The following is a 118,189-nucleotide window of genomic DNA, read 5'->3' on the forward strand; positions in this document are numbered from 1 at the left end:
TCAACTTTATTTTTTTATATGTCCCTTAAAAAAGTACACACTGTTTGTTTACCATTTTTTATTGCGAATACAACGATATACGACAGACAAAAAAAAAATTGGAAAACAAAATAATAAAGCTCATGATGATTTCTCCGAAACCAAACGTTGTACTGAAAATCTCTCAGGTTTGTCTTGCAGAGCTCAAAAAGTGGCAGTGAGAAAGTTTTTTTAATTTTTTTTATCTGCTCAAATATCATCAGAAAAAATTCAAAACGAAATCGGCAAATTTCGGTTTTTCTTTCGGTCACGGTCAGGCCAAAAGTAAATAAAAAACTAAAAATAAAGTAAGAGTACAAGGTTTGTGATTCCTGGGGCACTTAACTAAATGGAAATTTTTAGCACAGCTGATTACTTAGAAGTTATAACTTAACCTAATCTCATTTACAGACAGGAAGATACCTAAATTAACGAACTGAATTGCCTCGCGTTAATATTAACGACAAAGGCAAAAGATAAATTAAACTTACAGTTGATTATTTGGACTTTCGCAGCTGCTTCGATAGTCCACACATTTCGATGCGGAACATCTGATCTTAAATACCAAGTGTTAGATGAGTTTCAGCTAAGCAGAGCGTTTCAATCATATGTTGGTGAACTCGTTTTAGCATCTAATAAAAGAACTTCATCGATAGGAGTGGTTAATGCTCGTTACACGATAGATACATGCCAAATTCAATCCCAATTCCAATTAATTACGTATCCCATTAATAAGTGGGTTTCGGATTGCGATATAGGTAAAAGAATGATAGGTAATTACATTAAAACATATGGCACAACCTAAAAAGAAATAAGGAATCTAATGAAAATAAATTTACCTCGAAAGGATATAACCATTTCCTATTCACGTAAATACGCTTAGATAAATAAGTAAACAATGTTAGCTTTTTCTGCAGGAGCACCCCTAAAAAGCATTATGCGGGTCACTCTGTAATTGGGCGAATGCCTGTTGTGGGCCCATAACAAGAGAGAGAAAATAAATACATAAATAAATAAATATAAGAGAACATTCAACAAAGCAACGGGACGTTACATTCTTCACAAATATTGTTGTGTAAAAAACGTCTTCTCGACGTTATTAAGATCTAAACACCAGAAATAATGACGTGATACCCTATATATGAGATTATTTCAATTTATTAAAGTAAATGTAGGGGATTATTTATGAATAAACACAAAATTGGTTCGTTTTACTTGAATTTGTTTCTGTAGTGTTATTTTTTCCTTTGAGATTTGTTTGTAATTGCGTATTGTTTATTCAAATGTCTTCCTATTCTAATTCATCTAATTGTAACACGTAAAATTGCGAGCTAAACAAGTAGAAACATTTGGTCATTTGCGATAAACAATTTTGATATCAGGCGAAAGTTACTTAATTTCAAAGAAAAAATGTACATGTGGCGCAGATAAAATGATGCACGTAGTGCGCGTGTCGAAACTTCGAACGGGTTTCGTCGCAGGCGGCGTTTTCGAACCTAATTGTAGTTGGCGCATTATTTCTAAATACTAAAAGAAGTTTTTTGAATGTGGAGGTGGTGTTTCGTTAAATACGGAAAACAACGAAAAAAGGAGGCTGCTAGCTGGTTTATTAATCGTTGCGGTTGTTAAACAGTGAACGTGTCTTTATCAAAGTTAAATGTTCATACACCGATAACTTTTTTCATCGTATTTAAGCTGTCAGTTCGTTTATCATTCTGAATCCGTCTGCGTTGGCGTTGAGTTAAATGCGCCTGTTATCCCAAACCTGTTCCCGACTGGACTTTAAGGCTTTTACTAGAAACAAAAAACTGGAAAAGATTTTCTTATTTTTAATTATCGACCGTCTGCGTACGTGGTACGATGTAAAACAAGCTTTGTAAACTTCTCTTCATTTCAGGTATTTTGTTTTTATTTGCAATAAATGTATTTCGTAATGAATTTTTTCATAGTCATCAAGTAATTGTGTGTCAATTCGAATGCATTGTACAACACGCATAGAGTCTTCATGACAGACTTTTCTCTTCGTATCGAAGATTTATTTCAGGTGTTGATAAAAATTTTGCTTAATAGATTATTTGACGTTTCGGAAGTTGATCTAGACCACTGAGTCTTGCAAATTATTAATTTCAGTCAATATTTAGATTATTCTTTGTTGCAGATGCTGAAAGTGTACGAGGAGAAATTCTAACAATTCTAAATTTGAATTTGAATTTATTTGGAGTCATTTAAACAAGGGTTGATCGCATATCAAGCCGCACAGCAATATGTTTTATCTAAATCAACAGGTGCCCTTAACCTTTAACTGGGCGCGATGGTGGTCAGACCGAATCGAATGCCAGAGTTCAATGCGTTTGAAAACAATCACACACAAACGGAGCTATGAAAATTATTTTATTCGCGTTTTACTCAAGAGCATCAGTTTATAGCAGCTAATTTGGGTAAATTTGTAAAGCCTAGCGCTATATTAATCACTAATGCCAACACTGCCTTAGAGAATCTCACTTCAACCAAATTTCGTAGCTTACCCCAAATTATGGGCGAGTGAAAAATTATTCCACAAAAAAGCGCATCCGTATAACAGGTGCGGGTTAATAGCCTTTAATAAAATACGTATCAACCACGAGCTTATTTCATAAATCACCTTTGTAGGCATTCAGGGGAGCGTTGTGGTTTATTTCACTCAACGATATTTCAAAATATATAAATGGCACTTCAAACATCCACAAGGCAATGGATGCGACAGAGCATTAATCTTTTTTAATACTTTACGATGGCGGAGGAAGCCAATTCTATATTCGCAATGCATACACGCATCAGCCCGATATTGTAAGTAAATAAAGAATATATTTCGTTAAATTCCTGACTCCTTTTCAGGTTTTCCGAGGAAATCTTTCTTAAATGTTAATACGAGTCATATCGAATGAATGGGCAGAGTAACCTGCGTAATACGGAAGGGGAGAAACAGCTGCGTATTCTCCTATTGGATATTACATTATGGGAAAGGAGACCTCACAATATTTCCATTTGTAAATATAGAACGTTTTAACAATATTTTAATATTTGATACTCTTTAGGATTTCCAAAAAGAGACGTATAAACGTACTTTTAAAATAATACTTACTGTACCTTTAAAGGTTTTTATGTAAAGTGAATTGCTCTGTTTGAGCAAACAAATCCTTAGGCTTAGATGCTTTAATGTCAGTATTCTTAATTTCTTTTTAGCACATTTCCACAAAAATAAACAAAAAATATGCTATTGTGGCCACTTTGTCCGCCCGTCCGTCCATCCGTCGTCGGTCCGCCCGTCTGTCCCTCCGACCATCCGTTGGGACGCTACTAGTTCTTATCTTAAGAGCTATTGTTCCAATTTTTTTTGCTATTTTGGTTCGTTATGGTGTCGAGGCTTGCACCAAGGAAGGAATTTTTGTGAGTTTATTGCTAAAAAGGTTATTGTAAAAAAAAACAAAAAACCATTTTTTACATTTTCCATAATTTTACACTTTTGCCGTTTATTAACGATCCTAGAGATCGTTTATAATTTTGTATTGCTGTCTGTCGTCTGTCTGTTGGTCTGTCATCTCTTCCTTTGTCTGTCTGTCCATCTATCTGTCCGTGTGAACGATAACTTTGTTTAGAAATGCCCGATCGCTTTGACATCTCCGTTAGTTACGAACTAAATTGCATGATATTCAATATGGTTTTAGCCATTTAATACGCAATGCCAAAAGTTGAGTCGAATCGATGCAAAATGCACAGTGCCCTTTTCGCATATCGACCATTTATAAACCGAAAAGCAAACTTTTTTATTTATAAAAGTATTTAAATGAAATTTGATACATATGCGCTTGAAATAAAGGAAAATCTAACGTTAGCTTCAAAATTTAGGTTTGCGCATGCGCAGTGCCAACTTTCTTATTTATGAAAGCATTGAAAAGAAATTCTTCTTATAAACTGAAATTGAAATAGCACGTCAAATATTGATTGCATCTATGCGACGCTATCTTTCATATTTGTGGCCGGATTTTTACGATTTTAACAGAAATTGCATCTTACAAATGGGAAATGAATGCAAGTGGAAATGCGTTTTTGTAAATCGTTTACGATTACTTTTTTAACTTGTTGATTTGTTTTCGTAGATTACACTTATTTCTTTGTTGACCCTCCCTCCTTGTTAAAAAAAAGTCTCACCATCACAACCGGGTAGGAATAGCTAGGTACTCCAAAGCTAAATCTTACAGACCAATAAGCCTATCATCGTTTGTGATGAAAATACTAGTACGACAGTATTAGCACTCAACTCCAAATTTACTTGAAACCACCAACTGTAAACAACATAGGGGTGACGTGGGGCCTATACAGAACAATGACACAATAATAATGATGGCACTCATCGCCGGTAACCGAAACTACAGCCTACCGCCCATAAATATCCTTCTGATATGTCAGAATGATTGCGAACAGACTGACATACCATGAGCCAGTGACAACACTCAGACGAAAACTATTGACACCTAAAGATCACATCCTCAGTCAAGATGCCCACCGCTAACTTCTTACGCAGTTCACAAACGAAACCTTAATTGGGATCCGAAAGAGATCCCGACACCAAAAAGCAGGGGCAGCATCTTCTATATAGACGGTTTTAGGTTTGAGGGAGGTACAGGGTCTGCATGGTACAGGGCGAACCCCAAAGTGAGCAAATCGGCAAACACCGGAAAGCACTGCGCGATCTATCAGGTTGAACTGTATACGATAACTAGATACGCAACAGAAAGCCGGAAACGATGTTACTGTAACAAGAACATGTACCGGGTGACCCAATAAGATTGTTCCTCGGCCATACCTCGGGAACCGTTCGTCGCGTCGAATGACTTAGGGGTAAAAAAATTATTGGGTAAATCGATTATGAAGAATCGCTGGAAAATATTTTCAAGTTCTAAAAATGACCAACGTAACTGCCATCTTAAATTTTAAAATTGCATTTTCTTTAAATTTGGCTAAACTAAAAAAAATTTTTTCACATTTTTAGAGAACCAGTTTGTCTATCATTTTCGTAAAAACAAAAACTCAGTTATTTCAAAAACAAAGATGGTGTGGGGTGTTCAATTGTTTTTGCAATAACCTGCTTTAACTTCTTAACCGTTTGACCGATTTTAACAAATTTGGTATGGTTGAAAAGAGCATTCCTTGGGCAATGAGAATTATATATAGTTAATTTAGTTGAGTCTTTCTCCGCTGTTGGTCATTTTTAGAACTTGAAAATATTTTCCAGCGATTCTTCATGACCGATTGACCCAATAATTTTTTTTACTCCTAAGTCATATGAAGAACGGTTCTCGAGATATGGCCGAGGAACAGTATTATTGGGTCACCCGGTACATTCCAACTGACAGTTAGGCAGTAATATAATCTTACAAGACTTGAGCCAGAGCAAGATCGGTAAATTATGCTGTTCAGGGCACCGAGGCACAAGGACACAAGGGCAAATAAATTGCAAATTTGCAAAAATCCGAGGACAAAGTTGGCTTATGAACCTCGCACCGAACATATACAGGGTGTGTCACCTAAGATCCCTCGTATCATAACTCCTTACCCATAAAAGATACCGAAAAAAGTTTTAGAGCAAAATTGTACACAGTTACCACCGGAATGTTTCTAAAATATTTTTGATCACCAGGGGCGTGCTGTATTCCAGTGACGTATCAAACTTGCCAAACACCCCATATTTTATTACTGATTTGGAGAGTACTTGAAAAGTACTTGTTTTTTTATGTAACATGATATACTCCTAACTTTAACGATTTCGCTGTTATAACCTTTTTTAGGCAAAATTTCAGAGTTTTTCGAATTTTTTTTTCAGAGAAACTAAATCGCGCATGTGGCTAATTTTTGGAATGAGGCACAAGTTAAGACCTCTTCCATAATCACATAATTTTTTTAGGTACTTTGTCGAAAAAATAAAATTTTTGATTGACTTAAATGTGCCATGATGAAGAAAAGATGTTCAATTTTCACAATTAACAGTACAGTGTCGGCAGTGTATGATTGTTTTTTAATCAGCGTTGCAAAAATGTTCCAAACTCAAGCAGAACTGGTTGATATGGTGTTTATTCTTGGAGCGTATACTCGTGACGCCAGCAAAAAATTCCGGTAACGGTCTCTATAAGATTAAACACTAGGTATATCAACCATTCCTGCTTGAGTTTGGAACATTTTTGCAACGCTGATTAAAAAACAATCATACACTGCCGACATCGTACTGTTATCTGTGAAAATTGAACATCTTATGTTTTATCATGGCACACTTGGGGTGCCATTTAAAATTTTAAAAAAATATGTAATTTAGAGAAGATCAATCAAAAATTTTATTTTTTCGATAAAGTACCTAAAAAAATTATGCGATTATGGAAGAGGTCTTAACCTGTGATTCAGTCCAAAAATTAGCCGCATACGCGATTTAGTTTCTCTCAAAAAAATTTTGAAAAACTCAAATTTTGCCGAAAAAAGGTTATAACAGCGAAATCGTTAAAGTTAGGAGTATAACATGTTAAGTACATAAAAAATAAGTACTTTTCAAATACTCTTCAAATCAATAATAAAATTTCGAGTGTTTCATTTAAAAAAAATGCAAGCTTGATACGCCACTGGAATACAACACGCCCCTGGTGATCAATAATATTGTAGAAACATGCCGGCGGGAATTGTGTATAATTTTTATTTAAGATTTTTTCGATATTTTTTATAGTAAAGGAGTTATGATCGTAGGTGCTACACCATGGTGTTACATGACCGTATGTAAAAAAACATTAGGCGATAGAGGGGATCAAGACAAGCAATTTTTCCAAACAAACCGAGGGTCCAACGTGTTTCGTTTGGAAGCCACCCCCAAAGAAGTGGTGAAAATTGGATTTCTTCTTTAATTTTTTCTCAGCAACCATAAGTTAGAAAGATGGGTGTCACGTATTTGAGTGGGTTTTTGGGTATGCCCTGTTCGATTTTGAAAAAAAAATTCAAAATTCCTACCACGCAAGGGCGCACCCGTACTTGGGGGTGCGAAAAAAATTCTGATTTCGACGAAATTTGATATTTGAGGGTTTTTTAACATGAAAATCATGCATAGGGAATTAGTTTTTAAAAATTCAAAAAAAAGGTTCACTGCAATTCTTAGCCGGATAACGAAAATGGAGAGGTTTTTTTAAATAACTCTTCAAACAAAAGTTATACTCATTTGAAGATTGGGCATTCGGGTTACAAAGTGTCCTCCGCCTACCCAGTGAGTTAATTTCGACTAGTTAATTGAAAGTATTGCAAATAACAAAAAAATAACTCCAAAAAAATGCAAACGCTCAGAATACTGGCGAACAACCGAAATAAACGAGTTGCGGAAGAAGTATTGTTGCAGCCCTACCTGTACTCACGAGGGCGCATAGAGCATCGAGTAGACCAGCAGAGCAAGATAGTCAGCGATCGTAAAAACGGAGACATGAAATGTAGGAAGAAATACTAGAAAGCAAGAATAGATGCTGGGTGAAACTGTGTGAGAAGATGGATAGCGATATTTGGGGACAAGGATAGAAAATAATCTTCTTCGCGGAAACGATAACGAAGCTGTTCCCGAATCATGAGCATGGGGAACGAAGAACATGGAGTAACATTCGAGGAGATGGCAAGGGAAAAGGTGATGGTGACGGTGAACAAAGCACCATGACACAACCTGAGATAACGACTATAAATGACTGTCGGAGCAGGTGAGAATATGACCAGTTGAATGGAAGACTCTATACCAAACAACAAAACCGCATTTAAGTGAGAATAATTTGGATTTGGCAACGACCTAACAATCGTGGTGACCGATAATCAGCTAGAACCCACACAGCATTCGATATCTTATGTGTATACATTTTAAATCCATAATGTACAGGGAATATCCTGTCCATCTTATGTATATACTATGTATATTCATTATAGACATATACAGTGTGTCCCAGATCGGGTGGGATTGCATGGGTAACTTTGTTATTATTAAGGATAGAGAATTGGTTAAATGGGCACTGTTTTGCAGTTCTAGATGCTTATTTAAAATTTCCTTTTGGAAATTCAAAATATCGCATAGGTTCGACGTAAATTCAAAAAAACTAAAATTGGTCATTTCCTTGAATGTCTTATATCATCGAAAGTATAAGAGATATAAAAAAAAGTTTTATATAAAAGTTACTGTCTTTGATACGTTTAATTTAGAATTGATGTCAAAAAAATTCAAGATGGCTACTTTTGAGGAACATTTACCAACTTCTTAAAGTTAAATAGGCGCCATATGGGATTTTTAGATTACTTGATAGATTTTTAAATTCTCTTTTCAACGAGCTATTATAACATAAGATTGAAAATAAGATACCAGTTATATTAACGGCGGAGATGTAAAGACTGGATGGGAATTAATATAAGGACAAGACTGGCAGGTATGTTTGCAACCTATTTGTTATGAACTCGCGCTATTGTAGTGTTGAACAAGAACACGATCAAGATGACTCAAGACTACCGTGTTAAATAAAACAATAATAATTTCTTAAGCATATTTTCCTCATAGGAGACTTAATAAACAAAAAGCTTCACTCAGTGAAAAGAATTTATTTATGTAGGTATAGATGCTAGTAAACTTCCCGAATGTTAGAGGAATCTCTATAGAACATCCATTATGAATGTATACAATATACATAGAATATCCTATTGAACATCTTTGCATATTACAGGAATATTCATGGTATATCCACTTGTCAGTATACCAATATACACAGCATGTCTGATGCACATACATGCATTATACATAAGACATCCATGTATTATGTGAAGTCTGCCAAATTTATATCCCATGCACATACTTTTCCACATTCTATGGACATACAAAATGGATGGAATGTGCATGTTATATGCAATGTATATAAGTCTGCTATGTGAGAAGGAGTAGTCCAAAAGCTACAGATAACATTAAGAATGATAGGGGAATGTATGGGAGAAATTATGCTGAAGCTGGTCCCAAAAAAAAAGAACAAACTGACACTACTCATAAGAAAAATGAGGTTAGATAAAGTAAAAAATCGACCTGCTAGGACAGAAAATAGTCGCGCAGAAATCTATCAAGACTCAATCGAATCACTTACAGTGCATTCAAATGCATTATTAATTGACAATCACAACGAAAAACTGGTCGCAACACATTTTTTATGAGAATTGTTTTATCAGGAAACAAAAGTAAGTAAATAGGAAAACCATTCCACGGAATTGCAAAACATACGGGATGTACAACACATAAAGAATAGTATTTGTATCTCGATTTGTATACAGCATACTTCAGAACACTATAAGGGGAGTGATTTTTGGTAAATATAATGCAAACGTAAAGAAAAAAATGTACTTCACAGTTAATCCATTACTTAAATTGAACAACTAACTAAAAGTTCAAGAAGGCTGACTGCCAATCACTTTAATTAGAAGTGCTCTTGATTTTATTGCGCTGGAAGTACAAAAATTAAAATTTGTCGATCGTATTGTAACTTGGGTAGTTGAGTACCGTAAATAAGACATTTACAGGCTTGTATTTATAGAAAGTAATTGGCTAGAGTCACGTCAACCGTAATTTAACGGGTAGGTTTCAAATTTAGGTTAATTAACGGAATAAGTTCCTCTAAATTTCTTTTTGAGTAAATGTTCATGTTTATAGATTATCACTTCGCTTGCCAGCAGACTAACTGTAGATTCAAGCGCATAGTATTCCCATAGAAAATTGTACAATCTAAATATTCTCTCAGTTTGTTCTATGCAGTTGTACAATCGATTGTATTTGCCAAAGTTATCATTTCTAAACCTCTCACACAGAGGTTGAGAATTTTAATATGTTACACTACATAGCAAACCGAAGGCTACTTCGGCACCATGTCGCATTAACTGATATAAATTTAAAGTACGTACCAACACATTTATTAAAACTATCTATTAGGCTACGTGAGATTTCACTGCTAATAAACTTACTTAATCAATCTGCTCACTTGCTTAATTTCAATTAAAGCTCCGTTGGAATGAAATTTTATATCATAACATAAAAAAGCGGTGTGCGCCATTTCCCAGAAATAGAATGCCTCTTTGCAACCCAATGACAAAAATATATCTAACTTTCCATCTAAGACATTAATACGTGCAATTTTTGCGAATAAAAAGGTACTATATTGCTTAGCCCAAAAATAGTGTTGTGTAAACAACAGCATGTAGACGTTATTTTGGTCTAAACATCAAAAATAATGACGGGGCACCCTGTACCGAAAGTGTAGATCTGGGAGATTATCTACGAAAAAGCACAGAATTCGCAAATTGTTTATGTAAATTTGTGTATTTAAATGTAAAACCTGAAATCGCGTGTTAATGTAGGGACATCTGGTCGTTTGCGATAAGAAGTTTTGTTATCGGACGAATTTTAATAAACGCACGTGTGCGTATCGCGGATATGTAGATGTTACGCTAAGCGCGTTAGTTCGGCGTAAGTGGGGACGCGTTCCTTTGAAGATGGCGTTATCAAGTCCGATCGTAATTGGCGACTGATTTGAAAAATCTTGAGGAAATAAAACCGGAAATTACGCTCCTCTCCCTGAATACGCTATATATACATACAGTTGTTAGTACTAAACATAACCTCTACGTCACTAGTTTCTAAACCAATTTTCCACTATTTCAAATTCTTACCATCTCTTTCTCGCTCATGTATTGACAAAGCCCTAAGAACTCGTTTGAAATTGGTTCCCAAACAAGTGACGTAACCAATACAGTAAGGGTAATAATGTCCACTCTGAATTGGCTATCCTTTCCTTATCTTCAAGTAGGCATCAACAGATTTGTTTAAAATATCAGGGTCAATACGGAAAACAACCCACATATTGAAAAGCATCCCGCGAGATCAGCACAGAGGGAGAAATAAGGCAAATTTAATTTGTAACAAACGACAACCGATCTGTCATGGACGCGTTTATAACTCAAATTTCATTCCATAAATTTGTCAAGTAGGAATAAATGAATGAACAATTTATAGTCGTTCAACGTAACACCATCTGAGCGAAAACGATAGAACAACCTGACAAATAAACTGGTCGACGCTTCCCTTCCCCAGATCCCATTAATCAATTAATGGTAATTATATTTTTGTGTCCCGCGTTTAACTTTAAGCGGCAACCGATTTTACCGGCCAATACATTTATCGTATTTCAAAATCATAATTTACCTTATTTTTTCATTTTCTAAATCACACAGTTCAAAACGAAGCGCATGTTACATTCAAAATTAGTTGAACATAAGTTTTTTTTATTAAGGCACCTCTGTTTAAAATTATGGTTTGTTTTACACTATTTCATTTTTATGTTGTGATTAAATGCTTGGATTATTTAATCAAAACTAAATTTTCATATACCATGTATGTATGTAATGATCCCTAGCAAGATAAGATTTAATTTTAATTAAATCTGGAACACAACTGGCTCACATCTTATAATCGCAAGTATTGCTAACATTAATCAAATTGAAAGAGATTTTCAACATGGCATTGTTTCGAATATCCCACAATCGCTAATTAAAAATATATGCATAGGGTTGTTGCTCGAGGGGGGACTAATTAACAGAACGAAATCTATTATAAATCAGTTGGGGGCGCAGTTCGAAAATTTCAGACTCGCCTTAAGAGAAATAATTTAATCTGCTCCCGTTCGTCCTCTGTAAGTAACCACGCAATTTGCCATTTTTTTTATCTCCGTCCGTAGTATAGGGGTTCTTAGAATGTCATTCAAATTGTTCTTCAGTTATCTCGTTCTGTGGCTCATCCTTCCTCGGTTTTGGTTTGTGATTAATGTTTGAGAAATTCAAATAAACAGTTGGAGTGAGTTCGTTACAAATAATTTTAATGACACACAATTAAATGACAAATCCTCAATAAACCTTAGCATTAAAGCTGGAATAAAAAATTGTGGATCTGATACGCTGAGTTTATAGTTTCTTTATTTTAGGTATGTATAATAGGCTCATTTTAACGGTATCAGGAAAACTGTGATTATTCGGTATTTATAATCAAACTGTCAAGAAATTACATTGTTTTTGTACAATAATAACTGTAACGATTTCTATTCTCCATCACGAAGCAGCCAATATTTACTTCTTGAAAGATCCTCGTAACTTTTAAATAGATGACTCCATCTATTGTTCAAATTTTAACAACGCGCAACGTGCACTTCGTTTAAACAAACAGTGGAGGCGTTAGTTAGAACGCATGGAATTTTAATTGCCATCATCCACATTTTACTAATCTCTGGAAATTGGATTCATTGCTTGGGGATTCTGGAATAAATAGTGAACGGATTCACCTAACAACTCCAATAGGGAGGATATAATTGCGAATGTTCTGTCTTAATCGTAAGTACCTATATCGCAATCCGCAACCCATTTATTAATAAGGTACGTAAGTTTAAATTGAATTGAAATTAGTTTGATTATTGGTATTATAGTTTATGGATGTACTGTGTATATCTTTTTTGTGTATCCAAAGCAAATTGAGATGTACCGTTGTTCTGGATGAAATTTCAACACTCATTTTCGAATCGAAGATCGATATCCATCGGTGCCTTTGTCCCTTAGTTTATCTTGCCGTTTATCTTTCCCATTGTCGTGACGAAAAGCTCTACCTGAATACAAAAGCTGCGGAATGATTAACTGTTTCTTGTCATTTATCTTTTGGCTTTGTCGTTACTGTTAACGCGATACATTTAAGTTAAAAAGACAGCTGTCCTAGAAATTCGCATTGCATCAAATTGCAAACTTATTTAATGTTTTAGGCAAGTAAATATCACCCGCCAATACCTCTACAAAGCTTGAATTCATATTTCTTTTTTAGTTTTTTTTTTTTTTTTTGGTGAGGCTTGTCCATACATGGCGCCCAACATTATATAAGCTTTGTCAAACCTCGGTGGCTGTCTCACTGGAAGACCCACTCCTCTTGGCCAACCTTGACCAATTCCCATTTCCTTGTAAAGGTTCGCTGCAAAGTGCTCTGTTACTAAACGATCGATCTTATAGTATTTTACATTATTAGCCAGGTAAGTGAGTTTTTACTGGCGATAGGAGAAGTTGACTGGCGAGCCTGTCATCTCCTAGAGCCAGTAAAAACTATTACCTGGCGTATAATGTACAATATTTTATTTGTTACTCATTTATAAACAATAGTAAACGTAAATAATTAGTTCTTAAATTGATCTCGAAGAAATGTCTAAAATATCATGTTATCCATGTAACAGAGACTTCGCATTAATTCTGGCCAATGAAATTACTAGAATACTAACTTGTAAAATTTTTACAGGTCTGCTGTCAGTAGCGTTTAAACATGACGTTTACCCGTTTGCGTTTTGTCTTGTTAATCAACGTTTACAACTGCGTAACAAATAAAAAAATAAAACAGGTAGTGAAACTCCATAATAAAATTCCTTTTGAAATTATATTGTATTATATTATATTTGACCCCTCGTCTCTAATAAAATTTACAAGGGGAACCAATTTTCGTTGGAACACCGTGTATTTCAACCCTTTCACCCCTTACGCACGGCTGTTATTTAGGTTTTCACGATATCTTTCCACATTAACTTTTCAATATTTTCCCGTTTTCTTACTACATTACAATGTCAAAAAATATTTTCCATCCTCGTTAAATATTATCAGATTTTCACGAAATAGGTGCTCTATATAATTTCATCTGCCTTTGTTCCTTCTTCAACTTTATCTTTTTTGCTTTTCGTTCCAGTTTGCTTGTTTTTTAGCGCATCTTCCAACTCATGTTGGAAGGCGCTATTATGGCCACTTTTTCCTTCTGCCCGTTCGTCCATCAGAGGCCTTAACAGTCAGTCCTACAGTTTTCAAGATATTGAGTTCGTTCTTTTTGCTAATACCTCTGGCATCTCAACCAAGAAAATTCTTGATGATTAATGTGCGCATGCGCAGTCTGAGCAATGTCAACTTTCTTATCTACCGAGATATACAGATGCCTCTAGTAAAGACAAGCATATCGCACATTGTAAAAATCAGACGTGCGCATGCGCAAACTGCGCATTGTCAACTGCCTTATTTATGGAAATATTTCTTTTAAATTTTAACCACAGATACTTCTAGTACAGACAAGCATATTGCAGATTCTAAAAATCAAATGTGCGCATGCTCAACTTGCGCAATGTCTACTTTCTTACTTATGGAGATATTTCTTTGAAATTTTAACCACAGATGCTTCTAGTAAAGACATGAATATTGCATATTATAAAAATTAGATGTGAGCATGCGCAAACTACGCAATGTCAACTTGTTTCTTTATGGAGGTACTTCATATTAAATTTTAACCACAGATGCTTCTAATAAAGACAAGCATATCGTATATTGTAAAATCAGACGTGAGCCAAATGTCAACTTTTTTATTTATGAAAATATTTCTTTGAAATTGTAACCACAGATGTTCTAGTAAAGACAAGCATATCGCATACTGTAAAAATAAAACGTGCGCACTGCTCAATGTCAACTTTCTTATTTATAGATACATATTGATTTGAAATTTTAACCACAGATTCTTGTAAGGAAAGCAAATATCTGTTACATAGTCATTAGTCAATTACATGGCCTTTCGGGAAGTACTGATTAATTCATGGAAAATGCGCTCAAGTTCTACGCCTCAAGGCGAAAACCTTTTTACATTTTTTACTAATCTTTACTTTTTCAGCGCATTTTTGCAAATTTATTTGTGAAAAGGGAGCTTAAAATTTCACTTTTGCCGGCTGGCTGGCTGCAAATGCGGGCCCGTAGAAGAATGCTTGTAGAAAGACGAGGAGTGTACATGTACCTACAGGGACGTGTAACTAATAACTTTAGGGACGCGGCTACATGATATGTGGTCGGCACCATCTGGGCGCCATCCCCGAGCGTGTATTACTAAATTGGAGATTTTTAGTTTTTTCCTATATTCTCCTACAGTTTTGGTCCGATTGTTTTCAAGTTGGTGTCGTCGGAAGGATCTTGTAAACGCGCACTACTCCTGCGTGACTGAATTTTTTTCCTTTTTTTTTCCTAGGGGTGAAATTAATCACCTTTCGCAAGGCGCGCGTCTTCGAAAGATAGTCGACTTTGGGTGCAAAAAATTTTCTGAAGAGTCCTAATCACGGTTTCTCTTTCCCATGTCGTCAATAGTAGCTCGAGCTATAAGAACCCAAAAATTGAGTACTATTTTGTGGCGGGTTTTTAGCAAAATCCACCAATATGCGAATTGGGAGTGAACGGGATGTCGGAAGTTAGTGGAAACTACAAATTAACTTGAATTAGTTTAACCGCGTAGGTACAAACAACAAAAATCACGTACGTAACGAGAAGTTTCTAGTTCACCTGTATCAATAATTGCAGTTGCATCAATTGGAAAATGAAATCCGCAGCTGTTGTGGAATTTGTAATTAAAAAACTCGAATCCGACAATTTAATAGATCATCCCACCCCTGTTGTATTTATTAAGAGAGTGGAATGTGTGCCTTCGCTTGTAATTACTTTGTTAAATCGAAAAGCGCCCATGTTTGATCGTCCTTTTGTTTTGGCTTATGGAGAAACGAGTTTACGTTCATAATCATAACGCAGGACTGGGCTGCATTCAACCGATTAACATAATTAACATTTTTAACTTCTTGCAATGCCGTACAGCTTTTTCCCTAATTGGATTCCAGATTTCATTAAACATTCACCCATTCGATTAAATCTACGAATTGGCTCTCTGTTTTAATGAAGTGTGGTACCTAACAGGTTTAATATCGCATATTGATTCTTGATTACGGGAAAACACAACAATTTAATTTGTATCCCATTTTTTACAGCCAATGTAATTATAGTACTTAATTGGAATTTGTGCTGATTAGCTTTTCATCAAAATCTCCCTGATGAAGAATCCCAAGTTATTTGCCTAATTACAAGTTAAAGCAGGCGGTCGACTCGAATACATTAAGAACCCCTCTTATTAGCAACTTTTGTATATTATGTCAAATTTTCATGCCAATAGTTCATTAAAACTGTGATTCACTTAGAGCCGACCTTACGTTAATGAATAAATTTGTCGTTCTACATTGCTTAAATCTCCCTTTGTAATCAAAGTGGTTGCGTAAATATGGTAATGTAATTACCTTTATGTATACGTAACTTACGAGCCCTCTATGTTAACAGAACCATTTGATTCTAATCTAAAAATCACGACAAAATTTGATGCTAAAAACACAAAGCCTCTACCGCTTAGTTGTAATATTCGTGCTTTTGGACATCGTTAATTGAAAGTGACGTTGGCGCTAATTGTTCTCTGCATCTTTGCGTAACCTCATCAACGGTGTGCACCATCTTAATTGAATTGCTCCTTTAAATTTTAAATGGGTGACATTCGACTTCGTAGTTTGTCTCAGGGGAAACAACTACAAAGTTAGTCCTTAACATTGCATGAGCAGTCAGAAGATGAGAAAGATCGAGGATAATTAGAAATGTGTCTCGGTGAATCAGTTCGGATACAGTGTAATAATTTCTGCCACTGATTACACTAAGTTTTTGGAAGTGCATACGCATAAATGAAAATACCAAGATAAGAATTAATTAATTTGCACAATTAACATTGGCAACGTGCTAATGTACTATTCTATAATATACAGTGATATTCATGTAGAAGTAGACATAGGGATGTCCTATAGGAATCTTCTGTCTACTTTAAAATGATAAAAAGTCTTCTAAAGGACGCCTAAGTTTATGCAACCAAAATAACTACCTACAACAAATGAATATCTGCCTGTCGTATTAATTACTTTGAATATTATCGCTTTTACTTCCGTATTCTAATTTTCGTTCGTCTGCGAGAAAAAGTTGATATTTCCAATTGGTATAGTGCCGATTACAACTAAAGGAGCTTAACAGATTTATTCTCTGTGAAGCCAAAGCAACAATATTCAAATTAATAATTAATACGGCAGCCAGATATTTATTTGTTTCAAGAAGTTACTTTGGTTGGATAAAATTAGGCGTCTTTCAGAAGACTTTTTATTATTTGAAAGTAGACATAGGAAATCCCTGTGTCTACTTCTACAAGAATATCACTGTATATTTACCGATTTCCCGATTTGGGGCACACTTTTAAAATACCTTATTCTTTTGGTTTGAAGTAACAGGAGGCGAGAGGGACTTGGGTTTCGGGATATGTAAACTTTTTGTTTTTCGAGAAGTAGGCGACTAGTAATGGTGAAGATCCTGGCACCGTAGACGATTGCTTTTTATATGACTTTGATACGAGTTTCGGGTTCCCACTGTAGGTGACGCAGAGCACACCGCTTCAGGGTAATCAGTGCAAGATTGGGGTGGTTTCTGTCCCCGTGTCAAGGCCAGCACATCTTGGCTAATGGTATCTAAGTATCGTTTTTTGTTGCAGTGTCAGAGGTGGGATTTTTCCACGACACTCTATGCCAATTCTCCTCCTTTAAATTATATAGTTCATCATTAAGTAATTAGGACACATTATTATAGATGCGTTGTTATGAAATTTTGGTGGTTGGAACGAGTTTAAGGGTGGTTTTCTCGCAATTAATGGTTTGGAATTGAATTTCGTGAGGGTTTTAGATGAAATATATATAGTGGTTCTATGAGAGGGCTGGTTTCTACAACACTTGCGTCCTGAACGATTAATGGTGAAAGAAATTTATCAGCGCCTTTCTGGGCGATAACGAGCGATAACACAATTATAGTCCGGTCAAGTTAGCCCTTGCATAAATTCCCAAGAAGCTAAAAATTCACATGAACGTTGTGGATACCATTATAGTGAAATTGTGAAAAGTCCTCATCGATCCCATGTGTGCAAAAAATTTTATTGAAGGCCAAAGTTCGCAAAAATGCGTTTTCTGGATTTTTTAGCGAAACGGTTAGTTTTATGATAAAAATAGCTCAGACAAAATCATAATCATGCAATTATATACAAAAAATGTCCTTACACTTCTTCTCCTAAGATCTTCTGAGGTACTTCTGAGAAAAGACGATTCCAAAGTTTACTAATGTTCTAGTCTCTATACTAGGCACACGATTCCACGCCACCTGTGAGGTAGTGTACTTGACATTTTTTTTTAACGTGGTTTCCCCAGTAGGCCTACTCCATGGTCTATTTTAGTTAATCCTAGTAGAATAATAGGTCTTCTCATTCGATTTATTCTTCTTTTTTGTCTTCTCTTTCTCCATAAACTTCTTGTTTTTCTTCGTCTTCTTCCTGAGTCAAGGTAAATTGTTCAAACAGAATCATCAGGTGTTTCGTCGTCGATGTAAGGATCTTCTTCTGATGAAGCTTAAAAATTTGAGCACGATTGGCCTTGACAACTGGTGCATGCTGGTGAACAAAATAAACCTACTTTTCTGCAGCCGCATTTCGAAGTACACTTCTTTTTGCAGTTGCAAAAAATAGTATTAAGGAGCTTCTCTGGTGCAGGTGGAAGTAGTGTGTGGATTGGTTCCAAGACATTATCAATTAACTTCCAACCCCGTTCTTCTGAGTCCAGTTGATTACTGAGCCATACTTGAACCTGATAATATACTCGATGTTGTTGAGCAGAAGCCGAGGTTGGAGGAAGACAAGCTAATTGCACACGTCTTTTATTACGAGGATCCAAAAAAAACCCTTTTTGCAAACTTTGACCTTGAATAAAACGTTTTGCACACACGGGATCGATTGGGACAATTTCATTATAATGGTATCCCTAACGGCCCTGTAAATTTTCAGCTCCTTGGGAATTTATGGAATGGTGAATGCTCGGGTGAATGTCTACTTTAACCGGACTATTAGGTGGCCAAACAGCTGAATCAGAATTGCTTATAATGATACCATGACGCAGCTTGAGAAACGCGGCATCGGCAATCTTGAAACCTGTTAATTTCTAATTAATGGCTCTTATACGCGCGGGATTGGTTGAAGTAGGCGCAATTTATTGTAAAGATGGCTGCTGTAACCTATCAGCGTCATTTTTGAGGCGTGTTAGAAAATAAAAAAAGAGTAGGGGTGGGTTCAGGAGTAAGCGCGCACGCCGGATTTTGATGCGGATGAAGTAATACCTCTAAAAAAAAACTCAACGCTAAGTTAAGAAAGGGCGTTAAAGTGGAAACTAATCACGACAGTGTAGTGTCAGGAAGATCAGGCTACGCGTATTGCACAAAACAAACACCTCCTCGCTACGAGACACGATAGAGCAACTCTTGTGCAGATAAAGCGCATTTTTTTAACCGAATTAGCTTTTGTTTTGACATCCCCAATGGTTATATTTCTTGCAGACGTCTCAATCGCCTTTTGTGATTACCCTCTTCCGACAATCCGTTCTTGAGGTATAAGGGAATATACCCGATCACGATAAGAGGTCGAGGAGGAGGGCTATGGTTGGTAGAAATGAATTCCTTTCGTTGAGACCTTTCATTAGAGTACCATGAAAGATAAAACAAGGCCCCCCCCCCTCCCTCTCCACCCCGTACTTTGATAAGAGGCCAGAATTAAGGGAAGTAGTTGGTAGAAAACAGTTCCTTTCGTTGAGACCTTTAATTTGAATACAATGAGAGATAAAAATCATTTTTAACCCCCCCCCCCCCTTCCCAGGCCTCGTCGCGCACTTATCTCGAAAAAGAGTCGCACGGGAAAGTTATAGTGTGTACAAACCAATTTATTTCGATGAGACCTTTCATTAGAATACGATGAAGGGTAGAACATGTGTTTACCCCCCTACTCCCTCCCATTTTCTAAAGTTTAACTTGGCACCACTAAAGGCATGCAAAATCTGAGACCAATTGGTTGTCGTATCTCAAGAAATAATTCGATGGGGGGGGGGGGGGGGGGCTTTTAGACTGCGAAATTTGATGGCCGTCTGGCACACCTTCAAGGTATACGCTACCTACTGCAAAAAATTCCATGACTCTAGGACGATTCCCCTAGGAGTAGTTCGAAACGGGGCAGAGGGGGGGGGGGGTTAACACATGTTGTACCCATCATATTATTCTAATTAAAGGTCTCAACGAAAGGAACCGTTTTCTACCAACTACTGCCCTTCTTTCTGTCCTCTTATCAAAGTACGGGTGGAGGGGGAGGGGAGGGTGGAACTAGTTTTATCCTTCATGGTACTCTAATGAAAGGTCTCAACGAAAGGAATTCATTTCTGCCAACCATAGCCCTCCTCCTCGACCTCTTATCGTGATCGGGTATATTCCCTTATACCGAAAGAACGGATTGTCGGAAGAAGTACTCACAAAGGGCGATTGAGACGTCTGCAAGAAATATATCCATTGGGGATGTCAAAACAAAAGCTATTTCGATTTAAAAAAATGCGCTTTAACTGCACAAGAGTTGTGCACAATTTATACTTGTTTCGCTCGCGAGCGCTTTTTTCGCTCGCTCGCACTGTTAACCGCTCTCAAGCACTGAAGAATTAAGCACCGTTCGCGAGCGGTTTTTTTTCCGCTCCCGGGCGCTTTTTCCGCTCTTGAGCGTTTTTTCCGCTCACGAGTACTTTTCCCGAGCGCTTGCGATAAACCGCTCGAGCACTTTTAGGAGTGCTCGATGATCGCGAACATTTTTGAGACAATTAGAGCACTCACCGCTCTAGCGGTTTTTTTAGAACGCTCGACCCAGCTCTGGTGTGAAAACAAACCATGAAATCAATGTTGTTGTGTAAACTACGTCAAGCGGATGTTTTGTTTCGCTTCGGCATCTGCACTAATGATGGATCATCCTGTATTTTAATTTCATTTATTATTAACGTTAAAGTTGGTTGGAATTTGGGATTAAGTACAATCTCGATCATATTGGTTGAATTCGAGGTCAATTTTTTCTCAGAATTATTAGCTTAAAAATTTCTTTGTTAATTTTGTTTATTTTATTGTAAAGTAATTTTGTGTTGGTAAAATAAGGAACATCTAGAACATTTGCGTAGCTATTGTAAATGGTCTGCGATAAAAACTGTTATCGCTGCGTACGCTAATTAAATTTCAAGATAAGCGTGGTATCGCCGTGTTTAACACAAGTGCAGTTCGATCTTTCGAGGGCGCGTTTTATTTTGAGAAATGAAAGAGGAAGGAAGTTAGTTGAGTGCTACTTAGCTATTAAGAGATTGAGGTCGTCATGTTAACAGTGAACGTCAGTCGGTTTAAGCGGAAACGTATTTTCCCGTTTACGAAAAAAATTAATCGGTGTGCTGTGGTTATCGAGTGTTTGTCGCTTAACAGAAGTCCTTCAAGTTATCAGTTAAAGAGAGTTTGTCCACCATCAGAAGGGCCAATAATATATTTGTAATTTAATTCGAAGATTGAGTGCAATCGACGAAGTGAAGTTTCGAAGTATCAGAATCTTGTGTCTGTTTGAAAATCGGAGTTACGACCGGAGATTTTACATTATTTGCACGTGGAAGGTAATTAGGATTTGCTCTAATTAATTGTCTATCAATCGCTTGTTTGCGTGGTAGGTGTTATTTTGGCCCTGAGTGCCTGTGTGTCTTATTTGATTAATTTATGTCAAAGAAACTTGTGTGAAATTAGCAAGGTGACTTTGCCACAAGAAATGGTTGCAGTACGCCAAACTACACGCACATGTAAATTGTCATAGGCAAAAGTACTTTCTGTAATGACTTGTATAGGGACAATTTAACACTCGAGTAAATAATGCCTGCGAGTGCCAAACGGAGGACTACCCTCACTACGATGCCTTATACGGAGTCAGCAAATTATATGTGCGGAAAAGACATAAGTAAGCACAAACTTTTCCGACTAACTTTCCGCTAAGTGGTGACGAAAGTTATAAGCCGCTACCGCTCCATTTAAGTTCTGGATTCAGTAAAGGAATCCTTTAGTTAACTGCACCTTTCCTACAAATAAAGAATTCGGCTAATTTCTAACCACAATACAAGTCGCCGTTCTGATGGTAGGTACAGATAACAGATCGAGAGCGATAGTCCTTAGAGCTAACGAGTATTCTACCACTTTGCCCTTGAACTTTGCGTAAAGTAGTAATAAATTATTAACCGTGCGCCTACGTGCCGAAAACGGTACGTTAGGGGTGACTACATATATGCTTACAAGTCCCACAGAAGGGCTGCGAAGTTTTTACTTACACACTTATTGTATCGTATCATTGAAATTTGGAACAATGATAATCCATAGGGTGTCCCACATGGAACTATTACAGCTAATGGATTCATGCTTTGCTAAATTGTTGGCATCATATGCAAGTAACACAGGGAAGAAGTGCCGACCGAGGGCGGGTGCTGATATCAAATACCTTCATCAGGGATTACTATAAAAATGCTTAAATTCCTTCATTTGCCAACACATTATACGTACGCAGGAGGCACCGATTTTGTTTGAAATTGGAACCCTCTAACGCTGACGATAGCATGGAATGTAGGGTTTAGGATAGCCTCCAATCGTGCTGACAAAAGCCTAAACGCGTACCACGTCCGTTGCTTTTTCATACAGCCTGAGGAAGTCATTAGTACATAAGGGCATTCCATGGATTACATCCCAGACACAGAGTATCCCACTAACCAAAGCTGGAAACATTGTAGGGAGTACACGTTCGATTAAAGCCACGTTCCTCTCAAAGCTGCGGTTTTGTAGTGGTAACAAGCCGTAAACTTCCCGAAATGCTATATATTTCGTGCAGTTCCGAATTTGAAGATTATTGACATTTCGTAACGTAACGAACGGAATTGATATTAATTGCTTTCTCAAACGTACTAAGCGATAACAGAGATGTAATGGAACCGTAACATAACCGGCGATGTAATGAAGCAAAGACACAAACGAACGGCAAGTTTCGCTTTAAATTATCGAGCTCTATGTGGGAAGCAACTTTTGAAGTGCAATCTAAATGGAATGTTCAAATGGTAAACCGGCGCTATTATTCTCGAGAAAATGGATGTGCGCGAATTAATCGAATTGCATTATGTTGTCTTAGAGCATCTTCTCAAATGAAAAGTAGCACGAGAAAAGTAAAAAACAATTTGGCGCGAGATATAGACGTGATACGTGACGTAGAAGACATTCGAGTTTGACATGTCAGCGGTTAACGCCATTTGACAACTGCTAAAAAAACTTTTAGGAGAATTTTATTTGAAACAGACGTCAGTTTAAGTCGCCCTGTTCTGAAAGGTCTCAACACGGAGGGTTAAAAAATTGGAAAAAAATTTTGAGAAAATCAATTTAAGCTTCTTTCAAACATCAATATTTCATTATAAGGGTTTACGTTCTTTTTCTTTATATTACTTACGTTACCTTTCATCCCTAGCTCAGACGGACTATTTCTCGCTGAGATTCACTCGGTCTTTCGATACAGTTTTAATAACCCCACTTCTGTGAATTGTCGTCACGTAAGTAATTGGACATATAATTATAACCATCAACCTCCTGCATTACTTACACATACTACGTACAGAAACTAAATCTGCATGACAACCTACTCCCAGAAGTTGTGCACTAAAAGAGGTGCAGTTGCAAGTGCAAAGTGTAGGAGTATTTTAAAGTGCTTACCTACTATTAAAGGGTAAGGGGGTAAGAGACTCGCTGAATCGTCTAGTGGGGTGCAATTCGGGGGTTAATGTTTTGTTGGAGATCAGTCACTCAGTCTTACAATAAAAGATTGCGTTCTAATTATAGATCTTTACAAAAGTAAAGTAACGGGAGCCCTTTAATGGGATGCATTCAGTCGAATTTGTTCACACATGGGTATAGGCGTGATTTTAATTCGATTTTGGTAGTTGGAACGGTTTTAAGGGTTCTTTCCAAGCTAAGGTCTTGAGTGGAATTTCTTTAGGGTTGCAAGATTTTTAGTCGCGAATAGTATAAGATGTACAGGGTGAGTCATCGATTGCGCGGAGTAACTTAATGCCTTGAAGATAAGATTTTTCGATAAAGTGCTTTTGTATTATGATATGGTTGAATATTCTCCATATTTTAAAAATATTTGGAAGTATACAGGGACACCCACAAAGTAGGGCGCCAAAATGGTGTATTTTTTTAAATAGAACTCCCTATATTTGAATGCATTTTTGAATTCTACGTGTAATCGTACATCTTTTTATTATATGGTTAATATCCCAAAAGCTAGTAGTTTTAAAGATAATTCGATTTTTAAGAAAAATTGGACATTTGCAAGTGTCAGTATATTGTCAAAATTATTGCTTAAATTTTGATTCCAGGTTTTATATCTTTTATCCTGGGTTAAGTAAAAGTCAAATAAATACATCTACTAAAACATTAAAAAAATAGCTTACAGGGTGTTTTTTTCTAGATCCAAAGTTACAAAATTTCATATTAAAAAATCTCACTTTTTTTTAATGGAACACCCTGTATATTTTTCTGTCACCTTTTACCTCCTCCAAGAACCTTCACTTTTGATAATAATGTCCTATACCTATCTCCGATAGTTTTCGAAATATTTTGGTTTTCCTGGTTTTTATATTTTAATCTTAAATACGTTATATGTAATTTACATAATAGTGAGGTGGCCATGCAAAAAAAGGCAATTTTTATCTGCCTCGTTCAAAGCTAAAATCATATTAATTCATTTTTCTAATAATCCATTTAAGTCAAAAAACTGGAGAATAAATTTGATAGTAAAAACATAAACAAATATCTTGGTTTGTCTATTTTTTATATTTTAATCTGAAATAAGTTCTAATTTACATAATAACGAGGTGAATATGAAAAAAAATGAAACTAATATCATTGACTGGATGACATTAGGAGTTAAATTAAATTTGCTTTGTAGTCAAATGTTTTTACTTATTCTCCAGTTTTTGGACTTAAAATAAATTGTTTGAAAAATAAATTAATCGATATGATTTCCCTTTTAGTTTTGGATTACCTTTTTTTTTGCATGGTCACCTCACTATTATGTAAATTACATATAACTTATTTAAGATTAGAATATAAAACCCAGGAAAACCAAGATATTTCGAAAACTATCAGAGATAGGACAGAAAAATATACAGGGTGTTCATTTAAAAAAAGTGAGATTTTTTAATATGAAGTTTTGCAACTTTGGACCTACCAAAAAAACACCCTGTAAGCTATATTTTTAATGTTTCATAGTAGATGTATTTATTTGTCCTTTACTAGCTTTTCGGATATTAACACGTAGAATTCAAAAATGCATTCAAATACAGGGCGTTCTATTTAAAAAAAAGTACCATTTTGGCGCCCTACTCTGTAGACACACCCTGTATAATTCCAAATACTTTTAAAATGTGGAGAATATTCAACCATATCATAATACAAAAGCACTTTATCGAAAAATCTTATCTTCAAGGCATTAAATTACTCCGCGCAATCGTTGACTCACCCTGTACAGGCTGGTCTCATTATAGTCTCATGTGTATTGTTTTTTTGGGCCTATCGTTTCTGGATACGACACTGCGATTAACTACGTGAAAAAAGTTAATAACGCCAGTCTGTCGCATCATAAAAGCAAACTAATGGACTGTATGTGATCAAAGGGCTGATTCGGATCCGCTATTATTCAGGACGTGAACCGCCTAATCAAAGGTTTTCGGTAACTCAAGTTTTTGGTGCCTGTTCGGAGTCGGGATTGGTTAAAAGAAATTAATGCTATTGGTAGAATGAATAAAGGCCGTTCAACCGATTATCATCCATTTTGAAGGCGTATTTTAACAAACGAAAAAGCGGGGATGAAGTCGAGAGAGGTAGCCGGAGGGGTTCGTAAAAGATTGCAAGCGCAATACGAAAAAAATTAATTATGCGTTAGATCGGGCATGTATCGAGCGCGTGGTGGGAAAAAGTCAGCAAGTTAAGTCGATCGGCCGTAAAAATCACTGGGATAAAGGACGTGTAATAGCCCGTAACGACTTTCATCTAAAGAAAAACCTGTCAACTTCATATTTAAGGCAAAATTAACCTTTAATACTGCCTGTAAGAAGCACTGCAGAATGTATTGTTAGGTATGGTTTGCAGATTACTTATAATACAATTTTATGCAATCCTGACATACTCTACACTATATTCAATACTATAATGGTTTTTTGTTCCCATTTAAGTGTTACACGGCCAATGATTGCATTCAAAGGGTTATACAGAACTTTATAGCGCTGCAAAGTGGGCTAATGGACTCATAAATAACATAATTCCTTTAAGTGAGTCAGTTTCAACACTTTTTGGAATGCGAAAACTTGTCAGATTTGTCCGATATCCTGATACGGAAAATCAAAAGGTTAGAAATCATATCCACTTTACAGGTCAATATCGTGGACCATCGCATTTGCAATATAATCTAAACTACACCGATTCTCATTATGATATTCGGAATAATGTTTATTGATTGTAATGGAACTCTACTTAAATAGAATTTTCCTACCACCCGTAGCCACACACAATCTACATCTTTTTGAAATCGAATTTGCAGACTTCAATACCATGATCAAGCTATCGAATTTTTTATGATCAGTTAATCGTCTTAAATCGTTTTTTTTTGTTATTTGCCACATTTTCAAATAAATACAAATTAGATCACTCAGTAGTAGGCGGGGACACTTTGTGACCCGAAGGCCCAATCTTCAAATGAGTATAACTGACCAAGAATTGCAGTGGAATTTTTTTTGTCGAATTTCCATATTTTCCCCCAGATACCAAATTTCGTCGAAATCAGAATCTTTTTCGCACCCCCATTTAGGGGCGCGCCCTTTCGTGATACGAATTTTGAAAAAAAATTTGCAAAATCGGAAAAGTCATACTCAAAAACCTATTATTCGCCACCAGTCTGTCCAACTCTTATGGTTGCTGAGACCAAAATTAAAGAGCCCACTTTTTGGGGGTTGGCTCCCAAACTAAACACGTTCGACTCTCGATTTATTTGGACAAAAATGCTTGTTTTGATCCCCAAACCCAATTTTTTTTACCCCGTTAGTTGATTGTGATTTAGATTGTCCCATAGAACTGCACGATGGCCATAACGATTTACCATTCGCACCGGAATACATGATCCCACCACTTTCGCCGTCAAAAATTATGAAACTACTGCTTACGTTGTATCCGAAACGAAATTATGTAATTCGTGATAGAAATTTAAAGATATATTTATAATTTAAGCGCCGCGCCGATCGTTTGGTTTCTGAAGGGATAGTCTTGATAGTGCCGATTTGGAAATGTCGCCGCTATGATTTTAATTCCATGCTTTTCTAGTGTGAAGTTACGTGTAATACAAAGTGTTTATTTTTTTAATAGTAGCTTTTTTATTACAATTAATTACAGACCGTTGACAGTCACTACGGAACCATTGCATTGAATAGACAAATTGAGATTATATCCAGGCAAACGTCTTTCCTAAACAAACCGAGTTCTAAACACCAACGTTGCCTTTCACAACTCAATTTGTATTTGAGAGGACAACAAACTAAATCAAACATACGATCTGTTATGATAGAGCCTCTCGTAACATTACACTCACGACGAATTTGAATTGCTAATTATTACAATCTTATTACGGAAGTAGAAGAGAATATTTTAGATCAGTAGATTTCCATAGGATTATCATTATAAGAATCCATGAAATACTAATCCGCAATGAGCTACCCGTTTCCGTGTCATGAAGAATTAAATTTGTACCTATTTTACGCTTCAACCCTCTGTAAGACACAATTACATATACATGTGATGGATAAAATACTCAATGATAATAAAAAAATAGAGTGTACTTACACTGTAAAGTGGTAGAAGAAACACAACCATCCTCCTGGATGTTCTAAAAAAACGTAAGTCCGTTCCTGACAAGTCTTTCCCTTTTTGTGGTGGAACACATACTTTGTTTTAAACGCCTGATCGATCGGTAAATAAATGGGATAATACGGATCGGGAACTCCGCGAGGACCAGCGTCGGTGGCGTCTTCCACGTCCTCCTCATCGACAACGTCCTCCGCGGCGATTACGTCCTTAGCCTTATTATTCCTCAGGAATCTCTGCCTTCGTTTCAAAGGTGTAGGGACGCGCTTGTGGTGCGCCTCGCCAAACCTCGGCATGCGATGACCTCTCAATCTCTGCAGAAAGGGCAACTTCTCCATAGGCTCGCATTCTGTTAACTCATCGTCGCTTCCGCCCGATTTAAACCTTACCAAGAAAATTACAATTCAACACCGGCGACATGATTGAGATGTATTACCTGGTGTCCTCTTCGGGAGTGTTAACGCACAGCTCGTCTTCGGAACCGGGCGACGGCCCGATGTCAACCTCCTTACTCTCCGCACTAACATGATTGATCGGACTTTTAAGCACGCTGAGGACTAAGTCTTCGGAAAATCGCTGAGGAGAGCTGCTCACGTCGAAGTTTCTGCTCGTAGACGTGCGTCGTTCCAAGAGATTACCGCACGCGCTCGGTACCAGGCTCAGTTTCCTGGAGGTGCGGTATAAATTCTCCTGCTCAGAACGGTTCATGTCGCCTATCATCGCAAATGACAGCATTTGCTTCGAGGCCGCGAGGCCCGCCTCGCTCTGATCATTCTCTATATCCCATTCTGCCTAGGTGAAAATTACAAAACAATACAGTCAGGTTGTATTTTTACACGGAAAGCTGTGGGGTGGTTTTGATTCCATTCATCGCATCGCTGACACAATATTAAAAAAGATTAAAAACCCACCACTATCCATGTTTGTTCTACGACAAAGCATTGGGGACCAAACGCTAGTCAAAAACTGATTAATTTACGCACTGTTTGATTTCTCAACTCTAATTTACTGTTAAAGACATTGATTTAGTGAATAGGTCGTAATTTTTTGTACCTGTGTAAAAAAAAGGTAGGTGTGGGCACAAAATTTGTTTTCCAAACTATTTCCTTTGGAAGCTACACCCCAAAAAGTCCAAAAAAGTACGTTTCTTCTGCCTATTAACAGGAAGATGTAATTAACTGCTTTATCCCGATTTGTGGGTAGGCACTTTCTGAAAAGAGGAAATTTGGTACCTCGAGAACTTTGTTTTTTTTTAATTTATTCTTAGCATGGTAATGAAAAATCCTTAGTTTTCAAAACACGCAGAAACCACCTGAATATGACAAAATGTTCGCAGAGATAATTTTTTGACACCCCCGTTTAGATGTGTCCTATCCTGGAATAAGTATATTGAAAAAATGTTTACAAAATTAAAAGGGGAATACACAAAAATATGGGTAAAGCAATTAGTTCTATCCTCCCGAAAAAATAATTCAAGAGGCAATGAACATTTTGGAACTTTTTGGGGGGTTCCGGTTTATTTTATTATCTTATTTTTTTTATAAAAATTCAAAAATCCCCATCGGAATTTTTGTAATGTTTTCGTTAATTAGGAAACCCCATATTCGGATTCTCCACCCTACAAAACATACGTAATACAAAAAATCAGAACTACTCCTCAACTTTCCCTTTGGACACAAATTGACTGTATTAACAATGTTTGCCTGCTCTATAACACATTAAGACTTTTTCTTACACTTTCTACCGTTTCCATCACCTGATTTATAATTGTCGCTCTTACATTTTCGTTGATTTTGAAACTTTTTTCGTGACGTCAGTTGTCTAAATATACAGTGTGTCCCAAATCGCGTGGGATTGCATGGGTAAATTTCTTATTATTAAAGATAGAGAATGTTAAATGGACAATGATTTTCAGTTTTAGATGCTTGTGGAAATTCAAAATGTGGAATAGATTTGAGGTAAATTTAAAAAAAACTAAAATTGGTCATTTCCTTGAATGTCTTTTACCATCGAAAGTATAAAAAAGCTTTGTATAAAAGTTACTGTCTTTGATACGCTTAATTTAGAATTGATGTATATCTGAGTGCACTGTTTGTCTGAAATCTAAGTTGCACAGAAATTTGAACAAACTGATTCAGGAGGTAACAAAGTAAGTTCTAGCCACAGCATCTGTACCTACGTCATGCAGATTATCTACGGGAGTAAACCAGAGGCGCTTGAATATTCTCGCAGCTTGCTTATTTCCTAACTTGTGCGAGTTTAGTTGACAACAGCTTCTCGCTTAATTATGCACGAAAATGCTTTGATACGGAATAATAGCAGCTTTTCTACGCGTAGATAAAGGTATTCGATTCGCTTTGAGCTAAATTGCGAAAGTTTATTAGAAATATATTCATTATTATAGTAATTACAATGGAACGAAACACTAACATTATCTTTAGCCTTATTTTAGCCTCAAGAACGTTGTTAAGTAGCTGTATACGTGATTTTCCAAAACTATTTCATAGTGGAATGCCTATATTTACATTAGTAACAACCGCGCTGCTTACAAACTATGCTTCTGATTTTCAAAGGGTACCGTGTATCCTATTTTGGTTGAGACTGAGGTGTATCTCAGCTGTCTTTAATCGTAGAGACTTGAGGTTTTCGCAACCCTGTGGCACCTTTTTTGTGAAAATTTAATACCCCAATCAGCATCAATCTAGCTACGTTTGTTCCTGGGGTACGGGCTGAAAACGAAAAGTTTGACTTTCTGACATGTTATCATCTCTTACTACCCATGACGGATAGAAAAAAGGTAAAAACTGCTTTTAGATATTGTTACGTAAAAGCCAGTGGCATAGTAAAAAATCTTTGAATTCGACCGAAAGTTGGTATTTTTGAAACTCAACACCCTGTATATCTTAACGTCAATTTTGTGCATTCATTTTCCTGATTCCATTGATGTATCACAACCTATATGTTTTTGATTTTTAATTAAATTAGTATATTATATCATTATTTGAAATGACGTGTTTCTATCATCAGCCATTTTTATTGCTTGGTATCGGCTGTCTTAGTTACAATTCATACAATAAGCAAAATAACATCTCCATGAATCCACGGCCTAGGTACTATTTAAAAACCGTAAAAAAAAATAAGGTTTCTACTTATGGTTCATGGCTAAAATTAAAAAAAAAATATGTTGTGATACATCAATGTAGTCAGGAAAAAATGCAACCAAAATTGACGTTAAGATAGGGTGTTGCATTTAACAAATTCCAACATTGGGTAAAATCTCAGAAGGGGTGGCCCAAAATTTTTTTTAGACTACACCACTGATTCTACATAAAAATATCTAAAATGAGCAATTTTTAAGACAAACTTTTTCATCCTGTATCTCAGAAATAAACGTAACTAGATTGTGTTGTGTTAGTAGTGATGTCGTTCCTCGCATGGAAGTATTTTTAATTAAATAAATAATAAAATTTGTTTGCCATTACATACTTAATCTTCTTTTGCACTGTATTGTAGGACTACGTTGCACATGTGTTGGAATTAACCCTTTCTTAAATTAATTTTTTAAACAATGAAACTGTCTCTTTTTGCACTTTGGGGCTAAAATATTTGCTCTTCAACGCATTCTTCTGGAGCAAAAATATTTTAGCCCCAAATTGCAAAAAGAGACAGTTTCATTGATTAAAAAATGAATGGGAGAAAATCCATTCTCCAATGTAGTAAAATGGCGCATAATTTCCTTATTGAATAAAAATGAAAAATGACTTATTAGGAAAATCATGTCATTTCATGTCATGAACTGATGCAGGGCAACTGAAATTTTAGGTTGACTTGTAAAAACGTTGCAATATAGTACCTTTTGTAAGAGGTGGCGGTTAAAACATTTGGTTGTGAATTTGTATTTCGTTAAACGGGGAAATTTACTCATATGCCGCTTCATAGGGAAACGTGAACGAATGTATGTCTTGCGATAACATGCGATAACAGGAAACATATTGCGGAAAATGGGTCTAAAAGTTTCGTTGCGTTGTGTTTAAAGTCGAGTACGTAACCAAAATGCGGGTTCTCATTGGTTGTTAGGGCACGCCAATCGAGGTCATTTGCGTTCAGAAATAAGTTCCTTTTCGGCTTTTTTTGTAGGCGGCATTCAAATAGCTGGGGGAGAGCGGTAGAAGGTGATTTTCGCGAGCGCTCACGTACTAGGTACGCGTAATTTAATTCTTATAGAAGTGACGAGTACGAGTAAGTGGGTACGCTATAATTATTGGGCCTAAAGTTGGTAGGATGTGTAGGCCAAACAAAGTGAACTTCGTTGAGTAACTATAAAAAGCTACTGAAGTTCTCGTTCTTGACCTACGCACCCTACCAACTTTCAACTCTATAGCAACTAAGGCCGAAAAAACTACTTATGGTTGTTGGTTTATTTCGCGTCAGTACAAAAGGTTTTCGTTGAACTTCAGGGGTGATCACGTATAAATATTGGTGTATTAAAGAATTATTTCGCGGACGACGTTTTTAGTCGGGTTGCAAGAAACATTCTCGCTGCAATTCTGTATATGTGCCGAAATAGACGGATTACAGTCGATTACGGAACGAGGAGAAACTTCCTGATTCGTAGCAATGCCTTTTATTTACAAGTGATAAAATTTACACGAAAGAACATTTTCGAGTCGCGGAAACGGTTTTCAAATAAAAATCACGAGATTAAATAAACTAAACTTGAAACTCATCGTGATAAACAAGGAATTTCTTTAACAGTAGCGGCTAGTTCCGCAAAGTTGAGTAATGTTATTTGATAACATATTGTGCGTTAAATAAAATGTTGTATACATCCGCATACGCGAGGAGTTTAAAGACAATTAATCGATGAATTTACCCGCAACGAAAACTAGTAAATCCTTTGGATCAAATTAATATCAACACAGTAAAAGATTGATCTATTATTCCTGTGTATAATCACGAACTCGAGTATTACTTTTGCGAAATTGAAGCCGGTTTGCTTAGACTCGCAATATCTATGGACATTTTTGATTTGCATTCATCACGAAGCCAACTGTACCACCGAAGATTTCTAAAGGAAGCGCCATTTTCCAAGAAGAAATAAAATTAATAAAATTCTTACCACCCACCACGTCGATAATTTTTTCAATTTTTATGGATTATGTTTAGGTAATTAGTAATTTTATTCGAAATAATTTTGATTTGATGAAACAGATTTGTATTCTATTTATTGATAAGAATCGAATGCAAACAAAGGATTTGGGTTATATTTATTTTAATTTTTATATAATACAACGCAGAACTAGCGTTAGCGAAGCTGAGTAGTAATATTGTACTGTTTACTGTTCAACCTTTTTGAATTCTCAAATTGTAGAAAATGAGTACCACTTTACTAACTGCTGGTTTATTATGTTTAAGTTAATGCTATTGCATTGAATTTGGTGAAGAGCAACCGAGACTACTTTACCAACCGAAGTATAAACATTTCCAAACCGCCGAACAAGTACCCTTTCAATCGTAGCCGAACATATGCTTCTCTAAATCGATAAAGCAAAAAATAAATAGGCCTATACGTATGGGGTTGCAAGAGATGACCTTGAAAAATAGGTAGATGTGATGCTCAAAGGTCACTATCATTGCCCTTGTTGACCTTTAAAATCAAATAGGACACCACAATTATAATGAGGGCATTGCCTTTTGATTACTTTAAAAATGAAATGTGATAAGACGATTTTCTATTGTCAAGGTCATTTGACGGCAACTTTAAAATAAAATAGAGGCCATACTGATTAACAACCCTAGCACATTGAAAACCAAATCAAGGTCATTAATGACCGATTTGTCATAATGGCGGTAGTCTTAGCTTGAGTGTGCCGTGTCATTGATCGTGAGTTCAAGGTAACTTGTTAAGTAGAGGGGAGTAGCGATTCTAAAGCCCCCCGCATTCATGTATATCGAATAATATTAATTTCGTCACGGATAGCGTATGATGAGCACTCGTGACTAAAGCAAGTGATAGCCATATAGGGATAACAAGGATATCCTAATTGTACTCCACGTAAAATTTCATAAGGTAAAATTCGGGTGCTGTCAAGTTTATCTCGCTCTCCTCCCGACGATGACTTTCAAAACTAAATAACAGTCTCAAAGGTTAACGATGTGGTAATCACCAAAATTAAATGCAAAGGCTAGTTTCCGTTCAAAGTTCAAAGGTTGTTAGTCGCTGTTCAAAGTTCTAGGGCTAATATACAGTCTGTTTCAAATTAAGTCAACACTTTTGCTAATACGATACAATTATAATAAAATTACTTATAGGACAATACTATCACCATTAGTCCAAGATTTTTCATTGAAGTCTAAGTACTTGCGTATACTTTGCTCTTCTTGCGTCTAAGGATCTTCCCAACCGTACGTCAGATATTTAACCTTCTATGAGTGGGGGGGGGGGGGGTAGAAATTATTAAGTAACTGGGTTGGTAATGCGAATTCATGATCTTAAACAACTCACAAGACCAGCTAAGAGGATAGGTACCTACCCCTTTCAAACACGCTCTTAAATTTACTGATCCGTACTACACCTTCTACTTGCCAGAGGCACCTCTAAAAAGCATTATGCGGGTCACTCTGAGATAATAAATAAATAAATTTCTTTATTATTTATCGTTGAGTCGACGAATATAGGAACAGGTATGGTAGCTACCTGTTTAAGTTTTGGTTTTGGGGGATCGATTCGCGTTCGCGTTTACGTTTGTGTTTAAGTTTGTGTTCACGTTTGAGTCATTTTGAACTAACCATCAATGACACCCCACACTCACCCTAACACCCCACCGCCCTTTTGACAAATCAGTCGTTATGGTCTTTATTTAGATTTCAATGTCGTAGGGTTGTTAAGTATTATGGTCTTTATTTTGTTCCGTCAAATGGCTTTGGCCCTCATTATTGTGGTGCTCTATTTTATTTTAAAGGCCAACAAGAGTCAGTGCCTCATTTTTTTGGTGCTATTTCATTTTTAAAGTCAACAAAGGCCAATGACCCTAAGGTTATATATTAATAATGTGTCCTTGAACTAACCTCTAGTATAGATCGTTATTATTTAGATTAAAAAAAGCTGAATTGATCTTTGAACTTCATCTTGATCTACTTCCCAATGTCACCTTTACAAGCGAAAAAGCGGGACGGGCGACCTTTGATCGATAGCTTGAACTACTTTTCAAAACCGCCTAAGCACCTTTTAAACTTCACCTTGATTTAATTGGCAAGGTCACCATCAGGAGCTAGCGATATTTGAGCTTAACTTCACCAACTCCCCAAAGTCGGAAGCTTCTTTTCAATACCTTAAAAGCCATATGAAGTGTGTTAATTTACTCCTAGCGATTTATTTAGTACCTGAATACTCCGTTCTGCTATAGCGTTTTCTCTTTTTTTTTTTTAAAGAACCAGTCAAGAACGCCCTCTTTAGAACGACCTGAGCAGACAGTAAAATAAGAGTTATAAATTAGCTACATTCGGAAAACTTGAGGAAAAACGTTCACTTGTAATAGTGACTCAACCAAAAGCTTCGATTTTGGAAAGCACCCCAGCTCCATTGGTCAGCAGGTAAATGTTTCTGAAACGCATAAAGTCGCCTCACTTCAATTTGGACCCCAGAATCGCAGATTCAAATTTTGTTAAAAGGAGACCGTATCGTGCGGATATGACTCAGTTGAGTCCACGAGCAAGGGCATTTTCCCGCTCTATCTTTGAATTGTTGGCTGCGTTCGTAATCCCCAGATGTGAGATATACCTACTAGTACACGCGCGTAAATTATGAGAAGCCTTAAACCCGAACACAAATGACATGTTTTTTTTTAAATAAATTATCATAATATATAACGTGAAAGAAATATAAAAGATGCCCATCGCTGAACATCAATTAGCAAAGTTTAATAATTCATGAACTCAGAGCTCATTTAGGGCAGTCAAATGGCGTTTCCGATCGTAACCCAATCAACGCGTCGTATATTTCTGAAAGTTGAACTACTACACGATTTCATTCAAGGAAAATATTCCAATTTGTGTCAAAGTAACAAGCTCTTAAAATTGAAAGTTACCCCTGACCTATACAGCCCAGTCGATAGAACTACAATACAACTTGAAATTCGTTGTGCATTATTTATTGTTCCGGTTTTATTACGTTCAATTATCATATCTAAAATCAATAGCATCTAATGAGTGTAGAACGTACCGCACATACACACAATTACGATCCGATGACCATTAGGTCAGCAATTTGTGGGATTTTCACAAAAAATAATAATCCAGGAAAATTTACTCGAACGGTCGTGCATTTATAATCAATATTTGGTTAAAGGGGATCTTTTCGAATGACCCTTCGCTTTGAGTGGGAGACGTAAAAATATATACACACCTACTAAGTGCCATATTAATAATTCAACAAACATGCGGTACGCGTTCAAAGTCAAAAAATGTTTTTTTCGGAAATGAAAACCGCTTGCAAATTGTAAAAGCGCCGAAGGCCCTGCGGAAATTCAGATTGTGGTTACTGTCGAATCGATGCATGACGGGAGATTTTTATTTAATTTGAGCAGTGATGCAATTACTTTTGTGAGAAATATTCCGCCTTAATATTAGGAAACAAAAGATTGTGCTCGTCCAAAATACCTAATTTTGGTAGTTTTTCTTAATTAAAGAATGTGTCTAAAATTGACGCTTACCCTCTACCTTACATCACTAAAGTTTCCATCGTTTATTGGACCATGTCCTCATTTTTGTTATTGGAAATATTTTTGGCAAAGTCACAGACTGGATTTAGAAGGTTACGATCTTTGCACATAGTCATTCGTTATTATGTGCAAACACACCCTTCCCAATCAAAGAACAATTACCCAAGCTTCAATATTTGCGCAAGTGAAATCAAATTTGGCTCAGAAGTTCATGGCATATGAATTCGAATTTCCTTTGTCGTGCGTAGAGAAATTACACGAAAATATGTCCTCGTCTCGTAATTGATTCCTGTACGTATTAGTATTGTAATTTCATCAAGTTCACGTGAATATTTAATTCCGTAAAAGGATATTTTGACCTACTTATTTATTTATTTAGTGCTTAACTTTACATTTAGTAGAGCATAAACGAAGGAAACGAAGTTTTGTAAAAACAAACAACCATTTACGTAATTCGATGATTACAGCGTCAGTTCATAAATAGGTAATGAGTTCAATTTTGAAGACTCGAATAGATTGCAGAGATTTAGTTAGATTGCTGTATTCAGTCACGCAGTGATTTTACTTAATTCCCTTGCTTCAAAAATAAGCTTTTAAGTGAGAACAATAGGAAACTATAGTATAGGCTGCTTCACACCAAATTACGCTATTTATATACAAAATTTAAATAAAATTAAAACATACAAGCTACAGAACCAAAGAAACTATTGTAGTGGTTGGTGACGTTAATGTCGCCATTCTTTGGCTCCAGAATTAGAAAGCAAACATAAGGAAATTATTGGAATTAGGTGCGTGTTTAACAAAGAGGGAAGCTGCCCTATTACGGTAATTTTTTAGCGCATCTCGCGTGCTGCAAGTTGCGAATTCCAATTCGGGTCGACTATCGAGTTAATAGGCGTGAATATTGAGCACTTGTATTTGATCCACCAATTCGGGTCGACTATCGAGTTAATAGGCGTGAATATTGAGCACTTGTATTTGATCCACATGCCATGAAGAGTCGCCCTAATTTAGTATACAAAAATGTTTGCTTGTCATATCTCTTGCGGAAATCCCAATGGCGAGCCCGAATTTGAACCACCCTGTACACCGCCAATATCTAGGTACACGATGCTTTTGAAATGCCCTTCGATCGATCTGCAGTCACCAGCACACGGGTGTCTTTTGGTGAGCATAATAGCAGCCTGTAATTCCAACACAGAAGTATATTTTTCCTCTGCCAACTCAAGATTGCAGTGTCGGATCGGAGGACATTTCATGTTTTCTTTTTGTAAAAAAAAATGCATAACCAACTAGAGTTTCCAAATTCTTCACATGTCATAAACCCATAAGAATCATATGCAAGGTTGTAGAATGCGGTTACAATACTCCCACGATCTTCTAGAAAATAGTGAATGATATCACAGATTTAATATATTAAAACAAGTTGTAAATCAGCATATGCATGATTAAAGCGCATTTTTGGTAACGCAGATCAGTATTTTATTAGCGAAGTTTAAATTATCGATCTCACGAGTAACTTTGGCTGCTTTAAATAATCAATATTATTTAATTTCAATTGAGGGTACGTCTTTATTTTGTAAAACAAATCACAAAGTAAATAATTATGTTTTATACTGGTAGCGCTATCTAACGGTAAAATTATAGCACCTCCGAAAACCATATCAAAATTATTTTCATTAATCATCAATCTCACAAGTAATCTAACTGAAAATAGACTAGAACGTGCACATCTACAGTAGAGCAGAAAGCTTTTAGTGAAAATTTGAAGTCTCTAGCTATTGTAGTTGCTGAGATCTCACCCGGACAGCCGACCAGCCAGCCATAACGAATATAATAGCGTATTTTTTCAAAAATCAGCTAAAAACAGGACGTTGAAATCAAGGATTTCCGCAATTTGTTCAAGAAAAAAAGGGCACAGAGAGATTGAGAAGAAGGAAGAAGAGGAGGAAGATTATTGGTAGAAGACGAGAGTAACGAATAAAAAAGATTGTCGAGAACAGATAATGACATGACAGGAGAGGAAATTGGGGAAGCTTGGAGGGAAAGGGTAAACACTATGAAATGAAGGGGGGGGAGGGGCGAAGAAAGGAATGAAAAGGGTAAGAGACGGAATAAAGAAAACTGTAGGAGTAGTTAAGGAATTGGACGGACGGACGGGCGGACGGAGAAAGTGGTCATAATATAGCGCTTTCCAATATGAGTATGCGCAAAAAATATGGTAGATTAGATGAGATTATATGGAAAGAGATCTAAACGTTAGAGTAGGGACAAAGGTATCGATGAGAAAAGGCAAAGAAGGCAAAATGGCGAAACGGAAACGAAGATAGAAGACAATAAACGGAAACAAGGAGGATAATTTACAGCCCCCTTTTAGACAGCGAAATTTGATAGCCGTCTGGCACACCTTCAAGGTATAGGCTACCTACTGCAAAAAATTCCAGGACTCTAGGACCTTTCCTCTAGAAGTAGTTCAAAACGGTGTAAGTGGGTCCGGACGGACGGACCGACGGACGGACAAAACGCAAACAAGAGCACATTTTTTTTAATTCTTAAAAAAATGCGCTAAAAAGAATTATCATATGGGAATGGGGAGATGTAGAGAGAACAAGCAGGGACAAGAAAAGAGGCGTGAAACTGGATGAAAAAGATAATAGAAAACGGGAAAACCGAGGGGAAAACTAAGAAAAAAATCATGAACGGTTTTCGCCTTAAGGCGAGTAACGCATATTTCCACGAATTTATCAGTACTTCCCAAAACGTCATTTATTTGTACAAAGGAAAATAAGTTAAGGCATAAATATTTTTACAAATAAGAAACTGATAAATAAGAAAGTTGACTGTGCAGTTGGTACGAGATAGAGCTATAAGTTATCGAATGCAAAAGGAACGAACTACATGTCTTGAAAACTGTAGGAGTAGTTAAGGCCTGGGGCGGATGGACAGACGGAGAAAATGCGCTAAACAGTAGACCAAGAGAGAATCGAGGACGAGGACAAGGAGAACGAGCCGGGACGGGCACAATGAGGAAAATGGGGGAAGGAGGGGCATTTCCACAAAAATAAAAAAAATCGGCAATTTGTCCGTCTGTCTGTTCGTCTCTGCGGCTGTGTCGCTACTACATCTTTATCTTAAGAGTCATTGTTCTAGTTTTTTCACTATTTGGTTCGATTTACTGTCAAGGCTTGCACGAAGGAAGGCATTTTTTCCGCATTTATTGCTAAAACAGTAGTTTTCATGTACCACAATTTTACACTTTTGCCATTTAAATTACTTTGTAAATTCTATACGCTAACATGCTCCTTATAAAGTCAAATTAAAATGACTTGTCAAAGGATAGGTTGTGCATGCGCAGTGCTAACTTTCTTATTTGTGGACGTATTTTTTTGATACAAAGACTGTTAATGTGGATAATATGCGCTTTTCGATTACTTTTTAAACTACCCCACCAACTGACTGAAAAGCGAGATTTTTGAAAGACTGAGGTGGCAAGCGTTTGCAAAAATTTTGAGCTGTTATTTTGAATAAAGATCTCTTACTTAGTAGGTATTATATTCGAAACACTTAAATACTATACGGGAGCCCGCTTTGCACTTGAAGTTTTCCGAATTTTATATATGGCTAAAATTGCATATGTAGCGCTTCAGAAGGATGGTTTTGGGTTTTTACCGAGATAGAGCGTGTCGAGAGAATTTCGAAATTTCGTTGGTTCCGTTTTTGCTCAGTATAAGTAGCGAAGCAAAAGGAAAAATAAAGAAACGAGTAGCAACTGTGAAAGCTTACATCTCGTCTGTGCCATTTGTCAGGGTGGTTGGATTAAGAAAGTAAATAATTAGCGAATGAGTGGCTACAGTTCGGGTGTAAAGTTTGGGTAAACAATATCGCTCGGTTGCGTTTTAGAATCGACGGCGGTTTATGTAAATGCGCGAGGCGAGGCCGCAAACATGTCTTCCTCGTTTGATTTTATGTGCGAGGCGAAGACGAGTACACAAGCGTGAGTGGTAATCTACATTCAGGTTACATGCGCCCCACCGGATAGGCGTACAGTAGGGACCGAGGTAGGGACGTCGTACCGTGCGAAGGTTGGAACGTATCCAGTCACGGATTTGTGCTTTACCGTCGCACTTCTACTGCGCTTCGGACCCGTCGGGTGGCCTCCCCCCCCCCCCCCACACACATTGCTTATAGGTGGCAATTTTGTCGTTTGTGCGGAAACGTCAACGGCTAGTTTTTTACATTATATTCCAATATTGTTCGGTCGCGTTCTAAAATCGACGGCGATTTGTGTAAATGCGCGGGGTAAAGCGGGAAGTGTGGCATTTGGTGTCATCTACACTCACCCCTCCAATAGCCTACGCACATGCGCAAAACGCAATTTTTCAAATACCTTTATAAACAAATTGGTAATTTGGTTACTATTCAAGGTAATCGAACGGTTAGCACGGGGATCGAAAAAGGAAGGATGGGGCTATCGTGCGACACTGCCTAAAAAAATTCAAGTCTACAAAAGGGGACGCCAAAGTAAAAATTAAAAAACTAATAGAAATGGGCGCAAAATGGGCACTTGCCGGTAAAATTCTTAGAATATTTTGTTACTAAACGATTACTTTAAAGGCCGGTCTTCTATATACTATGCGATCAAAAATGAGTTGCTGTCGAGTCACCTTTAAAATTTTTGTTTACATGGGAAATCGTACTTATATTGAACTTCCAAAGGCGACTCGACAGCAACTCATTTTTGATCGCCCGTTATATGTTTACCGTACCTACAGTACTGTCGCAAGGGCGTTAAATCAAGCCAAATTTACTATTTCTGTTTCGAAAAGGGGAGGGGATGGGAAAAATTGAAAATCTCATTTCGAGCCCCAGGCTGGGCACAGGTCCCGTTGAAATTTGTTACTGATCGGCCGGTAAATAATGGAGATATCGATAGATGCGCGGCCCTTTAAAAAGCATCTGTCCGCGTGGACGATTAGGATGGGTAAGGTTTAGGTTCAAAGTCAAGTTCGAGGTCAAGTTTAAGGTCAGATGTAAATCTCGCCTAACCTAACGTAACTGCCCATTTTGACCTAACCTAACCGATAAGAAGGTCGGAATTCGGAATGGAGATAGCAGTCCAGAAATGGTAGAAACGGATGTCCCAAGTCTCTAAACCTCTGAATACCACATTCGGACCAGACCAAAAATGTCTATGGTAGCTTCCACTAATAAAAAACAAATAAAACGCATGCGCACAAAACGCAACTTTCTTATTAAATGGAGCAATTGAATCCAAATTTCCTCGTATGTCATCTATAGCAGGGAACGAAGCAAGAACACACAGTATCCAAAATCGAATAGGTATATAAAAAATGAAGACACAAACGTAAAAAATACCCCATTCTCGGCGGAATTGGTGTGAAATCATCTCACGCTAGCGAAGTCTTAAAATGCGAAGCAATTTTACCAACTTATACGCCGAGTTCGACTAAAAAAGAGACTATCGATATATTGGTGCTTTTTTGAGCCGCAGCAATATTCTTTTCCTTTGTTGTTCGCGTTTTCTAAAATTCCAACGTAACTTAAAAGCACCCACAACTACATTATCACAACAGTCAAGCGAAAAAAAAAAACAAAAAATTGACAAACGGAAAACAATTAACAAACGGCGTTTGCTTACAACATGGCGGATCTACTTCTGTACATATTAAGAAAAGTCATACCGTACGACTAATTTGAAATATCATTAGTGCCATAACACGTGACTACGAAGTATCATGTTAGGAAAAAGACAGTTCACATGAGATTTACGCATATTACCACTATTACATATGTGTCAAAGAAACAAACCACCAGAAACTTTCACACAACTCATTCGCCTGTTAGGTGTGTGCCAGTTCCCTTTACAACGTGTTTCTGACAGATCTAATGTACAGAACCGGAAAAATCTCGTTTCTAACAAGAAAAGAAATATTATAAAATCAAGTGTATCTAACAAAGCTTTGCTGAACATTTTAACAATCTGAAGCGCCCACTTACGCATTGAAGGAGTATCTAAAGACCCATTTTACTCGAAGGCATATTTCTGATTATAACGAACTGTCAAGCCGTGAATAATACGCGATTCACGATCCCAATTAAAACATCCTTTGATGGCAGTTTTATTGCGCGAATATTATCGTTTAAGTGCCGAAGAGATTTGGGGCTCCAATTAATTACGTTCGTACACTACACGAGCACGTTTTCATTAGCAGTTTACGTAAGAAAGGTTGAAACTCAAATCGACTCGCATTTCGTCGACATTATCCTATCTCTAACAAAGAAAGATCAGATTTCCCCTAAAGGTTGACAGAGAAATGGGGCGGAAGATGCAATAAGAAAAAGGAAACGGAATTGTTTACTCTAGGGTTACATCGGGCTAATCCAACTCGAGCAACAATTGTGAATGAAGTTCTCTGGCACTTGAAAAAGTAATGGATTCGAACGAAATCCCACACATTTTAGAACATTTTACCCAGTACGAGGTGATAAAGTAAAAAGAACAATCGTGAACTTCACTCGGGCCTGTCTTATATGGCACAAAGGGAAACAAAAGTGCGTTATCCCCTGCATAAAAAAGGATAAGGGTCCTTATTGTTACATAATGTAATTATAAAAATCGATGTTTACAGCTCTTGATACAGTCAGGTTGTGTATCGTATCGGGTAACTACATTTAACCAAACCTCTGCGGGGTCCTTTCGGATTGCTGTTTTCCAATATCGCATTCAGCGCTCGTGTGCCATAATAAAGCCGATACGAATTATGTAGGTTTATCGTTTCTGAAATTTCGGATACAGGTAAGCCCGTCCATTGTTTACGTGTTGCAGTTTTGCAATTCTTTTATGGATTTAAACGCAAAATGTCTGAGGAAATTACAGTCTGCAATGGAAATCGAATCTTGTAGTTGGCGAAAATACTCTCCTTCCTCTTCCTCTCATCGGACATAAAACCTAATAACTCTCCCGTCCTCCCTCATTTGCTTGTTCACCGTACACAAACTTTATCACTATCAGAAGTCAATTTTACTACCAACTTCCGATAAAACTAATACCGATCAAAAAACTACAACCAGCCAGTATCATCTATTAAATAACTACTAGAAACAACAGTAAAATATTAATTTCTCCCGTACCCCAACGTTCAGCTACCAGTTCACAACCTCTATCCAGCAACCCATCAGTGTCCTTGTTGATATTTGAAGGTAGTTTTTCTAAAATTGACAAATAAACAAAGTTTATGTTATAGCAGATGTTAAATGACATTTTAATAGATTTTAATGAGTCTCTTTAACGGTAAGGGCAGCTAAAGGAAACAAATCGTTATGTATTAATTCATATGACATCTTATTCCCATTATTAAAAATGGGACGCGGAGCACGAAATAAAATGAAGTTCAGAACAGAATACAATATTGTTTCCATGGAAACGACAGGAAAACTTAAGCTGGCTGTTTTGGAGGGGTAAATTAAATACCTATAGAATTTTCCGAAGTTTTAGAATGATTTCTATCGCATCTGATATAAAATAAAGTTTTGTATTATACACGACCATAAAGGGAAATTAACCATCTCGTGTGCCACGAATTTGAACCATCCTGTATATATTAAAAATTATGGTTATTATGACTTTTCACAGTTTTTACACGTCAAGTCAACTACTTACATAGACAAAAAGGCGCGAAATTCCATTCCGGTGATCTGTCTGAACGTTTCAGTCCGCCTGAATCAATGCCGTCGTTATTCGGGCACGGGAAATGCCAAGTGTGTTGAAATTTCCCGCTAGGCAAGTTACAAGTGTTTGGTAAACTGATTTTCTGAAGATGGTATTTATACACGGGATAAACTCTATTCGTAAAACGGCTGAAGGCATAGTTAGGCGTAGTTTTGAGTGAAATTAATATGGTGGGGACGGGTGTGCTCGGAGCCAGAAGGGGGCATTACGGTAATATACCAACCTTGGGCATTACGCGGATAGCAAAGAGATAAAGTAGCACAAGACGGACGAAAGGTTTCAAGTGAATCACCCACAGTTAGGACTGGGTAGTTATTAATACTTAGTGATGAAAAATCAGATTCATATAATTATATGAGCAACGGCACTGATTGGTGTTTAAAAGTCAATTCGGAACAATTAGATTAAAATTTTGAAGTTGTAGGCCAGTCATTGGGGATCAAAAATAGGGCTTACCTGGAAATAAGTCCGAAAGTTTTGAAACTGCAGGTTTGCAGGTTTGGATGTCTAGAACTAAAATTCACAAAATGCACAATCCGAGACATCTCACCGGCGCCGCCATCTTGCCAAGATGGCACCCAAAAACGGTTTTTTACAAATATCTTCAAAACTATGCGTTTTTCGAAAAAGTATGTTGAGAGAAAAATTGAAGAGGCTGAAATGTTCTTAGCATATTTTTGCTAAAGTGAGCCGTTTAGGTTCAAGAGCTGATTGAATGACAAATATTCTGTTAATTTCTACGAGTATAAACTACCCCTATCTCCATATACCTATGCGTAGGTATAAATTTATCTTTTATAGTAAAACGGGCTATTCAATTAGTTTCTCATTATATTTATAATGTACTGTCTAACCGGCACATTCCTAGCATAAGTGCACATTCCGATGTGCACACCTGCAATAAAGCGCCACCAGAGGGCGCTGGCTATTTACCCGTCATCTCTCTACAAGGCGCCTCGAAGCAGATCGTCTGTCGTGTCGCTTAACAGTTGTACTGCTTCGTGTAGCGTGTTTGGTAAAAGATTCGAAAAAGTGTTACGTTTCGCAACGTATTTAGCGTTTACGTGTTGATTTTACTTGACAATGGTGCAAATGCAAGTGTAATAAATTGATTGTGTTATTTCTTTTATTATGGGTTGGATTGAAAAGTGTTTTGTTTGTGACGAAAATCTTTCGGAGGGTAAAACTGTGAAGGTGAAAGAACGGGGTTTGAATACTTTTAGATCCACGATCTTTTCAACGGATCACCACGAGTTACTTCAAACTGAAAAATTTGGCGAAGCACTTGCAAAACCAGATAATAGACCTAGCGCGAAAGTCTGGCTGCAATATTTTTAAATGGTGACGCTAGTGAAGCAGTTTATACAAGCAGAAAGGATGGGTAACTGGCAACTCCACCTAGAAACTGTTCAGAAGATGCTACCATCGACATCGATTCTGAAACTGAGGTGACCATTTTCCCTGTTCAAGATATGGAAACCAACGAACAAGGTTCGTCTGGCCTTTGCTAAACATAATTTTAGTACCTAAGTGGATTGGGCCTACAGGGGAAACCACGTTAAAAAAACGCCGTGTACTTTACCTCTTGGGTGGTGTGAAAACAAGTATAGCATTTTAAATCGAAATTAATTGATCATAAATTTTTAACATGGATTAATTAATGAATTAATCGATTAATTGAATAAAAGATATGCCATTACTTCGTGATAAATATTTACTGGGAACATATTTTATAGGAAACTTCCTCCTCTTTAATTTTGCGCTCTACATACTTTTTCGAAAAACGCAGTTTTGGAGCTATTTGTAAAAAACCGTTTTTGGGCGCCATCTTGGCAAGATGGCGGCATGTCTCGGATTGTGCAATGTGTGAATTTTAGTTCTAGATCCCAAAACCTATAAACCTACAAAGTTTCAAAACTTCCGGACTTATTTCCAGGTAAAACTCCCCAATGACTGGCCTATTGGGGAAAGGAGATAGCAGAAGTTTTGAAGTAGTAGCGAATTTATATTTCTTGACTCATTTTGGACTACTAACTGCATAACGTAATTGCGCCATCTGGAAACTACAGCAGAGGAAGTTAAATTAATTAACATTCTCACATTATTTTTTGAGCGCTCACCAGCATACGACAAAACGTGATTTTCGTTGTAACGGGAGCCCGCTATCGATTTAAATTTTTCGATTTCTTAGAATTGGGTATTACATAATATATAAAGTCTCATAGTTTTTGAATTCTACGTGTTTTCCCTGCCTTCTCTTTCCCTATCTTGCCTCTGTGGGCCCCTTTCTTCATAATATCTTCACTTTTCTTTATAAGACTAGGTGGACTCTGTTCTTGATCTCTTCTGTATTGTACAGTGTCTTCCCTCATAATCTTTTCTATTGTTTCTCCTATCTTGGTTTTTACGGGTTTCTGTTAGTTTGCTGATAATCGTTTCGGTTTTGGTTATTTCTCTGATCTTGATCTCTTCTTTCATAATTTCGTCTATTGTCTCTTCTATCTTGGTTTCTTGGATTCCTTCATCTTGCCAATAATTGTTTCCATTTTGGGAATTGCGTCCATCTTATGGTCTCTTCTATCTTGGTTTCTGTTGTCTTGCTGAGAATTTGTTTCTTCTAGAATTTGTATTGGCCTCTTGTATACTTAGGAGCATGTTCACCAAATTTTGATCAGTTTTTTCTCCGCACCCAATCCTTAATATTCTCCACGTCTTGAGGGAAGTGACTTGTTCTCTGATTTCGTCTTTAATAGTTTCTACGTCTTTCGAATAATTTTCTACTTTGTTGGCCAGGTTTCGTTATTGTATGTTACATTTTCTTGAGTTCGTTATCTACTTGTGTAAATCCCACATGTTGCGATTTAAATCTTTGATCTTCTTTTCGTGACTAGTAAATATTTTCCATATTCTTGCTTTAGTTTCTTACTTCTACTAAATATTCTATTAGCGACTCAACTCTTGTTGGTATCGGTACTGTTGCATACACTTGATAACCATTTGCAATGTCAGCATCAATGGTTTAAACTTGTTTGTAGGTGGGGGGCAGCCGAACACAATTAGTGGCAAGCGAGGTGGCAAGGCAAGTATGCGGATCCAAGCAGTATCTCTCTCCTACTCACTCCCGCCGTTACTCTCGGTCTTACTACTAACTGGCCCCTGCAGCAGAGGTTTTATAATGGCGTTAATGTCTTGCGTTTTTTGGCTACTATTAGGTTCGCTTTAGGAGCTATCATAAATGACCCATCTTCCTTCACCTAAGTGTTGTTTGTATGCCCCCATGATTCTTGGACTAAAGCAAGATCCATATCTTTCACGTAGAATCCAAAAATCCAATAAAAAATAGGAGTTGCTATTTAAAATAACGAAGTTACTATCTACTTCCGGTGCTTCCGGAAGTGCGGCAATTTTGGATATATTTTACATCGATTCGGACTTTAGAGCAACCTCTAATTACAAATTTTCAAAAACCTACCTATTTTACTTTCCCAGAAACGTTTAACTAAAGCTCCTAAAAAACACCCTGTATACATTTTGCAGTTAATGCAACAGCGCTTTCGACGAGCACCATTTCAATAAATTTTAAATCTAAAATATAAACGTTTTTCACAGTTGGGTCGGAAATTTTTGGTGTGAATTCGGAATAAGAAGAGGGTGCGAATACCTAGTGAGACAAGTGCCCGGTGGCGTTTTATAACGATACCTTCTTTAGGCGATCGATGCATACAATTACAAAGTTTTGAACATAAAAGAAAAGAGAATCTAACAATCGTACACCTGCGTTTAATATTAGAATTCGGAATCGATAGTTTCCGTTCAAACGTATGGCACCATCCACATTTTGTTTTTAAGCTGCATTTAGCATCATTATTTTTAATTGAAGGTGCATGATTATCGGTAGTCTTCAATCAATTTGAGTTACATAGTCAACATGTTAACTTGTAATCTTAGATCATCTTTAGGCCCAAAGAGTTGTGCATTATTATTCTGCTCATATGAATTGCATGTCGTTTGTCTAGAGATTTATTGCATATGGGTGTGCCTGTGCATTCTTTTTATCTCTTTAGCTTAGGGTAAGTACCTACTGCTTAGTCTCTACGGTTAGAATTGTTCCGAAAATTGTTACCTTGGACATTAATCAAAATCAACACTAACCGCAGAATGACATAATGACACTCAAAAATGTGACAGAGAATTATTGCCATATCACGGCATATTACAGACGATCTACCCATTACTTATGCAATACTGGTGTACGCCGAACGTAATTTATTGTTAGCTTCACAATAATTTCTAGTTGATATCTGTGATACAAGATTAATTGTGAAAGTCATCATGCCAGAGACGTAACGGTTTCGTGCCCTCAACTTTTAATACATAGAACAAAGTTTGTGGGTAGTATTAACCCATTGCATCTAGAAGTTGCCTATGCAATAATTAATTGATTTCTAAAAGTAGCCTTTCGAAACTTTTCCGCCGACTGTTTCAACAGAACTGTTTCCATCAAGTTTCTCCAATTATCCATCGTACAATGTTCGAGACGTTTTAGAAAGCACTTTTAGTTATTATTTGCTGAACATTTCAAGCCACAGTCGCATTGTGCAGATGTTGGATTTATGACAAGAACACTTAGGTACTATGTAATTACCAAGTCATTACGTGTTATGCAAAGATTCTTTATTCGAAACGAGAAAATTGAGACGTTTAAAACCAAAACTTCGTTTTGTATCATTTTCTTGTGAAACCACAAAAACGCAAAGCATAGCTAATACCGCAGCTTATTTATCGGATTGCATTAATATCTCTTAACACCTTTTAAAAGTCGGCGAAAATTACTTGCGTCGTATATTTTGCGTTTTGGTTAAACTTCTGCGAACAGAGGTCGCATAACTAACGCACGTTTCCATTACGACCCATTAGGGCACCAGAACAACATTTTATCATGCAGGATTAATTTTTGCACGTAGTATACTAGATTTCAGTGAGGTACAGGAATTTACTCCCCTTCTAATTATGCGGGTGAAACAAAGTTTGCCGACAACAAAGTTTGCGCACATTTCTCTTGTATTCTTTTCAACTGTTTTCGTTGGTATCCAGAGGATTCATCACGGTTTCCCGGAGTTGTGATAATTTGTGTACGTAGACTAAGATTCATTTACCGGGGCTAAATTGTAAAAGAGGTTCCGCGATCTCTTTACCTTTCCTGTTCTGATACATTTTTCAAATTTGAATCTACTATTTGACAGCCCACAGTGCATTTTCAAGAAGTAGTTACAGTAAATCTGATTTATCTTTAATTTACATCGCTTCTAATTCTAAATGTAACCTGTTTTTAAGTGAAGAGATGAAGTTCTTTTAACCCAATATTTGTGGAGTGAGAGGTGTGTGTTTGAATTACCACTTTAATTCATTCGGATTTAGGGGCGTCACATGAAACAGCTTTGACTCCCTTCAACAAATGCACGGCGTTGCTCAGTACGTGTCGTCATTGTTTGTGAGGGAAAACCATCGCAGCCTCTTTCTCTGGGGGTTTGGTAGGGTATGTCCCCCACGAAAAGATGCTTCGTTGGCTCTCCCTCGAAAACTATTGATGGTTCTAAACCTTTTACAAGGAGAATATACATTCAGGGGGCCTGAAGGAGGTATCGAATTCCCGCAGTACTTGTCCTCATCATTCACAAGGGGAATCAGAAACTTTGGGGGGGGGGGGGGGGATATCACCCAGGTACAAAAAAAGCTTTGATGCCCTTTGCCCTTTAGTACTTGTCGTAGACATTTACAACCAAACCTAATATCTTTAGGGTCCCTTTTGCCTACAATTTTAAGTTTTTATTTTTCACTATGTTCTGATCGAGGTTCTGATAAAATAAATTTTAATTTGATTGTAAATGCATTTTAAAAAACTTTTGAGTATGTTGTTTTCGATTCAACTGTCCAGTTGTTTCAAAAACAAAGAGGGGGTACTGTAATGGTCTACCGCTTTGATTCCTTTTTTACCTTCTACAATGGAGTAATATTTGAATTTAACAGTGTGTAGTATTAAATTAAGTACGTAATGTTATTTAGCATAGAGCAGTAAACTGAGATATTTTGCGACGAATTGCGACTTATAAAATGGGCAACGAAAGCATTATTCATTCGCTGATGGACTCCAAACCCATATTAGTCGCGTGCAATTGCTATTTGTAATTTGGCAATACTTGGCCATTAGTTCTTAATAGTAAGGGCTAGGTGAATAAAAAGTCGAGTGTGCGTATCATAATACAAAAGCACTCTATCGAAAAATCTTATCTTCAAGGCATTAAGTTACTCCGCGCAATCGTTGAATCACCCTGTACAGCTGTCTAATATACGTTTGATATAAAAAATTCTGCCATTTCTGTTTAACCCCGCCCCCCCCCCCACCGCCCTCCTACTGGAAGAGATGAATATTTCAACCTCCTAGTGGCGATATGAGTTAGGTACTTACAGAGTGCAGCTCCAATTAATTATATTTTTTAATCCACTAGTTCCAGTTTAACCCTTTCCACCCCCTACTGAAATGAATACTGATTAAATCATCATTCCGTTGATGGTTGCTCGATCACACTTAGGTAATGGCATTTCCGAATAAAAACTTCAAATCAACATTATTTACTGTTCATATTTATGTTCATATAAAATCTCGTATAAAATAATGATTTGTGAATTATGTTCGAAAACGATATAATCTTAAACAATTGAACAATATCATATATCACCACTATCGGGGGTTAAAATAATCATCCCTTTTTGTAGGCGATGGAACGGGTTACACTGAACTAAGACGATTTTTTATTTGAATAAAAATTAGAAAGCGCCATAATCACATAGTGATTCAAGTACCTACCACCACTAAGAGGTTGAATTGCTATTCACCCCCTTCGGTAAGGGTGCAGGGTGCGGAAATTCACAATTTTATATTCGATATATTTTCTCACACGACTCTTAATTATAGAGATAAAGCATAAAATTTCAGTAAAATGCATAGAAATTTCAGAATGCTTCAAAATCGAGTTCAAAATATAGGTAAGCAACTTTGAAGCTCTATATCTTTGTAAATAATAACTTCACAACAAAGAAATATACATATATCAAATTTGTCAAAAATTGTATAGTCTTATAACTCGGTATATAATTTTTAATAACAATATTTTTTTCTAAACTGAACCCTCAAGATATTATTGAGAAACTAAGAAACCAACCACATATCGGGAAATTTAGGGGTGGTACGGGGGAAGCACAAGGGATAGTAGGTCGAAAACCACTGATAACCACCAGATGATCCTCCATCACATTCAAAAAACATTGGAACTACTTTTCGTTTTGCAGAAAATGGCCCATTTTCAGTCTCTATTTCCCGGACTAGTTGTTTATTAGGTTAAAATATCTTTGACCGGTAGGTTTCTTTTTACTTCAATTGTGGTGGGGTGTCGCTCTTTTAAGAGTGGTTATCCGAATTTTATTTGGATTGATTCAACATGTAATAATAATAAATGTACTTACATTTTTATTCACTTTTTGGAATCATTGCTATTCCACAAATAAGGGAAAGTAAAAAGTGAAAGAGAGGCCAGAATGCGAACTACCCAAACTCTCCAAAACATATTGGAGTATAACATTCCAAATCAGTATTCTGCAAAATTTGGATTACTAGTTATTGAAAATTAATGAGACAGCAGTAAAAGCGGAATGAACTGAATTATTTCCTGATTTTATACCACTTTTTACCTGAACTAGCTAGAAGCAAAAGTACCGAAAAGATAAGTTTTAAAGGTACAGTAACATAGCAACATTAGCAACCCTTTTGCGGAGTAGAATTACCGAACCACCCTTTTATTTGTAACAATTCGTTACACTTCTAGATTTTCATCAAATAAGTGCAATTGACTAAGGGCAATATGTTAGAGGTATTCCAAGAAAATGACAATAGAGAACATTATAGTGTTTAGTATCCAGTTTTGAAGGGGGAATCAAAAATCACGTATTAGTCCAGGCTAAATAGCACTCAAATAATTTATTTTCAAATAGAATTAGTTACCGGGCGAAACCGGGTTTTTCAGGCAGGTGAAATGAATAGAAAATGGGGATATAATAATTAAAACAGCTGAATTTTTCCGCCGGTGAAATCCCGGAGGTTGAAAGGGGTGGAAAGTGGTGTTTTGCAAATTGTGGCAAAACTATTAATTTTAGACGAAAATGTTAAATGTAATAGTTATAGAAAAAAAATGAGCAATTTTTGTATCAATACTATTTTCACCGAGATTTTCACATAACCTCCAATTTTCCTAGAAACACCGGAAAACAGTTTTTTTTCGTTTTTTAGTCTTATTCTTGCGAAAAAATGTCGTAGGGGTTTGAAATTTGGAGGGAACATAGCTTGTTTTGTGATAAAAAAGAAGATATTTTTTGGGCCCTTAAAGTTGAACCCGTTTCCAAGATCTCGCCTCTTTTTCAAGGGGATGAAAAATCTATTTTTTTTCATCCTACAAAGGTGGGCGGGGTAGCAGAATTTGAGTAACGACTTACATTTTAAAAATCAAAAATAAAAAATATTCCAATACAAAAATTTTAAGAAAAGCGGCAAAAACGGGGGGACAGTTTTAAGATATACCGTTTTTGACAGTAGCTAAATAGGCTTTTTTGCAAATAAATTAATGTATTGGATCCCCGCTAATAAAAAGTTTTGGAAATTTGTCTTCTCTCTCCCCATTAAAGTTGTTAAAATATTTTCTGTTGTTTCGCAGTGCCCATCTGCCTTAGTTAAAACATCTTTATTATTTCTTTTTTCTGCGCATTTTTACCGCAGTAAAAGCAATTCGAAGTAAAATCTTCTTTTTTATCATAAAACAAGTATATGTTATCTCCAAACTTCACACCCCTACGACTTTTTTTCGCAAAAATAAGGTTAAAAAACGAAAAAAAACAGTTTTTCTGGTTTTTCTAGAAAAATTGGAGGTTATGTAAAAAATGTAGATAAAAAAGTTGCTCATTTTTCTAATCTCTATAACTTTTTCATTGAACATTTTCGTCTAAAATTAATAGTTTTGCCACAATTTGCAAAACACCACTTTCCACCCCTTTCAACCCCCGTGATTTCACCCGCGGAAAAATTCAGCTGTTTTAATTATTTTTTCCCGATTTCTATTCATTTCGCCTGCCTGAAAAACCCAGTTTCGCCCGGTAACTAATTTTGTTTGTAAAAAAAATATTATATAGCCTGGACTATATCCCTGTGGTTCTAATATAAAAAACAGTATTGAGTTCCTTCAAATGGATTAAAATTCATTAAAAAATATCTAGTACAAAAACAGACTTCAACAAATGAATCACGTAGGTAATTACCGCTATTAATTGAACGTCACGTCAAAGTAAATCTTTGTTTATTCTTTTAAAAATTGGCATTTTCTACAAGAATGTGGTTGGAACAATTGTTTAAGTAAGTAATTAATTTAATTAATTTACAACCGGAAATATCGTTATGTTCAACTCACAGAACCCTGAATAGAAACAAAACCGGAATATCCTCTAAAAGTCATAATTTTTATACGCACAATCACCTTATTAGCAACGTGACCCAGTAATGGTCTGTAAGGGTAAACCGCCATAACAATAAATAAACGAGATATAAAATAAATAAATACGTGTTGGTAATAAGAAATAACAATACAGGCATTCCTTACAAAAGTTGTTTGATGTTCTAACTCAGCGGTTAGGCAGAGATATTATGCCCTAAAGGATGATTAGAGATACGAAAAAGTAAAGCAAACAGAAGGAAAAACAAACTGAAAATACATTTTCATAAAAATATCCGTAAATGAAATAATGAAAATGTTTTATTCAAATCGGTGAAATGAAATGCTGAAAAAGTGCTGAGATAATTTTAAAAGAAAGTTTTCCTTAAACCTTCTTAAATTTTATTTGTATTGCATTTACTGAACAGTGCACTCAGGAGCAATTCGGATGACGTCAAGGACTTCTATCACTTTTCTTCAAATTGAAAATTTCTAACGGGTTTACGTGTAACACTGCAATCTTTTGATAGAATTCTTGCATTTAAATAGTAGAAAAGCTCTAGTTTCTTTCTGTCTGGAAACTTCAAACGTTTAGGTCCCTTTAGTTTCAAGTTGCGAATTGAATAGGGGCTCTATATTTTTATATGGCATTGTTTTTCTTCGCGTCTCAATTCTATGAAGAATATTATTAAGATGGCAGTAATATCACAGACAACATATACTATGTCTGTGGTAATATGAAGCGACAAATTGATTCATAAAAGGCGAAGGTTAACCATGGAATCGATTGAGTGTAATTGTAATATAGAGCGGGCATCATTGAATTTGTCAGTTACCTTTTTACCACTTTATAAAAGTGCGCTTATGGTTTTAAGCGATTAATAAACCAACGATGACTATCCTGTTTATTTTACACTAATTGGATAGACTTTGATTTCCGCTTCCTGCAATGGCTTGACACGACCCGCACAGTAAAGTTTTTGTCCCATTCTTGCTTTACCACAATGAAGGAGGCACATAAGCGAAGTCGACGACTACCGCATTAGGCGCAAAGTTGCCGCAAAGCATGTACACAATTAAAAACACGCCGCAAGAAGAAAACAAAAATTTTTTTACACGTGACACTCGCACTCATATTCGCCGAATTTTATCGCATTACGAACTCGTACCAATTACCGACAATTAATTAACGCAAAGCACACCAAGCTGAAATGGATATCAAATTAAGGGGCACGCGTAGTATTTCTATTGCAACCGGGAACCAACTGTTGGACAAGACGCGCAGATTCGGGGTACGTCAACGACGCCGCCGCCATCGATTTAACCCCACCATCCCTAAGTATGCAATAACAATCGTGATATTTCATAAACCGTAAAAACACAAACCTATTACCGTCGACATGCCTACCTGGCGCAAATTAAAAACGTCCAAACCTGGCAATAATCAAGCGAGGGATGGCTCCGATACAATTCCTAATTATTGAGGTGGCCCCCGTCTGTCAATTATAAAATTGGATGCCCCTTTTTTTTGTAAATCATCCCCGACGCTATTTATCTCCATTACGACGTGAAAATAAAAACCAGGTTTCCGTGGCCGAGTTTTACACCTTGCATGTTTTGTGCAGACGGATGACACTGACGGCTACTATGATTTATGTATGCCATTTTGGTAAGTGTCTAATTAACTAAATTGCTGCACGAAGCTGCACTGTAGCAGTGTAAAGAAGTGGTGACCTCACTCAAAAACTACCCGCTGCAAGAAGCCTTGAAAGTAGACGCCACTCAAACCTTTTTCAGTCAATAAATCTACGTCGAATGCACGCCAGTGTTTCTTTAATATTATTTAGTAATATGCACGGAAACTGCATCATTTAACTCCATTTTCCGAGATTTTCCATATTACGACTCTCTGGATGTGATCCGTAGAAAAGCAGCTTTTGTTCGTTTAATTATCCGTTTAGACTCAGATGTAACATCTTTCTTGATGTAGGTAGTATCGATCTGCCTTGCTCAATCTTGAATTGGGACATATGGGTAAAGATTTAGTTCCCTTTTGGATTTAATTTGACTATCATATACAGTGAATTTTTTTTAAATGCGAACATAGGAGTTTGCATGCAATGTAATTTCCCTATGTTCGATTTAAAAAAAAACACATCAATCTATTGAGTAGTTCAAATGAGTAGTAGATACAATGATTGACACATTTTTAAAAATACCGCCGTCCAATTTAATTACGAAATCGGTTAAGTTATTGCTTAGAATGTCAAAGAGGACACTTTGAACATTTATTGTAGTTGTTTTCGCTATTTATTTTCTTATTTTCTTCGTTTATGTATTGAATAGATCAAATTAGTAGAATACCAGGTGCACATGACCTACAAATAATTGAAGGTTGGTTCACAATGAGTTGTGGTGTCAATGCGTGGCCTCATGGCCTGTGAGGTCAAGTTATCGTAAGTTTAAGAAAAATGTTTCCTAATGTTGCTATGACCTCATATGGCTTCTTAAAAAAAATCTTACCGAGTGCTCTTCATCATAAAGAGTATGGAGTCGCTGTTCATAGTCACACAAGTTGCGCGATTTGGGAATGTGAACCGCGCACACCTCATAGATTGATGTCTTTTTTTAAATCGAACATAGGGAAATTACATTGCATGCAAACTCCTATGTTCGCATTAAAAAAAACTCACTGTAGAACTGTCAGTAAACCATTCTATTTCGGATTAGGAAACAATAAGAACAATTAATGTTACTTTCCAGTGGGAACTAAATTTATTATACGGAATGATATTCAGATGAGCTAAATTATCCAGACAATACAAATAATGTTCATACTTATCGATTTCCACGTAAAGCGCTCAACAAGTGTTGAAGGGTGCTTAAGAATTCAACGGATGTTCTACTCAAATTGATTACTTTCCAGTAGGTGAAACTGACGACGGGTGACAAAACGACAAGATTACAAAAAATCTGTTTTGATGGCCATACAATAAAATAAGTGGAAAGTGCTCACAAATGCTGAAAAATGCAATTATAGCTATTTATCCTTTAAAATGGAGCACATATAGCATTAGATAAAATTTTGGGGAAGCTCCTATTATTCCAACATTTGGAAATTTGTTAGTTATTCTTTAGTTATTTATGCATTACACAAATACACACGAGTGCACATAAAAGAAGTATAAATTGTGCAGAACTCTTGTGCAGATAAAGCGCATTTTTTAACAGAAATAGCTTTTGTTTTGACATCACCAATGGATATATTTCTTGCAGACGTCTCAATCGCCCTTTGTGAGTACCTTCTTTCGACAATCGGTTCTTGAGGTATAAGGGAATATACCCGATCACGATAAGAGGTCGAGGAGGAGGGCTATGGTTGGTAGAAATTAATTCCTTTCGTTGAGACCTTTCATCAAGCCCCCCCCCCCCCCGTACTTTGATAAGAGGACAGAAAGAAGGGCCAGTAGTTGATAGAAAACGGTTCATTTCGTTGAGACCTTTAATTAAATATATTAGAATACAATGAGAGAAAATTAATTTTTAACTCCCCCCTCAGGCCCCGTCGCTCACTGATCTCGAAAAAGAGTCGCGCGGGAAAGTTATAGTTTGTACAAACCAATTTATTTCGATGAGACCTTTCATTAGAATACCATGAAGGGTAGAACATGTGTTAACCCCCCCCCCCCATTTTCTAAAGTTTAACTTGGCACCACTAAAGGCATGCGTATGCAAAATCTGAGACCAATTGGTTGTCGTATGTAAAAGCTATGCACGTTTTACTTTCAAAAACAGCATCTTAGGAAATAATTCGTGGGGGACCCCCCTTTTAGACAGCGAAATTTGATGGCCATCTGGCACACCTTCAAGGTATAGGTTACCTACTGCAAATTTCAGGATTCTAGGACCATTCCCCTAGAAGTAGTTCAAAACGGTAGAAGTGGGTCCGGACGGACGCACAGACGGACAAAACGCAAACAATAGCACTTTTTTTTTAATTCTTAAAAAATGCGCTAAAAATATAACAAAAGCAACTTTATCCATTTAACTGACCGATGCACCCAATTTCACACGCCGCCGACGGGTGGTACCACATCGTAGAAAAGTTTCATTCGATAGATATTTGACAAAAGGATGCCCAATCCTACTTTTTTTTGGTTCTTGGTTGTAACGATTTATTTTCTTCATTAGAAGCATTATTATTGTTCCTGGAATATTTACTTGTTGAATGATCATCGTAATAGTTGTAACTTTGGGATTTCTTTCGTTCGTCAGCGGAGAGCGTACTTGATTTTTAATCAAACAGCGAAACGCATGGAATTTTAATTGCCGCCATCCATTATGTATTAATATTTCACTCCAATAGGAAGATATAGTTACGTAATTCTTCATTGTAAGTCCGCAATTTGCATTTAATCTGCTAGACTTCAGGTTCCGGCTGATATTTAATACGATCTTTAATCGAAGGTTATTCATCTATAAATAATTCCGGATACGTTTTCCATACGCAAGTGGGTAACCTTGAAGTAAAACTGTGCAAGAACGAACAACACCGTTTGTTGGCTTTTCATTTCCTGATAAGGGAGCCGCCATTTGCTGAAACTGGGTCATGAACCAGATTCGATCCACAACCAAGAAACAACTTCCGTAACTTTGTATTTATTATCTTGCGACCCCTGTAAAGTTATGATCGAGTTTTCTCACGTATGTTATTGTAGACAGTCACTTTTCCTTCGGAAGCGTTGGCTAAGTAATCGTATCTTATAAAAGCTTACTAGGAGTAAGGCGAGGCCCTTCAGCCATTGTTCAGTTCTTTGCATTCCGAGCTCTGCAGTTTGGAAGTTTTCTGTTGTTTGCAGATTTTATCGAAATCCGGAAACTGGGCTCACTTCTTTGGATGACATCTCCTTTTAAATGAAGGTAAGTGTTGCCTTACTTGTATTTGACCATATATGTAACAATACGCATTTGTGTTTTTAACGTCAATTTATTTGTGGCGACTTATTGTTAAGATTCAGTAATCAATTCAATCGATCATTCTTGATTGGGGAGGAGATTGTAAAGTCAAGTTACTAAGATTTTTTTGTGTGACGTAACTTATAATTTTGATATTTGAATATTTTTGTGTACGCTATACAATCGTGGAGTTTGATTTGATGTTAGTTAAGACAGACAGCTTGTAGAAGGTGCGGGTAGATGAGTTGGTAAAATTATTAATCAGCGGATCCATTTTGTTGATGGCTAAATAAAGTAGAAAATGCACCATATTGGATTTTGGTCCAAGATCGTGGCCATTGGCCCGGTTACGTCACACGATAGTGGCCTAGGATTCTGACCCAAGGTCATAGCGTTGGTGATTGCCTTAGTTTTTGGTCCAAGGTCGTGTCCTTGGATTCTGGCCTAACATCGTGGCCTTGGCGAGGAGATTCCCGGTTTTTGGTCCTGGCGTCGTCTGGGATTTCAGAGCGCTGTAACTAAGACGTGACCTTGTTTTATGTTGCAAGGTCGTTCAAAACGAGAAGAATTATTGCAATGAGAAAAAATTAGGTATCGTTTACGTTAGGCATCATATTCTAAAAATTGGTATAACAAACGTTGAAACTAGATAAGTGAGTGTTTATTAGTATTAATTGTGATTTAACTTAAAATTAATAATTTTTTACTATGTACCGGGTGACCCAATAAGACTGTTCCTCGACCATATCTCGGGAACCGTTCGTCGTATGACTTAGGGGTAAAAAAAATTATTGGGTAAATCGGTTACGAAGAATCGCTGGAAAATATTTTCCAGTTCTAAAAATGACCGCCAGAGGACGTAACTGCCATTCTTAAATTTTAAAATTGCATTTTCTTTAAATTTCGCATAATAAACTAAACGTTCTTTTTTCACATTTTTCAAGAGAACCAGTTTATCTATCATTTTCGCAAAAACAAAAACTCAGTTATTTCAAAAACAAAGATGGCGTGGGCCGTTCAATTGTTTTTGCAATAACCTGCTTTAACTTCTTAACCGTTTGACCGATTATAACAAATTTAACATTGTTGAAAAGAGCATTCCTTGGGCATCAAGAAACGAGAAATATAGTTCATTTAATTGAATCCTTCTCCGCCAGGGGGCTAGTTTTGGCACTATTAGGTATGCAAAATCCTGAAAAAATCAAAACGGAATAATATAACTTTTTCTTTATGAAAAAGTAGCCAAATAACACCCAAAGAGGACAGTGAAAACCGTTTTTCAAAATCTCGTTCCTAACCTCAAATATTGGGAAAATGAGATTAATTAATTAATTCATAGAAATGCTTAAATTGTATCTTATTTGACGTATTTCCGGTATTTGTCGATGACGCGAAAGATTGTTTGGAAAAGGACCCTACACTTTTAGGTAGGCCTTGGGAAATTAAACAAATGAAACAGGATGCATTATAAAATAATAACAGCCGTATTTTGTAAACTATTCTGCTGTGTTTTCGTTCAAAAACACCATATTTTATTTTTAACGTTATTTTTATCATGAGATTGTGTTAAGTTAAAAGACACACGAGGGGGGGAGTAGTTAGTTACGATAGCTTGTGGAAGGTGCAGGTAGACGAGTTTACGCCCTTTGCAACGTTACGTGTTGATGGTAAAATTATTAAGCAGCGGGTCCAGTGCTAAATAAAGTAGAAAATGTACCATATTACATTTTGGCCCAAGATCGTGGCCCTTGGAATTTGGTAGTGGCCTAGGATGCTGGCCCAAGGTCATAGCTTTAGTGATTGTCTTGGTTTTTGGTCCAAGGTCGTAAATTCTGGCCCAACATCGTGACCTTGGCGGGCGGATTCCCGTTTTTGGTCCTGGCCTTGGTGAATGGGATTTCCCAGTTACGAAAATAAGACGTGGCCTTGTTATATGGTGCAAGGTCGTCGTCTGGGATTTCAGAGTGCTGACTAAGACGTGGCCTTGTTTTAATGTCGTTCAAAACGAGAAGAATGTTATTGCAATGAGAAAAAATTAGGTATTTTCTACGTTACGCTTCATTTTCCGGAATTACTTCTTAGTACGGCACTCTTAAAATTAGATATGTGTGTGCTAGAAGATTTCCATAAAGGTGCAATTGCAATTGTAAATAGAATTTCTATGATTGACGGTTCACCAGTTGTGGGCGATTTTAACAACATAGTTTTAGGTGGAGATAGCTCTCCTCCGTTCTGAGAGTTGGGTCACGCATTTTACCGTATTTGCAATTTAATTAACACAAATCAGTTAAACGAGCACAAATTTCATTAAAATATTCAATTTTATGGTCAGGATATGATAACATTCAATGTGGAATAAAGTGAAATACAATAAAAGCAAAGAAAAGAAAATAATTAATTCTTTAAGCTAAATTTAATATACCTACTCTACGTTAGTTGCTCACATATTTGGGCAAACCTAATTCTAATTCCTTACAAATAATTGACGTTAGTCGAAGGCATAATTTCGCAAGGGCTAAATTTTAATTAATAATCAGGCACAACGCACGATTGCGTCCACCTTAACCTTAATTATGTCTGTCCTGTGAGCTTCCAAAATCTTGTTTAAAGTTTTCACTCACTATTTCGGACAAGTTAAAAGTAGCTCTTCTTCACCAATTGCAGCTTGTACCTGACTAATTTTATAATATTCAGCCACTCTATGGAACATTAATAACTTCTGCTATTTTCACGTATCTCCTAAGTTACGTGGCAGGTGCCAGGTATTAAAAAGACTGACGCCATGTTACGTATTGCATTGATCCTTATTGAATGAACAACAAAACAACCCGCCTTAGTAATTAATTTAAAATCTCATTAAACTAACATTACATTATTAAACATTTAAGTACTCCTACATTGAAGTGTACTTGACATGGCGCGGCCGGGTCTATATAGGAAGTGTCTCATGATACGCTGCGGACTCAAGTGCACTGTCACTTCGGCTCTTGTAGTATAAATTACGCATCAGAACGGAAAATTAGTCGGCGAATTTGGTGCAGCACATCAGAATAGTGTTATGGATTATCTTGCCATGAAACATGAATGTGAAATTCTAGTTGTTGACAGACTGTCATGGCTCTTGTAGCATAAATTACGCATCAGAACGGAAAATTAGTCGGCGAATTTGGTGCAGCACATCAGAATAGTGTTATGGATTATCTTGCCATGAAACATGAATGTGAAATTCTAGTTGTTGACAGAATGCAATAGAGGGTTTAAAATAGTGTACTACTCTCAATATCATTAATATTTAATGCGGTGCATTTTCAATTTACGTTTTGTGAAAAGCAACAACATCGCTACTTCACAATAAAAGCAGACGATAAATCGTTGTGACGTCCTAACCAATTTACGGGCCACTTTAGGGTTTTTATCTCCAGTTTTGTGGTAATTAGTCATGCTAACGAATCGCAAAAGGAAATTACGTCCTTGTTTTCATGACAAATACAAGCTTCAGTCCTCTGGCGTATCTTTACATTTTAGGATGGGCGCGCTTGTGTGAGATTGCATTGTCTAATCAAGAAATGTTTCACGGAAAACGTAAACAATAATAATATCGTGTCTTGTTCCAGTAGACAATTTTATCTCGCTCGAGGGAAATTGCGAATATGTTGTTCACTAAATGAGTTTCGGATAGTTGGTGTACGAAATGCAGATCGTTCCTAATTCCGATTGTTATAAGATCTGTTTCCTTACGTCAAAAGTTCCGAGAACATCATTCAATACAGCAAAAATAATGGAGGAGTTTGAAGATTATGAAATAGCGTGTCAATTACTCAGTTCATATATCAAAATGACGTGTTCCATGTAAGTTAGAATAAAAGGGCAACTGATTCACGAGAGAATAATGGAAATGGATCGGTTTGATATTTGAAAAAAAGTTTAACCCGGAATCACAGCCGGGTTTTCAAGTTTCCCATAAGAGCTTGTAATAAAAGGAGTTGTACAAATGTACATCCTTTCTAAATTCACTTCCTTGCAAAAATAAGGAGAAAATGATTTATATCTCCACTTTCAACCGCTTGTAACATGTGATGCTAACATTTAATTGAAATAAATGAACAAAGCACATGAAACTGTGGAAACAAAACGTTGTCAAAATCTGCGGGCTATGTAAATAAGGTCTACTCATCCGTGCAAATGATCACAGCACATTATCCCTTTGATTGACGATGATGGATAAATGTGAACTAAATGCGTTGAAAACATAAATGTTAGGATGCCTAATTTTATTTAATGCGGAGTGAAATTGATGGGTTCGTCGCCATTGCAGGCAAAAGGTGTGTCCTTATTATACAAGAAAATGGAAACGAGTAGGTACTAGTTCTCTGTTTATAATGTGGGTTTCAAGAAAAAAGCTCCGTTGTTGGAATGCGAAAAAATTAGGCATTTTCAGAATGGATGTCGAAAGGCTAGTGGGAGACCTGCCGAATGGAGTCAACAGCAAAACCCAGGGAAAATTGAAGAAGGTTAATGAAAAGAGGCAAACATCGACCTGCTATATTAAAACCCAATAAGCCGCTGTCTGCACTTAATACTAATAGTCCGAATTGTGTAGACTGTAGACGGTTTAGTGGATGAAAAACCAGTGTTCATACTTGTACCGGGTGACCGAATAAGACTGTTCCTCGACCATATCTCGGGAACCGTTTGTCGTATGACTTACTGGTAAAAAAATTATTGTGTAAATCGGTTATGAAGTACCGCTGGAAAATATTTTCAAGTTCTAAAAATGACAACCAGCGGGCGTTACTGCCATCTTAAATTTTAAAATTGAATTTTCTTTAAATTTCCCTTAATAAACTAAACATTCTTTTTTCACATTTTTAAAGAGAACCAGTTTATCTATCATTTTCGTGAAAACAAAAACTCAGTTATTTCAAAAACAGAGATGGCGTGGGGCGTTCAATTCTTTTTGCAGTAACCTACTGAAGCTTCTTAACCGTTTGACCGATTGTAACAAATTTAATATCGTTGAGCAATAATAATCAACCAAATATAGATAATTTAGTTGAATCCTTCTCCGCCAGGGGGCTAGTTTTGACAGTATGATCCAAAATCCTAAAAAAAATTTAAAAAAATCAAATGGAATGAGCTTTTCTTTATGAAAAAGTAACCAAATTACATCCAAAGCAGGGTAATTGAGTACGATCTTCTATTCTGGAGAGTGACGGTGGACAACAACAGAGGCCAGGAGTACAGTTCCAGAAGTCTTGAAACAGCTGCAAAAAGGAATTAGTGGTGGACACTTTAGAACAAACAAGACGCTTTAAAAATTACGCCAAAATAGTTATTAGACGAAATGTAAAAAGGACATTGAGGAATGATGCAGCACATGCACAACTTGCGCAGCCAATAAGGGTCCACATAGCCGACCAACAGCCCCTATGGGACAGTATAACGTGGGAAGGCCATTCGAGAGAATTGCGACTGATATATCTGGACCTTTTTAGTGGACATGGACTTCAGCCAATGGGTCTCGTACGCTATACCGAATCAGGAGGCGGTAAATCTGTCTATTCGGGAAGCCAATAGAGTTACATGCCGATCAAGGGAGAAATTTTGAATCGGCTGTGCTTCTAGATCTTCATAAGTTTTTAAAAACTACGGCTGACAAGTCTCAGTCCGACGTAATGGTAGAAAGGATGAAGACCTTTAGGTTGACATAAATGGAATAATAGACACCTCAGATAAGACAGCCATTTTTGAGGTGGAGGTGTTGATACCAAAATTACTCTGGAGTTTTTCCGTCGGATAACTATGTCTTCTACTAATTGACCAGGGAGTTTCGGCCCTCAGGATGAATTTTTTTCGAATGGCTGATACTTGGGTTTAAGAGTTGCAAGCAAGCACAATTCAATTTATTATCGAAACAGGATGAAACCAACAGTTTTTTATTGGGTTTACATTGTTTTTTGTTTATTTAACTTTAAAAGAAGTAACTTCCCTTACACAAACTCCCGTGCTTTACTTTCGTGACGGTTTTAACAAGCACAAATTCTGGGAAAGTTCATAGGTTCTCACTGCACAGTGCAATACCCTTTGTAAATATACCGGCGCGCTTAATAATATTGTCCTTGACCGCATCTCGGCTGATTTATTATGTAATGCAAATACGATCACTTAATGATAACGTTTAATTGTAAGTTTCACAAACAAATACTTTTAACTATCTCACTTAGAAATGTCAGTCTGTTTTCTTTTAACAATCACTCATCCGGTCCAAAGCAGAAGTCTAAATACGCGCATTTTCTCAGAGATCAGTGGTACGGTCGACTTTACTGTTACATACCGATCACGCTGGTAGTCAAAACCCGAAATTTTTTTTACTGAATAATTCAAAAATCTTCCCAGAATTACTGCCACTGAATCTTACTTAATTAATGACCACCCACAAAATGGCGAATTGTTAACGAAGTCGGACATTTTTAGTTGTTAATCCGTTGATGAAATCTCGCCCTGCGAATCAAATAACAGCTAAAGTACCTAATCATTACCAAATGCGACCGTAAGCTCGCGTTCATTACATCCTTGTGTATTGTACACACCGCCCTTTTACCAACCGCCGACGGACACTCGGGAAAGCCGACCGAACTTGATCGTTTAGAAGAAGTAAAAGTCTTTTTTTAACGATTTTTACCTCTCATTTTCATGGACACGACATTTTTTTTAAACTCAATTCAAAACTACTTGGTCGGTAGTAACTAAATGAAATCACGCCAGTTTCCAGTTGTATCCAAATAGCCCTAAATGATATAACTGAATATGATCCTCATTCCAGATATCTCGTCGCCTAGGTTTCCGAAATCAATTACGAGAAAAATACTCCATTCAATTGAAAATACGTAGAAAGGACGGTCTTCAATTCCAGTACCAAACATTAACAGACTTTTTAAATTCCACCAAATATAATTTAAATTATAACGTAGAATGGGAATTTCATGTTTTGGTCCTTCGTCCATGTTTGAGGGTGGGACGGGAAAATAATATTTCCACGAAAGAAGTCTCAAAAAAGTTAAAAAGCAACCCTTTCGAATGCACCGTGCGTGTATAATAATTGTGAACGTTTTACTTTTACTAGATGTTCCAGTTGGGGTTTTTGTAAGCGCAATCGGGTCCACACATGCAAGGAGACAGTGCCGTATACGCTCTGGTCTGTGGACCGAGATATTATATATATTTTGGAGTGTATTTATTTACAAGTTTTCTTTAAAAAACTGACTGACAAGTGATCATCTTTACGATGAGTGGTTATACTTCATGAATATCAAAGACAAGGTTGATTATTCGCTTTAGAACAATGAGGTCTTTGGAAAAATCCTTCCCATTCGGGCTGCTTATCAGCAACTCATTGTAATATAGCCGCTACCAGACCGTCACTTGCAGAAAATGAATTGAATTTTACGTTCCGAGTGATTGAACAATTCATATAGAGATTCGACCAGCATGGAGTTTTCCTTGCTGCCCATTTTATTCTTTTCCACGACGATTCAGAAACAATATTGAAACATCCCAAGAACTACACGAGTTGGAGAAATCCTGAGATGTTATCCGAATCCTTATGAGCTACTTTTAATTAGGAAAATATTACGCTTCGCTGTGAAAGCGGCCACGTCGACGTCGTATAGTCCCCCCATAGTATTAGTATTAGCTAGCTGTGAGGCAAATTAAAAGTTATATCAACAGTAAATAAGCACAGTCAAAATCAACTGAATCGACTGAAACCAATCTGAGGTCATAGAAACCTATGCTTTATAATACTTTGGGATCGTTTGATGCTACTCCAACCAAGAGATCTAGGTCCATGATCTCATTATTGCATCTAAAGATCAACGAATTGTAGCTGATTTGGTTTCTGAGCAATAGATTTCCGATGAAAAGTCTTGTAAACATTCGATATTGTTTAGATATTGAATATCCCTGTGTAAACTCGGCCGAATGTTTCGTCAAAATGGAAGTAAGGGGAAAATCCTCCTCATACATCAAGAACTGGTAGGTGGTCAAAACCGGGTAATAATTGAGTAATATCGCGGTGTAAACACCCCAGTTAGTAAAAAGTGTTGAAGTTGGCACACGTTTTTTCTAACTAGCAAACTAGTAAAATCGCATGCAAAAGCTACTTACACAACCATGTGGTACACGAAACATTTCCAACTGTCCGGACGTTCCAAGAAGTTATACACTTGACCTTGGAATGTTGCGCGTCCGGCAATTTTTCGATGTTCTCTTGTTGCGTATCGAGCTGCATCTCCCCATTTTGGAGGACTTTCGATTAATAGGGAGGTCGCATTGACTGCCTGGTTTTCTGGAACTAATCCAGAATAATGTATCGCACATTCTCTTTGATTTTAGATGATTATTCTAAAAAAAACTACTCAACCGCCTGTAACGGGAGTCCGTTACGCTGTCTAAATTTTTTCGAATTTTCTGTATGGGCAAACTTGCATAGGACCCCTTTATACGAGTAGCAGGCGCGAAATAAAATAATAACTAATAAAGTAAATGCGGGTTTGCTATTGACTAAAACGGGACGCTGGTCACGGTGTTTCTTCAGTTTTGTATAAGCCTCATTAGCTCAAGCGAGGAGAGAGGTAGGAACTGTCAATGCGGTTACATCTCGTCTATGTGATTTTAATGAGCCGCTACAGGAGAAGTGTGAAGTTCGTGTAAACGTGCTGTTTTTAAGTTATAAATAATACGCAACGAGGTTAAGAAAATGGCTTGCTAAGTTTGCAAAAAAAAAGTAATTGTGTTTAGTTGCGGAGGTAACACATATTTGGTGTTGAGAGGAGATCTACCCAAAGACTTGTGTCCGTGAATTGCATTTATTGGGGTAAGCACTAACTATTCGGAGTATTTAAAAATATCTATACCGAGTTTGTATTAGGAAAAAATTAAATTATGTTGTGACCATAAAAACGATATACATAATAAGAAGGTTAAGGTGTGTTTTGTGTGGACGAATCAATATTCGCAAAGCACGGAATTAAAAGCATACAGATAACCGTTTAAATAAAATTTAGTGTAATTTAATTTAATTTATTCTATATAAACACTTATCAACATCGCGAGTACGAACTTGCCTACCTAGATCTTTGACCTCATGAAAGATTTTGACTGCTTCATGCAAGAACATGGGCCTATTTAATCTGGGAATGAGCTTCATTTTTCAATTGTAAACATTGGGAGTTTATCCATGTCTCTTAAAAGAGCTGCAATTACCAAAGAGCAGTCACCTTGACATAGGGTAATTTTCCACCACCAGGACAAGAGCATAATGGTACAGCTTTCTTGGATACCGGTACAAGAGTTAGCGAACTGCAACGGTTACTGGAATAGGACAGCCACCAGTTCACCAATACAGAAACGGACTTCAACCTGGCTGATGGGAAGAGAACATGCTAGACAGTAAAGGTCGTTAAATCCATAGTGTTCGAGGGAAAGTAACAGTGGTATTTTTTCTCAATGCACCATCTACGAAGGCACTCCTAGGAGTAGATGTCATTGAAGAGGCCGGAATCGTCATCGACGTACCCAAAAAGGTGTTGATACACGCATGATCGGCCGGCACAACCGATTTCTTTCACAGAAAAAGTAGAGGTATCTGCAAGAACCCCGTTTACCGCAATACATTGGCTGGAGACATCTACACCAACAGACGAGGCGGTGCATTGCATACTTGAGGAGTACTGCGTTCCCATGCTACTCACCTCACTTCAAAAAGACGAAAGTATGGCACACACTCCACTTCCAAAGACTCCAAATAATGTGACAGCCGTGGGATGGCACTTACACGCCATTCGCTTAGATAACCAGGCTCCAACCCCCACCCGAGTATCTAAGCGATGCTAACAAGTCGTGTTCCACCGCCTCTGGGAAAATATGGACGATATCAACCAACCAGTAATAGATTTAGAGGTTTTACTTGTGGACATCACAACTCCGACCGATGCCTTTCGGGTTGCGGAACGCGCCTGAGACCTTGCAGAGACTTATGGGCAGGTTTAAGAGACTCCTGGTTCCGCACAATATTCACTTGCTCGCTTCTGTGAACAATCTTAACGCTTAATTAAGACAGAAAGAAAAGCTGTTCCAAAATGAAGAAGTGTCTGCGGTTGCCCAGAACCAATCACACGCCGAATACCGGATTGACAGTCTTCAAATTTCCGTACAACCATACTGGTTGGTTGGTAGAAAAAGAGCTTCAAATGATGAGGGAACTCAACGTTGTCGAGGAATGCCAAAGCGCTTGGTCCGCTCCTACTGTTTGGATGCACAAACCAGATGGGAATTCGCGTCTGTATAGACTACCGGCAGCTAAATCTGGTCAGAGACCATTAACCTTTACGTCGAATCGTCGACTTGTTGCACCCCGACAAGCACACGTTATATTTCCACAATCGACCCACAGTGTGGATACGGGCAGATCAAAATCCACATAGAAGCTCGAGACAAGACAGCATTCGTTAACCCCTCTTAAATGTACCGACTCCGACGGATGCCTTTCGGGTTGCGGAACGCGCCTGCGACCTTGCAGAAACTTATGGACAGGTTTAAGAGACTCCTGGTTCCGCACAATATTCACTTGCTCGCTTCTGTGAACACTCTAATGCGCCAACGCTTGAACAACACATAAGGGCCGTAGAGATCGTCCTCAAGGCTCTCCGGGAATGTGGACTTCGTGCCAATCGAACCAAATGCCACTTCTGCTGCAGGGAAGTTAAGTACCTGGGTCGTGTTATCTCGGAGACAGGAGTACATCCGAACCCAGAAAAGGTAGCCGCCATACAAGATACGCCGGAACCGAAGAACGTCAAACGAGTCCTCGCCAAAAACCGGTTCATGGCATGAGAGGTTTAAAAAAGGCTTTGCAGCTGTCACTAGGCCCCTCAGCAAGCTAACTAAGAAAAACGCTGCCTGGGAGTCGACATCCGTACAATAGGGCTCCAAGACTTTAAAAAACTTGCTCACCACCGCCACGATTTTATGTCAGGCGGACGACAGCAAACCCTTGACAATAAATAAAAGCGACGGTAGAGCCTACGCTAGAGGGGCAGTTCTGGTCCAGGGAGAGGGTAACCAGGAACACGGCGTCGAATACGCCTATCGGCTTCTCACGTCGAGATCCGAGTGTTAACAAAGACCAGAGAACACCTATAAAAGTCGCTGCACGGCACAAAATTATCAGTCTTTGACTTAGCATTCGAGGCAGGTGACTGGAACTAACTGACAGTTACAGTTCGATGGTGCCGTTCCCACGCGTATGTTTCATAATACCCAAATAAATCGTGCACATACTCATTATTGTTAATAATTTGACCTATTGTTGTGATGAAAGAGTTATATAAATAAATAAAATAATAATAAAACCAATCAAGAACGTAGGTATAGTAATTATTATAATAACATTGTCTTCATTCAACCAAATAACGTAAATATAATAAATAACAATAAAAAACTAAAGTGACTGCTATCGTGCTAAACATGGTTGAATCCTAAGGCGAAGTTCAGATGAATTGCTGACAGCAATTCCCTGTTCTTCCACTTAACCCTACTTGGAATTAGTAAGAAAAAAAATGTAGTTAATATTAGAATATACAGGGTGTTTTTTTGGGAGCTTTAGTTAAAAGTTTCTGGGAAAGTAAAATAGGTAGGTTTTTGAAAATTTGTACTTAGGAGTTACTCTGAAGGCCGAATCGATGTAAAATATTTTCAAAATGGCCGCACTTCCGGAAACACCGGAAGTAGATAGTAACTTCGTTATTTTAAATGGCAACCCCTATTTTTTATTGCTTTTTTGGATTCTACGTGAAATTTCACTTCTTTTGATACCCATATGTCGATATCTACCATTTATGGTTTTTAAGTTATTTTGACTTTAAGAAAAAAAATGGCGGATGCAGATGGTACCTTGATAATTGATTACTTGCAAACGGTTGTAGTCATGGCAACCTATTTTTATCAGTGCATAGAGAATGAATAGGGCTTTCTTTTAGTGCACTTAAAAAAAAGTTAAGTTGCGTACGACCGCCCCTATGGATATCCAAATTTATGAAACTTCAAAGACTAAAAACTCAGTTTTTTTTTAATGGAATGACCATGTTCTTACTATTCCATGAGATAGAGAATCGAAATGGGCATATTTTGACAATACATGTTCCTATAGCTATCTTTAACAGTTTCTGACTTATTCCCATTTTATTGAATTGACACTATTTTTTTAGGATTTTCTTTTTAGTAGTCGGCCATGATTCTATAACAATTGAATTTTAAACAAATCTAGTGACACTAATCCATCACCCACTGTTATAGGTTAACATAAGTTTTTCAAAAATCGAAAAATGGCTCGCAGTGGTTTCACCTATTTTGAAATTTAATTGTTATTTATGGTGAAATGGGCAGAATCGCGGCGCGTGCTTTCCGTACATTCATTCGAAAACTAGAACGAAATTGTATGAATTTTTGAAATTTTGTACCCCTAATGCACTACAAACCGTTGAAGCACAAGTTATACAAAGCTCTACAAGAGAATATTTAAGAAAATGAATTGAATTGCAAATGCAAGATTAACAAAATAAATTCAATGCAAAATATAAAAAACTTCGTTGAAACATTTTTGGTATGGAATTGTTGCTAGAACAGATATCGCATTACCTCTCTTAATTTCCAGACTTATACGTTGTTTAAGAAATTCAGTTGAACGACTGTCTAGATTTCTCAAAAATTATCCGTCCTATATCCTTAATAAATGACTTATTTATTAATGAATTATTTAGACTAGAATCAATGATATTAAAGAATCCTTTTCTTGATTTGTTTAAAATTCGATTGTTATAAAATCACGGCCAACTACTAAAATGAAAATGCAAAAAAATGGCATCAATTCAATGAAATGGGAATAAATCAGAAAATGTTAAAGATAGCTATAGGAACATGTAATATCAAAATATGCCAATTTCGATTCTCTATCTCATGCAATATTAAGAACATGGTCATTCCATTTAAAAAACTGAGTTTATAGACTTTGAAGTTTCTTAAATTTGGATCTCCATAGGTGCGGTTGTACGCAACTTAACTTTGTTTTAAGTACAGTAAAAGAAAGCCCTATTCATTCTCTATGCACTGATAAAAATGGGTTGCCATGACTACAACCGTTTTCAAGTAATCAATTATCAAGGTACCATCTGCATCCGCCATTTTTTTTTCTTAAAGTCAAAATAACTTAAAAACCATAAATGGCAGATATCGACATATGGGTATCAAAAGAACTGAAATTTCACATAGAATCCAAAAATGCAATAAAAAATAGGGGTGCCATTTAAAATAACGAAGTTACTATCTACTTCCGGTGTTTCCGGAAGTGCGGCCATTTTGAAAATATTTTACATCGATTCGGCCTTCAGAGTAACTCCTAAGTACAAATGTTCAAAATCCTACCTATTTTACTTTCCCAGAAACTTTTAACTAAAGCTCCCAAAAAAACACCCTGTATAAACTAAACGAAAAGAAAGGGAAATAAAATGTGTCTGAGAATACAAAAAATTTAGTTTTTTTATTGGGTTTCAAAAAATGAAACGCCTTAAAAAGGTGGCTCCACTTCTTGAACAAGTGCGCAGAAGAAGCACTAACGATCAGACGGAAGTAAATCCTTACTGTTTCTGGGGTTCGGTTTTTTATGTTACCGTTAACTCTATCTAAAATAATTTTCCGTGTAAATAAATGCAAGAACGTAAGAGATATTGATATCCTTGGTGGAAAAGTGGTTGCTTACCGGTTTAGGAAAAACTAACTATCGTTACTGGGAGTATCAATTTCTCTGAAACTAATGGCTGTTCAAATGTGCATGCTATAAAACTGAAAAGGCGCTAACGGTGTGCATGAGTCCGATGTTAGTACTCCCAATAATGATAAGGGGCAAGCATTGCATTAGGGGTATATTTATGAGGCACTACGAAGGACCAACGATAAGCGTTCGCCTGATAGTTTCTACCGAATGAAAGTGCTTATTTCACGGACCTGACAACATTGTGGAGTTTACTCAACAAACGTTGAATTTATTCAAGAAAAATTTATATGGGGCGGCGATGGTCACTACTTCTCATACCTTCGGGCCTTAAAACGTTATTGCTCACATCAGCTGTGGCCACAATATCAAAGTTATGTAAGAAAATTAGTGCCTTAAATCCACCCTCTCGTTATTTCTTAATAGTGTTGTAGGTAGCATATGAAAACCTTGCGGACCCGCTACAAAGGTCTCCTTTAGGTATAGAAATAAATCGCTATCGTCTGTATTACAAAGTTCATGTTGGATACATCTGCTGCTGTAACCTTTGTCGAACTTTCTAAATAACTTTCCTCAAACAATGGTTAAAATTCGTTTAATTAAATTTCATAAACAATGAACATTTCGTAAAGGAGCTTTAAACATTTATGGAATTATAAGCACGATACTTACGAAGCTTTGGCTAGCTTTTTCTTAATAATCTCGGTACGTCTACTTCGAACATTACTACAAATACAAAAAAAACTTATTCCAAAACTAAAACAGTGTCGCAACGAATCAGCAAGACTACAATAGCGTGGTTGTTAGTAGGTAGTTAACGTATGTGAGTATTATGAGTTTAAACACTACACAAACGATAAGTTAATCTAACACTTGAAACATGAAAAATGGAATCATTAAGAGAAATGGAGAGAAAACTAATTACGATCAGTCGTTTACAAACCTGAATCCAACGGAGTCTCTAACAAATGCTGAGTGCTACGTTCCGATAATGGACTCGGTTGTGGTGTGCCGCCCGCGTCCACAATGGTCACTGACAGCTGCGAACGTCCTCCGCTACCTACAAATTCGAGAATAATTAACAACGAACGTACAACTTTCACATTTATTAGTTTAGTCTTAATATTGCAATTTCTAAATACGATCGCACTGTTTATTATCTGTGAATATCATTATCGAGGACGATTAAAATCCCAACGGGGTTCAAGTGATTCCCAAATATCCGTTTCATTACTTCTAAGATAAAGACTGAAGAGAATCGTAGGAAATTCTTGCCCCCATAAAAATGAGCAAATAAGAGGAAATTGTGAGAGAATATAACAAAAATCTGAAGGAAACGATGGGGGATAGTTCGTGTTTGAGGAATCGGTTATCTCTTCTTTATATATAAAATTCTTCTGTACGTTTGTTTGTGACTGAACTCCGAAACGGCTGGACAGATTTTGATGAAAATTTGTTGTGTCTCTGAATGTCCCCGGATGGTTTAGTTTCACAATTGGGTCCGATCGGATTATTACATTTTTTAAATTTCTTTTTTCGTTGATGTCACACTCTGCTATTTCGCGTATCGATCGCGCCAAGTCACTTGCGTCGTACCGTGACTATGTGTTTACATTTTTACATTCTGTTGGGTTTCCTTTATCACTATATCCGCCAATCTCGAGCGTACGAAGTTCCGTGGAAAAATCTAGTTCTATTTAAAATTTATTTTAAAACAAAGAGCCAGAACATTTGCTTACTCCTAAATGATTATTCCTAAATTATTTCAATAAACCTAAAGGCAATGCAATAAATATCATAGTCCGCTTTTTAGTAGCACAATTCCCACCATAGCTCAAGGCACCAATTTATGAATAGGGGAGAGATGAACAAGTGACTGGGTGACCGGTGAATTTCATGAAATTGGTCTCGGGTGCAAAAGGCGGTCAGGTTTAAGCGGTGGTCCATACAAAAAAGGCGGTTAATACGAAAAAGCCGGCTCAAAGGCGAGAGATGGCCCTTCCCATGTCGGGTTTTCAAGCGTTCGATACGGAAAAGGAGATGGCTACGAAAAAGGTGGTCGATGCGAAAAAGGTAGCGCATGGAAGATGCGAGGCGTGCCCCTCTCCCTCTCGCGTGTATAAGGTGGTCAATACGGAAAGAGCAATATGTATCCTCCCTACGACGTTATTTAAGAAATATGAAGTTACTTAACCTCACATTTCGATGAAAATAAAGTGAGCTTTTTATTAAAATTGTGAAAAATTTAGGGCTTCTTCCGCAAGAAGGTACCCTCTAACCATTTATATTAATTTCAGATTATAGCTCGGGGTCCGTATAACGCAATGTAACCTAACTTGGTGTATCGACTTATCCTTAAACTTACGTTAATTTCCCCAAAGTTATATTACAAAAGTTCCATAAAATTAAGTAACATCCACAAACAAATGAAAGACATAACCTCCTTGTTTATCCACGGCTGAAGGCTGTCGTTTTATAAACCCAACACACAGATATATTTATTTATTTATTTTTATGATAATCCTCCTAATGGGAAAACGTTAACTGTAAAGTCAGAACATTGCTGTCAAGAAGCCTTGTGTTTCCATAAAATAAATAAATACAAAAAAATAAATGTCGATACAGCAAGATATCTAGCCTGCCAATCATCAGTTTCTGGAGCGTGGCTCAATGCGCTTCCTTGTAAAAATCTGGGAACACTACTGAATGATAATGTTTTTCGAATAGCACTGGCTCTACGTCTAGGTTGCACAATTTGTGAATCCCACCACTGTATACATATGTGGCATGCTTGTTGACCGTCAAGGCACACATGGTCTATCTTGTCAGAAAAGTGCTGGAAGATTATCACGTCATCGCGAACTCAATTACATTATTCAGAAAGCTCTTGCCTCAGCAAACATTCCTTCAACATTAGAACCCCTAGGACTATCAAGAACAGACGGAAAACGGGTAGATGGTATGACTCTGATCCCTTGGTCTCATGGTCTACACTTAATTTGGGATGCGACTTGTTCTGATACACTTGCCTCTTCTCGCTTGTCACTTTCCTCGCATTCCACTGGAGAGGTTGCGAGACAAACTGCTGCTAACAAGGTGAGGAAATATCAGGAAATTATCAATGCAGGTTACCAGTTTTTACCTTTCGCTGTTGAAACCCTTGGACCGTGGTGTACGGAAGCTATGCAATTTGTAAATACTTTAGGAAAGAAATTGAAAAATGCCACAGGAGAGCACCGTTCAAAAACATTTCTTATTCAAAAAATTAGTCTGGCCATTCAGCGCGGCAATGCCACTAGTATTATTGGCACTTTCCCTTCTACAATATCTTTAAATGAAATTTTCTTCCTTTCTTAAATCTTGAAACCTTTTTTTTTTTATTAAATACATGTAGGTTATAATATATAAATAAATAAATAAATGTTTAAAAAAAACATAGGAAAAGACAAAAAAATGTATTAATGTAACGCTAATCGTTTTGAAATAGACGAGTAAATATATATTTACACACCATCACTGTTGTGAATTTAAATGGACTATTTTAATTAAATGTTTACACTTACCCCTTTTTTATGAAATATCTACACCACGAGAGGGATAAGGAAGAGCAATAAGGTAAATAAGGAGGTTAGAGTAAATGTGCAAATCTTCAATAATTGTTTCGAATTCGTTATTCACGCCTTTACCAATCACACCTACATTTTTATTGCTATTATTTTAATTCTATCCGTATAACTTATTTTCGGGACGAACTGAATTCAAGTGACCAGTTATCTACGGGACCCTGGCAGATTACAAAATTGCGGAAAATTTTAACATGCATGTGAAAACCGAACAATCACCTCGTATGGAAAACACAAAAAATACCTAACAGAACAATTGACTATAAAGTTCAAACGAATACATTAGAATTTATAATTAACAAGTCTCGTACTCCAATAAATTAAGTATTAAAAAACATAGTATGAATGGTGATGAGAAATGTCCACAGGTTGTGGTTTTGAGGCGCGCCGAACTTCCATTCACTCGGGACTTATCCATGACATTTGCCGTATAAACTGGTCAACGTATACCCTTGACTCTCAGCAAAGATGAGAGCGACGCCATATTAAATTGATAAGGATTAGAAGGTGTGACTTTTGCTATTTTGTTGTAGGCTGCAAAGAACCATGATGTAAATACAGTAGGGATACCTTGGACATTTTAGTTCGTTTTCAATAACACGTTATTTTATTGCTTCAAACAGATTAAATTTAAAAAGAAGGGACCCCCAAGGATAGTACGATAATGGGTAAATTTTCAAATAAAGTTTCTAGTTAGTAGTTACTGTGTAGGACTTAACTGGGGAAGTTAATTGTTCAACTAGTTGATTTTTTAACGTATTCAATATTCAGTCTCAGTAGCTTCTCTCATTTATGTACAAAATTGTCAACGCCTTAGAGATAAGATTATTAACCAATAAAAAATTGGGAAGTTAAACTCCAAATTTTGATTTTCACATTTCATCGGATATTTACGTTTCAAGATCCCAGCGGGGTCCAAAAAAGATTTTGTTTGAAACAGATGTTCCGTTAAATGGTATCGAGGAAATGGATTTGGAAGCGATTCCAAAATGGCAAACGCCTTTTTGGCAATAAAATCAATTACGTATAACTTTGGTGTATTTAGAACTAGAACCAGTTCCAGGTCGCTCAGCTCCTGGTGGTTGAAAAGTAGATCAAGGTTAAGGTCACGTGACGGTGTTCTTGAAAAGTAGGCCAAGGTGAAGATCAAAGGGCACTTGCTCCAACTCTCTGTTTTCGACGAATTAGCTGAGATTATATTTTATTTTTTTATGGAGTGCCAAATTAGATTTTCAAGGTCGCTTAGTGCTCGATACTCGAGCGTTTACTTAAAGTGCTCATCGCTCGAGCGCTTTTTCCATCTCTCGAGCGGTTTTTTCGCTCGCCAGCGGTTTTTTCCGATCCCGAGCGCTTTTTCCGCTCATGAGTGTTTTTTTCCCGCTCGCAAGCTCTTCTTCCGCTCCTGAACGCTTTTAACCGCCCTCAAGCGCTGAAGGATTAAGCAGCGTTTTTTCCGCTCCTGATCGGTTTTTTCCGCTCTTGAGCGTTTTTTCCGCTCACAAGCACTTTTCCTGAGCGCTCGCAATAAACCGCTCGACCACTTTTAGGAATGCGAGCATTTTTGACAAAATTGGAACGCTCGAGCGGTTTTTAGAACGCTCGACCCAGCTCTGGGTGGAATTATATTTCCAAGGTCATCCACGGTCAATGATCACAATCTAATTGCGATGCCTAATTACAATTTCAACGCCAACCAGGCTCAATGGTCCATTTGGCAGTGTCAAATTACTATTTCAAGTTCATCCAAGGTCAATCGCCCGAAAAAATGTAACTTGACACCGTCCGACGACTTTAAAAATGTAGTTTTACACCTTGGAACTATATTTTGAAACCGCAAAATTGGAGATATCGATCTTAGCGTCATTGCCCTTGGATGCCCCTAAAACTAATTTGGCACCGCAAGAAATGACCTTGGATTCCCTTAAAATCGTAAATAGTCACCGCAACGAAAATAAGGGCATTGACCATGGATGGCCTTGAAAATGTAATTTCACAACGCAAAAATTGATGTCATTGTCACTGACCTTGGGTTACCTTCAAAATGCAATTTAATACGACACAAAAATGGGGTCATTGACTTGCACGACCTTGAAAATGTTGGCAGCGCAACGAGGGTCATTAACCTTAGGTGAGGGTCATTGACCTTGGATTCCCTAGAAAATTTAATTTGACACTGCAAAGAATATGGGGGTATTGATCTTCAAGGTATATTGGCACCGGAAAAGTGTGATCATTCACCGTGGATTACCTTGAAAATGCACGACACAAAAATGGAGTCATTGACCTAGACGACTTTGTAAATATAATTTGGCACCGCAAAACACGGTATTAGGGAACCGAATCTATCGAAGTTCTATTGACTTTTACTTTAATCAAGACGAAAGGGCACTTGCCCCCACTCTCTGTTTTTGGCAAATTAGCATTGATTATTCTTAATTTTTTTATAGTACCAAATTACATATTCGTCGAATGCCAATGACCTTCGCTCAAGGTCAGTGACCCCTTCTTTGAAGTGCCAAATTTTTGTCATCTAAGGTTAATGACTGCATTTTCTTAGTGCTATCAAATTCCATATTCCAAATCAACCAAGGTCCATTTTTGCGGTGTCAAACTACTACTTCAAATTCATCCAAGTTAAATTACCCGTCCAAAAATATGTGTCGATGACTTTGGACTTTGGTAATATTAAGTTTGGACCTTGGACGAGAGTTATTGACCTTGAACTTGACAGGAATCTGGCATCGCAAAAAAGGGGGCCATTCACATTGGACAACCTTGAAAATGTAATTCGACATTGCCAACATGGGATCATCGACCTTGGACGATGGGGTCATTGTCCTGGACGACCTTGTGAATGTAATTTGGTACCGCAAAAATACGTGTACGAAACTAGCAGACCCGGCAAACTTCGTTCCGCCTATCAGTAGACTGTATACAAGTCCGAACCTGGACCAGTTCACGGGCTCTCGCTACGTGGTGGGGAACTCGGGAAATAAGGTCAACGTCATCAACCTCAGTTTTCTGTTCTCTGACTCTCTACGTTACTGGCAAGTGCAAGGCTGCAAGCCATCCTATCTTTAGCTTTACCCACTCTACCTGCTTTCTAAACGCTAATTAATGCTAACTCAACCTCAGTTTTCTTTCTACGATCTACGGGCCCGGGTCGGTGGTATATTTTTTTTGTAAATATGAGTATGAGTATTTTCGATTTTTTGGGCCGGGTATTATGATTGCATGACCAGGCCGGGACGTTCTACGGAACGGCACTGGTCAACGTCATGAGCCACGTAGCAGTGGTAAGACTTTCAAAGTTATGTATACGAATCTTCGGTACCACTTAGCTAAATCTATACATTTTTGCTAATAATCCGTATTTATACCTAATCACGCTGCATCTAATCGATTGAGTGTGTTGTTTAAGACTTTTAAATGTCCGTGATATGGACGACTGCGTCTGAAAATCTTTGCCATGTTGCGGGTGCATTGTATAACCCAAAAGGCATACGCGTACATTGAAACAGACCTCCCCGCAGAACCGTCAACGTCTTTTGAATTTGATTTGCCAATACGCGCTTTTAAGTTTAATGTTAGATAAAAATTTTGCGTAATCTATCTAATATTGCAGAGTTGTGCGGAAGAGGATAAGCGTCTTTGGTCGTAACAGCACTTAATTTTCTAAAATCAATGCATTATTTGTGTGGTAACGACAAAGCAGACTCCAATGGTTCGACTACTTCTACCCTTAACGTTTCGCCTAACTCGTGGGAATGATTTTAGGGAAATACGAGCAGACCGGATAAAATACCACTGGTATTGGCATCACTTGACATCGCCCATACGTATAAAATGCTCGAAAATCTTAGCATATAACTTATATATTATATATAAATTGGAAACAATAACATCTTTGGATAGAGAATGAAGACACCTTTCCAGCTGATACTTCCCATTTAAAAAAATTGCGGGCTGTAACTGTCAGGGGTTCTCATTTTCACGTTGAAGAATGCCAATTTTATAATTTAAATTTGATGTGATTTTCTATAAATATGTACAGTAATCGAAATAATGAATTTATTCCATTCGATTGGAACGTTTATTCAGTTTTCAGTTGCTTCAGTGAGTTTTTTGAGAAGTGTTTGTTCCAAAAGTAAAAATCACGCCATTTGAAATAAGATTGCGGGCGACTTGATAACATACGAATCGTAAACAAGATTATGTTGCCCGTTAGCCCAGGGAATTTGTAAACTCTCTGGAATTGAGCGGATTACCACCACCCAATCTGCAATTAAAACTTGGATCGGTAATCATATGTTGCGGAAAATAAACCAGCCACGTCTTAGTGGCACCCGCCATGCGGTACTGGAATTAATAACCATGATCGAAGTCATTATTTCAAAAGGGTAGTACAAATGATTCCGAACGAGTGAACGATAAATATGCCATTCGACTTTAAACATTTTCAATTTCCAGTTCGGCTTGCATTTGGAAATATCGAAAATTAAATAACAAGGGTAATGGACGTGTTTGTGAAATCAATCTGGAAAATCCATGTTTTGCACATGGCCAATTGTATGTCGCCTGTTCCATGTTGGAAAACTTTCAACTTTATTCAAACACCAGAAAACAAAACTAACAATGTTGTGTATCAGAAAGCATTACAAATAAGCACTGTTTTTGAAATATTTTTTTATTATTATTTCCAGTTGGAATTGAACTCGGAATTGAATTTTCATAGATGAGACAGGACAACGTCTATCGGGACAACTCGTTATAAATAAATGCAGAAAAATTGAATGGGTAATTTTACATGTTCGTAACGTATTTAGAAAATCGATGAATCCTTTTTACTTACGCAGATTTGTCCATCTGTTGCATCTTGAAACTAAGAAAAAGGGTTTCAGATCCACCTGTGTTCGAAATACAAAACTGTATGCGTAATGAAATTTCCCGTAAATGTACATTCACGTTTTCTACATTTCACGCGCGGTGGCGCCATCGTTTGGCACAGAGCGCAAACGGAAAACCGTTTCCTTGAACATCGCGTGAAAACTTTACAGACCTTTTTATGAGCATATTGAATTTCTTTTGATGTAATAAATTAGAGAGCTCACCTGAGGAGTTCAGTAATGTTTGTTGTTCGTCTAACGCCATGCCAAGTGCTTCCGGAAACGATGTTTTGAGATGTGGCATGGCAAGTTGGGATCTTAGGATCCTACAGGGAATTGATCCACCTGTAATAAAATATTTACACGTTAAATGAGAAGTTCGAAATTTTCAACGCGATTCAGATACAATGATAACTACACTTTTATTACAAGTTTATCTATTTACTCGGAAATCGCTGGATTACGTGCAGTTAATCGCGTGAAAAGGTACTCAGAAAAGGGATGATTCCCTTTAAATTCATGCTCGAGTGTATTAGAATAGCACTAGACTGTATATTCATATCATACCTAAAATTCGTGAGATTCGGCAATTTGCTATTAACGTCAGCGAAATTACATAAATTTTGTTTCAACTTCAAGGAGAAGGTTACTTTTAATAACGAATCCTGAACTGTTCTTCCACCTAAACTTATTTCAAAGACGTACCTGGATAGTTTGTTTCACTAACAATGGCTGATAACGCACCAACAGACATATCATGAATAGCTAAAATATATAATTTTAGGGTATGATTGTCCTTAGAAAGAAAGTAGGATCTACTGAAGTTCCAATTTAGTTCCCTACGGGATAATAATATAATGCTTATTCCAAGGCTGGAAAAACTTATATCGGTTTTCATCCATGTGAAACGTCGTTCTTTTCAACTTCCAGTTGACAAAAGTTTCAGGCAGGAGACATTTAAACAGCCGTCATACGTCAGGTGCCTTTATTTATTTTATTATCCCTTTACTTGTAAATTTTAGTTCGTCCTTTCTCCTTACATTAAAAACGCCCGACCCACTAACTCGCACCTATCGAGGTTTTATTGTTTATTGCATTCGTTTCCATTACTCGAACGAAAGTATCTACACTGCCCTGCGGCATACCGTGTTCAGAAAAAAGGTTTTGGTTTACTCGCCGCATTCCCAAACATTTTCGACGAATTTCAATTATCCTGCTCCCAGAATTATTTCATAAGTGATTGTGAATAGGCTTGCCCCATTAGGTTTCCCATTTGGAACTTTTGTAATATCCTCTTAATTAGTGACGAACTCGCTCGATTGCCATTATAATACATTTAAGGACGGTCTCTAAAGTTTCACTTAAACTTATCTAAGCTTCTATACGTGAATCCATTAATTCATTGTTTAGATGTTGAATTATACACTTAAAGTACCTATTTGTAATTAGATTGATAAATGTTAATCCACAAAATTTATTGAAGTTTTACTAGAATACTAGTAGGTATTGAGGCACTGGGGTGTGGGAAAATTCTGGGGACCGTGGGAAAATTCTCCGCCCAATTTCGGCAGTTGGCCCGGATGCGAGATCATTATTTCGGCAGATGGCCCGAGGTGTCATGCCCGTTCTACCTAAAAACTTTTCAGCTCTCTTTTTTTCTGCCTAATAATATGTGTACCAAATTTGGTCCCAATCGGTTGAGCCGCGTATTGGTAAACCATAATTTTTTGACCCCGACATGATATTCGTGATTGTCGCGATTTTTCTTTGTGCGTCAGAGAAGAACTGAACAATTAGTGACTTTTTCGGTTACGTGACTCTAATAAGTTTTTAAAAGAAGAAATCGATATGTGAAATTATTAAGCCCCCCAGGTACGATCATGAAATTAATAAAAATGGCTAGAGAGCACCTTAACCGTTTTCAACAAAAAAATTTGCAGAAGTCCTAAATTTTTCACAATATTAATTAAACGTTCACTTCATTTCGTCGAAATGTGAGGTTATAATACTCCAAATTTCATGATTACTTTAAGTTGGTAAGAGTGTGCGTAACATTCCTGAGTGCCAACTTCAATCTCAGAGATTATGCGATTTCTCCACGAACGTTAAAAAATTATGTACAGCTATACATGTGTTTCTAATTATACCATAATAGCAATGAGTAGTTCTCTACATGTTTTACATAATTCAGGTGTACATTATTTACACATGGGCATCAATTTTCGAGCTTGAATACGTACTTCTGAAGATTTTCTACTACAACTTGATTGCACTTGCACTGGTTGATACAAAAAAAGCTTTCAGAGTTAATCAGCTGTCGTTAACAAAGAGGCGATCTATGGTATATATGAGATATTCCTTTCCCTCTCCACTATGTAAGGTGATAGATACTAAGCAGCGGTTGATACTAAAAAGGCGTTAAGCGACGTTCGTTAACAAAGAGGCGATCTATGGAAGAGTCGTGAACTATTCCTTTCCCTCTCGTAGGTGGTGAGTGAATTGTGCAGTCCATCATGCTCACCGCGCTTGGTCGTTGGGCTATTGTTATGTAAAACCCTTGGCAGATATCCGGATATAATCGATCTCGGAAAAGCATATTTGGTTTGTTTGGGTTTGGGGGTAAGCTTGACCTTCAGGTGTGTTCGCAGGTGAGAGCATAGGTCAACGGTACTGATCTATTAGCCGGGGGTCCTAAGCAGAGGGCCGAGACGGGATATGTACCCTAAATAATAATATACGTGGTGGCGGCGTAACCCTTTCCCAAATAGGTATGACCCCAATCGCCGACCGAAGTCGGAGGTCCAGGAAAGCACAGCGACAGCTCGGTCGGGCGGGGCACCCCCCCCCCCCCCTGGCGAGATATGTTAGTATGTTTGTTTATATGACCCTCGAGCGCGAAAGATAACCAGTCAGACCTAGAGTCAGACTGAATGCTAACCCCTTATGACCGTACGCATAGATTACAGAGGGGCGTTAATAGTAAAAGGTGACTTTAGAGTACATTTGTCGCATCTTAATAATTAATGAAATTAAAAAATTGCCGTATTTGGTTAAGAACAATGCAAGTAGGCGAGCTAGTATATTTTGTGATCACAAAGAACCATTGTTAAAACTGCTGTGTGAATGTTTACTGCCGAGAACCTGAAGAAGGAATTGAACTCTGGTTGTTCGTAGTCGTAAAATCAACCCTTGGCGCATTTGAAAAAATCAGTAAGGAACATTAAAGTGCTTTTTTTTACCTAGTAAAATGTTCTCCTGCTTGTGATAAGCATTTCCAATTTCTTTGTCAAAGTCGTTAATCACAAACAATTGTATTAGTAAAAATGGTGGTTTGCTCGTAATACAAGGATACACCAGAAAAGACAGCGTTTCAGAAATTTTGCATCATATGTAACTAATTCATTGTCAGTGAAGAAGGATTGTATCAAACCCAACTCTGCATCAGCATTGTTACCTGCAAAGGGGCCTCTTACTTTCTTGACCACCTCTTTGTAGCAATGGAGAATAGTGGAAAACACTCGAAAAATTGACCATGTTATTCCATGCCCCTCCTGTTTATCTATAGTTATTTATCCATCAAAAAGCCAGAAAACGTAGCCATCTTGTGACCCAAATCTATCTACGACCGTATTGCCTCAAAATCCTATAACGCACTATCGCGCTGTCCTTCGTCGAAAGCGTCTGTAGGAACAGCTTCCAGTAATGCCTTTTTCTTTACACGCATTTAATTATATTAATAAACTTTGCATATCCTAATTGACAGCAACAAGTAAATTGCGTGGTTAATAATCAACGGACGTTATAAGTTTAGGACGGGACCATAAACTGAGCAAAGCCGAATATCCAAAACGCAAACTAATTTAATGAAATCGATTTTAACGCATAAAACACATTTTCTAACGATACTGGCTTTTAAGAGTTAATAAACGGCCAATATTAAACCCAGGTTTTCTAAATAAGTTCACTTGCCTAGCGAATTTCGCTGAAGTAAAACTATTCGTCGGTAGAGTATGTTTTGGTTGTCAAACCACGTTCACTTCTTACAATAAAAATAAACCAAGAACTGTGCACGTCCCAGGAAAATGTTGTAAATCATGTAAATTGCATGTCCTGCGCTAATTGAGAATTATTGCCCTTTTTCCAGGTCCCTTCCCTCCAAATAAAGCGCTTTATAAACGCTCTTGACCTAAGTCTAGCGCATTTAACAAGGTTTAGTTTTATTACAGGTGATTTATTTTACTTACTTACGGTGTCACATTTTAATTAGAATTCACTTCTATGCGCTCATTTTAATTATGCACGTTCAGCATGATTTTAAGTAATTATCTCATTATTTTGAAAAGTAAAGGAATGTTCATAAGAACAGGTTATGGCGAGGATATTTGTAATTGTGTGGGAAAGTATGTGTACTAATAAGAGGGAAGAACTAACTGGTTACCGTAATAGACCCAGAGATAACAACAGAGAGGTAGGTAGGTTAGAACTAGTGTATAAACGTATATCAGACGTCTGTTGAGTAGTCAAATCTATTTTTAAGTAATTTTTCAAACTTTGACAACACAACAAACAAAGGTTTATTAATAAACATTTGGTATTTCATATTGGCAGACGTTTGCCAATCAAACTTTTTCTGTCAATTTTTGGCAAATTACATAATATATGCTACCAAGCGAATAGACAACGAAAAACGTCGTTTATACAAACTTTTGTTTGTTGTGTTGTCAAAATTTGAAAAATCACATAAAAGTAGATTTGACTACTCAACAGACGTCTGATATAGGTTTATACGCTAGTTCTAACCTACGTAAAGAGAAAATTTCGGCGAGTTTTAAGAAATAGTTATTTACATTATTAGTGCGGGAACAGTTATTTTGCAGATGAGCGCGAAGTTTGGCGACGCGAGTGCGCAACGCGCACGAGCGACGCATCTCGCGCGAATCAAGCAAATACTGTTCACGCACGTAAAATGTATTCTATTTTTTGCACGGATTAGTTAAATCTAATTTATATAAATTCAAATCCTTTTCGCGGGATTTTTGCGGCATTATAATTCTTTTGAAAAAATCAAGTCCACTATGCCGATAAAGTAGAAATTTATAAATTTAAAATGTCAATTTATTGTTCAAAACTTCTGGTTTAAGCTTATTTTTGCCCGTGTACTACAGAGAATGATGTAAAGTGTATTTATTTTTTCTATTTTACTCTTCCATCATACTACTTATTAGTTTCTGATCCTCATTAAATAGATAATTTCGTTGAATTTTTAGGCACTAATGCGCGAAAGTAGATATAGTCAATTGTAAAATTGACGTTCCCGACGTTCGTGTTTTATTGGGAAAACGCGATTTAGAACGAAGGAGTGCAAAAATATATTTTCCTTTTTTTCAAATCTTTTAAAGACCGCTTATTGTATACATTCCCGCGTACCAAAGCAATAAACTATTTATCTCCGAAATCGTAAAACTTCCAGTGTGCGCTTTACGGTGAACTATATATTTACGAGCTTGTCTTTTAGCTATGAAGGTTTTATATTCTTATTAAAATGGCGTGATGCCCCGCAGATTATTTTTCTGAAGTCTCTCCCTAATAACATTGACGTTATCCGATGAATCTTTAAATAACCCGAGCTTGTGCCCTTATCCTCTATCCTCCATTCCCATTTAATCTTACTGGCAGTCTCATTTTCAAGGGTAGGTACCTTATTGAATTATTCGTGAAGCTTATTAAAATGCTACCCCTAGGAATTTTTTCTACCGTGATCTACGAAAGTCAATCCATTACGTGCATGTTGTAACGAATCGCGTTTTTCGTATTTTGTTTTTAGAAGAGTATTTTCATTTTTCATGCATAAATATCGTCAATTTAATTTACTCATTACGCTAGCATAACTTTCAGGCGAACCAATGAAAAGAATTTGTTCAAAATTTTAGTGTTTGGTTTGGAAATTTCAACCAAAAATCTCATCTTTTTTTTCGAAAGAACTTCAATATTGTAACGTAAATTTAATTACATGATTATTTATTTAAAATTAATTACTGATGAATGTCTAACAGTTACTAATTGTTATCATATCACTTACTTTTACCTGTACGGGCTTCAGTCTTTATCACTTCCGCATAGATGCTAGGAGTAGTCCAGGCCAACCGTTTACCCATTTTGTAACTTAGGGACTTAAACATGCTTAGCAAATAGCCCAGGTTTCTAATACATTCTTCATACTTTTTTGGAGTAGAATCGAGATATGGAATTTGAGTTCCCACTTGAAATTACAAAGTTGCCCCCTCTTCCCCTTCCGAGAGGTGGACCCAATTTTCGGGTATTTGATAGAGAACAGCAGTATGCATTAGTAAGAATTAGTGTAACTTGATGGCGTCGTGATATCGCTCTAGAAAATTCGCTACAATATGTAACTTAAATCGCCTACAATACGAAAATGAACACCAAAACGGTTGGTGTTTCATTTTTCTGAATACTAAGAACGCAAATTGAAGTAAATAAGTATAAATCATTATAGCATTGTACAGGGTGGCAAACTAAGAATGCGAGGTACTATATCTGAGAATATATCCATCGTAAAGGCTTGCGGTAAAAAAAGTTATTACTAAAACGGCCATGAGCAAAACCTGGAAAATGTTTCTGAAATGACCGCTAGGGGGCGTAACTGCAATCTGGAATCTAAAAGTGATGTTTCAGTGAATTCCGCTATATTAACCTAACAAAAAAATGTCCGGTCTTTGAAGTCGATTGTAATCTGAACCATTTTTGTATGACAATTTTTCCTGTATCTCTAAAACTGAAGTGGTGGGGGGTATTCGTTTCCGTATCTTCGAAACGGCTGAGCCGATTTAAACAAACTCGGGTTAGTTCAAAAGAGTTGTTCTTCCGCTACAAATATTATAATATTTGAAGTTTTGTTAGTTTCACATATCGCCGCTTGAGGGCTTTTTTCGGCATTCCGACAGAAATGATTAATTTTCTAAAAAAAAATTAAATGCATTGGTTCGATTTTTTTTTATGAAAAAGTAGTTAAATGATGTCTAAACAAGCTCGCGAAAACAGCATCTCCAGATCGACTGGCCACGGAAACGCGAACTGGTAATAAGGGTTCAAATGGCCTGCGACAGCTGCAATAACGTAAATGGTATAATTATAAGTGAGGCGAACAAAAGGAAATAAATTATTTCAAATAATTAGCTCTTTCATCTACATTTAAAATAATTTACGTTAGCTGCTCACATACTTGAGCACACTAATTCCGATTACAAATAATTGACGTTAACCGCATAATTTCGCAAGGATTACATTTTAATTTATAATAATTAACGTTGGCCGAAAACATAATCCCGCAGAAGCTACATCTTAAATAAACAAACTAATAATTAATATCGGGAGATGCGTTTATTTCGATGCATTTAGACCACACGCCAGTTTTGTGAATTATAAAGGCTACGTGCAAATTATTAAGTATTCGATGCAATTAATGAATGTTAAATGAAAAGAAATTACCTTGCAGTACTGTGGGATTCGAACTTAACAGTCCCAAACGGTATTGCCCATCTTCACTCACTTTACTCTTCTGAGTTTCATTGACCAACTCCTCGCCCGCTTCCTTTAGAGCCACATTAGGCGTTTAGACATGCTCGAAATGTAATTCTTTTAGCCTTTATTGCTTTAATCACATGATCGAATTTTTGACCTACAAACACTATGAGAATTTAGCATAGAAACAATACTATATTTGTAAAAAAACTGGTTTACATTCAAATGCGGAAGAGACTGTCAGACTGCACTATTAAATCGGAATAGGAACTTCTGAAATCGATAGTTTCGAAATATTAATTGAGATTTGAAATACTAAATTAAACGTTTTAATTATTTAGCAGACCCACGTCAATACTTTAGTTCTCTCTCACCTGTTTATCCCGCCCCCACAGTTTAGAACAGCTTGTTAGCAAGTGTGTAGTGGACAGTATCTCCTTTCACAATGTAAATGTCGTATTTTTTAACAAAAATAGAAGTAATGAATAAAAGATATAGTCTATTCAACCCACAACACGATAGTAGAAATTATCGGATTAATACTTTAAAGGAAATCTTAAATTTAATTTTGCCACAACCTCCACAAAATAGCAATTGCATTTGCGCGAATTAAAATTTTACTCGCTCGTACGGGTGGACTTTTTGTCTAATCAAAAATTCAAACCATTTTAACCGTTACGTTTGCAGTAATCCTGATGTGAAAACCCATCTTCTGTCTTTAATACCTAATAACAGAGGCGACTTGCAACCCTCATCTACTAAAACGTTTGCTATTCCTTTTGTACAAGTTTTACTCATGCCTAGGTGAGGCTGTTTCAAAATGGATATTAATTTCTCTCAGTTCTGCAATTTCGTGACACCTAATTCCGCACAAGTTTTAATATTGAGTGCACAAATCCATTACAACTTAGAAACAATGTCGTCTCTAAATATCAAGCAGGTGATTTTGACATTTTGCTTTATTATAATAGAATTAAGTTCGCTCAAGCACGTATTGAATTTCAATAAAATTTCAGTTAAAGCGTCTTTGCAAAATTTAGATGACATCGAGATTTAGCTGCAAAGTTTACGTAAACTATAGTCGAACTACTAAAGTTGAATCTTTGTTTAATGGCATCTTAAAGTTGAGCTTTTAACTTCGTTGTAACACATTATACTAACATTTCCTGCAGAGTTTGATGTTTAGTTTGTTACTGGATTATTTAACGGGGATTTGGGAATGTTGATGTTTAGTACGTCTATTACGAAACGTTTCCCTAAAAGGGTATCTCAATTGTTAGAACAATCCTAAACATTACTTGCTCTAGAACGAAAGCCAGAAATAATTGTACGTAAACGCCACTGAATCCAAGCAAACCTTATAAAATATGATTGAAATTACTTACAATTTATAGCTTTAGCTAATTTTGGTTTATTACCACAAACACACCGAAAATGTAAATTCGCTCGATATTGGAACACAGCCTAGGTGCCTAAACAGTTGCAGACATGACGAAATTATAATTTAGCGGAAAGATTGGCGCTGTGCGCATGGGAGTACTGGATCCTCTCAAACTAAGTATCGTGGAATAAACAAGACAATGATTGACTCTAATTTAGGTTCGTAACGGGAAGGGTTAATTGATTTCGCACTGAAACCACCCTTGAACTTCGACACGTACTAGTAACTAAATGAACCTTTTTCAACTGCGCTCTCGATACTCCCGCGATCTACCCTATAATTAATTTTTCCTGTTGCGCTTCTAACTTAACGCCTTTTCCGAGTCCTATCGTGGCTTCACGCTGAACACTTACCGCTTAATGCCTTCCGCCTACCTCCCTCGGCTTAATCCCTACTGCTTTATTTTACAAATACGCCTTCAAAATGGTTGCTAATCGGGTTCGACGGCCATTTTTATTTGTTCTACCATAGCGTTCATCTTTCACCAATCCCATTTTTAGAAAAGCAATTTGCAAGAAGTCTCTGTTACCAAAACCTTTGGCTCAGCGGTTCACATGCTCTGAATCATAGCGGATTCGAATCGGCAATTTGCTCACGTACATTAAGTTTGTCTTTGTAACGCGCCACACTAGCGCTTCCAACTTTCTCACGTAATTCATCGACCAATGCGCCTTCCGGAAATTATTAACCCAAAAACATCAGAGCGTTCCGTTGAGATGTGCCTCAATGGTAAAGAAATCCTGACTGAGATTGCTTATGAACATAATCGTCAGGCGCGCGTTTTCTGAAGACGAAATCAGCGAAATTCTAACAGGTTTCATCACAGCATGCAAATCAAATTCGTTTAGAACGCAAGAAGAATGGCGAATCACGAGTGTGCGTTGATTACAGAACAGAACCGTTAAGGATGTGTATCCTTTACCGTTAATATATGATTTATTGGATAATCTCAAATGTGCACAGTTTTTTACCAGTTGAAACCTTGCCTTAGGCTATCACTAGATTGCAATAGCCAACCATTCGATTGAAAACACCGACAACGTGACACTAGAGTGGTTCCACTAGGTTTCGGCCATTCGGTTTAGTAAACGCACCTGCGATATTTCACCGAGACGTACATCAAATTGGGTTCCTAGTTGGGTTCCTTACGTTATTCGACAGCTCTGGCACACACAGATGGCACATCAAATGACGTAGACAGTGGACCGACGTTCTTAAATGCCCGAGGGAAGATATCCCTACGTTTTGATAAATCCCGCTATCTTCTTTCCGAAATAAATGACAAGAACGAAATTGTACGAGAAAGTAGACTCTGTTAGAAATATTTCTGTACCAACTGATGGGCATACTTTCAGACAATTTCTAAAACTAACGAATTACTTCTGCAAGTATATCAAAGGATTTGTTGACATTGCAAAACCAGTTACAAATCGATCAAGAAACGGCGCGGTTTGTTTGGTAACATGAACAGTAAAAAACCTAAAGAAATGCACATTACACGTCCACTTATGGCCGCACAGGTCCATATACGCCAGTTTGTAACCCAAGCGCATTCTCGTCCGAATGTTGATGTACAAAATCTAAGTTAATCCAAAAGCTACAATGCCAAAAACAGACCCAAATCCGATTAATTCAAACTTACGTACCCCATTAATTAGTGTGTTTCGGGTTGCGATATAGGTAAAAAAAGAATAGGGAGGTAATTAAATTAAACCATATAGCACAACGGGTCCACTTTTTATAAACATTTCATAATAATCAAAGTGCATGAATGGCATAGTATTCATTATAGTACAATGTGCAAAAGATGCGCTATCTCATTGAAGTCGCACCCGTACTGTTATTGTCTATGCAATATTGTTACGACCTAAACAATAGTAAAACATGTGAATGTGTAGGCAAGTTGCAAAAGAACTGCAAACATTGATTTTTAACCAACGCATCTACAATTGGAAAGTGGCACAGTAGTTTCGACACCCGAGAGCTTAAAACAGGCGAAAAAACTTTTTAAAGCATTTTCAAGTAGCCTGAGATAGTATTCGTCATGTTATTTATTTATGGAATGCGCATTTTAGACTACTTATAAAGTTTTAATGCTCCACCAACGCCGAGTTGTTTATAAACCACATGCCAACTTTACACAAAAGCAACTAAACGTTAATACAAGTAATAAAATATGCATTTCCTCACTGTCGGACGTCACTCCAAAAATACTCTTTGCGATGCGTGAATATTAAACTGTTTTTCAAGATAAATTTCCCAGTCCACTAAAAGAAAAGGGTACGAAAGCGTGAAGGGTCCGTGAAATTTATATCACTTTCCCTGCGATTGCTAGTTTTTTCTAGAAATTTTTAGTTTTCTCTTGCAGTTGTTAGTTTTTACTGGCAAGCTTTTCTAGATTTTTGTAGAACCGTGACATTTTTTCCGCCATCTTGGACGTATACAAAATGGAGAGAAATTGAATTTCTAAAAAGGGTTACCACATGTGAAAAACGAATTATGTTCTGGTGAGAATTCTTAACGCATGAACATCTCTCTAATAATAGTAGAAAATAAAAGAGAACAAATAGAAACAAAAATAATAATTTTAATTTATTGGAGTGTATATGTAATATTCGATAATTCATCAGCAGCAGAAACAACCCAGGGGCCATTCTTCTGAATTTGGCCAAGCGATCTCCGCAGTTAGTCCGCATACATTTTCCCACTCGTACATTATTGAATTTTCTTTGGCAAATATGGCCGTGCCCTCGCTATGATGAAGGCAAATGTAAGACCCCTTTTCAATTTCGTCAAAGAAGGATATCCGATATCATTCATATTTACAACAGGTTTGCCAAGGAAATTTAGTACACACTCTTTCTCACTGCCTTTGACGTAAATTCGATTGAAGGCTGGGAGCAGTCTGCGCACCTCTTTTCAATTTAATGTATCCATCATCCCATTTTATACCGTGATCATAGTTTTTCAAAAACGGAACCTGATTTACCAAGGTTAACGGTTTCTCGAATGCGCTTGAGAATTTTACAAGGTTACCGGAGTTTCCAAGGCCGTTTGATTTTGCAAGGTTAACTTGTTTTTCGAATGTGCTTTGAAAATCACGTTCAATTACAGTGAAAAAGAAATACTTGTTAGTATTCGAGTGTGCAGTACTGCTGCAAAAATATTTTGCTCGGGCGATATCCTAATTGTAAAACAAGACGATTGGGAAATCCAGTACATTTTAAACACGCAATTCCAGGTTTTACAAATAAATACCCAAATCTAAATAAACAATTTACAAACGCGATAAAATTTAAACAAGAAAATAATACCCAATTCTAAAAGGAAAAATAGACACTGAGAAAGCAAATTCAAGTACAATAAACAACTTTGTGCTTATTCGTAGATAATCCCCCAGATTGACACTTATAATAAATTGAAATATTGTCATATACATGGTGCCCGTCATTATTTTTGGGGTGTAAACCAAAATAACCTCTACATGACGGTGTTTACACAATAATATATTGTGATATTGTAGTAGTATCTAATCGAAAAAGTTAATTCTCGAGCTGATGCGTTACGACGTTTTCTAAACCAGTCTACTGTGACTGTATGTACTGTATACAGGGTGTTTCGAAATTCGCGCACACGGACTATGGGATGGTGTTATACGACAAAAACTGAACAAAAAGATCCTCTACCAGTTTTCCATCAGACCGCTATTTTTCGAGCTACCGCGGTTTTAAAAATCTCCGCCCCCCTTCGCTGCGCCATTGGTTAAACTTAATAATAACACATTTTTAAAAACAAAAGAAGGTTCAAAATAAACTATAATTATGAGGAGTACGTAATTACAACAGTTGTTCAAAATGTCCGCCGTCTGCTAGTAAACAAGCTTCAGCACGTCGAAAAAAAAAGTGCCGGTCTGATCAAAAACTGGTAGAGGAACTTTTTATTCAGTTTTCGTTGTATAACACCATCCCACAGTCGGTGTGCGAGAATTTCGAATCACCCTGTATAAGTAAGTTGAATTTAACCATTCGTGTCCGCTTTTTGAAGACTTCCACGACTTTGTGTTTCTTTATAAAAAAACTAACCGATAGTAGTTTCTTTCTTAACATCGGTTGCGCAAACTACGTCATGTAGGCATTATTTTGGCTTCACTACCTTCAACACCGTTGGGCCATCCTGTATCTGAAACAATTTCAATTGTTAAGTGTAAACCTTTTTTTACGAATAAACACAAAGTGTGATCGTCTCGTTTGAATTTGTATTGCACTATATGTTTTCATTTTAGAAATTTGTGTAGAAGCATAATTTTCGTTTTAATTTTACCGCTTTTGTAAATATTTTATGGTAGGCGTGGTGGAGGCTGGAGACGTTTTAACGGGGTTTGTTTGCTTGCTTGTTAGTAACAGTGTTGTCCATTTTGTTACGCTGTTAGATTGCGCATTTTACCCTATTGGAGACGTATTTCGTCGTGATCATAATAAGTTTTTTAGAAGTTTTGTCCGTTTTTTGGAAAAATGTTAGTACGAGTGGGAGTCAACCAAGCAGTTCTTGCGTAATGAAGCCTTTCTGCAAGGTTTGTCATTTAATAAATGTATACGTGTTCATCCGTCCAAAAGGCCACCTTATTTCAGTTTAATGTAAGCTCCAGAAACTGTCAACGAGTATTAGTGGATTCTAAGTGCGCCTGAATATGGCAAAATTTGTACGACAGGATTATTGAAAAAAACTATAAGTAATCAACATATTTTTATTTAATTGTCTGTCGACCGCCTGCGTGCGTGGTATGCGTCAAGACAAGCTTTTAATGCATTTTTTGCCACCATGTTGTTTTCATTTCTTTTATACTTTGAATAAATTGGTGTCTTTGTCAATTCATTAAGTATGTATTTAATTGAACCCATTGTGAAACTCGGATAGATTTTTCTTTTCATGTCCGGTGTCAATCAAAATTTTATTTAGTTAATTATCGGAAGTTGATCGAGACCACTGTGTCTCCGAAGTGTAATCAAATTTAAGTCAGTATTGGGATTTTTCGTTATAATGGAAGCCGGATGTGTACGAGGAAAATAATATTAAACATTTCATAGGTCGATTTGTTTTGACCTATCTCGACCACTGAACTATAATTATACTGGAACGCGTACTGGCGGTCTCTGCCATAGAAACGTAGCGCGCCGAGAGAGATAGTGCGCAAGGGGGATTTCTGTCACTGTCACTCATTGGGAAACAAATCATTAATATAAATTTAAAACATATAAAATAGGCTGCTCTATGCATGCGCGAGACTAGGACAGAGATCCCCTTGTGACCCTCTCTCTCAGATCGCGCTGGCCGACGGAGCGCGCGTTCCAGTATAATTATAGCTCAGTGATCTCGACCGGTGTTTTGTACATCGCCGTTTGCTAGAGCCGAATTCGCAATTCCGAAAATCAAAGGGCTCATAAAAATGTCCCTTGTATGACCTCGTTGTCAAATAAACACATCGGTTCATAAGGAAAGCAATTAAAATATATGCCAATCGGTAGATTAGAATTTACTATGATCTAATTTGACATTACATTGAAAGCTTTTGTTGTTGAACGTCGATAATATTGATGGAGCAATTGCTATTCAGATCGGATATTTCTGTGAAAATGATGTAAGATTGGAAGGGGGCCTTCGTTGTAATAACCCAGCCTTTGTGGCCGTTGTACTTATCCGTAAATTGTGAAAACTTGAGCCGTTTATCTGTATGTTCATTGTGACGTCACAGTTACATCAGCTGTTTGAGATAAAGTACGTCAGCATTCTACGTATACTAAACAGACTGAATTGCGTTTGTATTTGGGTTCTCTGAATTAGCGTTTACATGCGTTTTACCTGCATTTGACAGTATTTATTGATTTGAAGATGTAATTCAAGTATCGTATCGACTTTAATTTTGGTGGGACATTCAAATTTCGCGCTTTATCTGAGCACAGCTTTCACAATTTTCTTGTCATAAATGTACTCGAATGAAATTTTGGACATTACCAATACTGCATTATTTATTTAGCACATAATGCGTAACAGGTATTCATATAGGTAAAGCACAAAAAGTTAGTTCCATACAACGAGTTAATAACCTAAGGAGCAACTACAAGTCAAGGAGTCAGTAAGAAAAATCAACATCATTGGAGCAACCAACGTGGCGGTAACATTTTCAAACCTATATATTGTGAAATATCACAAGCGATAATTGTTTCCAACGCTTCTCCAAAATGTCTATACCTTGCTTAAATAATTAATTAAATAAAGTTGGTATTGCGCGGTTTGCGCATGCGCATATCAATCTCCAGGATTTTTTTTTGTTCATGTTTCAGAGTTACAAGCTACCGAATACAAAAAGGACGAACTAAATATCTTTAAAACGGTAGGAGTAGTTGTGGACTAGGACGCACGAATGGAGAAAGTGGTCATATTATCGCCTTTCATGATGACTTGAAAATGCGCTAAAAAGGTAAATGCTAATTATGCCTAATTTGACTAAATGCTTCTTTATAAACAAAACTTGGAAGACCTCCTGCCGCTCGCATGTGCATTCAAAAAAAAAGTATCTGTAGATGGTATACCGACCTCTTCATAAATGCATGCAATATGCAGGAGAACAGAAGTAATAATTCCGCATAAGATAAAGGGGATCCTTTATTTAAAAAGTTAATTAGTGATTAGTCCTTCCTCAAGTTGATTTCATCATAATCAACTCCGTTTTCATCAACAATCCTAATTTGAACACTATCGCCTGTGAAAATATCTCGTTCGGACGCACTTATGTATGCGTCTTTAGTAATCTCGATAGCATCCTCTAACCCCATCACCTCCGCATGTGCGCAGGTGACATCTTTGCGTGCAATCCAACTGTCGAAGAAGGAGTAGATATACTTTCCACCGGAACCAGCGCAAGCGTAACTACGTCGTTCATAAAAACCCAATGGGTCGTATCCGAAAACGCACCCGGCACCATCGTCGTCAAGCCCAGCAAGAACTGTAGACATCCAGAATGGAAAGAAACGTTTATAATACATCAACGTCGATGCCAGTTGCGCTATCGCCGTAACGGACATTGTTTTATTATGCTGAAGTCTGTAGCTTTGCATTTGTGCCTGCATTATGCGTCTGAAAGTTACCACATCGCACCAGCATCCGCTAAAACCGATTATTGTCTTTTCGGTTAACTGGAATAACTTTTTCTGTTCCCTCGTGTAAATGGCGAAAGGGAATGATCCGCTGCTTAATCGTGTATCCGCCGCGATCACCGCGTAATCTGCTCCAGCTATTGCAGTCACCGTTCTAGCAGCAGAAGAGATACTTTTGGAAGATACGGGCCTACGTATACGTACCCTCCGTTGTACTCATACGGGTGGAACCTATCATGAATGGTACGTTCATTGGTAAATAAAAATTCCATGATTACAAACACTGGGACGAATACGGCGGATAAATCAAAATTGACAGTTCGTGGAAAACACGCACGCTGTCTAGAGTAAACGCTGTCTGAATCATCGCCGATACGTTTTCCGTGTTTAGTAAATCGGCTACGGTTAATTCCAGTTAAATAGTTATTTACATAATAATATACCAACAAACAGATTGTCAACACAAGAGAGGTACACTTAATTACTAGCGCGGCTATACAGACGAACACCCTTAATTCACGAGAGGTAAATGGGGAGAGCGCGATATTACAACCGACACATCTACTTTAATTGAGAGGCAGCTACACAGCCGGACACCCTTAATTCAAGGAGGGTAACTGGAGAGATGGAAAGCGGTGTTACAACCGCACTTCGGCTTCAATAGAGGGATCTACAATCGCTACTCTAACCAGGGAACAGTACTGTGGTACTTAGGATCAGGGCAAAGACAAGAGTCAAATTAAGAATTAATCTCATTAAATTTCACATCATTACAGGGTGGTCAAACGCTGAAAATCGACAGTCGAGCACTTCTATGGATTAACAAGACGAAAGAGTGGAGTGCATTCACTCGCTGGGCACTCTTCCGGGATTACGGGCGAGGATGTTGGGTTGGGTGTGCACAGCAACGAAACGCGGGCCGATACGGGAAGCCACCGTCCGCCCTCGAGAGCCGAGCAGAGACTACAGGACTTCTCGTTTGACGTGGTTCACTACCCGGAAAATCCCCGACTACAATTCTCGCAACCTCTTTGACAGCGCGGCCGGAGAACGTAAGGTAGAAGATACAGACAGGATGGTAGCACCAACGTCATCGGCCGCCGAAAAGATTCATACCATCGTCGTCATCGAGGTTGCGGGACTAACCGATCGCGTGAAGGCTAGCCAGAACTAGAACCCACCCGTCCAACAGTTGCTGAACCTATGGAAGCGAATTCGTCAGGCGGTCCTGCAACACCTAATATTATTATTTTTATAAACACCCACACATGCACGATTACAAGAACAGTACATCATACGCAACAACCACCTTTATCGAAGAAGCCACCAAGGCGCACTTCTGGTAATGCCGCGGGAAATGTACGAGGACGTCATGCAAACTCACCACGACGCAGTCACTGACGGTCACCCAGACGCCAAAAGAACGACCGGAGCCATCACTGGGTGAAGATAGGAAATCACGTGTGGGATGAAGTGCAAGGGTGTTGGGGGTGCACAACCACAAAAGGCCGGTCTATACAGGAAGCCACTGTTCGCCAAGCCAATCAGAGCTTGGGAAGTAAAATCCGTCGAATTATGGGCCCGTAGGTCGAATCCACAATGAGGAACAGACTCATTCTGGTAGTAACGGATATCTACATCATGTGGGTGAAAGCGTTCGCTCGGCGTTTCACCACCACGAACGAGAATTTCTTGGAGGGCACGGATGACCTCGAGCTATTACATCAGACAAAGGGCCGCAGTTCCTCTCTGTCACTAGGAATGCCGCGCCAAGGCAGAGGGGATGTCACCACTAGACAACCCCCATATTCCGCCCTCAGGTCAACCCGGCGGAGAGAATGAACCAGAAAAACGTGAAAGGCCCCCGGATTCATCTTCAGGAACAATGCCCAGCCACACTCCCCTGGGATACGAGCTTCCACGACCACAAGAGTGACATGTGAAACTTGACCGGCCAGCCAGAGTGGAACAAGACGAAGAAGTAAGAAAACAACGGATAAGGCAGGTACACCTCCACGTTCTCCGCCCGGCGCCCAACCGCCAACGCGGCCAAAATCTGGCACCACAAGCTCAACCACAGAACCGCCCATTCCGCTAGAAGGAATGAACTCGCCAACATCGCCCCGATAACAACGAGGCACCACGTCACCGCCACCCACTCCAGCAAGTACATCAACCCATTTAAAGGGAGCGACTGTTACCTCATTCGACCCGGCTCCGCCATTAACCCCTACGACAGGGATTGCGACATCCGACCCGCAATTGGGCGAACTTCCGCAACAAAGAGTCGGCAGTGTATAAATATGGAAACCTAAACCATTAACCTCGCCGACCCAAGATAGAGACATACTCCTCAGACAGAAGCCGCGAGAAACTCCGAGACACGAGGATATCACCTACAGGGCTCTGTAAAATATCAACAGAACGGTTCTAGCATACATCACGTTTATTCAACTCCATCATCGTACTGAAGCATTTTTTGCTGCCAAAAACCAGGAAAGATCCTCACCAATCCAAGCAACTACTGCACCATCTCTCTGCTTCCTGGGCGGGGAAAAATATTCGAGATTATACTTCTACTTTGCATGCATCCGCACGTCAACATCCGACCCGAACAGTTTGGGTTTCGAAAAAATCACTCCACCACCCAGCAGATCATCGGGCTCTTGGACACTGTGGCCGAAAACTTCAAGAGAGCAACCTCATTCGACAACAGAAGGCATTCGATCAAGTATGGGTGCAAGCCTCATCTTCAAACTATCGAGAACTTCAAACATGCCAGTTGCTTTAATCCAACTGATCGACCACTACCTAACTGACCGAACCAGAGTAGGTACGAAACTATTAAACGCCAATCCAACGATAGCAGAAGTACCGCAGAGCGGTTGCCTGGTTCCGATACTATTCAACATCTTCACGACGTACCGGCCAGTCCGAGGTGAAGATAGCGTTGTACGCCGACGACCTCATGATCCGTGGCAATCACAGGCTTCTAAACATCGCCATACGAAGTATGCAGCCATCCATCGATAACGTAGTCAACTATAAATTCAACCCATCCAAAATCTAGGCTGTGATATTTACCATACTACCAGCAGTACAACAAGTTATGCGTCGCCGGACATGAAATCGAATGGTGTCCCTCCATCCGCAACCTGGGAGTAACAATCGGCAGGAAGCTGTCATTCGGCAACCACGCGGAAGAAGTAAGTCCGAGGAAGAAGAGCACAAGTTTATCCACTACTTAACGGTAGTTCTCTTACAAGAACAACCAAGCTCGCCATCTAGAAGACGTGCGTTCGAACAATCATTACGTACCATTCTCCAGACTGGAAGACGTACACAGATAGGTGCGTAAGGAACGAAGACATCCGGCAAGTCCTGAAAACACCCACCCTATCCCACCATATCCGCTCGATGGCCGAGAAAGTGTTCAAGAAGCTAAGCAACTCCGACCTCGAGCACATCAGAAACATCACACCTGTGGCCGGAACACAAGAACGAAAGAGGAAGCGGCCCAGGGGGGTGCTGCAACGCACTTCAATTTCACCAACCGCGTCAAATGTTAAATTCCGTGCCTACGAAACTCAACTGCTGACTGGAGTCGGAAAAACGCATTGATCCAAGAGCAATAACGCACACTCTCCCAGAAGAGGAACAAGACATCGTTCCCGTTGGCGGGAATCAAGAACTTACGAAAAAGCACTCCAGGAGGGTACTACAACGGTAACAAAAGGAAGACATGGCCAACATCGACAAACAGTAGAAGCCCAAGGCTAGAGCTGCAAGCTACAAGCGACTGAGACAAATTGTTTGGGTGTAGTACATCACTTCAAGGCGGTCCTCCTCGACCGGCGGATGATGGTTTCAAAAGGAGAGCAGTATAGCGATCCTTCTATAACTTTCTGGAGGCGCCATCAAGTCGATATTAGATTAGTCATCGGCCATAAGGAGTGAATATTGATGTAACTCATCTTTGCTGTGAAATATGATACGCTCTAGAGATTTTTCGAGCAAACTGAAATGTGGGTAGTCTTAAGTCTGAACATCTATACCGCGATCGATACCGAAGAGATCAATATTGAAATTCGCGCTCGTGTTATAAATGTGAGGAATGTACAAGTAAGCGATAAATAACAATTAACTGTTATAAAACAATCTATTTAAGGACTGTTTTAATTTAATTTTGTGTCACTTCCTGCGAACATAAATAATTCACCCTTTGCGATTGAATGCACAGCCACTGAACAGAATTAAAAACCCTCGGATGTCACAACTTAATCAGAATAAACCGATACAACGAAATATCGAAGGATCCTCAGATTACAATCACTTTTAACGATAATTTATTTTAATCTTACAATTAAAAATTTTCTTTCTCTCTTAAATCTTTAAACCTGTTTTAAATATTCGAAATATTTTATATAATATTTAAATAAAATCAATTGATACTAAAAAAATACATCAAATTCATTCTTGGGCATTGAGATAATGCTCTTAATCTTGTTCCCAATGATCTTGGTGCATAAATAACGATTTTGACATGTTTTGATTAAAATTCATGTGGTCGCCGAAAATAGATCAAATTCATGTTTTGGCCATTGAGATAATGCTCTTGGTCTTTTTCCCAACGATCTTGGTGCATAAATAACGATTTTTAAAGCTCCAAATTCATACGTGTAAAGAATAATTTTGGGTACATATTTGTTCTCAAACTTTTGACCTAAACCACAGAGAAGATTTATATTGAATTGTTACACATCTAACAGTCATATAGAATAATCTAGCGAAAGTCCGAACTCGATACATGACCTAGGGGATGAAATATGTTGATTTATATTATATTGAGCCCGCAGTTTTTCCTGTTCCCGATTCACCAGTAACCTGTAACTTTTGTTCCTGTTGAACCAGCTTCCTGAAAATCAATAGCATCCGTCCTTAATATTCAAAGTACCCGTACACCAAATTTCAAAACAATCGGCCACTTTTAAAAAGAGTTAGAGCGCACACGGACGGACGGACGACAATACAAAACTATAAAGGACCGTTCCTTAATAATCGGCATGCTAAGTACATTGATTAGAGGTATAGACTAACTCGCAGTTGAACATATTCAAAGATCTAAAGAAATTGGGCACGTATGTTGTTATGTCAAGAGTGTACGTACGCAAGTGGAGTTACTACCAACCTTTGGTTTGGTTTGAAATTAACGCACGAAACGGAGGCAGGTGGTAAAGCAATTCTGTTTGTGATTTATTTATGAAATTCGAGCACGAGACCCAGATGGAAGCCTCGCACGTTTTGCTTGATTTCACCAACGAAACGAATTAATTTGAAAGTCAGCGACTTTATAATCTGAAATGAAATTAATTTCTTCCAACAATTATTGCGCCGTTGCATATAATAAAATCCTTCCTATTCATAATTTGGCTTAAGCCGAGCTTGGCACCTTTACCGAAGAGACGCTCCCGATATTCCTGGAACGTACCTATATCAATTCCTATTCATGACATAAAAAGGAAATCTATATGCTTTGAATCAATATTACTTTGAAATGAAATTCGGAACATTTCATTTTGTTTCAGCTCTCCGCGTCACGTGTAAATAAAGTCTTCGTTTTAAACTTTATTGCGTTTCAAATGTTTGGAGGCAATTTCCATAACCCAACCAAATCTGTATAAGAAACATGTTGATTTGTTAATCGAATTTCAAAACATATGCAGACATAGTTTGAGTCGAAGCAAAAGGCATGGCGCTGTGAAGGGTGATTACATCTGCCATATTTCTCCTAAAATGGAAGGATATTGGATTTACGCCAGTGCCATTTTAGCAAGAGTATTTCCAGCATGTGATAAATCATTGTCGATTTTTAGAAAATTAACTTCAACGGCTCCAATTTAAGTATCTCTTAACGAATTGATTTTCAATTTCTCATTCCTAACGTTCCCCAGCAGATAGGGTAAAATGTAAAACCGTCACCTTTAACGTTGCAATTTAAACGTAACCTTTACCACTGACATATGAGCGAATAGGGGGTACGTCAGATGTGTCGAGAAGGAACTATGAAATGCAGAAATATTTCGGAAGTTTTTTATCCACGAAGTGGCTTTATATGTAATTTATATTTTATACTATGGATCGACTTTTTGTGCAGTTCTCAAGTTTCCCTCCCTCCATTTCCTCTGTTCATTTTTTCGTTGAATGCCATTTTGGTATACAAAGCACGTTTTTATTATAATGCTTATTAAGTTCCACGCAGTTATAATCTGTTTGTGTATTTTTCATCGACCAGTTTTACCTACAAGAGCATTTCGGGGAAATCTCAGTTCCCCTTTACTATCAGAAAAGGAAATACGATGTTCCCCGATTCGATTGATTTGCTTCCAAATATTACACCCTGGCGGCGTTATTTAACTATAAATGCATGGAATAAATTTGTGTTCTTCAATTTCTGTGTTAATACTGTAACAGTAGTAGGAGTGATCACATTACAAAGTTACTCCAGTGCCCATTTTAGGCAGTTAGCCGAGGTCCGTAAACTTAGAGTGGCCATTTCCAGCAGTGTTTTTATAAAGGATATAAGTATCAAACATCAAAAAAATCCTTCATGGTGTCTAATAATTAATCTGAACGAAAGGATATCTCGAGAACGGAGTGTCGAAGTAGGGAACTCACAAATAGCGATTGGAACGTCTGGAAGAAACATATCCATTGGTGATCAATGAATCAAATACCTCCAGAACGGAATGCCAGAGGAAGGTACCTACTTTCAACTCAAATGGCGGTAATATCTACTGGCGATCTAAAAACTTGAAACATACACAAAACGGCTGCCACATTCCAATACACAGTAATCAACATTTTTTTCGAAAATGAGTTATCACTTCCATGTAGATACTGTGTTAATTTTGCATGTTTTTAGCCTCGTTTTTAGCTAACCAGGATAGCTCTATCTATTGCCGTTACGGAGATAATTTTTGTCAAAACCCAGTACCTATCTGCAGCAACATAATTCAAAATACTATTCCAAAACACAGCAAGTCTAATGTACAAACACTAAACCACAGGCAAAACACAGTATGTGGTATTTACTGTGTATTGGCATAAAAGCAAATTTAAAAATTTAATCAAAATTCATGCACCACAACATAGTACCTATGTGGTAGATACTGTGTTTTGAAATAAACAATCGCACGTCATGCGCTATACCAGTAAACAATTAATGTGTGATATATTAGAACATATTATATTAACATCTGTATGGGACAGAATTCGTATTTATTTTTCGTTTTATTCCTTGCATTTTTGCATAAAATTAAACTTTATTTTGCAGTTACAGTGTTTTACTACAAACCATTCATGAAAATTAATAATAACAATAACTATATAAAAACACAGTATCTACCTTTTTTCGAAAACTAACAAAGAAATAGAAAACTGAACGTTTGTCTAAATTCTAAACCCACTATAGGTCCCTAATCCGTTTTCACTGAATGTGAGGGTCCTCACATATTAGATATGCATGTGGTCAAAGTTTTCGTTAATTTACTCGAAAGTTAAAAAAAAAACACATACTGTGTTTTGGATTGTAGCAGCCGAAAATATCTGAAATAACACATCTATCAAATAAGGAAGCTACTATGCGCGCACTCGCGGAAATGTTCTGAAGTGGCCAAGAGCAGATTTCTGAGGAGATGATAATAATAATAATAATAATAATAATCCCATCAACAGCTATGTTGGTAAGTATGAATTACATACTATCCCTAGATTTCCAATGTGGTGCGTGTGGGAATTTTTTTTTTCAGGACCCTACATAAATTCACCAGACACAGACACTAATCGTTACTTGATTTTAATCCGTGCGATTAGTTAACCAAGCTAGACCTGAGTTCTCACAAGAAACGCCGACCATAATAATAATGTGTTTATTTCCACCAAATAGATAGAGGACTGCTCCATGGTAAGATTGGTGATCGCCGACGGAACTTCTTGCAGTGGTATATTCGTTGCGTAATAGCACTGGCCACATTTAAAAACTTGTTAACAATTGTACTTTTTCTTAAGCTTCCACTTCTAAAAAAATAGTTTGATTAGTTTATACAGGGTACCCATGATGTATGGAATATAGTATACATCTCGGTAAATATCGACTGTATACAACAAAATTTTATATGAAAGTTGTTTAACATTTTATTTCCCATAATGACGCAGCATTCAGCTGTGATGATTTCATAAAACAAGTGGGTAACGAAAAACAATTGAATTTTTTAATAGGAATGCACCCTTTTACGTTACGTTACGAACGCACAACAATACAGTATTCTGTGAGTTATGTAGTATTATATAGTATTTTGGATACAATCAATATTTACCGAGATGTAAACTATATTCCATACATCATGGCCACCCTGTATTAACTAATCAAATTATTTTTTAGAAGTGGAAGCTTAACAAAAAGTACAATTGTTAAGTTTTTAAATGTGGCCAGTGCTATTACGCAACGAATCACATATCCTGTTTAATGAAATCACGCGTTAACACACTTGTGACCTTGCCACTCGGGTAAGGGTCCTACAATGTCCACGAATCTTCCACTGTAGGTCGGTTGTGTCTTGTGACTGTTGCTACTTGGAATTTGCCTTGCCCACTAATTGCAGAGCTTTCTTATACCAGATCATACGTATCGCCTAACGATGTTGTGGCTCTGATCCCTAGATCTGACAACTGGTGCAAGCTGTCGAAAGCTTGTTTCGTAAGTCCTTTTGGCAAGAAGAGTCTTGCATTGGCAAGTGTGATGTCACAATAGATGGGCTTTCGTGCGTTTTCGAATTGTATTTTATTGAGCTTGAGGCTGCAGGTTGATTTGATAACCTCTTGCAATTTGGCGTCTCTCCTTTATTCGTTGCTCAACCTATCGGCGTTTATTCCTTCCCATATTTGCACGATCTTGGACAGTCTGTCGGCGACGGTTTTTTCTTTCCCAACTATGGGCTTATGGTCAGTATATACTCGTGTGGTGTCATATTTCAAAGTTGCCGTATTTTACTCTCAAGGTCATTATAGGTCAATGATTAATTTTGAAACTAATATTTTATTTCCAAGGTCATCAAAGTTCAATGACCTCATTTCTGTCGTACCTTATTTCATTTTCAAGGTCATCAGACCATCAATGACCCAATTTTTTGCTGTAGCAAACTTTGAAGGTCAGACGGGGCCCATGACCTCATCTTCTTTTATTACCTTTATTTTACAGTAGACGGAGTGTTGACTAAGAGCTACTGTTCCCATTCAACCCAATATACAATCACAAACAGGCGTGCCTTATCTGGGATTCGAACCCAGGATCCTTGTAACCGAAGTTAGAGTTACTAAGGTAAACTCATCTGAGCTACGTAAGTTGATTTCCTTTCCCAAGGTCGTTCAAGAGCAAAGACAGCACTTAATGATGTTACATTCCATTTTCAAGATAATCAGAGGTCAATGACCCCAGTTTGATTGTCTTCAGAAAGTCCTTGAACTTTGGGAACCTTGAAAATAAAACGACACCACAAACAAGTATAAATTGTGCACAACTCGTCTGCAGATAAAGCGCACGTCTCAATCGCCCTTTGTGAGTACCATCCTCCGATAATCTTAATCTATTCGAAAACAGTTCAATTTGTTGAGACGTTTAAATGGAATACCATAAAATAATTAAAATAAAAAATTAATTTCTACAAACCAATTCATTTCGGTGAGACCGTTCATTAGAATACCATGATGGGTAGAACGTGTATTCACACCCCGCCTCCACCCCAATTTTCAAAAATTTTACTTGGCACCACTAAAGGCACCACTAATTCGTAGGATCCCCTCTTGAGACGGCGAATTTTGATGGCCGCCTGACACACCTTCAAGATATACGCTACATATTGAAAAAAATTCCAGGACTCTAGGACCATTCCCCTAAAAGTAGTAGACGGACAGGTGGACAGACGGAAGGACGGACAAAACACAAATAATAGCACTTTTTTAATTCTTAAAAGATGAAATGACACCACGAAGATAGGGTTATTGACCTATGATGACTGAAAATTTAATATTAAACCACAAAAAAATAGAAATTGAAATTTGTTAACATTGAAAATTAAATATGACATTACAAAAATCGGGCAATTTACCTTTAATGACCTTAAGAGTAAAAAGTGACACCGAAAAAATGGGATCTTAGACCTTTAGTAACCTTGAAAGTGAAATATTTCAACACAACAAATGGTGTCTTTGACCCCGATGACCTTGAAAGTCAGCTCCCTTGGCCATCACCTTGACATACTTTCCAAGGTCACAGGCACGCAACCTTTGAACTTCCCCTTGACCTACTTCCCAACATCACCACCTGGTCGCGGGCGACCTTGTACTGATCTTAACCCAACCCCAGGCTCGAAGTGAAGATGACATATTTCATGGCAAAGTGGCAACGTTGCAATCCCAGTATCAAAACACGGTTCCCGCTCAAATTTCAAACAAAAGAATGGCACATGATCGGATCGTCTAAGGTAGGGCCCCCTTACGTTATACGAAGATAATACAATGACTCGGGACTCAGTCGGGCAGGAACACTCAAATAAAACGCTGTAATGTCTGCGAGTTTATTTATTATAAACTTATGCTGAAAACCCATGAATTTGGATGTGGTACATTAAAAGCAAAGCAAGCAAAACCTAAAGATGTCGCACTCTCGTAAAAGCAGACCACCAAGGAGAAAAAGAACACGACTTGAGAAAAAACCTTGGCCTTGAATAAAGCCCAAACTATGTTAATCACAAGCAAATTAAAACACCAACCACCTAAGCAGAACACGTAACACTGCCTTAATTAATGAATGAATTCAAGTAGCAGGGTACGTTTGAAAAGTATGCGTGGAGTATTCGTCACAACTTGTCATGTACTTTCCTTTAATCTCGGCTAGAAGGCAACTCACTTTTTCGTTAGTCATTGGGTGGTGAACCTGGTTATTCGTTAGGTTTGGGCCAGCGTCTTCGCTTGATGCCCTCCTGTTTCACGGTTATATTGTTAGGGATTGGGCTGGCATATTTGCCTATTAACCCGTAGCGTAGTTAAGAGTGTTAGGGGCAACACATTCATGCATTTATTGATATGTCACCTTACTAGTTATTCATATCATTATATACCGGATAGAGTGGTGTGAAGTTTGTAAAAAAATGTCTGATCTATTATTCATGTTGTGACGTAACAATAGGCAGTTATGACAATACACAGTGTGCTCGTGGAGCCCTCAATTATGGTCAGTTTCCACATAATGACATTGGTATAAACCCCAGACTTCCGGAACTATACCTGTGCTTCGTAACACTCCCCTGACATTGGCCACGTAACGACACAAAACTGAAGATGGTTAAGAGATGGGCCGCCGCCCATGGGTAGGACAGCCTTCGGTTACAGCACTTCGTCCCTAAAGTTGAAGGGGCCCTCGGATGCTTTCGTGCCTTAGCTCTAGAATACATTTGTATTCTAGCGTCCGAACTCCCTCTCACGGTAGGAAGATATTAGTTACATACAACAAGGCACGTACATTCGTTAATGTTACGAGTCACCCTAACCTAAATACACCTAACATTGCATGCCCTACTACACAGAAGTCCAGGTTCTACATAGGTACACACCCGTGCACAGTGTAACCTAGTTAAACGTGGTCTAAACCTGAGATATCGTAGACTTCCACAAGCACCTGGGTATTAGTTAACACCTCGCATGTTGTAAATTACATATTAGCACAAAATACATAAGAGTAAACTACATAATAGTTATTTATGTATCAAGGGCATTAAGGCGATATTTATGCCGAGGGCGACAGAGCCCGAGGGCCTCTGGCCCGAGGGATTGTAAGTCGCCCGAGGGTTAAATATCGAGTAATGCCTGAGGTGCATACAACATTTTATTTTTCATCGTTCCAAATAATGCATTTCCAATATACAAATGTAATGATTATTGTTAGTGCTTCATACGAATCAAGTAGCATCTTTTTTTTATGACATAACTCCATCAATATATTTGACAGGCAGTTTGAGGGCATAATGAGAGGGCATAATGGATTGTCATCTCATTATGCCCTCTCATTATGCCCTCGGGTGTCATAGACTGCTTTATATATCTCATATGACAGATATAATTGGCATATAATAGGCAAATGAAAAATAAAATATTTTACCCGACACCAAAGTGGTTGAATCTTACATACAAACACAAAAACAGAGCTAAACTCTATGATTACAACTCAAAATGCAATAATCCCACCACCAACAAGCTTTAACAATCAACAAGTGACGCCAAGCTCCCAAATCCAAAACATCCTCCGGAAATTAAAAAAAAAATATCGGCAGATGGTGATGGCGGTGGCTCATATTCCTAGAATCTCCAACTACTTGACCGGTTGCATCCGACGTTGAAATATACAGGGTATTTAAAGGGATATAGACATCTCAACCTTGACCTGAGCCGGGTTCGGCATAGTGTATCTACCATAAATTAACTCTACAGTACGAAATTAGGTTTAGAACCAATAAATGAACATCGAAAACAATAATTTTAGCCTAATTAATAATAAATGTCAGTTTTCATTGTGAAGTTTAGGGCAATTAATTGGCTCCTAAACATTCTAAACAGTTAAATTAAGGTTAGTACGAGTACTTTCATTTACCAATTAGCTAAGAGCTGGTTTATTTCAGCCATTCAATTGTCTTTCCTTGTGGATCATTCCAATATCACGGTCACCGTAATCAATATTGGTAGACGCTGAACTCTTGGACTCCATTCAACTGTACAACTCCATGAAAATGAACATCATTTCCATTTGCTCTTGGACTGTGTATCGATTTCGGATTTTGTATTGCTGTCTGTCTGTGCGTCTGTCTGTCCATCTGTCTGTCCGTCCGTCTGTCTGTCTGTCCGACCGTCGGGTTTCTTTTATAATTCTTGTTACAAAGAACATATGACTGCCCGGTTTTATGTGTTAGTAAATGTTCCTTAAACCCCAGGTAACTATGCAGATTAATAAAAAAATATTGCGCATGCGCATTACAACTTTTGTATTTGCGCAATCCCAATTTTTTTATTTGTTAACGATATTTAAGTGAAATTTTGTACGTAGGCATCAGCAATAAAAGTAAAACTAGTGCCGAATCGAAAAGTTTGTTTTGCGCATGCGCAATCTCAAATTGTTTATTTGTCAAGATATTTAAATGAAATTTCACATTTACGCACCTCGAATAAAAGTAAAACTAATGCCGATTCAAACAATTTGTTTTACAAGCTATGCTGATCTGGTGGGGCAGAATCAACCCCTTAAAGTTATTGCAAAAATGATGTATGTGTGAAGATCTCGAGGATCGTTCGGTATTCAGTTGTATCAGATTTTTATCTACACAAAACATTGCTTCCAAAATTATATCCGGACGTGGTGGAAAACGCGTCCATCCGTCCGGATCCATCAGTAAAGAGATTTGCGAGATATATGCACCGATTTTGTTCAAATTCTGGACATCAGTGCATTATAACTTCTAGTTGACTATTAAATCTTTTTCCAGATCAAAAGTTAGCGTATTGCAGTACCATAATAACTATAGGTTGTGTTGATAAAGATCGGTGGGTGGTTACTCTTCTGATCTTTATGACAAAAGTAATGCTTTTCAACTCCCTCACTTCCCAAATAAACAAGCTTAGTCCTACTACTTCGAATATCTCCTTCCAAATTTAATAAATATACCTTCCCCATGAAACCTCTTCATGGGGAAGGTATATTTATTAAAATTGGAATTTGAAACCCCATTTAGAGTTCACAAGATGGATCCCAATTGGCCAATATATTTCAAAATATCTCAAAAGCATAATGTCGCTATACTTGCGAAGGAACAGTGCGCATTCTGAAATAATTACACCTGCCATTTCAATGTGGTACACTACTATGTCTTTCAAGAACGAAGTGTCGGAAGAGGGTACTAACAAAGAAGGAATAAGGCTAAGGAGGCGATGCATTCGGCGCCTCGGCGGTGTGGTCGCACACTTGATTATCTTGGGAACAGAGTCGTGGCGACAAAGAGGGGAAAACAGAGGTTAGGAACTTTTTACAACGAGAAATTAGAGAGTAAAAGCGCAACATACCTACCGATGGGTGGAGTCAAAGCATGTGGTGATCATCAATTATTTGGCGCCCAACGTGGAGCTACCCATTCTAAATAAAACGTCATAGGTAAGAAATTTAATATTAAATATTTGACGAACTCAAACGGAACGTTTCCCAAAAAAAGCGCACGTGAATTGTAATAAAATGCGTGACGTGACCGACAACGATATTGAGAAAATAAGATTTACGTCCCGACATATTTTTATGAAGGGATAATCGATGAATCGTTGCATGTTATTGACTCAAAAGGGTGTGTCAGTCATTATGTTTGTCACCGGTAATGTACCTACGAATACAAATTATCTGGCATTCATATAAATTGCATTCCAGTCCAGGTGGCAAATATTTACAATAAAGTCGACAGGGAGTACAGGGATTGAGAAATTTTTAAAATGGGCCCATACGTTCGAATAGATTCGCTTCCGCACAGATAATCCAAATGCTAATCAAACAGTCGTAGTGGGTTCGTAGTCGACGCAAATTTGCAAAATTCAAATCATACGGAAACGTAAATCGTGCAGCTAATAATGTGCCCGTATACAAAGAGCAATTCAAAATGCCAATCCTTCTATTGGTTTCCAGTGAAAAACGGTCCATAGTATAATGACCGTAGTTTACGAGATGAATTTGTAATTGAATTCTGCATTTCAATACGGACGTCGCCATAAATCTAGACGAATTAAAAGAAATAAAATTTCTGGCCGGATACAAACGACTTGAACTAAATCTACGTTCTATACAAGAAGATTGTAGCTTTAGGGATTTTGTTTTCCCTTAGTTTATGTTTCTGACTGACCGACATTTACGTCGTTCTAGCAATCGCAAAATGCGGGTGTCAAATGCAAGTGTTATTTGTGTACACCATTGAAACAAATCGGAACTTACAATCTTTTTTTTCAAATAGAATATCCTAGAGCTACTTTACACAGGCGACGCCGACGCATAGGTACTAAATGATACCTTCATTTAATATGAATTTAATTATTGTGGGAACGGGACAAACGATGCGATGCATTTTGACCTGATTTGGGAAAGAAGTTTAGTAGATATAACATTTGAAATTATTATTTGAAAATTCTATCAATATATAGCTGCAGCGTCTAACTCAATCGAACGGGGTATGAAAACTAATTCTTGACAGATAAAAGCTAATTGCGTCCGACTTCCCTTAACATAGGAAATCCCTATCGATCTGGTCATTAATCCAAACTCTGGAATACAACATGTTCGAGAGTATATTGATGCCAAACGTTGTTTTAGTGACTTCGCACACCAAGAGACCAACCACCTTTTCATAAATTTGGAGTTGATTCGACATAAAATGAGAAAATCTATGGGCACGGTTGCGTAATAAAATAAAAATTAGCAAATCCTAGGTAATCACCTTTACAGCTAACCTGACCTCCTTTGTTATAATAAAGCTCGGTTTCTGTTAGACATTTAATAACCTTGCCCTATCTGCACACATTGTGCGAAGCCTCATAAAGCCCTAAGTGTAAATTGTAGGTTCGAACATATTGAGAAATAGAAACTATGCATTAATTGCTGAAAGTCCAGTCGTACGTCTAAGAATTGTAAATCCATTAAATATCCTAAATGTAAATCTCGAGGTAAATCTGCTTATTACACCTTATTACACTACGACCGCTTGACCTCGAAAAATGCGGAAGCATTGTCTGCTACCGCTGGATTATCTAATACTAAGCCCAATTTGAATTTCAATCAATTCGGTGCACAACTAACGAAGATGTCAAAAGGGCCTTCCTTATTTGTTGCCCTGCACTGTCAATTCACGAACTCGAATCTACAAATTTGATAAAGAATCCACCTGCAAAATTTCATCGCAATTGGCCAACTCTTGTTTAAAGTACGATTTTTCGTTTTTTTTACGTTTTTTTCGATTTCAATAGCCCTTATGGGCATGTCATGCCTTAACGAGAATAAAAACATGAAATAATTTTTAATTTCTGATCGAATGACACGAATACCATAGAGTAAATACAATAAGAGTTCCAGACGCTTATTAATTTGTGGCCACCTTTCACACACCTCATAAGTAGATGGCGATGTAAGCGTGGGAAAATTTTGATTCAGCGCCCCCTGCTATGTAGGACATCACTAAATTGGGTAGCTGAATTAGCGCGTTTATGAACCACTCAAAGCTGCGGCTTTACCAATTCATTTATAATGTCTGACCTTGAACTAATAAATTTACGTACATTCTCTTTAAATAAATCAAAGAATTTTTCACTATTCTTCACTGCTCTGTGCCCGACCTTTCAAAAGGACCTTCTTCTGCAGGAAAAACTGAAAAATCACCACGTTAGTAAACCACACTCGGGGATGGCGCCCGGATGTCACCGACCCCACATCATGTAGCCCCGTCCCTAAAGAATTGTTAATTATGCGGCCCGGTAGGTACAAGTACACTCCTCATCTTTCTACAAGCGATCTTCTACGGGGTCTCATTTGCTGCCAACCAGCTAGCCCGCCGGCCAAAGTGAGATTAAAAGCCACCGTTTTACAAATAAATTTGCAAAAAATGCGTTAAAAAGAGATTATTACAAAAAAAGTTAAATCACTGTTTGCTGCTAAACAATGGCCTAGACGGTCCTAAAACTGTCGTCTAACTTCCAAATTCAAATTCAATAATATAATAATATAATACGCAATGCCAAAAGTTGAGTCGAATCGATTCAAAATTCACAGTGCCCTTTTCGCATCTCGACTAATTATTAACCGAATTGCAAACTTTTTTACTTATGGAAGCATTTAAATGAAATTCGATACATAGCCACTTTTGGAATTTTACCTAGTGTTTCATGTACAGGGTGTCCCATTTTCGACACTTTTATAGGCGTTATGGGCTCTTTTTGGGTCAAACTTGCAATGGTAAAATCAAATTTGCACATTTTTGCTACAGAGATACGGAGATAAATCAAATAATTTTCAATTTTAGAATGACCGTTTATATTCTTAGTAAAAACAGAAACAAAAAAATGTTTCCTGAAAATTATTGATAAATAATCTGCCGTTTTCAAAATAAATAATTATACAGTACTATCGATTAAAAAAGTTATTGGATCTAACCTAATTGTATTTAAATGGCATACCCTGTATATTTCAATCTAAAAATAGCATATTAAATTCTATTTTCTTAAATATAACACTGAAAAAATTCAATATCGATTCAAAAAGGTTCAAAAAAGATTTCTTAAAAATTCAAAAATTCGTTTGTAGTAATTTCTAATTTATTCAGTGTCAGAAAGAAGGGCGATAGTTCGTAGTAAGCAATCCCTTAAGTTGAGACCTTTAATTAGAATACCATGAATGGGTAAAACGTGTGGTTGCCCCCCCCCCCTCGCCTGTTCCATTTCCAAATGCCACTAAAGGCATGCGCATGTAAAATGGTATTAGACTCTATTAGTGTGACGTCAAATTTGAGCGGGAAATTTGAAATGCTGGACTTGGCTGTTTTACTGTGGAAGATATTGATATTAAATATCACTTTTAAATAGGTCCTCTTTACGGACTTATACTGACCGTATGCGCATTAAATAAGGATATCGACCCTCTTATATCGAAACACTGATTACTTAACTTTAAAGGCAAGTAAACGGCCATTGAGAAAATGTAAACACAAGAACAAGGTCATGATCATTCCATATTGCCAACCGTAAACCGTAAATATGGTACACATATTAATTTTTAATTATAACGAAATTAATGGATTTTATTTAACGATTATTGCTCTGTTTTAAAGTTAGGTAATCAGTGTTTCGATACAAGAGGGTCGATATGCTTATGTAATGTGCATAAGCGCAGTATAAGCCCGTAAAGAGGACCTATTTAAAAATGATCCTTAATGGATAGGGCGATAGGGGTCAATATTTCCGAAAATAAAGCAGACAAGTCCTGCAATTCGAATTTCGCGGGCTATTATGACGTAACTCTATTGGCTGTCGCATGTAAAAGTTTAGGACCATTCCCGTAAAAGTGGTTCCTGACCGACGGAGAACACGCAAAACAATAGCACAAGCGCAAAAACGTACAATCTTTGCCGATCTACCTTTCATTGCATTGCCGGTTACTGGTTAGATTGTAGAGCATATGTGATCTGGTAAGAATAAGATCCAAGTTGTCTTCCGTGTTGAAGAAACAACTCACACCGGAGAGCCTTTATAATTTCAATTTCCAGATATCAAAATTAAAACCTCTCTTTCCTAATTTGTCCGCATTTTGTTTTGTCATATTTCTTCGAATTAAGCGAATTATCTTTTACACATTGTATAGAAAGTGTCATATTTCAAAGTAGATTACATTGTACACTTGCAGTTTTACAGTCGAGTGTTGACCATTACAGTAAATGTCGTAAATTGCTCCATTGCTGAAATAGTTATTTGTATCACAAGTCCATAAAATGGATGTTTGCGAGTGTGAGTCGAAGCGGAGCTGAGGCCTGCAATACGAATACTCGCAAAACATTTTTATGGACGTGTAATACACAAGATTTTTTGTGTCGAAGTAAAAAATTTGAGGGAACAACGTTCATTTTAAAATTTATATTTCTACCTCCTATAATAAGCCGTCATACTTGCATTCAAATTTCCAATATTTCGATGTTATGTTGGTAGCACAGACAGTTGGCGGTTGGTAGCACAAGCATGTCAATTCACAACCGATATTTACCAGTGTTTATTCCACATTAATTGTGATTAAATGAATAAACAAAGCATTTACGTTAATTTAATTATTTTTACAAATTTCTAAAACGCTTAGCCCAGTCTTAAGAAGTTCATAACATTTAAAAGAAGCTGCGCTAAAACTAATAAGTAGTAAGTTGATTTCAATGGGAAACATAACCTTGAAATTTATTTCAATTTCAGCTAGTGCTTACGGCTTACACCTATTTTGAGAATTGGGTTGCAATGTTTTCATTTGCAAATTGATTTATCATATTAATTCCATTACATATAAGAATGATAACAAGTTTGTTTGGATATCTACTTCTCGTTGGCTGTCGATTACGAGGAGAGCAGCAAGAGGGCCGATGATTGCTCCGTGCAAATCTACAATTTGGTGTATGCAGTGTCGTTTGATTATTATGGTCTTACTACACGGAAGTAACTGATGGTCGTGTTGTTAGTATTTTAAGCCAATATTAGAGGTCCTCCATTCCGCGCATCCTGGTATCGTAAAGATGAAATCCTTGGCCAGATCCTACGTTTGGTGGCCGAACCTTGACAAGGAAATCGAAAATGTTGTACATACATGTACATCATGTCAACAGTCACAGAAGATGCCAGACAAAGCACCACTACATCCGTGGGAATGGACTCGAGCTCCATGGACTCGATTACATTTGGATTTCGCTGGCCCGATGGACGGAAACTTTTTCCTGATTGTCATTGATTCTCATTCGAAGTGGCTAGAGGTGAGACAAGTTGCGACAACTTCTTCAGCCGCAGCCATCCGAGTTTTGAGAGAGTTATTCGCTACGCATGGCATACCTGAAGTATGCGTCTCCGACAACGGTACAGCCTTTACTTCCACCGAATATCAAGATTTTCTTAAGCAAAATGGTATACGTCAAGCTCTCGTTGCGCCGTATCATCCGAGTAGTAATGGCCAAGCTGAGAGGATGGTGCAAAACACAAAGAACGCACTCAAAAAGATGTCCGGTAAAGATGTTCAATTGAAATTAAATCGCTATCTGCTAGTTCAACATATTACACCACACAGTGTGACTGGAAAGTCACCTTCTGAGATCCTGATGGGTCGTAAATTGAACACTCTACTCGATAAAGTATTTCCAGATTTTTCACGAGATATGACTACCAAACAAGAAGCTCAAAGTAGTCATAAAATTCCAAGAAGTTTTCAAGAATATGATCCAGTTTTCTCACGATCATTCGTCCCCGGACCAAAATGGATTCCTACCACTGTTGTCAAACCTACAGGTCCGCTTAGCTACAAAGTTGCCACACCAGATGGTAAAGTAATCCGAAGACATACCGACCAAATTAGAAAACGTGTGGAAGTTTCGTTTCCTGATCGTTCTGAATACCCACACGAAGATTCAAATGATACCTTTGGTGGCGATGAAAATAATGACCCACCTGATGCAAGCATAGACATCCCAGATTCCAGAGATACCTTGGATCATCCCGATGTACCGACTACCTCTGGAAGACCTGCTCGTACTATTCGAGCTCCTTCTTACCTCAAAGACTATGTTACTTAACTAAGGGGGAGGAGTGTTGTGTATTAAGCCAATATGGCAACCCTGCATATAAATATGGAAAAATGACATTTAGCTAGCGGGGTTATGTTCAAGTCAGTATGTTCAAGCTTTGATATAACGCATTATTATTTTACAAAAATGTGAATGTGCTGGTTGGAAATAAAGTGTTATCGCATAACCCGGTTTATTTTGCAACCCTGACACAGTACATTACAGTTGGCTGTATTAAACTATATAATAAGGGATATTAAACTGTATAATAAGGGGTATTAGTCTTATTGCATTAGATTTATGAGCTTCTTTGTGGTTCGCACCTTTAAAATAAACACACAGTATAGCAATATGAATTTTATTGAAAAGAAATCGATTTCTATTTATAAAATTAAGAAAAAAATACAATATAGTCCCTATGTACTAAAAATGTTACATAATTCTTCCCATTACCTATACGATTAAGTACAATATGTTCATTGAATTCTATACAGGATTTCTGTATGATTTGCAACACACCGAAACACCA

The 118,189-nt window shown here is 37.4% G+C and overlaps 3 protein-coding genes across 3 annotated transcripts; 1 reads left to right on the forward strand and 2 right to left on the reverse strand.

Annotated features, from left to right (window-relative positions):
- Window positions 1-27,797: 27,797 nt before the first annotated feature.
- LOC116176211 lies at window positions 27,798-88,698 on the reverse strand. Its single transcript, XM_031494691.1, has 5 exons — window positions 88,619-88,698; window positions 81,338-81,457; window positions 73,547-73,663; window positions 28,259-28,610; window positions 27,798-28,206 (listed from the first exon to the last, which is right to left on the reverse strand). Exons 2-5 carry the CDS (start codon window positions 81,414-81,416, stop codon window positions 27,798-27,800), a joined length of 957 nt encoding a protein of 318 aa, XP_031350551.1. The 5' UTR covers window positions 81,417-81,457; window positions 88,619-88,698.
- An 8,077-nt stretch (window positions 88,699-96,775) lies between these two features.
- Window positions 96,776-97,568, reverse strand: LOC116176212 (proteasome subunit beta type-1-like). Its single transcript, XM_031494692.1, has 2 exons — window positions 97,448-97,568; window positions 96,776-97,397 (listed from the first exon to the last, which is right to left on the reverse strand). Exons 1-2 carry the CDS (start codon window positions 97,513-97,515, stop codon window positions 96,776-96,778), a joined length of 690 nt encoding a protein of 229 aa, XP_031350552.1. The 5' UTR covers window positions 97,516-97,568.
- A 19,156-nt stretch (window positions 97,569-116,724) lies between these two features.
- On the forward strand, window positions 116,725-117,669 carry LOC116176213 (uncharacterized protein K02A2.6-like). Its single transcript, XM_031494693.1, has one exon. It carries the CDS (start codon window positions 116,725-116,727, stop codon window positions 117,667-117,669), a length of 945 nt encoding a protein of 314 aa, XP_031350553.1.
- The last annotated feature ends 520 nt before the right edge of the window (window positions 117,670-118,189 follow it).

Source organism: Photinus pyralis, unplaced genomic scaffold, assembly GCF_008802855.1.
Source record: "Photinus pyralis isolate 1611_PpyrPB1 unplaced genomic scaffold, Ppyr1.3 Ppyr1.4_LG7, whole genome shotgun sequence".
NCBI lineage: Eukaryota > Metazoa > Arthropoda > Insecta > Coleoptera > Lampyridae > Photinus > Photinus pyralis.

Coding starts and splice junctions, on each gene's coding strand:
- LOC116176213 (XM_031494693.1), top strand. CDS start 116,725: ATGCCAGACAAAGCACCACTACATCCGTGGGAATGGACTCGAGCTCCA.
- LOC116176211 (XM_031494691.1), bottom strand. CDS start 81,416: ATGCCACATCTCAAAACATCGTTTCCGGAAGCACTTGGCATGGCGTTA. Junction 73,664..81,337: donor AACATTACTGAACTCCTCAG/GTGAGCTCTCTA, acceptor TCGAATTTGTAG/GTAGCGGAGGACGTTCGCAG. Junction 28,207..28,258: donor ACTCCCGAAGAGGACACCAG/GTAATACATCTC, acceptor TTTCTTGGTAAG/GTTTAAATCGGGCGGAAGCG.
- LOC116176212 (XM_031494692.1), bottom strand. CDS start 97,515: ATGGAATTTTTATTTACCAATGAACGTACCATTCATGATAGGTTCCAC. Junction 97,398..97,447: donor CCGTATGAGTACAACGGAGG/GTACGTATACGT, acceptor TTCTGCTGCTAG/AACGGTGACTGCAATAGCTG.